Raw genomic sequence first — 144,179 nt, forward strand, 5'->3', positions numbered from 1 at the left:
GGCTTGAATTAGCATGTATCTTCCACATTCTAGGTAAGCTTTTAGCATGGACTTCATATAGTCTAGATAAGCTTTTAGCACATTTGTTTTGCATTTTCCCTGAATATTTAAAGATTATAGAGTTTGCATTGCTAAACTGTTTTTCCCAGGCTGGAGTTGTCATAGTTACTAAGGACAGGGCTACAGTTCTCACTGTCCCAAACTCACTGTTCAGAAAACATACAGCTCAGGTTATCTACGAAAACATGAACAGTCCCCCACCCATAGCCTACATCATCCTGACCCGTGTGGTGAGGGGGCCCATGCACAGTGCTGCCACACACAAGGAGTGCCATGCCACGCAGGGGAGCCCCTGTGTAGGGGTGTCCAACACGCCAGTAGTGCACCCTGCAAGGAGAGCTGCCCCGTGTGAAAAAAGCACAGCCCACCCAGGAGTGGTGCCGCACACACCGAGACGTGATGCAGCAAGATGACACAACAAATATAGACGCAGTTTCCTAGTGCTGCCTTATAATGTAAGCGGACGCAGGAAAACACAAAGCGAATGGACACAGAGAGCAGACAATGGGGGGGTGGGGGGAAAGGGAAGAGAAATAAAGAAAATAAATCTTAAAAAAAAAAAGAGAGAGAAAGAAAATACATTGTAAAGATGTTGTTATCAGTAAAGAAGAGTTTTGTCTTTATAACTGGTCAAAATAATTTTTAATATTATCAACAAAATGAAAGCACCAAATTAAAGATTTCTCTTCAAATTAGCAGACTCTAGAGAACATATCCAAGTTTATCTTAGTTATATATACTAGTGGGTGACTTGTCCCAGAAGACCTGTAATTACTAACTTCTTGTGCTCTCCTTTTTTCTTCACCATAGTCTGCCTGGTTATATTATGACATTATGGAAACTTAAAAACAATTTGGGGGAGCAGATGTGGCTGAAGCAGTGGGCCCCTGCCTACCACACGGGAGGTCCCAGGTTCCATTCCCAATGCTTCCTAAAAGAAGACGAGCAGACACAGAGAGAACACAACGAACAGAGAGCAGACAGCAAGTGCAAAACAACGAGGGGAGGAATAAAAAACATTAAAAAAAAATAACTTGGTACATACTAAACTTTGTACCAAAGTTTAGAGCTTGTGTTAATTTTACACAAGCTCTTAACCATTTTATATATGCTCTCAAGATGAATCTTCTAAACCTTACACTTAAGCTATCTCAGGCTATGTCCCCTTCTTCTGGTAATGTTGTATCACCCTCTAGCGGTATGTATGATACTTGCAGCCAACGTTGGTGTGCTAAGTTTTTCTGCTTTACTGAAGGAATGATTAATATCTTTGATAAGCACTTCTTCTGATGGACAGATTAAGTTCCCAAAGAATTTGTCAGCCCATTGGGCCAAAATGCATTATCTAAACCTTCAAAAATATCTAGAGGAACTAGTGGACATACCATGACGTCTTATGACGGCTGTTTTTCAAAGTCAGGACATAAAATGAATAGTAACTAAATGATATACACAGAACAATGATTCTGTTTCCCCCTTTTGACATTATTAGGGATGTATCAATGTTTAATGCCAACCCAGGAAACAAAATGGGACACAGATTTCAGTTACAAAGAATCACAGATGGAAAAATCAGCTTTAGGTTTGGCTTGAAAGGATAATTTTCTAAAAAACATAATCTATTACTGTTATCTCTTAAACTGCTGAAACATTTTTTGATATTTTAAATCTGCTTCATAGAGATAGCTACTATTTGGAAATTAAGTCATTCACATGTTTTCTATCTTATATGATGATTCCTGGCTCTTCTTGTTCATTGACGTTGACTGTGGATTTTATCGGTTCTTGCTTTTCCCTCAGTGTTTCTCTCAGTCTTCAGTTCATCTTTCAGTTTGTTCCTCAGGAACATTTCCCAGAGGAAAGCAGATTTGGCTCAATGGATACAGTGTCTACCTACCACATGGGAGGTCCAAGATTCAAACCCAGGGCCTCTTGACCTGTGTGGTGAGCTGGCCCATGCGCAGTGCTGATGTGCGCAAGGAGTGCAGTGCCACACAGGCGCATCCCCTGTGTAGGGGAGCCCCACGTGCAAGGAGTGTGCCCCGTAAGGAGAGCCGCCCAGTGCAAAAATAGTGCAGCATGCCCAGGAGTGGTGCCGCACACACAGAGAACTGACACAGCAAGATGACACAACAAAAAAGAGACAGATTCCTGGTGCTGCTGACAAGAATACAAAAGGACACAGAAGAACACACAGTGAATGGACACAGAGAGCAGACAACTGGGTCGGGGGGGGGGGGAGCTGGAGATAGGGAAGGGGGAGAAATAAAAAAAGAAGAACATTTCCAGAGCCATCACCACCATTTGTCTAGTGTTTCACACCTTTGTCAAGGGCCTAGAAATGCTGAAAACTCATTCATGTCTTTTTTTCTATTAAAATTAAAATTACTTTGTCAGCTATTAATATATATACAGCTTCCATTAAATTTCATAGATTAGTGTTTGCTTGTTACATCTTTTCCCTTCCTTTTACTCTCATCATTTGGTATCCTTTTTCTTTGGTGTGTATCCTTATTCTTTATTATTTATATTTGCCTTTCTTTAATTCTTATACATTGAGTATGTAAAGACAACACTCTTTATCTTTTAATGGAAGTATTTAGTCTATTTCATGAAATGTTATTACTGATGGATACATATACATATGTCTTTTTTTTTCAAAAGATTTATTTATTTATTTCTCTTCCCTTCCCCTCCCCACCCCAGTTGTCTGTTCTTTGTGTTTATTTGCTGCGTCTTCTTTGTCCTCTTCTGTTGTTGTCAGCGGCACGGGAATCTGTGTTACTTTTTGTGTCAGCTCTCTGTGTGTGCAGCGCCATTCCTGGGCAGACTGCACTTTCTTTTGCGCTGGGCGGCTCTCCTTATGGGGCACACTCCTTGCACGTGGGGCTCCCCTACGCAGGGGACACCCCTTGGTGGCACGGCACTCCTTGCATGCATCAGCACTGCACATGGGCCAGCTCCACAAAGGTCAAGGAGGCCCTGGGTTTGAACCACGGACCTCCCATGTGGTAAGCGGATGCTCTATCCGTTGAGCCAAGTCCGCTTCCCTATATATGTCTTATATGTATGTATATTTAATATGTTCAAGTCTATCTTACTATATGCTATTTGTCACATTGTTCTTTTTTTTTCCCAAAGATTTATTTTTACTCATTTCTCTCCCCTTTCCTCCCCTGCCATTGTCTGTTCTCTGTGTTCATTCGCTGTGTGTTCTTCTGTGTCCGCTTATATTCTTGTCAGCAGCACTGGGAACATGTGTCTCTTTTTTGTTGTGTCATCTTGCTGCATCAGTTCTCCGTGTGTGCGGCGCCACTTCTGGGTGGGCTGTACTTTTTTCGCATGGGGTGGCTCTGCTTGCAGGGCACACTCCTTGTATGTGGAGCACCTCTATATGGGGGTGCCCCTGCGTGGCACAGCACTCCTTGAGTGCGGTAGCATTGTGCATGTGCCAGCTCACCACATGGGTCAGGAGGTCCTGGGTCTTGAACCCTGGGCCCTCCCAATATGGTAGGTGGACACTTTACCAGTTGAATCACATCTGCTTCCCACATAGTTCTTTCTCTACCTCTTCTGATCAACAGCTTTATTATTGTATTTCCACTATATTAGTTTGTTAGTTACACATTTTCTTTTCTTTTAATGATTACCATTGTTTGCAATATCCATTTGATTTGTTTGACCTCTTCCTGAAAAATGCAAGAAACTTAGAATATTTTAACACTATTTGCCCTCTTCCTGACCTATAAGTTGCTGTTGTAATGTATTTTAATATTTTACCTTTAAAATTATTGTTGCTATCATTTGTGCAGTCTATATTCACTCATTTTCACTTACATGTTTCCCCTTTTTGTTGCTTTTTATTCCTCCCTGCACCTTCAACTCTCCCACCTGATGTGTGTGTCTGCTAATGATAATTCTCAGTATTTTGTTTATTTGACACTGTCTTTATTCCCCTTCATTTTTGAAGAATATCATAGCTGAGTATAGAATTTGAAGCACTTCGAAAGCATAAATGTATTATTTTCTAGCTTCTATTGTTGTTAGGAAGTCAGCTGTCTTACTGTAGATCATTTTTCATCCTCATACTAGCTGCTTTTAAGATCTTTCTTTTTTCTTTGACATTCAGTAATACTATGATATTATTAGGTGTCATTTTCTTTGTATTTATATTTGCCTAAGGTTTACAGGGATTCTTAAATATATGGCTTGATACTTTTCACTGGTTTTAGAATTTCTCAACCATGATTATCTCTCCTCTCTCCTCTGGAGACTTCAATTACAAATATATTAGAGCTCTTCACTATATCCTCTATGTCTCTCACATTTGTAATTTTCTATTGTTTTTCATGCTTCTTTCTGGCTATTTTCTTTTGTTCTATCTCTTATTAACTGATTTTCTCTTCAGCTACATCTAACCTGCTATTAAATCCATCAATGGAATTCTTAATTGCAGTTATTAAATTTCTTAGTACAAAAACAGTCATTTTTTACAATGAAATTCTCAATATTGTATTTTATTTTCTGGTCCTTATTAAGCAGTTATTTTAAAGTCAATGTCTGACAACTCCATTATTGGATAATTTGTGGGTCTTTCCGTTGTTTTTTCTTAATTGAATGTCTTGTCTCCTTGTATGCCTGATTATTTTTGCTTAGGTCCCTGACATCATATATAAAAAATTATAGAGGGAAGCAGATGTGGCTCAAGAAATTGGGCTCCCATTTGCCATATGGGGAGGTCCCAGGTTCAGTTCCTGGGGCCTCCTGGTGAAGGAAAAGCTGGCCTGTGCCACAGGGAACTGGCCTGCGCTGTGAACTGATGCAACAAGATGACACAACAAAAGAGAGACACAGAGGAAAGACAATGAGAGACAAAACAAACCAGGGAGCTTAAGTGGCTCAAACAATTGGGTGCCTCTTTCCCATGTCAGAGGTGCCAGGATCAGTTCCCAGTGCTTCCTAAAGAGAAGATGAGAAGAGAAGACAAGCAGACATTGAAGAACATGCATCAAATGGACATAGAAAGCAGACAGTGAGCACAGACGGCAGTGTGTGCGTGTGTGGAGGGGTAAATAAAAAAATCTAAAAAAAATTAGAGATAATTTAAAGCTTAGTGTTTTCATTTCCTTGCTGCTCAAGCAAATACCGTGCAATGGGTCAGCTTAACAATGGGAATTTAATAGCTCACAGTTTGGAGGTTAGGAGAAAGTCCAAATCAAGTCATCATCAAGCCTCTATTTCTCCGCAAAGGCTGTGGCATTCTTGGGAAGGCTGCTGGCAACCCTCGGCCCTGGGCTCCTCTGTCACATGGTAATGCACTTGGCAGCTTCTCCTGGCCTCTCCCTTTTCTTCCAGATTCTGTTATGTTCTGTTTCTGGCTGCTCCCTCTGTGGCTTTCTCTCCTTCTTTCTAAATTTCATTCTATGTACAAAGGACTCTGGTAATAAGATTAAGGCCTGTCCTGATTGGGTTAGGCCTTAACTGAAGTACCCTAATCTAAAGGTCCTACTTATAGTGGGTTCACACCCACAGGAATGTACAATATTAAATTTAAGAAACATGCTTTTTTGGGTATTTACAGCTCCAAATCATTAGGATAATTTTTTTCTGTTCCAGAGAGACTATTTACATTAGTTTCTTGCTAGAATACTCGTAGTTTCATACTAATTCAATTCAACCAGAGATAAAGATGATTTGGAGCTCTTCTTCAGTCCGTTTGAGGGTTAGTCTACTTCTTATTCACTCCTCCTCCTAGGATGTAGCCCTCTGAAGTCCTAACCCATACTGAGTACCTCACTGACTCAAAGAAACAGCTGATACCCAGGCAAGAGCCATAGCAACCACAGGGAATCTCAGAGGCAGGATAAATGGTCTATCTTGTTAGGGTACTTCCATTAAAGAATCAGTTCCAAGCAGCCACCTTCTATCTCTGTGTGTTTCTGCCCAGTTAAAAAATTCCCAAAGAAATAATTCATTTGATCAATTATACCAGCTTGTGTCATGTGACCATTGTTTTGTTGTCAGGAGAAAGAGTCTTCTTATTGGTAACCCCACATAACCAAATGAAATGGTTGCCCAAAAGACATTCCAGAAGACAAAAAACACTAAATGCTTATTAGAGAACATCAGGAAGAGGAAGGAATAAAAGGTGGCATAAAATGGGGAACAAGGGAAGCGGATTTGGCTTAATGGATAGAGCGTCTGTCTACCACATGGGAGGTCCAGGGTTTAAACCCAGGGCCTCCTGACCCATGTGGTAAAGCTGGCCCATGCACAGTGCTGATGCGCACAAGGAGTGCCATGCCACGCAGGGGTGTCCCCCGCGTAGGGGAGCCCCACACACAAGGAGTGCGCCCCATAAGGAGAGCTGCCCCATGCGAAAAAAGCACAGCCCATCCAGGAGTGGCACGGCACACACGGAGAGCTGACACAGCAAGATGACACAACAAAAAGAGACACAGATTGCTAGTGCCACTGACAAGAATATAAGCGGGCACAGAAGAACACACAGCAAATGGACACAGAGAGCAGACAACTGTGGGGGGGCAGGTGGGGAAGGAGAGAGAAATAAATAAAAATAAATCTTTAAAAATGGGGAACAAAGTAGGAGGGAATATGATGAATTTATCTATAGAGATGTCTAAAAGGTTACTGTGGGACATTTGATTTGGTCAGGGTCCTGGCAGGAAACAAATGAGACACTAAAATATGGGATAATTAGGGAAGTTTAATAAAGGGACTATGTTCAACAGTGAGGGCAGGGTTATGGTTAACCAACAACGGATGTAGTCCTTTAGGGATAGCAACAGTGGGGAGCCATTACCACTCTTAGGCCTAAAGGAGTAAGAGGAAAAAGCAGTGTCCTGCTATATATATATATATATATATATATATAGTGACACAGTGATTCAAATCAACTCAAGTGTAAGAAAGCAATATATATAGGGAACATGAAATAAGCAAAGGATTGTCGAATAAACAAGGGTCCAACTGTTATATCACAATCCTTCAAGATATGCATACATACAAATATAAGCTCACCAAATCAGAGGAGCCTCCGACATCTGGCCCACAAGACTAACAGCCAGCCAGAGTCCCAATAGTATGCAATATAAATACATATATGTATATCTAGTTAGTTTAACAAGTTTATACTGACAATTAGAGTGAGAAATAAGAGTGACATTACAAGTCAATAGATTAAATCAATATTGAAGAGAATCACAGAATGACAGAATAGAAAACTCTTATATACAAACTCACCAAACAAAATGTTCTGCCAAATAAAGGTTAACAATAATGGAAGCTTAATATCAAAAAAATTTTAAATGCAAAGGAGATGGAAAAAATTAATACATATTTAAGTCTAGATAGTACGTAGAAATCGCTGCTTATTAATAATTAATACGACATATGGCCTGTGAGCTACAAACAGGGATCCAACTGTTGTAGAAATTCACAAGTGTTTAAATAGTTATTAAGAAGTTAAGTAATGATAAATGTGTATACATACTCACCAAACCTGGGGACACACCAAAATCCGGCTCATGGCTGGGAAGTCCTCAGTCAGCAGCCGATCGATACTAGAGTCCCGATTAGAAAAACACTTGGGCAGAGCATCCCCTCCCAGGGTGAGACTTCATCTGGCTCTGATGCGACCCTTCCCTTTTATACTAACATTGAGTATTGCTTATCAGTCCAAATCCTGAGCCAAAGCACATTCCAGAGTCCATGCGTCAATTCCCAAGGAAGTGGTCAGTTTCTTTGAGAATGTTCACCGCCTCTTATCTAGGAGTTGCTTGCCCCAGAACAAAGAACTGTAAGTTCTTGCTTTAGCCCATAGGGTCACTGCCCTGTTTCTCTGCCTTTTATGTTGACTATATACTGATCAAGGAAATATTAGTTGCTGCCTGTCAAGAGTTTAAGGTTTGAACAATACTCACTAGTTTTTCCCAATACAAGCGGTCACTAAAACCTACAAAGGGTAACTATAGATATAGAAAAGGGCCATCTAACAGGAGCTGTAGCCTTCAATTGAACAGTTAACTTGCAGCAACCCAGCAAAGAGGAGCAAGAGAAATACATATCCTAACTCTACCTTCTTCCCATCTTCCATATCTTCTGCAGGTGCTTCCCATTTACTGAACCTAACCACAAGCCGAAGAGCAAAGAAGCCCATTGTTGCAGCACATTCATGGCCCGGGATTTGAACCGCAGACCTCCCATGTGGTAGACAGACGCCTTTACCACTGGGCCAAGTCCGCTTCCCTTGGTTCTGTTTTTACACTCCTTTTATTGTCTCATGCTGTTTTTGCCTGGAGGGCAAATTCTGGAAGGAGGGTCACCCGGAGGAAGGCTTTCCCAATTCAATCTTTCCCAGCCAAAACAGGGTCAGGGACCCACAATGGGTACACAGACTGGCTCCACATTGCCTTGGGGAGGGGTCAGGAGGGCACCAAAACCTTCTCTGATGGGTCCTGAAAGCTTAGCTCTCCTGGCCTTCCCAGCAAATAAAGCCCTTCAGGTAACTCCCCCTGCAGCCCTGAGGAGATCCTGTATCTTTAAATCTCCACTGCCTCTGGCCCTGTGTGGAGAGGGTTAAAACAATGGCTGTCCACCTTTGTTCAGGGTGGCTTGGAACAATATCTGCCTCCACAGCCAGGAGGCGGTGATTCAAATTTGCTAATCTAAAGCTGTGATCTGTGACCACCACGCACACCTCTGTTCTTGGGGAAGATGATTTTTATGTCCCTTTCTGTCACCAGACACTAGTCAGGGATTGGGCACTGTGGTGGCATATCATGAGAGTGAGGGATGAGCACCTGCAGTTACTGTGCAGAGATAAGAATTTACAGTTCTTTACCATAATTTATCTGCCTCTTCTTCCTGCTTTTCCCTGGATGCTGTACAGTGTTCTTCTGGGTTCTGGAGTTTCAAAATAGTTGTTTCTTACAGTTTCTGCCTGTTTAATCATTGTTTTGGTGGATGGACTGAGTCCTGGAGCTCCCTGCTCTGCCATCTTCCCTGGAAGTGTTGATACTACTCCCTTTTTTTTCAGAGATTTATTTATTTATTTATTATTTATTTCTCTCCCCTTCTTTCCCCACCCCCCACATTGTCTGCTGTGTCCATTCACTGTGTGTTCCTCTGTGTCTACTTGCATTCTTGTCAGCAGCTCTGGGTATCTATGTCTCTTTTGATTGCATCATCTTGCTGCATCAGCTCTCTGTGTGTGCGCAGCGCCATTCCTGGGCAGGCTGCACTTTCTTTCGCGCTGGGCGGCTCTCCTTATAGGGCGCACTCCTTGCACGTGAGGCTCCCCCTTGCATGGCACAGCACTCCTTGCACACAGTACTGCGCATGGGCCAGCTCACCACATGGGTCAGGAGGCCCTGGGTTTGAACCCTGGACCTCCCATATGGAGGGCTGAAACTCAAGAAAATCTCTGCCTTATAACCAGCTGCTTACAAAATGAGGAAATCTTGTAAAAAAAGACCAATCCTCTTCCCATTTCCTAATGTTGGACCCCAGCTGTTTGCTGTTCTGACTGGTTGCCTTACGACCCTCACCTGTTAGCTCTCAGGGGACCAATGAGGAGGTCTGTTTGGAGTTATTGGGGGCTTCCCCTTGACGCCAGAAAGAGTTCCAAATGGAACCTTGTTGCCATGGTCTCTGTCTTCACTTTTAATATTTCTTTTTTTTGGAGGTACCAGGGTTGAACCTGGGACCTTATACATGGGAAGCTGGAGCTCAACCCACTGAGCTATACCTGCTCCCCACTTTTTCATTTCTAAACCTCAGTGTGACTCGTTTCAAGTGTCTTGTCTTCAAGTTCACTGATTCTTTTTCTGCTAGCTCCAATGGAGACCCTCCTGGGCATTTTCATTTCAGTTATTGTGGCATTTGACTCCAGTGAGTTCTGTTTGGTTCCTTTGAAAAATTTCTCTTTACTTAGAGTCTCATTTTTCATTAATTGTTTTTCTGATATCCTATAGTTCTTTCTCTGTACTTTACTCCACCTCCTTAAGCATTTTTAAGATCATTCTTTAAAAGGCTTTGTTTGGTATGTCCACATTCTTGTCTTCTTCTTTGGTGTTTCCTGTATTTTTATCCTTTTCCTTTGATTAGACCATCATTGTCTCATACTCTTTTGTTACACACTACGCATTTAAAATTTTTAAAATTTTAACTCCAGGATTTACTCCCTAAAATATCTGTTTCCTCATTTTGTAAGCAGCTGGTGATAAAGCAGAGATTTTTATGAGTTTCAGCCCTCTTATCAGGAAGGTCTGCCCAAGGCAAATGCACTGTGCAGAGTTTTCCCTGTCCTGGTCTTTTGCTTGTTAATTGTTTCGAGTTCCCCTGCTTACAGGAGTTTGGTTGTCCCCTCTGCTACCCAGGGAACACACCTGCTTATCCCGGGTAACTGAAGCGAGCAGGCCTTTGTCCCAGACTGTCCACCTCTCTAGTTTTGTTTTATTTGGTTCTGTTTTTCCTTTTTTAAAGATTTATTTATTTAGCTCCCCTTTCCCCCTGCCCCGGTTGTCTGTTCTCTGTGTCTATTGGCTGTGTCTTCTTCTTTGTCTGCTTCTGTTGTTGTCAGCAGCCCGGGAATCTGTGTTTCTTTTTGTTGCATCGTCTTGTGTGTCAGCTCCCTGTGTGTGCAGCACCATTCCTGGGCAGGCTGCACTTTTCCATACTGGGCGGCTCTCCTTACAGGGTGCACTCCTTGCACGTGAGGCTCCCCTACACAGGGGACACCCCTGCATGGCAGGGCACTCCTTGCATGCATCAGCACTGCGCATGAGCCAGCTCCACACGGGTCAAGGAGGCCCGAGATTTGAACCGTGGACCTCCCATGTGGTAGACAGAAGCCCTAACCACTGGGCCAAGTCCACTGCCCTGCTTGTCTTTTCTTTAGGCAGCACTGGGAACTAGTTCTGGGACCTTCTAGAATGGGAAAGAGGTGCTCAATCTCTTGCACCACCTCAGTTCCCTGGTGTGCTGTGTCTCTTATTGTCTCTCCTTTGTGTCTTTTTTTTTTTTTAAGATTTATTTCTCTCCCCTCCCCCCCCGGTTGTCTGCTCTCTGTGTCCATTCACTGTGTATTCTTCTGTGTCCGCTTGAATTCTTGTCAGTAGAATCTGTGTCTCTTTTTGTTGCATCATCTTGCTGTGTCAGTTCTCCATGTATGTAGCGCCACTCCTGGGCAGGCTGGACTTCCTTTCATGTGGGGCAGCTCTTATATGGGGCACACTCCTTGCGCGTGGGGCTACCCTACCCTGGGGACATCCCTGCATGGCACAGCACTTCTTGCTCACATTAGCACTGTGTGTGGTCCAGCTCATCACGTGGGTCAGAAGGCCCTGGGTTTGAACCCTGGACCTCCCATGTGGTAGGAGGACACTCTATCCATTGAGCTAAGTCTGCTTCCCTCCTCTGTGTCTTTTTCTTGCCTCACTGCCATGCCAGCTCTCTGTGTGGCCAGTGCTCCTGCATGGGACAGCACTCTGCTTGGGCCAGCTCACTGTATGGGCCAGTTTGCCTTCACCAGGAGGCCCTGGGAATGAAACCCTGGACCTTCCATGTGGTAGACAGGAGCCCAATCGCTTGAGCTGCATCTGCTTCCCAGGAGGAAAAGTCTTAAAAGGCTTAATGTAGAGCCCCACGTGTACATCTCACCTCATAGCACAGCCTGAACCCATGCCTTGGGTGTGTACTTTTCTCTTTTCTCATTTCTTAGTAATAAACTCTTTATTCCTTTGTTTACCCTTAAAAAAAAAAGTGAAAATAGCCTAAGAAAACAATGGGACACCATCAAGGGCACCAATATACATGCTATGGAAGTCTCAGAAGGAGAAGAAAGAGAGAAAGGGGCAGAAGGAATAGTCAAAGAAATACTGACAGAGAACACCCCAAACTAAGCAAAAGATGTGAATATGCACATCTAAGAAGCTCAGAGAACATCAAAGAGGATAAACATGATAAACATGAAAAAATATACTCCATCATATATATTGATTGCCCTATCAAATGCAAGGGATAAGGGTAGTTGGTGCTGGGGTTTAAGATATATTTAGGGGATTTGAATCTCTGGACTGATAATATGACACCCAGGCCCAGAGCCTCAACAGACTTCAGCTCCTACACTTTGATTTATTGGACTTACCCCACTCAGCTAACATGGAGTTGAAGAAGGTCAACCACCACACCATGGAGCCTAGAGTGTCTACAACTGAAAGCAGGAAGAGTGCATCCAGTATCCATGTGGAATCTAAGCCCCCACTTGACATAGATGTGCAATGGACACAACCAATCCAATGTCCACAGAGAAAATGTGGAATGGGTGTGGGAAGGGTAGCCATGGTGGCTGCTGGGTTTGAGGAATGGGAGGAAGAGATGAGATGTGGAGGCGTTTTCGGGACGTAGAGTTGTCCTGGGTGGTGCTTCACGGACAATTACGGGACATTGTAGATCCCCCCAGGGCCCACTGGATGGAACGTGGGAGAGTGTGGGCTATGATGTGGACCATTGACTATGGGGTGCAGTGATGCTCAGAGATGTACTTACCAGGTGCAATGGATGTGTCACGATGATGGGAGAGAGTGTTGCTGTGGGGGGAGTGGGGGGTGGGGGCGGTGGGGTTGAATGGGACCTCATAGTTTTTGAATGTAATTTTAAAAAATAAAAAATAAAAAAAAAAAAGAATATCTGAAAAAAAAAGGAGAGAGTTCTGAAAGCTGCATGAAAAAAGCTATGTTTTATATATAGGGGAGTCCTAATAAGATTGAATGCCAATTTCTCATGAGCAAACATGAAGGCAAGAAGGTATTGGATTGAAATACTTAAAGTGCTGAAGGAAAACAACTGTCAGCCAGTAATTTTATACCAGATAAGATTCCCTTTCAAAAATGAGGGAGAAATTAAGACATTCCTGGATAAAAAATACAAAGAAAAAAAAAAGAAGAGGAGAGCTGATGTGGCTCAATTGTTTGAGTGCCTGCTTCCCAAATGGAGGTCCCTGGTTTCGTTCCTGGTACCTCCTAAGAACAAGAAACCAAAAACAACAAGCACACAAATGAAAAAATCCAGCTCAAGGGAGCTGACGTGGTTCAGTGGCTGAGCACTGGCTTCTGACATACAAAGTTCTGGGTTCAATCCCTGGTCCTTGTAACTCAAAAGAGAGAGAGAGAGAGAGAGAGAAGATACAAGTAACAAAAATCAGAAATGAAAAGGGGGACATTACTACCAATCAATGTCTGAAGGACTATAATAAGTGGATACTATGAGCTGTATGACAATAAATTAGATAACCCTAGATGAAACGGACAAATTCTTAGAAACAAACAAACTACCTACATTGACTCAAGAAGAAATAGAAGATTGCAACAAATAAATTACCAGTAAAGAAAGTGAATCAGTCATTAAAACCTCCCAATGAAGAAAAGCCCAGGACAAGATGGCTTCACAGGGGAATGCTACCAAATATTTCAAGAAAATTAACTCCATTTCCACACACTCTTCAAAAAAACTGAAGAGGAGGGAACACTCACTAACTACTCTTCAAGGTTAACATCACCCTCATACCAAAGCCAGATAAAGATACCATAAGAAAAGAAAATTACAGCTCAATATCTCTCATGAATTTAGATGCAAAAATCCTCACAAAAAACTAGGAATCAGAATACAACAGCATATTAAAAGAATTATACACCATTATCAAGTGGGATTTATCCTTGGTATACAAAGTTGGTTCAACATAAAATCAATTAACATATTACACTACATTAACAGAATGAAGGGGAAAAAGCATATGATCATCTCAGTTGACACAGAAAAGGCATGGCAAAATCCAGCACTCCTTCTTGATAAAACATTAGAAATAGAAGAAAACTTCCTCAACATAATAAAGGGCACATATGAAAAGCCCACAGCTAACATCCTGTTTAATGGTGAAAGACTGAAAGCTTTCCTTCTGTAATGATGTGAAGGCATATGGACCCCAGAAAATCGTTCTTAAAGCTAATCCAGGGAGGCAGATTTGGCCCAATGGATAGGGCATCCACCTACCACATGGGAGGTCCAAGGTTCAAACCCCGGGCCTCCTGACCCACGTGATGAGCTGGCCCACGCACAGTGCTGATGTGCGCAAGGAGTGCCGTGCCACACAGGGGTGTCCCCTGCATAGGGCAGCCCCACACGCAAGGAGTACACCCCATAAGGAGAGCCACCCAGCACGAAAAAAGAGCAACGTGCCCAGGAAAGGCACTGCACACACAGAGAGCTGATGCAGCTAGATGACGTAACAAAATGAGACACAGATTCTGGGTGCTGCTGACAGGAATACAAGTGGACACAGAAGAACACACAGTGAATGGACACAAAGAGCAGACAACTGGGGGGAGGGGTGGAGAAGGGGAGAGAAATAATAAATAAATCTTAAAAAAAAAAAAAAGCTAATCCATTCCTGTACATGTAAACCTATTTTATTTTTTCAAAAGATTTTTATTTTTTTATTTCTCCCCTCCCCCCTCCCAGTTTTCTGCTGTGTCTGCTTGCATTCTTGTCAGGTGGCACCAGGAATCCATGTCTCTTTTTTGTTGTCTCATCTTGCTGTGTCAGCTGTGTGTGTGTGCGGTGCCACTCCTAGGTAGGTTGTGCTTTTCGCTTGGGGCGGCTCTCCTTGTGGGGCACATTCCTTGTGTGTGGGGCTCCCCTACACGGGGGGCACCTCTGTGTGGCACAGCACTCCTTGCACATGGCAGCACTGTGCATGGGCCAGCTCACCACACAGGCCAGAAGGCCCTGGGTATCAAACCCTGGACCTCCTATATGGTAAGTGGACCCTCTATCAGTTGAGCCACATCCACTTCTCTAAACCTATTTTAAGTAGGGACTTTTGATTATGTTAACTCCAGTTAAGTGATTTTTTATTAGGTTACTTCAGTAAGGCATGGCCCAGGAAGTGCCTTAATCTTCTTACTGGAATCCTTGTTAAGGGAATGAAATTTAGGTGAGGAAAAAAGAGAAAAGTCACAGAAGCAAGAAGCTGAGAGAGAAAAAGCCACAGAAGCATGAAGCTGAAAGCAATAAAACCCGGAGAAGGGAGTGATCAGCAGCTGCTGCCATGTGCCTTTCCACGTGACAGAGGTGTCCAAGATCACCAGCAGCTGGTCTTCTGGGAGAAAACATTGCCTGATGATGCCTTGATTTGGACATTTTCATGGCCTTAGAATTTTAAGTTTGTAAACTAATAAATTCTCATTGTTAAAAGACAACCCATTTTAAGCTATCTGCATTTTGGCAGCCTAGCTGACTAAAACAAATTTTGGTACCAGGAAAGTGGGGTGCTGCTATCAAAAATACCAAAAATGTTAAAAAGGCTTTTTAATTGGATAATGAGTAAAGGTAGAAAGAATTGTGAAATGCTTGATAGAAAAGGTGTAGATTGCTTTGAAGACACTGTCGGTTGAAATATGGATGCTAGTTATTTCTGATGAAGACTTAGACAAAAATGATGAATGTGTCATTGTAAGTAGTGACCCTTGTTTTAAAGTGGCAGAGAACTTGACAAAATTGTGTTCTGATGTTGAGTAGAAGGCAGAATCTGAAAGTAAGGAGTTGAAATTTAGCTGAGATTTCCAAAATAAATGTGGGAAGTATGGCCTAGCGTCTCCTTGTAATTTACAGTAAAATGCAAGAGGAAAGGGATAAGCTGAGAAGTGAATTCCTGGACACAAAGAAAGCAGAAATTGATGGTTTGGAAATTTCTGAGCTTCCAGAAAGTGGGTCCCCAGAGAATAGTGCCCCATGTGAGGATATAACCCAGCATGGAACCAGTCAGCCATTTCAGGGCAAGTCAGGATTTGAAATGCAGCTATCAGAAAGGATTTGTGGAAAGTCCTATTGTCTGATGTTTGGGACTGCTGTGTGCTACATGCAAAATCGACAAGTGTTTTTGTGAGATCTGTATGAATGGAAGCACTGCCAGCCTGGACTAAAAGGAACAAAAAAGGGCCAGATTAAAGGAGAAATGACTTCAAAGACAGACCCTTGGAAGCGGAGATCAGGACTGAAGAAACGAGGGCCAAGAGAATGGACCCATCCATGCATATGGAAGGGGTGAGTATGCCTCAGAGTCTGGAGAGGGTCTTCCACCCCATTGTTTAGGAAAAGTGTTACCACCCCAGGTTTCTCAGATGCCTGGGGAATTATGGAGAGGCTGACTGACACCCTGATACTTAAAGAGGGTGGAGCCTAGAGTTCAGCTTGATCCTTGATGAGGGTGGAGCTGAGAGCATGGCTGTCACCCCAATGCTTGGAGATGTTAGAGCCCTCACCCCAGTGTTCAGGAAGAGCAGGGCTGCTGCACAAGACCTTGGAAAGGGTGGGGCTGCTGCTCCATCGAGCCTGGAGGACAAAGCATCATTCTACAGATAACTTTCAGACCTTGAAATCTAATGGAGTATGCCCTACAGGGTTTTAGAATTGTTTGGGACTCGGGACCCCCGTTTTCCTTCCAATTTCTCTCATAGAAATGGGAACATTTATCCTATGACTGTCCCTCCTTTGTATACTGAAAGCAGACAACTTGATTTCTAAGTTTTACAGGTTCACGGCTGAAAGGGAACTTTGCCCCATGTCTGGAGGACAGACCAAACCTATAACCAATTTATGCTGTTTTTGCTGTGTCCATTCACTGTGTGATCTTCTGTATCTATTTCTTTTTTCTTCTTCTTCTTCTCATCTTTCTCCTTTAGGATTCACCAGGATTCAATCCAGGAGACCTCTGATGTGAAGAGAGGTTCCCTGTCCATTGTGCCACCTCAGTTTCTGGTCTCTGCTGCGCTTCACCTTGACTCTCCTTTGTTGCCTCATCATTTTGCTGCGTGACTCACTCGCACGGGCACCGGCTCACCATGCAGGGACTCGGCTTGCTGCATGGGCACTCGGCTCACCACATGGGCAATGGCTCACTGTGCGGGCACTCACGTGGGCACTTGACTCACCATGTGGGCACTCGTGTGAGCACTCAGCTGAACACGCAAGCACTTGGCTTGCTGCATAGGAACTCGGCTCACAATGCGGCACTGGCTCACCACACAGGTACACTTCTCTTTTTTTCACTAGGAGGTCTCAGGGATCGAACCTGGGTCCTCCCATATGGTAGGCAGTATGGTATCACCTGAGCAACATCCATTTCCCTATAACGAATTTTGATGAAACTTTGTACTTAATATTGCTAATTAAATGATGTAAGACTTTTCTGGAATATTGTGATGGAATGAATGTATTTTTCATATGGAAAGTCTTTTTGGGATTCAGAGGGTGGAATGTGATAGTTTGAGGCTATATGACCCCCAGAAAATCATATTCTTAAAGCAAATCTATTCCTATGGGTATAAACCTATTGTAAGTAGAGTCTTTTGATAATGTTACTACAGTTAAGGGCCTTTTGATTAGGTTATTTCAGTAAAGCATGTTGGGTCTTAATTTTCATACTAGAATCCTTTATAAGAGAATGAAATTCACATGAGGAAAAGAGAAAAGTCATGGAAGAAAGAAACTTAGCAAGAGAAAGCCACAGAAGCAGGAAGCTGAAAGCAATGAAACCCAGAGAAGGGAGAGACCAGCAGCTGCTGCCATGTGCCTTGCCACGTGACAGAGTAGTCCAGGATTGCTGCCAGCTGGTCTTCAGGGAGAAAGTATTGCCTGATAATGTCTTAATTTGGACATTTTCACAGACTCATAACTATAAGCTTGTAAACTAATAACTCCCCATTGTTAAAAGCCAACCCATTTTATGGTATCTGCATTTCAGTAGCCCAGTTGACTAAAACACTAAGATCAAGAACAAGATGAGGATGCCTACTGTCACCACTGTTATTCCACACTGTATTGGAACTTCTTGCCAGAGCACTTAAGCAAGAAGAAGAAATAAAAGGCATCCAAGTTAGAAAGGAAGAAGTAAAACTTTCCCTATTTGCAGATGATATGATCCTATATTCAGAAAATCCTGAAAAATCCGCAACAAAGCTCCTAGAGCAGGAGTTCTTAACCAGGGGTCCATGGACCCCCAAGGGGTCTGTGGAAAGATTTCAGGGGGGCCCACGAGCTTGAACTGAAAAAAAAAAATCAACTTATTTACCTTTATTTACTCTAACCTCTAACTGAAATCTAGCATTTCCTTCACTTATTTATGCAATAAATTACAGCAGTATTCATTTCATATCACATTAACAGTTGTTGCATATCTTGAAAAATTGTTGACACTCACCTACACTTCAAAATTACAGTAGTTACTAGACCTGATACTAGTTGAGTGTCATAAAACTATCTCCTGCTACATTCTAAGAAGGCGTCTGTGGTTTTCTCTTGACTGGCAAAGGGGTCTGTGGAACAAAAATGGTTGAGAACTCCTGTCTTTGAGCTAATAAATGAGTTCAGCCAAGTGGCAAGGTACAAAACCAACACCCAAAAACTGTGTTTCTATGTACAAGCAATGAACAATCAGAAGAAGACATCAAGATTAAAAAAAAAGAAAAAAGAAAAAAGATTTTATTCACAATTGCAACTAAGAGAATCAAATATCTAGGAATAAAACGCCCTGCCACCATGGCTTCTCAGTCGCAGGGCATCCAGTAGCTCCTGCAGGCGGAGAAGCGCACTGCCGAGAAGGTGTCTGAGGCTCGCAAGGGAAAGAACCGGAGGCTGAAGCAGGCCAAAGAAGCAGCTCAGGCTGAGATTGAACAGTACCGCCTGCAGAGGGAGGAGTTCTAGGCCAAGGAAGCTGCGGCTCTGGGATCCCACAGCAGCTGTAGCACTGAAGTGGAGGAGAACCAGGAGAAGATGACCATCCTCCAGAACTTCTTCCAGCAGAACAGGGACGAAGTTCTGGATAACCTCTTGGCCTTTGTCTGTGACATCCGACCAGAAATCCATGAAAACTACCACATAAATGGATAGGGGAGAAGGAGTGCCTGTTCCATGGGTGGGCATTTTAGATGCCTTCACATGGAATGTGAAGCTTCAGCAAAGCTAGAGTTATATTCTTGGGGAAAGGCATTAACTTATTTCTGTATATTATGTAGTAGGTCCTTTCACTTTTTAGAGTAGCAAATCTAGGTTCTTTGTATAGACTTAGAGCTTATCCAAAGAATTTCATCTTTTTACCTCCTGTTTCTTATAAATTTAATGGGTATATGTTGTCTGATTTCCTTTGCCATTTAGCTCAGGCTACATATGTGGCAATATTGACTTTTTCTTTCTTAGATCTAGTACCAAAAAGCACATTTAAAGAAAGAAAGAGTTTAAATGTTTTATTTCCCTAAGGCTTTCTTAACAGTCAGGGGCTTTATCTATGAAAAAGTAGGAAACAGTCATTTGTAACGTGTGTGAAGCAACAGCCAACCTTAAAGTAGTCCTTTCTGGCTAAGTTTGAACAATGAATACTAGAATAACTCAGCTGCTTTTAGTTTCTTTTAATAAAAATTACTAGATAGAATTCAAAACTTATTATATGTTATTGCTTAATGTACTGTTAATCATTTAAAAGTAAAGATTCTTTGTCATGCAAAAAAAATACTAACCACAGAATTTGTATACAAAAAACTACAAAACATTGCTAAAAGAACTTAAAGACTTAAAGAAATGGAAGGATAGTCTGTGTTCATAGATTGGAAGACTAAATACCATTAAAATGTCAATACTATCCAAAGCAATCTATAGATTCAATGCAATTCCAATCAAAATTCCAACAACCATTTTTGCAGAAATAAAAAATCCCATCATCAAATTTATATGGAAGGGTAAGGGGCTCCCAATATCTAAAGCCATCTGGAAAAACAATAAAGTTGGAGGACTCACACTCCCCAATCTTAAAACTTATTACAAAGCCACAGTAATTAAAACAGTATGGTACCAGCAAAAGGACAGACATATAGACCAATGACATAGACTCAAGAACTCAGAAATCAATCCTCACAGTCACTGATTTTTGGCAAAGTGCCAAAGACCACTCAATTGGGAAAAGTCTTAACAATTGGTGCTAGAAAACTGAGTCTTTGTTTGCAAAAGAAGCCCCCTACGTCTTACCACATACAAAAAATAATCTCAAAGTGGATCAAAGACCTAAATATAAGAGCTAGAATTATCAAACTGCTGGAAGAAAACATAAGGGAGCATTTTCAGGATCTTGTGTTAGGAAATGGTTTTCCAGACTTTATACCCAAAGAACAAGCAACAAAAAAGAAATGGAACCTCATCAAAGTCAAAACCTTTTATTCCTCAAAGGGACTTTATCATAAAAGTAAAAAAGGCAACCTACATATGGAATTTTTTCCTTTTGGAGTAATGAAAATGATCTAAAACTGACTGAGGTGATGACAGTATAACTGTGATGAAATAGAGCCAGATATACACTGAATGGATTGTGCAATGCACGGGACTGTAGAATATAGGGAATTCAATGGTGGACGACGGACTATGGCTAACAGGACAAATACGAGAACATTTTCTCATAAACAATAACAAAATATATAATACTAATAAAGGATATTAATAATTGGGTGGATTGGGTGGAAAAACACCAAATGTAAGATATGGGCTATAGTTAGTAGTAATATTTTGTTTTGCTTTTTTTAAATTTTTTTATTGACTTTGTAATAATATTACATTAAAAATATATATGTGAGGTCCCATTCAACCCCACCCCCCCACCCCCCCTCTCCCCCCCCCAACAACACTCGTTCCCATCATCATGACACATCCATTGGATTTGGTAAGTACATCTTTGGGCACCTCTGCACCTCATAGACAATGGTTCACATCATGGCCCATACTCTCCTCCAGTCCATCCAGTGGGCCCTGTGAGGATTTACAATGTCCGGTGATTAGTAGTAGTATTTTGATGATGCTCTTTCATAGTTTATAACAAATGTTTCACAACGATGCAAGGTGGTGATGATATATATGGGAGCCTTGTACGATGAGATGCATGTTTATTTTGTAAATTCACACATTTTTAAAAATTTCTCTTCCCTTCCCCACAGCCCTCCCCCACCCAGTTGTCTGCTTCATGTGTCCATTTGCTGTGTGTTCTTCCGTGTCCACTTATATTCCTGTCAGCGGCACCCAGAATCTGTGTCTCATTTTGTTGCGTCATCTTGCTGCATCAGCTTTGTGTGTGTGCAGTGCCATTCCTGGGCAGGCTGCACTTTTTTCCTGCTAGGCGGCTCTCCTTATGGGGCGCACTCCTTGCGGGGCACACCCCTGCATGGTAGGGCACTCCTTGCACGCCATCAGCACTGTGCGTGGGCCAGCTCATCACATGGGTCAGGAGGCCCTGGGTTTGAACCTTGGTTGGACCCCCAATGTGGTAGGCAGACGCCATATCCATTTGACCAAATTTGCTTCCCTCACAAATTTTAATATTTGCTTCAATAAAATTTTATTTAAAAAAGATAACTTACACAATGGCAAAGAATATTTGGAAACCACATATCCAATAAAGGATTAATATCTATTATATATAAAGAAATCCTTCAATTTAATAACAAAAAAGACAAACCCAATTTAAAAATGGGCAAAACACTTGAACAGGTATCTCTACATACAGCACATACAAATGGTCAGAAAGCATACGAAAAGATGCTTAACATCATTAGCCATCAGGGAAATGCAAATTAAAACCACGAGATATCATTTCACATCCATTAGAATGGCTATTTTAAAAAAAGAAGTGTTGAGAGGATGTGGAGAAATAGGCATATTTATTCACGGCTGGTGGCAATGTACGATGGTGCAGCTACTGTGGAAGTTTGGCAGTTCCTCAAAAAACTAAATATAGAACTACCATGACTCAGCATTCACACTACTAGGTATTTACCCCAAAGAACTGAAAGCTGGGGCTTGAACAGATGTTTGCGCACCAATGTTCCCAGTGTCATTATTAACAATTGCCAAAAGATGGAAGAATCCCAAGTGTCCATCAACCGATGAATGGATTAGCAAAATGTAGTATATATACAAATGGAACATTATTCAGCCATAAAAAGGAATAAAGCAATGAAGTCCTGATACATGTGACATGGATGAACCTTGAAGACGTCATGTTGAATGAAATAAGCCAGACACAAAAGGACAAATATTGCATGATCTCATTGATTTGACAACTGGAATAAGCAAATTTTTAAATAAGAGTCAGAATCTAGAATATGGGTTACCAAGGGATGGAGTGGAGATAGGGAATAGTAAGTTAAGGGTTCCTATTTGGAATGATGGATATGTTTTGGTAATGGATGATGGTGATGGTAGCACAATATTGTGAATGCAATTAATGTCACTGAAATATCTATCTAAATATTATTAAAAGGGGAAATGTTAGATTGTATATAGGGCAACAGAGTAAAAAAGTTTTTTAAATCAATGAAACTACACTACACTAACAGTGAACCCTAGGTTAAACCATGAACTTTAATAGTACAGTTATAAAAAATGTACTATCATCAATTCTAACAAATGTTCCACACCAATGCAAGGTGTTGGTGTGGGGTGACATATGGGAATCCTTTATTTTATGTATGATTATTCTGTAATTGCACAATTTCTCTAATAAAGAAAAAATTTTTTAAAAAGTGGTAGGATCTTGAAAGTCCTTAGCTGGCCCCACCTCCACTGCCACCAGCTCAGAGCGGAGCTGGCCTAAACTCCCATTGTGCATCCCTGCTCTCAGTTCCGGAGGAAGCAGAGAACCCTTGTGCACATATTGGGAGCATGTATGTCTGGCCCAATCTGTTTGGTGGTAGCCTGAGGGACCTGCTGTCCCAGAATGCCCTGTATGTTGGAGTCATTTTATCCAGCTCTCCCACTGGGAGTCAAGTGGCTGCCTGCGGTAAGGGATGAGGCTGTAGAATATACAGTACAGTGCCTGGGAGCATGTGGAAACAATTTCCTAGGGAAGAAGGGATATTCATATCTGTGAAAATGGGGGAAATCCCAGGGCCACAAGTGGATCCCAAAACAAAAACATACTAGCAGAAAGGATCAGGGTGGCCTCTATACTTTGGCCTGGAGCTATTCTCTAAACTCACTGGATAAGCTCTGAAGGAGAGTACTCACACAGGTCTATCTGCAAAGACTGGGAAAAGTGTTTATTTTTGTTGTTCAGAAAGAAATTATGAAAAGGAACCTTAACAGAGCTGAAGACCATAGTAATAGAAATTTAAAACACCCTAGAGACTGAATCGTAGATTGGAGCTGGCAGAACAAAGAATCCAAGAATTTGAAGATAAACTAACTGAAATCATCAAGTCTGAGAAGGAGAATGAAGAATAGTGAACAGAGCCTGAGGAAACCATGGAACACAATCAAGTATACCTATATATATTGGGGGAATCTCAGGAGAAGAAAGGAGCAGGGAGAAGATTCAAAGAAATAATGGCGGAAAACTTCCCCAACTTAAGAAAAGACATGAATATGTATGTCCATGATGCTAAACAAACTCCAAAAATAAACCCACACTGCAATGTATTTTAACCAAACTGTTGAATCCAAGACGTAAAGCAAGAATTCTGAAAGCCACAAGAAGCAATGTGTCACATACAAGGGTGCCTCAGTAAGTTTAAATGTCAATTTCTCATTAGAAACCATGGAGGCAAGAAGACAGTAGGATAATAGTGCCTGAAAGCAAAAAAAATGGCTAACCAATAATTCTTTATCTGGCAAAAATGTCTTCAAAAATAAGATATTAAGACATGCCCAGATTTTTAATGAAGTTGAGTACACAGCAAAAACAGCAGGGTTGGAGGAAGGGAAGGAGGGAAAAATAAATAAATCTTTAAAAAAATAAAAACTCAAAGTTGAGCAAGTTTGTCACCACTAGACCAGTCCTAAAAAAGACGCTAAAGAGAGTTCTGTAGGTTGAAAGGACACACACTAGACAAATGATCAAAGCCATTTGAAGAAATAAGGATCTCTGGGAAAGGTAATAGTGTGTAAATATGAAAGCTAGTACTACCACATTTCTCGTTTGTAACTCCATTTTTTTACTTTCTACAGACTCTAAAAGGCATATATATATAAAATGTAATTAAGTCAGTAATTTTGGACTCAATGTACAAGAACTACAAAGCAATATACTAGAAATGGGTTGGCTTTCATAATGGGATTTGGTTAAAATCTTAGTTCTAAGGCCATGAAAGTGTCCAAATCAAGGCATCATGAGAAAAAACTTTCTCACCAAGCTGTGATGATCAGGCACATGGCTGCGTCCGCTAGTCTTCCCCTTTGCCTTATTGCTATCAGCTTCTGGCTAACGAGGATTCCTTGGCTCCTGGGGCCTCTCTTTTCTTTTTTATTCCTTCGTTTGTAAGGAGGGCAATTCTAGAGGTTTTCACTTGAGCTTTCCAGCTCTAACTGCCCTCTCTCCATGGACCAAGGGACATATGATGGGATTTTTCCAGTTTTAAAGTAAATCGAGTCCCCAATTATATATACGTTCTTAGAATGGAACAAAAACCACAGAACGGAGCCATTGTTCTACATTACCCACTGTAAAATGGATTCAATCCAAGAACCATTTATCATCTGATCTCCAAAAGCCACTATTCTATATGGCCTCAAGGTCCAATGGGGGAAAACTGCTCAACAATTTACAGTGCGTTCTTGCAGCCTTGTATTTTCAGGAGTTGCTATCTGTCAGGTGGTTTAAGTGACAAGATGCAAGGAGAGTTACTTTCAAATGAACTGGCTTGTAAAAATAGATTAAGTAAGAATACAATCAGAATAATTCAAGTTTGCTGTTAGGGACACTTGTTCTCCTAAAATTACAGCCAATCTCTGTGATTTCCTTCTCTATCACATGCAGTCTAGTCTGGATGAGAGTATTAACTAAAATGCCAAAGGAATGGAAATGAGACTCCAATTAAGAGTTGACTTTCCCCTTCACGTTTTTGATTCCTGTAGTGTCAAAGCAGTAAACACAGTTCTACTGCTCACTACTGGTGATTCCTTAAGGAGACTGTCTCTCAGCTTCTCCCACTGTTACCTGTGGAAATGCCCTGGTCCCTTATAAACCTGGCCCTTTAGTTCTTCAATCCTATGAGCAACTCTATTACCTCAGATAAATAATATCCTTTGTTTCGTCAGCTAGAGCTGAAGTCTAAGCTCTAGCTGAAACAAGAATTGAGGTAGCTCTTTGATTCTGGCAGCTGCTCATGGACGGACTTTTCCAGAACCCACCTCTACCATTAATGACTCAACTCCTGTGTCATAATTCAAATTCTCTAAAGAGAATCTGACTGGCTCCATTTACTCTATCGGTTGAGTATTTCTGGTCTGAACAAGTCAGCTAGTTGAGGAAGTTCAGTTATTAGAAATGAGAACAAAGCTATAGGTACAAGACAGTGTATCTCTTAGGCAAGAAGACTGATGGAAGTTCTAGGCCGCTCCATGTCATCCTTTCCTTACATGCAGTTCCATATATGTGACCTCTGCTAGGTACTGGAGATACCACAGTAAGCCACTCTCCAATGAGGGTAACAATAAAATAATCCCAATAAACACCCAAAAATATTTTAACCACAATCACAGGTTTAACGGGAGCTTGACCAAGAGAGCAGGAGAACTACCTGAGGCAGAGTTAGAGTTCAGGTGAAGAGAAGAGTCTGTGCATAGTACTAAAAGCCAGTAATGAGCAAAAGACAAAGTTAGAGAAGGTAAGGGCCAGCCTATGTAGAGTCATAGGCTTCCACTCTATTCTAAGGGGTAAAGAAAATCTGTATTTTTGCCATATTAGATTTGCATTTTAAGGATTATTCTGACTCCAGAATGGAGAAAAGATGAGACATAACAGTTAAGATCCTGAGGAGTCAATACCATGGGTGGAGCTATAATGTTAAGAGGTACACATGCAAAACTGGCAGATAGGCTGAAAAATGATGATTAAGGAAAGATCACTCATAATCATAACTAACTGTGACCCCTAAGTTTCCCCCAAGCTTAGTTTTCTCTTACTGTGACGTAGGAACCTATTACCCAAAGGCACTATCCATCAACTATATAAACTCCAATAATTAAGTCCTGTGAAACCTAGTGTCAAAATTGAAAACTAAAGACAGGTAGATACTTGCAACATTTTTTTCCGAAACTGTTTCATACTGTTTTCTGAAGATGCTGAGATAGTGTGTGGTCAAACAAAGCATCAAAAGTAAAGAGGCAGTATATACTACCCTACCTTCAGAAACAGTTAAAAAATATTAACTATGATTTAGAATCAATCAGAAGAATTAGGTTGACCAGTAGGTGAAACAAAGTTAACAGTCCTGACTTGCAAAAATGACCTCAATGTGGTTCCATCTATTGTTAGCAGGAAAACATTTAGATTTAAAAATGTTTGCCCAATTTATACCAAAATATCTCAAAGAAATCGAAATGGCAAGAACAATTTGTAAAAAGCTAAGACACAAACCTAACCTATGAGGCTTATTATATTCTTGTTAAGTCACATCATTTGACTGGATTTAGGATAATCATTTCAGTGTGTTTTTCCAATATAAACTAGAATAACATTCATTTCCAAGTCTCTTTTGAGAAAGCAAAATTAAGTCAATGGAAATCAAAATGTCAAATAAATACAATTAGCAAACCAAGGTGTTACATAAATTAACCCATTTATTACAGGCTAGAGATGGTCCAAATTGTGGTGCTCCTACTGGTCTTTCAATTCCTTCAGTCTCCTGATGGCAGACTTTACTGTGACTGCAGAGGTGGTGCTGAAAAGACAAACAATTTTGGTTTCCAATATAATTTAGCTATGTAAGCATAAAATGGCAAGTAAGTAGATTTGCATCATTTTTACATTACAATCCCAATATTAAGGTCTCTCTTTTTATTTCCCCAAATATGACTCAAAAACTACACTATTAAGCAGACTGCTCTAGCAAAACTTTGCTGCATTAATCCAGAAATCCAACCAACACTAGACTACTGCTCAAGATTAGTGGCTCCTAAACCACAAAACAGCATTCTTTTAAGAGAATGTCTTACTAGGTCTTGCAATAAAGAGTAAAATACATTTTAAAAAGATGTCTATTAATGTAGCTAAAAAAATTTTTTTAAAAAATCAAATGATTCAAGAACTGTACTTGAAAAACACTTCACCATCCCATAGTATAGGAATATGGATGCTAATTCATTTTACTATTAGAAGAAAACAGGACTCTCGCCCCCATTTTCCACCTTGCCCTCACAAAACACCCACAAGGTGTTTAAATAATTTACATTATCCAAATAATTTTTCAAAGCTATTGTCTCAAAAAAGGTGAAGGTCTAAACCAGTGGTATCCAACAGAAATATAAGGCAAATCACGTGTAATTTTAAATCTTCTAGTAGTTACATTTAAAAAAGAGGTGAAATCAATTTTCCTGCACATACCAAACATTATCATTTCAGTATTTTACACTGCTTCAGTTTTAAATTTAAATTAAAAAATTCAATCCCTCAATCACACCACTCACATTTTATGAGGCAATTGTTTTGGATAGCACAAGTCTATACAGTGGCTAGAGAAGAACACCTCAGACTTCAGAATCAGAGATGATTTCCAAGTGTGGCTTTAATTTCCAGAAATACATCAGCACAAGTCACTGTAAGCAACAACCAACAGAGAGGTTTGCCTCAGCAACATCACCTGGCCCTGTCAGGTTAAGAGCTGAATAAGTCAAAAAAACTACTGTTTAGAATGACAAAGACATGGTGGTCCTGATGGCCAAGTTTCCAAGTACAGTTATAAGCTGACAACAGCTTTTATTAAAACCTTGCAATTCAAGCCAACATTCAATCCCACACGATCATGCTGATAATGACCCCAGTAGCTCTATAAAATTCTAAAGTTATACGTGATTCAGACTTCTACTTTTAGTAGTTTTATGTTCTTAGGAAAACTGGTAATATTTCTAACTCTCAAGACAGCTGAAAAAGCATCATTTACTTTCCTAGGCTTGTCAAGCCTGAAACCAACAAATAAGACTTAAAGCCAGCCCATCCAGAGTCAAACCTGGGATTTGCCTCCTGTGGCCCCACAATTCCAAATTCCTAAAGGACTTACTTGTAGGTCCAGGCACCACCAGCTACTGTTTTCATGCAGGAACCACAATGCCATATCCCCACAGCTTTTCTCTTCATTTTGGTCTACAAAAATAATACATTTTCTCTATGAACAAAAAGTATTTTCTTTTTATGAGCATCCTGGAGCCTAAATTATACAAGAAAATGCTATTGTATTTTATAATATAATATATGTATCTAATCCCTTCAAGTCCACAAAATTTGCTTTCATCGTAGTGACACTGCCAGGTATGTTACAGAATCCCCTCACCAGCCCCCCCAAGAAAACAAAAGCAAAAAATTGTTTTTAATAAGAGTACTTCTGCATACAGTAAAAGTCCCAATATTTACTAATTAAAAATCTCTATAACAACAGAAGTAGTTGTTAAGATGTAACGGGTGTTTGATACACCGTGAGCAGACCAAACCAACAGACTTATTCTCCACAAAGGAGGTTTTGATTAGGTTGGGGCTCTTTGCCAAATTTTATCTTTCAGTTCCTAAATGGTTTTCTCTGAATGAAAAACGTTTCACGAAAATTTAAAATTATCAATACTCTGGCCACGAAACTGATAATGTATGTGCAATTTTAACTGCTGAATGACAAAGAATCAGCAAGCACACCGTTTATAAATTACCTTTAAACTGGACCTCCGTCGCCCTACCAGAGACCACCTTACCTTGCCACAGAAAGAGCAAGTGTACTTGGCGTGCTGGCTGATTTCAATTTTCTTCACCATTTTCCGAAGGGAGGCGCCATATCGGGTTCCGTATTTACCAACGATTCCAACCTTCTTGGTGCGTTTCGCCTGGTAGACGGGAGAAATTTTTAAAAGCCATTCAATATTTAGGGTTGGGACTAAAGAACGGAGACCCCACCCCAGGTACCGGCGCCTTCAAGCGCAACCCGCCCCCCGCCCGTGACCCAGCTCTCCCCAATTCAACCCGATTAAAACCAGCGACGGGTCAGGCCCCGCCGAGTCACCCCCGCCCCTCTGCCGCGGTCTGCGTCCCAGAGGGAAGTGGTGTCTCAGGCCGAGGCGAGGGCACGGAAACTGGAGAAGATACAAGCCAGGGCCTGCCAGCAGAGATGGGTTAGGGCGAAGAGAAGGGCAGATGTGTGCGGATAAAGTCTAGGCCGCCTCTGGAGCCCAACTCACCATGTCTCCGCGAACCAACTCCGAGCCGAGAGAGGAAGAAGCGTAGTACGCAGGCGCGATTTTAGCCTGACGAGCGGAAGTAGCGAGGGGGAGGCTCATCTAGGAACTAAGCTCTATGGTCTGGAGGTTTCCTCGGAAATCCCGCCAATGCGAGGCTTCCCGTCGGCCTGCTGGGGAATGTTTGGGGTGACTCGGGGGGCGGGGGTTGGGCACTGGGTGGGAGGAGGTGGAGAGTGGGGCGTGTCTCTCCAACAGGTTTACCCTGATTACAAACTATAGCAATAAGCAACTGTTAACAGACGCATCAAACCGCAGTATTATCTTACACATATTTCCCAATTCCTACAAAGCAAGTACGTTCTTTCCCCCATTTTAGAGAAAGGAAACAGACTCAAATTTTAAATGACTTGCTCATCGAGACTTGGCTTGGAGAAGTGCTTGAATCTTATGGTTGTGATTCCAACTTTCATACTGCTTTTCGCACTGTACTATACAGTCTGAAAGTGGCAGGTCCTGAGCCGGGTGCTGGCGATGGTGATAACGGCAAACCCAGGCTCCACCTCAGAACAAGTTTATAGCCCACCTAGTAGACAGTCAACTAGTCACTTTAATGAGTGGTAAAATTTCAAACGGATAAGCACCCTGAAAGAAAGGAAGATGGTTTTACTTGAGCCTGAAAAACAGAAAACCCTGGCTTTGCCTGGGGAATTGACCTTGAGATTTCAATGTAGTCACTTATAACCACTGACGTCTTCAGTTCTGATGAACTACCTACCTTCCGTGTAATTTCAGAACCCACTCCAATGACCTTGTCCTAGGCTGCCAGACAGGTTCCTGGTCCTTGCCTGGAGCTTTAGTCTCCCAACATCTTACTCTAACCCCATTCTATTCTTCCAGCTCTCTCAAGGCGGTCAAGGGAGGAGCCAGGTTTCCAGTTAAGGCCAGAAGGTGGAGAAAGTGTTCTGTGACTGGAGAAATGGTGGTAAATATCTTCATGAAGAATGTTAGAGGTTTCTCCCTTACAAGGTTTATAATGATTAACTGATCACAAGGTTTATAATGGTTAAAAAACAGTGACTTGCATTCCTGTGACATAGAACAGCCCCCTATCCAGAGCCCACATATTCAGATACAGTTAATTTCCTCACAAGAATAGACAAAGGAGCCACATGACAACACCAACCCCTTCTGCATCCCTAGAATTCACCCCCCTAGCCCACCACCCTCTAGCCATTCCTATTGGCTCTCAGATCTTACCCAACCCCAACCCACTCCCACTGACTAAGCATTTTCCTGCCTATAAATGTACTGTATAAATTCATGACCAGAGGCAGGCTGAAGTCTCTCTTCAGACCACCACCATGCTGCCGGGGGGAGGGCTGAATTCTAATCTTCAGACCCCCTTCATTGGGAGAGCTTCCCAATAAACTTCCTACCTGCAATCGCATCAGTCTCCATGTCCCAGTGAGTGCCATTTATTCTCTAACAGAACATACAGTAGAAAGTTTTGCACTTTGCTGAGAGATTGGTGAAGCAAGGGGAGAGAACTTCTAGAATTAACGAGTGGGAGAGGATCAGTGATTTAAGGACAATAACCACAAAAGATCCTGTGGGATGAAAAGCATTCTGGGGTTACTCAGACTTGCCTCAATCAAACTCTGGCAACAAATAGCTTCAGTTCACGAAGTTTAGTATTAACTGTCTCAAATAATGTTACTAAGCTTGTATATTTCTTCTATAATCTGAAAAATTACCCTTAAGGAAAACCTCTACAACCCTACTAGTAAGGAGCACACTTAGAATCCAGACCTTGATTCATAATACCTGTAGCATAATGAATTGAAAACTTTGGCTGGTCTTTGTCTCAAGTTTCTGGGGAGGTAACCTCTGGATCTCAGGATTGTCCAGTGATAAAAATGTCTTTTTAAAAAAAATTATGGTGGGCCCAGGATCCACCTGATATTTCGTATGCTAATGAGATGTCAGGGTGGGGTCAGTCATACCTGCAGACTTAGGATAGGGACTGATAACTCCAGAAAGACCCACCAGGTGATTAGGAGATTGGGGCTTTAAGATGATGTCCTATTACCTGAACTCCCCAGTCTTTTGGAAGGCACGGGGCTTGGGGATTGAGTTCAACCAAGTGGACATTGATTCTATTGGTAATGCATTATATAATGGAACCCCATATAAACTAGGGACACTTAAAGCCCAAGAGAGCTTCCACAATTGATAAGATACATCTCTGTGCTGGGTGAGTGAGGCATTCTGACTTCATGTGGAGAGGTCAGAACATGCATCCCCACGTTTGTAGTTATCAGAAGTATGGGTAGCCTGGGCTCCTGAGTTTGCAACTGGTACCCGAAGGACATTCTTGTAGAGCATTCACCTGTGGAGTCTGGCCTAACTGGATCATTAGTCAGAATTGAATTGCTTGAGTTACTGCAGTATTTGCAGTCAGTGTCAGAAGTTTTTGAAAGTTGGTAGAGGTTTTTGAAAATGTAAAAAATACCAGTCTCTAATAAAAGGAACCAAAGTTCTTTAGAGAAATGGCTGATTCCAGGAGTGCAGTAGGAAATATACAAGATGAGGAAGGAGACTGGAGCATGTGATATTGCCAGAAAGTAAGGAAGTAGTAAAAAATAAAAGAAAAAGAAAAAAGAAAAAAAGAAAGAAAGAAAAAGAGAAAAAAACACACAAAAAAATGATTTACAATTGAAATGGTATGTCAAATGGGCAAAGGAGCCAACTAAAAGAGCTCCCAATGGCCAAAACTGGAACAATTTGAGCAAGAAAATAAAGTGGTATTGAAATATAATACAGAGTATAAAATAAATACCCACGAGTCCATACTGATATAAACAAATGTTTGAATAAATAAATGGTGAAGATGAGACAAATCTCCCTTGCAAAATAATTCCAAATAATTTATGCAAAGACTGTACTCAAGGAAGTAGAGCGTAAATCCCCACTCTTAAAGTGTGGACTAGGCATAGTGACTTTCTTCCAAAGAGCACAATATGGAAAGAGATTAAAAAAAAAAAAAAGGTAGGGAAGAGGATGTAGCTTAATCAATTGGGTCCTGGCTACCATATGGGAGGTCCTGGGTTTGCATCCCAGGGCTTCCTTGTAAAGGCAAGCTGGCCCATGCCTGCGGAGAGCTGATGGCCTGTGCCCGTGGAGAGCTGGTGCAGCAAGATGACACAACAAAGGGAGACAAGCAGACACAGAAGAATGCTCAGTGAATGGACACAGAGAGCAGACAGCATTCAAGCAGTGGGGGGCGGGGTGGATAAACAAATAAATCTTTAAAAAAAAAAAGAGTAACTTTACGGAGAGGAAATCTGACAAAAACAACTTCAGCCTGGTGATCAAAGTCAATATTAACAGTCATAAATAGTGCTGATAGTATGCACCCTAGAGATGATGTGATGAAAATGGCATTTTACCTCTGTGGTCTTCCTCCCCCAAACCCATAACCCCAGTCAAAAATGAAGAAAACATCGTATTCCAGAAGAGGGATATCCTATAAAATACTCAACCAGTACTTCTCAAAACTGTCAAGGTCATCAAAAACAGGGAAGTCGGAGAAAGTGTCATATCCAATAGGACATGTAAATATAAAATTGTTCTGAAAGATAGATCTAGTGAAAACAAACAAACACAAAAAACAGAGTTTACCACAAGTTAATTCCACAAGGAATCAGGGCTCATGTTCACCTCACATCCTAGGACTCAGCTCAGAACCTGGCACACAGGTGGTAATAAATATTTGTCACATGGGGAAATATTGACCTTGAATGATATAATGGTGATGGGTTTCTAAAGGGTTTTATTTATTAATTTTTAAAAGATTTCTCTACCCCTCCTCCCCCACCCACCCATTGTCTGCTCTCTTGTGTCCATTCACTGTGTTTCTTCTGTGTCCGCTTTCATTCTCAGCAGCACTGAGAATCTGTGTCTCTTTTTTGTTGCATCATCTTGCTGCATCAGCTCTCCATATGTGTGGTGCTACTCCTGGGCAGGCTGCACTTTCTTTGCATGGGGTGGCTCTCCTTGAGGGGTGCACTTCTTGTGTATGGGGCTCCCCTATGCAGGGGACACCCCTGTGTGGCATGGTACTCTTTGCATGCGCAGCACTGCACATGGGCCAGCTCACTACACGGGTCAGGAGGCCCTGGGTTTGAACCTTGGACCTCCTATATGGTAGGCAGATGCTCTAAAAGCTGAGCCACATTTGCTTCCCTATAAAGTGTTTTAAATGTCTGGGTTTCTCTACAAGGTCAATCCGTACTTACGTCAGAACTGGAAACAGCTTTGGAGTTCATTTCATCCAAAATTAAACTGTGGATTCAAAGGTGAAATGACTTGTCTAAGGTCACAGAGACAGTGACTCTTCCTACTATCGCACAAGATTCATGTCTCTAAGTCTGCTTCTTGAGCTGCAAAATGAGTATACCACCCACCTTATAAGGTTATTGAGAGGATGAGGTAACTGTCATGCAATGCTTACTGAGCATCTCAAATGGTGGCTCTTTTTATTGTTAAGATAATGATGATGATACCTGATTTCAATGTTTCTTGATATAGTCTCAATCCTAATTCCTCTTCTGCCATACTTGAGGGACTACAGTAGATCTGTTTTCCACTTTTTCTTGAAAATCTGCCCATGTCTTTTCTTCCTAATTCCTTTAGCTTGAGTACAATGAGTCTATACTCCCATGGCTACCCCCACTTGACTGCCACCTGGGGCCAACAAAGGGAATATTCCATCACAGATTTCAAGTACCCTCTGCCCTTTTAGGGTAGAAGAATGGCAAAGGGCCATAGGGAAGAGGTTCCCTCTCCTTCAGAAAGGAAATGGACTGCATTTTGGGGATGATTTCTCCATCAAAACTATACCCTTACCCTGCTTACAGAAAACTATAAATTAAAATAAAGGCCTATCCTACTAGTGCAAACCAATGGAACTGGCGTAAGAGTGTTGAGGAATGAGTACTGGCAATGGTCTCCTGTTTCAATCTGGGCCTCTAGGCCAAGGAGGGATGCTATCTGTTGTCCTGGGGGGTGGGTAAGTACAGCCAGCCTCCCTCTGGATCTGTCCAGGCAGAACAGAGGGGGAGCCCTCCTGGGCTGGCACTGGAGTTTAATTCAGAACACATTTAGCAAATCTACCACCTCACCCCCAACCCAATCCCTGCACCCTTACCCCATACCCTGCATAGTCTCCTGTCTCTGACCTTTAGGAGGTCTGAGAGAGAGAGCAAGAGAAGAGAGATGCATGAGTAAGAATGCAATAGAGGGGCTGAAAATGAGGCAGTCCATAATAGGAGGAAATTGTTCATGTTCACTGCAATTTTGTCAATGCTGAACATGTCTCTTTAAACAGCAAACTTGAAGATGTACAAATAGTACGCTCATGAAATCAGCTCTAAGTGTCTTCAGAGAATTGGGCCTCTCATAAAGTCTCAGTTTGTCTCATCTATGGGTTGATGAATCTCCATTCCCATTAGAAGACCATTAGGTGTGGAGAACTTTAACTGCAAATGTGTCCCCATAAAAATCTTGGTAAAAATCTCTGCTGAGTCCCCCCAGCTCTTCAAGAGCACTCGAAATACGCATTAGCCTTTAGAAAAATAAATATGTTAAGTCACCTCCAGAGAGGAGTTCAGTCAGCTGCTGAGTCAAAGCAGTTCTCTCAGGGCATATGGAACATTTTACTATTGAAAGAAATCTGAGGTGCAAGCATCATCCCAGAGTCATCTCCTCTTGGAGACAGAAAGGGCAGAAAGGATTTATCTGGAAGTCTCCAGCTCCATGATGTTCCTTCACGTGGTGGGCTGGGCACGCCACAGCAAAGAAGGGACTCAGAGGAGGAGGGCGAGGAAAGACCAAAAGCCGAGATCTACAAAGAATCAGGATAGTCGGAAATGGATTCAGGCACACGTGCTCTTTCCTTCCTCACTTCTTTCAAATTTATTTTAAATTCATGCCCGTTATTTTTATTTTTCTAATGGACATTTCACAGAGCATTTAAACAGGCAATGCATCCATCAGGAAGGTAGAAGTTACTAAGCAACTTTTAAAGGGATAAAGTAGATAAATATGAAGCAATGGCCAAGAGTATTATGTGAAATAAGCCATCTTTGGCATGAAGAGTTTGATATAATTTTTGTAAAATCAAAATATATGTATATTTACATATATTTATATGCATAGGGAATAAATTACAAATGGCTGCATCACAGAATGCTGATAATATAAACTTTATATGGTATTAATGATTATCTCCAGGAAGTAGCACAAGGTAGGAGGGAGGAGAACATAGGACTTCCATTTATACACCTCTCTATTGGTTAAACTTTACATCAAATTTATAATATTGAGGTGAAATTGCTGAGAAATGGGGAAAGAGTCTTTTGAATAAATGGTACTGAGATAATGGCATATCCATATGGAAAAAATTAACCTCGACCCTACCTCACCCTGAGTATAAAAATAAACTCCAGATGGAGGGCAGGTATAAATATTAAAGGCGAAACAATAAATTTTCTAGAAGATATTCATAATGTTAGGGTCTCATGGTTACATGGGTGTTTATTTTACAGATTTTGTTAGGCTGTAAATTAGCTTTAGTAACTGTTTTTGCATAGTGTATTTCACCCCCAAAAAAGGGGTTAAAAAAAAACAAATGAGCAAATGTGCCTGGTACACAATAAAATCTCTTGGAGGAAAAAATTGGGCAGAAGGCGTTGCAAAGTCAAGTAATTGTTTGTTATCACAGTACCCAATCCTGTGACTCAGAAGCTTCTCCTTGCTTTCTGCTATGATTAGAAATCCATTTCCTCCACTGAGACCCCACAGGAAAACACACACTGAACCAAAACTCAGGTGTGAGAGCCTGCTCCAATTAACCCCCTTTAATCTTTTAAGTCCCTTTTTACTTTGGTAGTCCTGAACCTGTGAGGAATGAAAGGGTGCATGAAAAATATGGTTGGCCTTCTTTTTATCTTCTTTGCAGTTTAAATTTTATCTAAAAAGAGCTTCAGAAAGCATCAAGATCCATAGACAAGAAGAATGCAATGCAGACAAGGCAAAGACCAAGAGCCGGCAGTATGGGGACGGTGCTTCTTTTCTATTTCTCAACTCTAAAGGCCGATCTGAAGCCAAAAATGAAAAAGATGATTCTTTTTCAAGAATCAAGGACACATGGGTCAAGGCTAGCAGGATCCCTTGCTGCCACCTGAGAGAGGCTTCCTGACACCAAATCTAGAGGCAGATTTAACAAGGGTCACTCAGGGAGCAAAACCCCACTCGTGACCCTGGTAAGGGGAAGCAGAGAAGGAAACAATTGATGGCTGGGATGGAAATGGATGAGATGAGCCTGGGTTTTCTTCATTTAAAGCAACACTTTCAGAAAACACGATACAGGGAGCCTGGACTGAGGTGCAAAATAAAGGAAGGAAAGGAGTTAGTGTGAAAATCCTTCCTTACACCTAAAGGTATATTCCCTCTCTAAATAATACAAGCATCTTTACTGAATGGATGACTCAACAAATATTGGAGGTACATTTGGGATGACCTAACAGAAAATATAGAGGCTACACGGTATAAATAAAATTTGCTTTGGAGAAGCTCAGGGGTATATCTCAAAAGAGTTTTTTCCTCTGGAGCAGCCAAAATTGATGTTCAACTGGAGGCCTCGGCTGGAGGCTCAGCAGGCCCTATCTATAAAGACCACAGAGAAACCCCGGTTTCAAATGTGAGTGCCAAATTGCAAGAGCAAGCATGTTGGTAACTGAACTGTGTACCCCAGATGGACATGTTCTTGGTCTTGGTCTGCATTCTGGGGAGTGTGGCCCCATTGTAAATAGGATCTCTTCAAGATGTCACTTCAGTTAAGGCAACTGAACTGAATCAGTTGGGCTTTAATCCAGATTACTGGAGTCCTTTATAAGAAGAGTGAAAGTCAGATGGAGAGAGAAGCAGCCAGAAGCAGAAGTCAATGGAACCTGGAGGAGAAAGTAGAAGACATGATCACATGCATTGCCCTGTGTTGGAAAAGCCAAGGAACCTCAGATTGCTGGTCAGCCAGAAGATACTATTCCCGGGAAGAAGCAAGCCTTCTAGCTTCTGAAACCATGAACCAAAAAATTCCAGTTTATAAAACAACCCATTTCATAGTATTTGTTTAGCAGCCAGGAAACTAAAAGTCAAGCCCTCCCAATGGCAGGCACTGATCTGACATCTTGCTATAACCAAAGGGCTATTCTGAGTAGCAGGTCCCAGTGTGAATACAGCAGGGATTTATTAACATATTAATTTAACAATGGTCAGTGATTCTCCCAAGAAACATGGGATAGCCTGATATGTCTCTAAAATCACCTGCACTTGGATCTTGCACAGGTTGGGTCTCTGGAAAGAGTTTGGATGCAAGATGTTTGTTATGGCTCAACACTGTAAGAAGGGAGAGAGAGCGAGACTGGGCACAGGAAGGTGAATTGTGAAATAGGCCCAAGAGAGCCACAGACAACCCAGTAGGATACTCTAAGGAAAGTGCTGCCCATCAATGTCCTCCACCAGACCTTCACACCTCCTCTGTCACAGGACATGGCCTCAGACACCGCTTTCTACTAAATGAGCCCAACCTGGAGGTTGTAGCAGGTAGGGCCATTTGCTGACTGCCCTCCCTGCAGCTGGCCAGTCTATAACCAAACCCTCAGTCTTCCCCTACTTCCCAAACCTATTCTTCTGTCTTCCTTATCTCAGTAAATAGTGTCATCGTTTTATTCAGGTGAAAACCTAGGTGTTGACTCTTCTCTTCCTCAAATGCTTCACATTTAATCAGTGTGTATTCCTTAGTCAAAGGGGTGCTGCTGCAAAATACCAGAAATTGGTTGGTTTTTATTTTTATTATTTTAAAGATTTATTACTTTAAAATTTTATTTCTCTTCCTTTCCCACTCCCCCCTTCCCACCCCCGTTTTCTGCTCTGTCTACTCACTGGGTGTTCTTCTGTGTCCACTTGTATTCTTGTCAGTGGCACCTGGAATCTGTGTCTCTTTTTGTTGCGTCATCTTGCTGCATCAGCTCTCTGTGTGTGCGGCGCCACTCCTGGGCAGGCTGCACTTTTTTCAAGCTGGATGGCTCTCCTTATGGGGTGTACTCCTTGCACATGGGGCTACCCTACATGGGGGACACCCCTGTGTGGCACAGCACTCCTTGCACGCATTAGCACTGAATGTGGGCCAGCTCATCACATGGGTCAAGGAGGCCCTGGGTTTGAACCTTGGACCTCCCATGTGGTAGGTGGACACCCTATCCGCTGGGCCAAATCCGCTTCCCTGGTTGGTTTTTATAAAGGGTATTTATTTGGGATAGGACCTTACAGATACCAGGCCATAAAGCATATTTTACTTTCCTCACCAAAGTCTATTTTCATGTGTTAGAGCAAGATGGCTACTGACATCTGCGAGGGTTCAGGCCTCCTGGGTTCCTCCCGTCCAGGATCTTGCTTCTCTCTGGGTTCAAGGTTACTCTCTTCCTGGGGCTTGCTTCTCTTTCCTCTCTAGGCTTACTTTCTGGTGCTCTAGCTTAAGGCTTCAGCATCAAACTCTAACATCAAAACTCTAACATCAGAAATCCTCAACTCTGTCCTTGGCCATGCCTTTTATCTGTGAGTCCCCACGCACCAAGGGCTGGGGACTCAAAGCCCTAATGATGTGGCCCAATCAAAGCCCTAATCATAACTTAATCATGCCCAGGTACAGACCAAATTACAAACATAATCCAATATCTATTTTGGGAATTCATAACCATATCACACTGCTACAGGTTGCAAATTCTTTTAGCTCTCCCTTCAAGATATATCCAGAATCCAACCACTTCCCATGCCCTTCATCTGCTACTCACACTTAGGAACGCCCCCAGCATCTGCCCCACAGACTGCCCAATAGCTCAACAGCTTCCTGTCTCATTGTTCCCTCTGCCCATCCCTCCTGGTCTATTTTCTACACGAGAACTAGGGTGAGCCTTAAAAATGACAATCAGACCCTTGCTCAAAACCACTCAGTGGCTTCCATTCATATTCAACAGTAAATCCAGATGTTTACCATGACCTACAAACTCTACATCCTCTGGCCCCTGCCCACCTCTTCAGCATCATCACCACCACCACCTACTACTCTTCCCCACATGACACTCTATTGTCCTCAGTCACTCTCTAAACCTGTGCTCCCTACCACAGGAGCCACCAGCCACATGTGGCTACTGAACACTTGAAACATGTCTAACCTAAATTGAAATGCACTGTGTCCAATACACATTGGATTTCAAAGATATTATGAAAAAAAAAATGTAAAATTTCTTAATAGTTCTTTAATATTGATTATATAGAGAATTGTAAGACTTTGAATATATACTTTTTTTACCTTTTTCAATGTTCTATTAAAAAATTAAAAGTACACATGTGGCTTGCATAATTTTGCTATTGGTCAGTGCAGCTCTAAATGAGGGGCTGGCAAACTAGAGCATGTGTGCCAAATCTAGTCCACTGCTTATTTTTGTATGGCCTATGAACTAAGAATGATTCTTATTTTTAAATGCTTGAAACAAAAATCAAAAGAATAATAATTCATAGAATGTGAAAATTATATGAAATTCAAATTTCAGTGACCATAAAGTAAGTGCTTTTGGAAGACAGCCATGCTCATTTGTTTACATGTTTACATGTGGTTGTTTTCACACTACGCAGGCAGAGTTGAGGAGTTGTGATATTGACTGCTAGCCCTAAATCTGGCGATTTACTGAAAAAGTTTGTCAATCCCTGCTCTAAACACTTACCTTACTTAATTTTTCTCTGTAGGAGTTATAATGTCCGGCTCCCTTGTTCTATGAGAAGCTCTGCAAATGCATGCACTTTATTTTGTTCAGTGAGTTCTCTCCAGCATCTAGAACAATGCCTGGCACAAGGGTGATGCTCTATAAATATCTGTTGAATGAATACATTTTTAAAAGATCCAGTTTTGGGCGTTGTGTGGAAAACATTTCATTATTTAAAGAATCTGATTTACCACTAATACCACTCACTATCTCCATTTCTTAGCCAGAAAAGTGAAGGTTAATTAAGACCGTAGCAAGCCCATGATGCTGGAAATAAAATGCTGCGTCTTGCCCATTAACTTGCTGGCTTTAGAGAGAGAAAGGCACTGCAGCAGTGACAAAAGGAGCACACATTTGGAAAAAAAAGCCTTATTTTATTTTAATGAATTCCGTGATTTTTAAATGCTCTCCCACTCCTCCCTTATAAGGGAGAGGTAAAGCTGTCCCAGTTATCAAAAAATTCAAATCTCCTTTTCTTAGGTGGACTGGCTGTGAATGGACCCTCATCTAAGGTATCTCCCACATCTTGAGTACCACTTCCGGTTGTTCCTGAAGCACTTTCTGGGTCAAAGGACTCTGCTGCCTCCAGGAGCTCCTCATTGCTTCCATCTTCCTCAAAGGACTTCTGGAATAGGTCATAGATCTTCAGCTGCTTTGGGTCCTTTATCACAGAAAGAAAAGGAAAGATAAGTCAGAACCCAGGCTCCAATTTCTCCCTCCAACTTTCCTCTACTGTGGCTGGTGAGACAACACAATCACAAAGGCAAGGGACTGCCCATTTTCCACCATCAGGGTTCTACACGCTGGCGAGTGCACACCACAACTCAGCAGGGCATTTATTACTAAGGCAGCCTTATCGTTTTAGTGTCAGACATCTTATCTTTTCTGCTGCTCATTGCTTTAGGGAAAAAAAGAAATGGTTGGGAGAGCAACAAAGAACCTGTTGTCCCACTATATACTGGAAACGTTACCTCCCTTCTAACTTTCTAATCAATATTTCAATATTGAAATAGCTCCCAAGATCTTACTTCCTCCAATGCCTTTCTCTACAGAGAGGTTAGTTACACTGTAATTTGACTCAGCCTGTTTAGCCAAGGCTTATCCTTAATTTTCCGAGCCAAGTAGAAACCTGTATCTGTTTCTGATTACCTTAAAGTTACAAATGATCAGAATGCCCACAACTGCTTCTATGCAATGGAGCTGTATTAAAAGCATGCTCAGCTGTTACAACCACAATGCATGATGGGCTCACTATCACCACCTGACCTGCCTTAGGAGATCCTCTTAAATCTAAATCTAGATTCCCAGCCTTGACCATCTCTAATGCTGAGGTACGTTTTCAGTATCTCTCCTGACATCTTGGTTCCCTAAAACTAAACCTGTTCACAACCCAAACCATCTCTCATTGCATTCGGATATCCCCCAAACCAGCTCCTCTTCCTAATTACCTGTGTTTGACAGCATACCAACATTCCCAGTCTCTCCACTTGAAAGTATGAAAGGCACCCTGGCTCTTTATCTCAATATCAAACTGGCATCAAGTCAGCTTCCCATCAGTTCTCCCTTCACAGTCACCCTCTTTCCTCCACCCAATCCTTCACATCTGCATCACTTTGCAACAGCTCAGCTGGACTTCCTGCTTCAGGCCTCCACCCTGGCTAATCAGCGCCAGGTCTTTGCCAGATTAATCCCGCCCACCCCCACCCCCAGGCTGTTCTTGAACCTGATTTTCTTCATCCTGACTTTGGGCTCCCCTGTGTCTACCTCCTAAAGTCTCAAGTCACTGTCCTGGCTTTTCGTGTCCTTGATAACCAGGCCTCAGCCTAACTGGCCACTGTTTCCTCACTGCTTCACACTGGTGAAGTGACATCCCTTGAAAACGGATCATGGCAGCAAGTCACGTAAAGACTCCTGATTGCTCGGCTTGACCTGCACGCTGCACCCCCTTGCCTTTCCAGATCCCAGCCTTTCAGAGCTAGAAGTGATACTGAAGACCTTTGAGGTCAGCCCCTCCCTGTCCACACCTCCCCATTCACGGGCCCTCCTCTAGGGCAGCCCCATCGGGCTCTGAACATCGGCAATGCCAGGAAATGCTGCGCCTCATGCAGAAATAACTGTTAACATGCATTTGAGCATAACGATGGCAACACTCTAGGCTTACTCAGAGCAAGCATGATGAACTGAAAGCGAGTTCCAAGATCAGATGTATATGTCAATTCCCTTTTCCTATGAGACAAAAGCACCTTCCTTGTCAAGTACCTGGGCTAAGAAGAAAACAAGCCTTTGAAAGCTCTGGGCCTCTCGCTCTTCCCCATCACACTTGGTTGAAGTGGAGGAGGAAGAGGCGGAGGCAGCACCTGGGCGGGATGGAGTGCTGAGGTCAGAGCCAGCCTCTCCACAAGTCCACAAGCCTTCCTCTCGGCACCTTTGACCAGCCACACCCAGTCGTGGGAGGCTGTTCACCAGCCTCTGGCTCTCCTTCCTAAGAGGAGGACTGATGTCACAGAAAGAGGGCTGAGCAGCGTCAGGATGTCTTCCACCTTGGGTGGCTTCATGCGACCCGCGACTGAGGGCAAATCTTAATGCTCCGCCAGGTCTCAGTTTACCCCTTTATAAAATGGGTAAACAAGTGAAAATAAAATGCAGTGCTGAGGGAAAATACGTCAGACAAAAGCATTACGCTGTCCCAGCACACCCTATTCTGTCTGAAGGCAGCTCCTTGGTGTGATGTTACTAAGTACTCTTCTCAACAATATAGGGAATACAGGAAAATTCGCCACAGGGAATTTTCTGTAAGTTTCGAATAGTCCTTGGAAGAGGCAGCATCAGGAAGCCTGGACGTTATGAGAATCTATGAGGGACGGGTGGAAGCAGTGGGCCTTAATGCCTTCATTTCCACAGGAAGGGATCACACACAACTGAGCTGAGGATGCTTGCAGGCGCTTCCTTTTCTGCTCCTGGGCTGGGGAGGGCTGAGGAGTGATTCACTTCTTTCCATGCAGAACCCAAGGGCAAGGCCGACAGCCAGGTGCTGGAGTTACCTTGTAGAGGTAATCAGTGGCTTCTGTCACTTCTGAAAAATTGGTCTCAGAAAGCCCAGCTTCACCCAGAACTTTAATCTTCTCTTGAATCAGGGGCCTGTTGGGGAAAAATGAGCAGCAGTGAATACACCTGTACAGAACCATCTAACTGATTAAAACGAGGTCACCCTCCTCGTTCTTACGGGGCTGTGGCATGTTTACTGTTCTGTATTTTTGATCTCTCAAGGCAGAAATGGCCTTTCTGAATTATTTGTCCCCTCTCAATTGTAAGACACCCCCCAGTCTAGGGTGTCTAACATCATGAGGTTCAAAATTCTTTCAAATGGGAGATGGGTAGGAAATAAATGCTGCTTCATTACAAAAATATTTTTAACCAGGTGATGTTCTGAGCCATCCAGGGAACATATCCATGAAGCAAAGAGAGGGAAGTCCGGGTCACCCACAGACATCGCAAAGGTAAGATCCCTTAGTCTTAGCGCTGGGAACGGACCAGGAGGGGATACTAGTGAGACAATCAAAAGACTTAATATGAAAAAGGAGGAAAGAGGGTTGGGTTTCTACTTTTTAGCACTTTCCACTTAGTTAACCAACATAAAACACCAGGGCCCAACATTTGATCCCAGCTCATTATCTCTGCTAATGAAGCACTACATGGCCCAGGTGAGCAGTTTTCTGTGCTCTACCAATAGCATTGTAAGACGTGGCCAGTAATACTGACGCACCTAACGGTGGTTAAAGGAGGTCATCGCCCTCCTCAACAAGTGCCATGAGGGCTGGGAACAAGAGTGTCTTACCAACTGAATTCATCTACAGCTCATCACAATCAGTTCCTCAGTGGGAAAGGGGCCACATCCCCCCCTTTTTAAAAGTAATTAATTAATTTATTTCTCTCCCCTTCCCCACCCCCACCCTGGCTGTCTGTTCTCTGGGTCTATTTGCTGCATCTTCTTTGTCTGCTTCTGTTGTTGTCAGCAGCACGGGAATCTGTGTTTCTTTCTGTTGTGTCATCTTGTTATGTCAGTTCTCCGTGTGTGCGGCACCATTCCTGGGCAGGCTGCACTTTCTTTCGCGCTGGGCGGCTCTCCTTACGGGGCGCACTCCTTGCGTGTGGGGCTCCCCTACACAGCAGACACCCCTGCGTGGCACGGCACTCCTTGCGCGCATCAGCACTGTGCATGGGCCAGCTCCACACGGGTCAAGGAGGCCCGGGGTTTGAACCGCAGACCTTCCATGTGGTAGACGGACGCCCTAACCACTGGGCCAAGTTCGCTGCCCTGCATCCCCTTATTCCTACATGATTCCCTTATGCACCCTGCAGCCATCAGCAGTGGAAGTGGAGGGCCTACTAATGGGCCTCCATTAGGGATCCCTAGAGACTTTAGGAAAGCAGAAGCACCTGGGGAGCAAAGAAAAGGCCCATTCCCCTGACAACACTTGCTCAGCTCCAGTCCTCAGGACATACCAAAGGTAGTCGTCAGCTGTGCCTTTTGCCACGAGGTAGTGGATGCTCACGGAGCTCGTCTGTCCGATGCGGTGCACCCGGTCCTCAGCCTGGATCAGCACCTGTGCATCCAGAGATCAAGGGACATCAAGGTGAAGGCCTAATGCAGCTCCAGCCCCTGCAGCAAGGGGCCTCTTGCGCCCCAGGACCCTCCACATCCCTTGCTCCTCAGAGCATGTCACTGCCATACCAGGTGGCAGGTAGCCTGCAAGTCTTCACCTACAGATGACCTACCATTTTAACCAAGGGCCAAGCCAAACAAACCACTGGCCAGGCCATTAGAATCTGAAGCTGAGCATCTGTGGATGGCCTTTCAGAAATGTTGAGCTATGAGGAGGGACAAATAACAGGTAACCTCACACCCTTCCCTTTCATCTCTAGGTAAAACGAGAAGTGATGATCTTCTAAATAAAATACAGTCACACCCAAGGGAGATGCCATAAATAATTAGGGGTAGGATGGTTTCCTTATATGATGCTAAGTCCTGTAATGAATCACTAAAACCATGAACATTGTCTATCATAAAATGCCTCGGAAGCAGCTATGGCTCAAGCAATTGAGCTCCTGTTTATCATATGGCGACCCTGGTTGGATCCCCGGGATCTCCTGGTAAAAAAAATAAAAAAGCCATCCCAGACCTGCGCGGTGAGGCGCAAGCCCCCATGTGGTGAAGTGATACACCAAAAAGGTGATGATGCAACCAGAAAGGAAAAATAAAAATGCCTTCAGCCTCAAAGCTCAGCCATTATTAAGGCAGTCCCTGATATGTAAGCAGTGAAAGCCAAATGACGTCAGAGGACTGGAGGGAAATTAACGTTTCTGGTGCTTAGGAGAAAATTTCATGATCTCAAACAAATGTCTTCTATCTGCTGATGCATCCCTCAGAGGCTCAGATGAGGTCAATGGGCACGAGGACAGTGTTCGCCCACTGCTGTCCTGTCTGCAGCCCCGCTGGCTGAGGCGGCTCCCAGGGATTTTACTTAGAGGGGCAGAGGCTGGAGAGCCAGCGGCCTAGGCTGCAGCGCGCTTCTGCCTGCATTCCCCTGCGGTGGTAGCTGCATGGTCCTGCACTCACCACTTTGGCTCTCCAGAGCCCCAGTTTCTTCAAGTCTTCCCATTGAGTAAAAATGGCATCAACAATCCTACAACTTTGCAGGTTGGTTGTGGGGACCTAAAAACCAGCAAGTGCTTAAAAGAAGTGAAAACTGACAGCTAACAGAAACGGGAAGATGATGAAGCTGACAACAGGATAAGCCCACAGAAACCTCGTCGTGCCCGCTGTGAAGGAGTGTCCTTTTCCCCCCAGCCATGAGCTGGCCCAGGGTACTCGAGTCTTTACATCCCTTACCCCCGGGTTCCAAAACAGCTCAGCGAATACCACCAAGTCAGCCGAGGAGAAGGTGAGGCCCATGTTGGCCGCAGTGATGGACAGCACGGCCACGGCGTGCCCCTCGGACAGCTGGAACTTCTGGCACAGGTCCTCTCGCTCTGCCGAGGAGGTGGAGCCATCGATGCGGATGTGCCACACGTGCTGCAGGAATAAGGAGGACCGAGCTCGGGCTGAGCCACAGCCAGGCAGCTCACAGCCCCGCTCAAAGCACAGAACTGCACGGCTATGGGCTCAGGCCTGGCTCCCACCACGCTCAGAGTTTTCCTTTTCTTTCTTTCTTTTAATTGAAATTTCAGTAGATTCACAGGCAGTGGTAAGAAAGAACACAGGGAGATACCTTGTATACTTTGCCCAGTTTCTGCCAATGGTAACATCTTGCAAAACCACAGTACAATATCACAGCCAGGACGCTGCCTCTGATAGAATCCGCCCTCTTACTCAGGTTTCCCATTTTCCCTCTACTCCTGTTTGTGTGCATGTGTATAAACCTCCATACAATTTTACCACCCAGCAGGTTCGTGCATCCTCCTTCACAGTCAAGACACTGAATAGTTCCAAGGTCACAAGGATCTTTTTGCAGCCCTTCTATAACCACATCCACCTCCTTCCTGTTCCCTCATGTCTCCCTCTCCAGTTCCTAGCCCTTGGCAACTACTAAGCTGTCCTGTATTTCTAAAATTTTGTCATCTCAAGATTGTGACATAAATGGAATCCTACAGTATGTAACCTTCTGGATTGACTTTTTTTCACTCAGCATAATGCCCCTGAGGTCTATCCAAACTGGCCTGTAGCACTTGCTCATTCCTTTTCACTGCTGTATAGTATTCCATGGTCTGAAGGCACCAGAGTTTGACTGACTCTCATCTGCTGAAGAGCATCTGAGATGATTACAGCTTCTGAATATTTCCAATAAAGCTGTGATGAACATTTGTGTAGAGGTTTTTGTGTGGATGTAACTTTTCATTTCTCTAAGGTAAATGCCCAGGAGTCAAATGCTGGGGTGTATGATAGGAGCATTTTTAGTTTGCTTGTTTTCTTTTAAGTGGTACTTATTTATTTTTAATGATAAAGCTAAACATTATAAAGAAAATAAAATTATTAGCAATCTCAATCTATTTTCCCTGCTACTCTTTTCTTAATGTGCATGGTATCTCTTTTTAAGAAAAATTTCCCCAATAAACACTGTAAATACACTAAGTTATTTAAGTTTTTAAAACATGATTAATGGTTACTATTTCATTATGTACACTCCATAATTTAACCATATTTCTAATTCTGCACACTTAGGTGCTTTAAATTTTTACTAAAAAAGGACAGACTGACAAATATCCATTAACAGATGAATGGATAAACACATACTTGCAATGGGATACTACTTAGCACTAGAAAGGAATAAACTATTGAAATATACAAAAGGGATGAAGCTCAAAATAATGATGTTAGTGAAAGAAACCAGACCTCCCCCCAAAAAGAAAAAGAGTAGATACTATATGATTCCATCATATAAAACTCTTAAAAAAAGAAGATATTTAGTGACAGAAAGCTGACGGGTGGTTGCTTGGGGATGGGAGAGTAGGAAGGGGCAGGAGGATGGGATTACAAAGGGGTTGAAGGAAATTGGGGGAAGTTGAATATATTCATCTTGCTTGTGGACAGTTACCAAATTGTGCACTTTAAATTGATGGTTAATTGGCAATTATACTTCAATAAAACTATTAAAATGAAAAAAAAATTACAGGGTAAGTTGAAATATCCCTATTCGCGGTTCTTTGACCACATTTGACTGTTTCCTTACACTAGATGGCTAAAAAAGTACTATGGCAAAAGGGAGACATTTAATTTAAAGTTCTTAATAATATCACCAAATTGCTTTCCAAAAAAGGAATAGATGAGCATGTCCACCTCACAGCAGCTTTTTTAAAAACCTCTGCTGTTCAACAGGTTAAAAGAAAAGTATCTTGTTTTATTTTTCATTTGATTACTAGTGGATTTGAATCTTCTCATTTTTTTTTATTGGCTAGTTGTGTTATTTCTTTGATGAACTATCAATTCATAATATTTTGCCAAATTTTTCTACTGGGAGTTAGTGTTAACCTTTCTACAGAAAGGCTATTATTTTTATGTCATATAAGCTGCTAAAATTCTCCCAAATTTATTTCCTTTAATTCAGTTCTTCCCTAAATGTGCCTTTATTTTATTTTTGAACATATTTTTAATTTTTCTAGTTATAAAAATAGTACATATTCTTTGTAATATATAGAAAGGATAAACAAGACAGTGAAGGTGACATAGAGATAATGATCATTAATGTTTTGGTATGTATTACCCAGGCTTTTTCCTAGGCATCACAATTTTTAAAAATTATTATACATTTAGCTTTTAAACAACATATCACGGGCATCTTTCCACATCAATATACACCAAGGAGATACCAATAACTTCATTTTTAGTTTCCTCAGCTTCTTATAGAGGATCCAATAATCTCCAAAGAGTTAAGATCTTCCGATCTACACTAACATTTTTAATGGCAGAATGGACTATAGTTTTTTTTTAACATTAACCTACTAATGAACATTTAGGTTTCCATTATTCAATATTATAAATAACAACATGACTAATATGCTTATATATAAATCTTTCTTTCCTGGTCTGATTATGTCCTCAGGATATATTACTAGAAGATGAAGTTTGGAAAGCTGAGGGTACACATTAAGTTACTGCCAAATTGCCCTGCAACAATGTACCAAATGAACAAAATAATCATGACTTAACCATTGGGTTGTGTATGCCAGAATGGATCCATAATTTTAGATGATTTTAACAAACTTTTCCTTTGAAATTTATTTCACCATTTTTATGCACAGAAAGTCATTCCCCACCCAGCATTCAGCTATGTGTTCATCTATATATTTTTTCTAACATTTTATGGTTTAAGGGTTCATCTGGAATACCATAACTAGTAAGGCAAAGTTCCATTTAAGTTCCCTCCCCAACTACTTAGCCAATTATCCAGATTGTATTTACTGAATGAATTAAACCTTATTTGTGATGATCCCTTGGTCATATGTTTGTTTTTTATTTATACTAAAGCACCATCCATTCTGTTCTGTCCATCTGGCTGCCAGTTTTTGGACCAGCATGATTTTCAGTTATAATAGATTTCTATATCTGGAGGGACAAGTTCTCTGACATTACTTTTCTTTACAAAGTTGTCTTAATTTTTGAGATGGCCTTTTAAAGAAAAGTATAAAGTTCTCTTTAAAAATCCCATTGGAATTTTTTATTAAAATTGAATTAAGCCTACAAATTAATTTGGGAAGGACTGACATTGTTACACTACTTAGCTTTTTCAAAGAGCAGCATGGCACATGTCTCTCCAATTCTTCATTAGATTCTATGCTTTTCTTAGTGAGATCACTACTAGATACTTTGTATTTTTTGTTGCTATTGTGAATGTGATCTTTTCCCCATGACATTTACCAATCAGTTATAGCTGGCACATAAAAAAGCAATTTATTTTAGTATATTTATTTGGAACTCAGGTACCCTACTGAACTCTTCTGTATTCTGATAGCTTTTCAATTAATTGCCTTGAAACAGTGACAGCTCTGTTTTTTTCTTACTAGGTATTATAGCTTTTAATTCTGCATCACACTGTATACAAATATCAACACCAAGTGGACTGAGAGCAACTTCTAAAATTTTTAAACAAAAAATCCAGGAGAAAATCTTCATGTCAGCTAAGGAAAGATTTCTTAAATCAGTCATAAAAAGCATAAAACATAAAAGAAAAGGCTGATATGATTGAAATATATTATAATTAAACATTAAAACAGAAATTTTAAACTTTTGTACAACAGCTTAAGAAAAGTGAGAAGATAAAAATAGAATAGATAAATGATTAATATCAAGAATTTATAAATAATTTTCCAAATAAATAAAAGACAAACAATCCAACAGAAAAACAGGCAAAAGATAAGAAAAAGAATATTTACAAAAGAGTACCTGAAATGGCCTGTAAACATATGAAAGGACACACATCTCACTGATATCGGGGAAATACAAATTAAAAAAAGAATAAGACAAAACCTCATCACTGTATTGGCAAAAGAAAAAAGCATGACAGTACCAAGTGCTGCTGTGCACACAGAACAGCAAAAATTCTTATACACTGTTGGTAAGATTAGACATTTGAACAATCACCTCAGAGAGCAATTTGACAATATTTTGTGAAGTTAAAGAAGCCTATCCAAAGACAAAGCAAATCACTCCTGGAGATACCCATGCACACACACAAGGCATAGATGCATATGTATGTGCAAAAATATTCATATAATAGCAAAATACTGGAAACACATTGAATGCCTAACAGCAGGAGAATTGATAAACTGTGGTTTAGTCTTCCAATGAGGTATTATTCAGCAGTCACAGTGAATGAGCTTCATGAACAACACTGCATGGAAAAGTCTCAAAAGCAATGCTGAGCAAAAAAGTAAATTGCAGGATGCTTAACAGTATGCTATCATTTATGTAGAAATTTAAAAATTATACAAAGTGAGACTATATACTATTTAGGGATATCTACTTTTATACTCAAGTGTGATCATATGGAAGGGAAAGATAAACACTCACTTCAGGTTACAGTTCTCTCTGGGGAGAAAGGAAAGGGAATGGAAGTAGAGGACTATTGAGGGAGCTTGATGTTTTATTACTGAAAAAAAAAGTGAAATAAATATGGCAAAATAGTTATTAAATCTGGGCGGGGGGAGGAAATATATGAATGTTTGCTGTATCCTCATCTGTATCCTTCTCTGTGTTTGAAATATCATATAAATGCAAAAGATGAAAGACAAAAGATAATTTATAGTCCTAAATTTAACCAAAAATGAAAATGGAGGTGAAAACACGATGCACTTAATTTTCATGAACATCCTCTGGAAATCCTTCTTGATGTTTTTCATTCAGTTTAATGACAGCCATAAAGCTCTGTACTTTAGTTTACATGCGTCATGTGCAATTAACAAAGGTACTCTCAGTAATGAGGAGGAACAAAAGGAAGGAAAAGAGGACACACACAAATACTTGCCCCACATAAAGAGAACAATTTTTACTAATTCCTCTCATGTTAATTTTGTAATTATTTATGCAGAATGGAAGGTCCACTGGAGATGCTTCTAAAGCAAGATTAGTGGGATATTGGTTTACAGAGCATGGGAGAAGTTAAGGGACACTGCTGGGGAACTATGTGGACCCCACTGTGGTTCTATAAGCACGAACTCTTCCTCAGAGAGTCTTCAGCAATGCTCCTGTGAACTAGCATCTCACTTCTTTGCCCCAATTTGACCACAGCCTGCTCAGAACTACAGAGGGGTCCTGTGCTGAATTTCAAAGGGAGCTTACCTTTCTCTCAAGCTCTTGAGTAACTGCATCCAGAACCACCTTATGGTGTGCAAACACGAGAAACTTCTCTCTTCCACTTTCCAGTAGGTCCAGGATATATTCACTGTGGTTGACAATGACGACTCAAAATTTTCAACACATACTCATCCAGTTGAAGTTAATGACTGAAAAGTGACTATCTACCTCAGCAGTAGACATCTTGGGAGGGGAAAGGAAGGGGTGGATGCCTTCCCCAGCCCATTCATTCCCTTCTCTGGGAGCTGACTTACCCTTGACCTCACACCAGGTCACTTAAATAGAGGAAGTAAAATTAGGAGCTTCTGCCATGTACATAAAGAGGCAAAAGAGTTCCTTTATACCATTTAGTCATCTCACACACATAAATAAACAGAACTATCCTTCTGCTGTATATGTCTCTGGTATATTATTAAAACATTCTTATTGACTGGGATCATAGAAGATAATTAACAATTTTCACCATAGCTGTTACTATCAATATACTACATTTTCAGTACAAATTGAAGTATGTTCTGAAAACCCTTAGGCTGGGTGAAAGGATTCTTGGCAGCAGACAAATTTCTGGAAACTCAGTATTGGGACCTAAGTAGTAACAATGAAGGTCTAGACCTTCAGGGAACATCTGTCATTCAGGGAAATCTCTCTTCAGTGGTAATTGAATTCTTTTCTGAGGCAATGGAACAAGGAATGAACATCCTCTCTGTCTTATTCTCCTTTAACTTACTTCTCTCCTCCATCTACCATGTTTTTTCTTACCTTCCCACCCCTAAGCTTTACAGGAAGGCAGCTACCCCAGGGAACTGAAGGGTGGACAGTCACCCAGTCAGCAGACCCTCCCTGGCTTCCCTGGGAGACATCAAGTGCTTGCTCCAGCCTGTGGCCAGCCCGAGACGCCAATGTGTCTAGGCAGAGAAGAGACATTGCTTTTTTCTTAAAGAATGACAAATCTCAACCATTTCCTCTGTTACAGGTAGCTGGTGGAAAGGTAAGTAGCCTTTCCTCTAAAAATCTAAGAAATACTTTCAAGTAACACTATGGCTAATCAGGATACTAGTTTTCAGCTCAATTTGTAAACTGTTGGTAACAAGGATCTGCTTTAATTAGTATGGGAAACATAAAATTTGCCATGATATAAGCAAACAAGTTTATTGCTGCAGCATCAAAAAGTCACAAGGCCACAAAATCAGCTTGGTTGGCTCATAAAAGCCACAGGCCCCAATTTCCTAATGTCTCCCTCCCCGCTTCTTGGACACAGCTCTGTCCTTCTGCCCTTCCTTAGGTCCCTAAGCTATCAGGCTGGAAGTATTTGCCTACCACAATGACCTCGTCTTTTATAGCCAAATATCCCATTAAAATGAAAACAAGCAAAAAAGGAAGAAAAACAACCAGCAGAGGAAATGGAATTATAATCCAATTCCCACGTACGTCTCACTCACTTATGAGCAAAGTGACTCTGAGGCCCAGAGATCTAAGAGACCTATATGGGATTTCCTCAGCCTCCATCTTAAAAGACTCATTCTATCTATCTCACAAACATGCTATAAAGGTAAAACGAGTTGCCAGATGTAAAAATTGTTTGGAAACTATAAAGTACAACCCGATTTATTGTAGTACTTTGAAGAAGTTTGTGAAGGCTTATTTATGAGGTGGTAAAATGGTTAGATTTAAATTTCTGAGGGAAATAGGCCTGCGCCTAAAGCCTAAAGAGAGAGGTGTGAAGGGACCCTGCATTTGTAGGTCACAAGCTGAGGGAGCCAAGGAGAAAACACAGGCTTGCCATCTGCTCAAGCAGCACGTGAGGAACAGGCTGGTGGGGGCAATTCAGATTAGCTTCTCTGAGGTAAGTTTCCCCATCTGGAGTTCATTCATCTTGTAACAGTATCATAAAAGGAAAGGGCAGTGCCCAGAGGGTGAAGGAGAGCTGGCCAACAATCAGCAGTCTTTTTGTGAGGAATCTTAAGACTATAAAGCAGTGAGCTCATTCTCTTACCACATTTAAGGGTGTAGAGGGAGAGGTCAGTGGGCTGAGGAGATCCGGGGGCTGAGTGGAAAGGCTGGGACAGGCCTTGTGTTTCTCAATTTATCCAGATCTCAGTCTCCACAGCCAATCTGGCACCACTCAACCCACACTAAATTCATTTTCACTGCAAGTTAGTCACTTGGACCATTATCCTGCCAGCATCTCAAATGAATGTTAAACAATAAAAAATTAGGCAAAGTACATGTCAACTTAGATTGCCTCAAGTTCCTACCACACTAATTGAATATGAGTGGGTTTTTCTTTTAAGAAAGGTAGACAACTGAGATTTTTTAAGAGTCAACGAACAAATCCAAGAATAGAAACAATTACTTTTGCTTTAGTTTATAAGGCGGAAGAACACAAAGTGTGAAAATAGCCATTTGCTCCTATCTATTGTATAAACTTTGATAGTCATCATTTTACTCTGGTAACTAATGGCTGAAACCTCATGGCTTTGGAATGGACCAGAGTCTCCACATAAGGCAACTTTTCTCTTCCATGAAATCCCTAAAAGCAAGTGACCACAGTTCTCCTAGTAAGAGGAAATCTCTCCCTTTCAGTGTTTGGGTCAACCTCACCCTCCTTAGGGCAGCCCCCATGCAAAAGGGTTAAGGGACCCCCAGCACATACTAGGAGGGGCTGCAGTTACAGGGCTAATTCTGTCTTGTGGGTGATGGGGAAAAGGTGCCCTAATTTTACCTTTAAGATAGCTATAATCTAATCTCAAAGCACTGATCATTTCTATAGAACAGGAAAACCATTCTGGGAGACTAAGGAAATAGGTATTTGTTTTTAAAGAAGACTGATAGAGAAAGAAAGACAAGGGGGAGGGGGGGGACCCAGGAGGAGAACCACTTACATGACAGATGGGATTTTAGCTTCAGCTGTTCTGTTGAAGAAGAGAATGAGGGCTTCTTTCTGCTGCTGTTTCTGTTGAAAGGGAAATTGAGAGTTTAAAGCCCCCACTCAGAGCTCTGGGAGAAGCTGACTGAACTACTCCCACTGTAAGCTTTTTAAATCCTAACCACTCATCCCCAGAGTTGGGAGACCTTGGTGCTGACAATGACCTATCTGCTGGCTTTAGCCAAGTCACAGGGACTGCCTAGACTCTGGTTTTGTCCTTGGAAAGACAACATTATAGCTACTCTGTCCCTCTCTGGGAACCGAAGTAAGAAATGAGTGAGGCAAAGAATACAAAAGCTCTGGAAACACAATTCAGGTAGGGATTCACCTTAGACGCTAACCTCATGTTGGTCAGCTCAAATGCGGCTGTGGCAAACACACTATTTAATACATCCTTGGGACAACTTATACATGATATCCTCCATCTTGCTCTTCGCCTCCCCTTCTCTTCCGCCATGTTGTGTGCATACCTGCCTGACCATGCTCGCCTCTGTCCAAGACTTACTGAATCAATTCCAACGGACCCTAATAAGTCTCTTACTCTAGTGTAATCTCAAAAACCACTATTTACTTGATTTTGGCTTGTCTCCCACATAAAATAATTAACTTAGCAGGGAAACAAACCATGTTTTCAATATAGCTTGCAATAAACGAACCCTAATAAAGGATGCTAATATATGAGATGCTCAAAAAGTTTCATAATTATAGAAGAGCACATTTATTATTGCCCTAGACTCCCAGAGATGATATTCTTGCATCACAAGGCAGCTCTCGCCTTCCACTAGCAAACACGGATATCCAGATGCACCCACATTCTGATCCCTGTGAGAAGAGTGGCTGACACGACAACTTCCTCAAGGAACAAAGAAGTGACCCAACAGTCATAACATCTATGGCTCTGCAGTCATTACTCCTGGACACTCAAAAGCTCAGGAAAGCAGCCTCAGACAAATTACTGAGACCAGGCATGATGGAAAAAGCTTTCTGGTCAGAACTGCTTCCTGGCTTGGAACAGTCTTTCTCTAGGTTGTGACAGGAAAGGAGAAAGACACCAGGAAGCTCAGGAATTCACGGGGTAGCTGGGAGCAGTTCCTTTCATTTACTACATGTGTTATGCAGTGGGGCCTGCCACCCATCCCATTTTGTGGCAGTCATCCAATTTATCAACGCAAACTTCCTGGGAACTCATATTGAAGACGCCAATCCATGGCAGTGTCTTAACGTCCTTCTGGCTTATTGGCTCATTTTAGACTGATGAGACTCTGCGCGCACACACACACAACTTTTCACGTGGCCAGTGAGCTCATGGCTTCCTGAAGTCCATTCATGGGCCCCCTAAGCGTCCCCTGTAGCAGTTAGTCCTCCAGCTTAATGGGGTCCCCAGGAGGACGTGCTAAAGGGACAAAGCCAGGCAGGCCCACGTGATGTCCTTGTCCACAGCGTGTGCTCTTCCATCAGGCTGCACCGGAGGCCTCCTCACTCTACCAGCTTACTCAGGTGTCCTGCAGAGATTCTCATTACTCTCATCAGGTCTATCCCATCCCACTCACACTCGCTCACTCCCTCCTTTCTCATAAGAAAGGGAGAGGGTTAAATAAACAGATGGAGAAATAGTGAAAAGCACTTTCAGAAACGTGGCTTCAAGATTTAACACCTAGAGTTGACGAGGGTGTGAGGAAACAAACACCACCTTTATTACTGATTGTTGATGGGATGGTCTATCCGCCTCACCCTGCTGGGGTGATCTGGCAATATTTACCAGAAGTCTTTAAAATATGCCCTTGACCTGGGATCCAGTAACTTACTCCTTTAAATTTATCCTTTTGATATAAACAGAGGTACACAAATCTATAGTATATAGATATACTGCTTAAGCAATATATCTTTTTTTTTTAGGAGGTACTAGATATTGAACCTGGGACCTCATACATGGGAACTGGGCACTCAACCACTGAGCTACACACCTGTTCCTAGCAATATTCCTATTTTAAAAACAAAATATACATACATAAATATTATAGGAAAAAATCTAGATAATACACGTCAAAATTATGTACATGAAAGATGGGGGATTTTTTAATAGTGTAGTAATAAAAATAACAACACTACTTACCACATATTATGGGCCAGGTATGTTCTAAGAATTATATCTGCATTAACTCATGTAAATAACATCACTAAGAAGGAAGTCTGCTTATGACCCTCATTTTACAGATGAAGAAACTAAGGCAGAAAAGTCAAGTGATTTGTCAAGGTCACACAGCCACTCAAAGGCAGAATGACAATTTGTAGTGTTTAAAAGTGTAGGCTCTGGGAAATGAATGTGCTCAAGAAATTGGCCCCCGTCTACCATATAAGAGGTCCAGGGTTTGATGCCCAGGGCCTCCTGGTGAGGGCAAGCTGGTCCACATGGCAAACTGGCCCACATGGAGTGCCAGCCCATGCTGGAAAGCTGCCCCATGCAGGAGTGCCGGCCAATGTTGACAGCCAGCACAGCAAGATGATGCAACAAGAGACAGAGGAGAGAAAATAAGAAGACATAGCAGAACAGGGAATTGAGGTGGCACAAGAAAGTAATCTCCTCTCTCCCATTCCAGAAGGTCCCAGGATTGGTTCCCGGAGCCGCCTAATGAGAATACAAGCAGACGCAGAAGAACACACAGCAAATGGATACAGAGAGTAGACAATGGGGAGAATGGGGGCAGGGGAGAAAAAAAAAAGATTAAAAAAAAATGCATAGGCTCTGGACCAAAAATATCTGGGCTAGACACCTCTAATGGTGAGAATTAAATGGACTTAATGCACATAAAACTCAGTGGCTCGCACATAGCAACTGTTCAATAAGTACTAATTATTAGAGGTACTTTTTTCAGTTTTCAGATTTGGTACAATGGACACCTGCTACTCTCTTTTCTTCCTTTTTATTTTTTTTTAAGATTTCTTTTAAAACTTACTTTAGTTACTTTATTTATCCCCCTTTCCCCAGATGGTTCACTTGTCTATCTACTCATTGTTTGCTTGCCTTTTGCAGGAGGCACCAGAACTGAACCTGAGACCTCCAACATCAACATGAGAGACGAGTGCCCAGCAAACTGAGCCACATCTGCTCCCCTCTTTTTTTTCTTTTTGAGGTATCAGGGCCAGGGATTGAGCCCAAGACCTCGTATGTGGGAAGCTGGAGCTCAACCACTGAGCCATATCAGTGTCTCTGAGTTGATTTTTCATCTGTTTGCTTATTGTTTGTAGTTTTTAGGAGGCACTGGGAAACGGACTTGGCCCAGTGGATAGGGCATCCGTCTACCACATGGGAGGTCTGCAGTTCAAATCCTGGGCCTCCATGACCCGTGTGGAGCTGGCCCGTGCACAGTGCTGATGCACGCAAGGAGTACTGTGCCACGCAGGGGTGTCCCCTGCATAGGGGAGCCCCACGTGCAAGGAGTGCGCCCTGTAAGGAGAGTCGCCCAGCATGGAAGAAAGTGTAGCCTGCCCAAGAATGATGGTGCCACACACACAGAGAGCAAGATGACGCAACAAAAAGAAACACAGATTCCTGTGCTGCTGACAACAACAGACGCGGACAAAGAAGAATGCACAGCAAATGGACACAGAGAACAGACAACTGGGGTGGGGGGGGGAAGGGAGAGAAATAAATAAAATAAAATCTTTAAAAAATAATAATAATAAAAAATTAAAAAAAATTTTTTTTAAAAAGGGGGCACTGAGAACTGAACCTGGGACCTCCCGTGTGGGAAGCAGGCACTCAACTGCTTGAGCCACATCTGCTCCCTATCTGTTGCATTTTAAAAGAGGAAATTGATAGCTTTATCTTAAAAACAAAAACCAAAACCCAAAGCACTCCAAAAATAAGTCTCACTCAAAACTGGTCAGACACAGCTCCAGTCCATTAATGATCTCACTTCTTTTGCCAGTCATGGGCCAGGAAATTTTAAATAACTTGTATTCTTTGTTCCTGCTTCCTAGACTTTTATTAAGTAAGATGCACGAGATTTCAAATTTCTAGGCTGGAAATTTGAATGACTTGTCAAACAGCAGAAAGGTGAAGTGATATTGTCACTGGGAAGTCTTTATGGACTTGTTTCACTTTTCTGCTCCTGGCCCTGCTGATCAAATAATGACTTTAGACAAAATATGATTAGAGTCTGCTTTTCTCAGCCTGTGAAGAGATGCCTATTATTTCAGCTGAAAAATAAGAAAAAGCTTTCATTTTATATTATATTTTATAAATTGGCTGCTTCATCTTGGCTTCTGTGATTTAAAGCTTTTATAAAAAATGTCTTTCTCTGGAAGGAACAAAGAATCAGTTCTTGATAGGCCAGCTGTGCTGGGCGCTGTGCTGGGCTACAGCTACCATGAGATGCAAAATTATAGAGAAATTGGGGCTAAATGTAGCTATAAAAATGGGGAAATGGGAGTGGGGTGGAGGAGTTTCTATAGATTCAGAGGACTCCTTATTTAACTAAAACCACCATTCCCCATTTTAACTCTTTCAACTCAGGATCTTACGGGCGGTTGGGATTTGCAAGTTGTGTTAGTCAACATCCAGTCCAGCTCCAAGCTGATGCCCTTCATGAATTAAGGTAATGCTCCCAAACAAACCCATGCTTCAGAAACACACCAAATGGGTGGCTTTAGAAGTACAAAGGGCCCGATGGCTCTAAGTACAAGTAAACACTCATTTTCTACATCATTTTCTATCATAAAAATGAATTTACATTAAAGAATACAAAAGGCAATAATGTGCTCAAAGATTTATCTCATTATCTAAAAGAATTTAGTATCTTGCTTCAGTGCCACGCCAAAGGTAACTGACACCACCTCAATTTCTATGTTTCTGGGATAAACTCTTAATTTCCCTAAGACTCCAAGGAAGCAGATGGCAACTCTCAAACGCTGACCTGAGAAGAGCTCAGGACTCTTTCTCAGCTGGACTCTGGAGGAATTACACTGCAATTAAGGTCTAGGTTTCAAGATCTCCAAAACAGAGTTAAGACTCTGGAATATTTCTGAAGCAGAGATGACAATAACACAACAGGTAGTTGCATCAGAGCAACTGAGCACTGAGCACAATCCTTCTGACCTTTTTCAGCACCAAGCCTATGAGACTCCCTTTTTTAGACAAGAAAAGATGATAACATCCCAAAGAATTCAAGGGATTTGCATTCCTGAAGTTATACAATGCCCCATATTTCTGATTTCCAAGGCTCAGCCTGGTTAATTTTCTACCACCGCCTGTCAACTCAGAAATCAAACATTTAGGTTACATCTGAAATCATCTTTGGAAGATGTCACTCATCTAAGTTAAGGAACTATGTATGTTGGTAGGAAATGTTTTAAATGCCTTCAAACTTGGTTGCACTAAGTATGAAATTCCTGTTATTTCTATTTTTCGGTGGGGGCGGGCACGGACATATTGCACAATTCAGTTACCTCTTGGACAGTTAATCTTACTTTCTTTCACAATTCAAATGCTCACTGTCTGCTTTTTCAGTTGTTTACATTGGTTTCCTCAAACCTGTTCAGAGGGTGGATCACATATATCTGCAAATGTGCTTTCTGCAGAATCCCATGAAATACCAATAGACTTAATTCCATCACACATGTGCAGGAACAATTTTACCAGCAGGAAACATAGTGTTTTATTTATAAATATTTATATCTTTGCAATGAAGAATCTTGCATTATGAATTTTTTCAATTATTATTATATTTGCTATACTTGTTCATTTGGTTTTCTTATTTGGTAGACAAGAAAGTCACTAGTGGACAAGTATTATAGTTATAAGAGGTTTAAGAAAAAGTTATAAGAAAAAAAACTTAAAATTGAGAAATATTTTTTCATTGTGAATTATCTCTGGAAATCGGAAAAAGATCACCAAGATTGATTCGGCAACCAAACACTCTGGTTTCGCTTATGGTTCCACTAAAATATAATTTGAGAACCACTGGTCTGCACATCACATCAATGTTGTTAAATTTTGTTTGAGAACTCCACGGCAAAGAGATTATTGCCTGATCAGTACAAGAGCAATGTGTAGCAGTACAAGAGCAATTAACACAAGTATACATTGCCAATTAATGAGAGACTTGAAATAGCCTAGGCAGGCTGAGAAATAAAATGGGCACTCGCTGTGCTTGCCCAGAGGCTCTGGAAAGGCAAGCTCAGGGAACTGTGGGCAATTTCCAGGAGCCCCTCCCAGGAAGAAGCACCTGCAGACAGAACCACTCCCAAAGCCCCACCTCGGCCTGGACTCACTGTCTTATCCATGACCGTCATTCTCTTGGCCGCGGCATCCAGGGCAGCTCTGGCCCGGGCACTGATCCGTCCGGGGGCCACCACCACCATCTTGCGCTGTTTGGCAGGGAGCTGGGAGAGGACATCGGATTTGAGGCGTCGCAGCATGACCGCTTCTTCCAGCAGGAGCTTCAGCTCCCCGAGGTTGGAGGAGCCTGAGTAATCCCATCCCCAGGCTTGCTGCAGAGAACGGACACGGCCACACAGCCCCGTTAGAGTCCTCCAGGCCCGCTACACTGCGCGGGAGGCATCCACCACATAACCAGCCCAGGCTTTATTCCGAGAACCTCAAGGGGCTTCTCAATGATAAAGTCCCAAATGATACAAATGAGAAATAAGGAGAAAGAAAAAGGGCAAAAGGAAAGTCGGCAATGAGCTGGACAAAAAACACAGAACCTGGGGTTCTATTATCCGGCATTAACTTTCCTAGTAGCAAAGGCAAAAAAGGAAAACCTAATGAGGCAAGCAACTTGGTGTTTTATTAAAAAAAAAACAAAACCCAAGTTTGTCAGACTATTCCTGTGTATTAAATAGAGAAAGCAATCTTCCCTTGGGTTTATCCTAGAAAGGCCACTGCACAGCATAATAAATAATGTCAGCAGTAACACCTTCATTTGATGAGTTTTCCAGGGGTTTGAAACACTGGTGTTCCATGGGTTATAGTTAATAGTACAGTTACAAAAATGTTCTCCCATCACTTGTAACCTATATACCACACTAATGCTAGGTATTGATAATAGGGGGATTAGGGGATGCTGTATCGATGCATGATTTTTTCTGTAAACCTACAAATTCCCTAATGAAAAAAAAAGTAAACCAAACCAAACAAAAACAAAAAACCCCACAAAAACCTGGTGTTCCTCAGGAAGGGTTACACCAACACAACCAAGCACAATGTGGTAACAGCAACTGCCGTGCTGTTTTGGTGACAGCAGTTGTGGGTAGGAGCGGGGGCACCCAGGCACAAGACTTCTGTTAGCCTAGCTGCAACCAGGGGTAGTTTTTTAGTGTTTACACAGTCCTTTATAAACATGGTTCCCTCATTTATGAGTTAAGGGGGACAGTGAGCTCAAATCTCTACTCCTTGTCACACAGTTGGAAGATGTAACCAACTAAAATAAAAACCCCATCCTTCACAAACATCTTACTGGAAACAAAATTGATACTTTAAAGAAAAAAATAAAGCAGTTGTAAGTACCCAGTTCCCATATACCTCCCTCTCACACCCAGTTTTTCCTATTATTAGCATTTTGTATTAGTGTGGTATCTTTGTTACAACTGGTGAAAAAATATTATTATAATTATGCTGTTAAACTTTAGCCCACTTTACATTAGGGATCACACTTTGTGTTGAAAAGTCCTATGTTTTTGCTTTTTCCTTTTTGTGGCAACTTAAATACAACCTGAAATCTTCCTTTTTATCCCTATCCAAATATGCAATGCAGTGGTGTTAATTATATTCACAAAGTTGTGCCTTCATCACCATCATCAATTGCCAAAACTTTTCCATCACGCCAAACAGAAACTTCATACCAATTAAACATTAAGTCCTCATTCACAAAAAATAAAAAATAAATAAAATAAAAATTTTAAAAAGTCCTCATTCACTTCCCCACCCACCCCCCCTGGTAACCTGTCTTCTAGTTTCGAACTATAAAGAACTTGCATTTTTTGCTTATTTCATATAAATGAGACCACATAGTATTTGTCCTTCTGTGTTTGCCTTATTTCACTCAACATCACCTCTTCAAGGGTCCTCCATGTTATAGTAGGCATTGGAACTTCATTCCTTTTTATGTCAAATAACATTCCATTCTGTGTATATACCACATTGTGTTTGCCCATTCATCTGCTGATGGACACTTGGGTGGCTTCCACCTTTAGGCGATTGTCACTCTTCCTTATAGAAAATCAGGGAGCCACTGAGTCTGCTGCCTTGTATTTTCAGCCCCTTGAATCCCCTCTACCCTCCCCTGGATTGTGAGCTACCTGAGGCTAGGAGCTAAACTGGCTCATTTTAGAGGGTCTGAGGACCTAGCATAACTGTTGAGACATGGTAGGGATCTTTTTAAGAATGTGTTGAATTGAAACTGGAAAGAAGGTCAAGGGAGGAAAAATAAAGTGATCAAAAGCTCTTTCTTTCTTTCTTTCTTTTTAAAATATTTTTTTGTGCTTCTTTCTTTAAAAAGTACTCTGAAGGGAAGTGGATGTAGCACAAGTGATTGGGCTTCTGGCTACCACATGGGAGGTCCCGGTGCCTCCTGGAGAAGGCAAGCTGGTGCAGTGGGCAGGCGCAGCAAGCTGATGCAACAAGATGATGCAACAAAAGAGACACAACAAACCAGGGAGCTGAGGTGACTGAGCACCTCTCTTCCACATGGGAGGTCCCAGGTTTGGTTCCCGGTGCCTCCTAAAGAGAAGACAAGCAGACACAAAGAGCACACAGCAAATGGATACAGAGAACAGACAACGACCGCAAACAACGAGGGAGGAGGGAATAAATAAATAAAATAAATCTTTTTAAAGAGTACTCTGAAATCAACTGGAAGTTCTCAGCAAATGCCTGTAGAAAGCCAGGAAGTTGCAGACGAGCTCAGCATGGAAACTCTTGGCGCTTCTTGTAATGCATGAAACTACCTTTCCAAAAAAACCAGCTTTGGCCTAAGGATGACATTAAATAAAAATCTTGCTGGGAACACGTGGAAATCAAAATTAATTTGGCTATCAAGCTGAAGTTCTAATATTGTCAGCTCTTACTTCTGTAGGTCCAAACCCAACAATACAAAAGGGTTTAAACTGGACTTTGGAATAATCACAATCCAGCAAGCATTTACTGAGAATGTAACATGTACGAGGCACTGGGCCGAGTGGCAGGAAGGATGCAAAGATGGGAAAGCACTGTCCGGGTCCTTAGGGAACGTCAGTCCTAACTCTCTGCTCCACAGTGTAGGAACAGCACATGCTTGCCTTATGGGAATGGGAGGTGCAGGCAGGGAGAGGGAGGGAAAAGAAACTTCAAGGATGATACCTCAGTTTCTGCTATGAGCCTGGGGAGATGGTGACCTGAGACTGGGGTATGGGAAGGGACGGTTTGGGGAGGAATGGTAATGAATTCCACCTTCAGCCTCTTCTATCAGCTGCTCAACATGACCTCAGGGGTCAAGGGAAAGAGGAGCCTTTTCAAGAAAGTGGATCATCTGCAGAGAGGACAAAGGTCCAAATCATACATGAAGAACTTTGAGGGACCATGAAAACTATATGCAATCAATTGAATCAGACTGACCCACAAGGAAAGTGAATTATGGATTTTGTTAAAGAAGTGTGTGGCCTTCAAATACATTTAACAATTGAGAAAGTTCCTCCTTCAATAAGCAGCTAAAAATGGTTTGCCATTAACTTTGCAAAACACTACAATTTACATTATAAGTACTTCAAATATAAATAGATAGTTCTAAAGTACTTGATTTTTTTTCTTTTAAAAATGTATTAGAAAAAAATAAGGCAGACAACCTTACTAACATTATGAACTTGCAAAGCAAGTCTTTTTCCTCATAGATGGCACATGAGTGAGCTACAGTCATTTCTCCAATGTGCCAGTGTCTAGGGGCTCGGCACACTTGTGATTTGATCATGAAGCAGGACTCCCTGAGGTCTGAATTAATGAGGTTTAAGGAAGAGGAGGTTCGACTGCAATGGCACTTGCATTTACAGGGCTTCTCTGCTGGTTTTAGAGAACCAAGACTGCACAGACCGCAGCTCCTGAGGCCCCTGCTCCATGGGCACGAGAGTCAGAGAAATGACCAGGAGGTAAAGGCTTCTGGCCTCTGACCAGGCATGATTCAAAGGTGCACTGAGGGAAGCACATGTGGCTCAACGAATTGGGCTCCCATCTACCATATGGGAGGTCCAGGGTTCCTCCTGGTGAAGGCAAGCTGGCCCTTGCAGAGTGCTGCCCATGCAAGGAGTGCTGGCCCATGCAGGAGTGCTGGCCCATGCAGAGAGCTGATGCACAAGATGACACAATGAAAAGAGACACAGAGGAGAGATGATAAGCGATGCAGCAGACCAGGGAGCTGAGGTGGGGCAAGAGAATGACTGCCTCTCCCTCATTCCAGAAGGTCTCAGGATCAGTTAATGGAGCTGTCTAATGAGAATACAAGCAGATACAGAGGAACACACAGCGAATGGACACAGAGAACAGACAGTGGAGGGAGGGCGGAGAAATAAGTAAATCTTAAAAAAAAAAAAGGTGCACTGACTAGAGCCGCCCAGGGCAGCATGGGATCAAGCTTCCTCTATTTCCTGTTCCACAGTCCTCTGTGCCGAGTGACCCTCACCCACCTCATCCACTTTCTTCCTTCTGCCCTGAGCTTCAGCCTCACCTCTAGCTCACCTCAGCGCCCTTCTCTCAGGCAGCCCTGAAGGCTCTCAGATTCCACCTGCCTACGAATTGGCCACTGGTCCCTTCACTGGAAAACACTCAGCTGAACCACAACAAACCAGTTAAAACTAGAAGGTGCCATGCTCATCGGCCTGAGGAAACTCCCAGGTCAGGGGTGGGTGTGAAGCAGAGCTAACATCTCGGTCCAGCTCCCTGGCCAGTGCTCCGCCAATCATGTCTTGGCCAAGGAAAAGGAAGTGCCAAAACTGGGGTGAGGGATGGGTGGGCCACAGGAGGAAGAGAAAATAAATACCCGCTTGGCGTCACAGTAGCGAAGTCCAAAGGTGTGAAACCGAGGGAAGAAGGTTGGCTTGACCGCAATGATCTGGCTGTAGAGCTCCGCGGGCCGTGACATGGCTGGAGTGCCTGACAGTAAGATCACCCTCTTGGCAACCTAGAAAGCAAACAGTGAGGTGGTGAGAACACATAAGAGCACACAGGGGATACCCAGATGCTGCCAGGGATGAAAGCTGGGTGCCACCGGGAGTAGCTAAGCCCCCTCAAAGCTGGCACAAGCACCTGTCACTTCAAGGGCCCCCGGCAAGCTGGCAGTTCTCAAGCTGAAACATCTCAGGACTAAGGGTTGCTCTAGATCACAAAGACATTAGAACCTGGCCTCGCTGAAGCAGCCAGTGTGGCTCACAACCTGGAATCACTAAGTGAAGGTAGGCCAGAGAAGAAGGCCCTGCCTGGTCAGAGGACCCACTGGCATTGTCCACGTGGGCAGCTAGCTGTCATCTCCTCTTAAGTCCTTACTCGCGGCCTTCAGGGCACTCTGCCTATCTTCGTGTGAGTACAAAACACATTATGCTGAACTCTTTTTCTGTCTCCTTTACTAGACTGCAAGCTTCTTGAGATCAAGAAGCAGGCTCTGTTCTTTTCTTAAAATTTAATTTTTTCCCCTTATTCCAGTCCCCTACCTTCACCCCCCGGTTGCCTGCTCTCTCTGTCCATTCGCTGTGTGTTCTTCTGTGTCTGTTGTATTCTCATTAGGTGGCTCCAGGAACCCATCCTGAGATCTTCCAGAGTGGGAGAGAAGTGATCATTCTCTTGCTCCACCTCAGCTCCCTAGTTCACTGAGTCTCATATTCTCTTCTCTATGTTTCTTTTTTGTTGCGTCATCTTGCTGGGTCAGCGCTCCATGTGGGCAGCTCCACTCCTGGGCAGTCTGTCCTCCTGCGTGGGGTTGCACTCCTTGTGCAGGGGCCACTCCTTGTGCAGGGGACACCCCTGTGTGGGGCAACACTCCTTGCGCACTGCAGTACTCCACGTGGGCCAGCTCACCACATGGGCCAGGAAGCCCTGGGTATCGAACCCTGGACCTTCTATGTGGTAGGCAGAAGCTCTATCCGATAAGCCATATTCACTTCCCTAGGTTCTGTTCTTTATATTCTGTAACAGAATCTGTAACATATTCTGTTCTGTACATTCTGGGACAAGGTAAGCAATCAATAGATGTTTGCTATATGCTGAAAAAATCCAGAAGGAAGCTAATTAGTATCCTAGAGAACGTGGAGTGAACTCCGAGAATCCAGCAATGGGAAAGGCAGCGAGAGTGGGGTAGATAGCAAGAGGTCTGAACTGCCTCCAGAATGCATTTCTGACATCCAAGCTGATATCAGATAGTGACAGTCGCAACCAGTCGTCTCTCATCCCCAGGGGATGGTATCAGGACTGCCTATGTATGAGCTTCTAGTTTAATTTTCCTGACTCCAGCTCATTTGGCACTTAATAAGGACTTAGAAAGGCAGGGCCCAAGTCCATTTGCCCTAAACTCAGTCCGGATCTGCAGCAGCCTGCTCAGCAGCGCGCAGGATGGAGAGAAACGGAGAACTCTCGGCTCCTCAATACCCTGACAGCAAGCCGAATGAGGGCGACTGGACCCCAAATCCCAACTGTCTCTTATTCAGATGGGAAAGAAGATGGGATTAAAAATGGAGACAGGCCCCAGTGTATGGAAACACAGAACTGCCAGAAATTACTGAAGGTAAGATTAATTTCAGCTCTGGAAAGGGACCCTACCGTGGAGCTCAGTTGTCTAGAAACAGCTGATTAAGCATTGTAACCCTGAGTTAATGACAGCAGAATAAGGCAAACGCATGCAGTAAATCACCTCAGGGGGAAATTAGATTTTCAAATGGATGTGCTACCTCATAAAAATAAATAAATAAAGGTGCACCACCAGGAAGAAAAACATTCTTTATAAATATACAATATACACAATTGTCAAGATGCCCTCTGCCCTCTCAGCAACTGCCAATACCTAATTCCATTATGACAGGAGAGCTATGAATTTCTGCAGCTATAATTTTCCACAGTTCAATTACCCAGGCCTTCTAATTTCCTGCACGGTTTAATGCAGACTCATTAAAATAACAATGAGCTGCTTGAATGACGTCTATAGCACCGCTTGCCTTGGCTCAAGACCATTTCAATGAAACAGGAAAAATGAAAAGTCTTATCAATAAGGAAAAATCTGCCCATCATCCCAAACCTATTCCCCATGTGACCATGCTTGCCCAGGGACCGAGCCTGGGCAAAAATGGTTCATGGATCAAGTGATGGAAATTAACCCCAGGGTTCTCTGTCAGAAATTTATAGGAGGTGGTTAATACTCAGTCAGGTCTCCGTACATTTTCCAGACTAGAAAGATGGGATTGTTGCAAATGGAAATTTGTGGTTATTAAAAAGAAGAGGTAGCATTATGGAAAAAGAAGAAGGCCGTCTTTGAAAAGAAACCAGAACAGCATCTTATTATTACGGAATGATTTGGGCTGCTCCCTGCTCAGTCCCAATAGGTCTGAATTTGAATTGCTATCACTGTATATTAGTCAGCCAAAGGGATAGAAAATACCAGAAACTGGTTGGTTTTTATAAAGGGTATTTATTTGGGGTAGGAGTTTACAGATACCAGGCCACAAAACACAAGTTACTTCCCCCACCAAAGTCTATTTTCACATGTTGGAGCAAGATGGCTGCCAATGTCTGCTGGGGTTCAGGCTTCCTGGGTTCCTCTAAGCTCAGCGCCTCTGTTTTCTCCACAAGGTCAACTGTAGACTATCAGGCAAATGGCTCTGTCTCTCTCTCCCTGGGGCTCCAGTTTCAGCATCAAACTCCATCATTAAAAGCCCTCAACTCTGTGCTTTGCCATGTCTTTCATCTGTTAGTCCCTACCCACCAAGGGGTGGGGAATCAATGCCCTAATAATGTGGCCCAATCAAAGCCCTAATCATAACTTAGTCACACCCAGGTACAGACCAGATTACAAACATAATCGAATACCTATTTTTTGAATTCATAACCATAATAAACTGCTACACATTGCCATCTAATAAGCTTTTAATCCAGGTCCAGCTGCACAGGATTTATATGGTTCATATGCTGACCCTCGACCTCTCAGAATTTCCAACCCAGGAAAGCATCAATGGACCCAACAATGCAAATCAACAATTGAACACTTTACAGTTAATTCCCTTGGCTGAGGAAAGAAAGCAGCACATAAGAAATCCACAATGAGAGAAAGTAATAATAAAAAAAGTTCCTTGTTAGTGTTGGAAAGATAGATGTTTGACATGAGCAGACACTACTTCGGGGCAGACTACTTTCAAAGCCAGATTTCCTTTCCTCATGGGCCAGGGTGGGGAGGGCCCTACAAAAATAAAGCTGATAGTAGGACACACTGGTATGTATAATTTGACAAAGAAAATCCAATGCAATAATTCAAAGTAGATAGCTCACACAGAGATTTTCTAAAATGAGCCAAGAGAATGTTCTATTGGAAAGAAGAGAGCTAAGGTTTTAAGTTCATACAAGAAGCAGTCTGGGAACTCTTCATCATCTTCCATTGGTTTCTCTCTCTCTCTTTTTTTTCTCCAACCAAGCCAATAACTTGCTTTACTGAATTATTCTAATTGGCTCTAACATACCTCACCAAGACCCCAAACTAGAAAAAATCCATACTCCCTGTGGCAGTTTGATATTATTTATGAATTCCAAAAAGCGATACAGATTATAATTGTAAACTGGTCTGTTCCTCTGGGCATGATAACCCTTTGACTGTATTAGATTCAGCTGAGACATCTGATTAAATTATGTTAAGATTAGGGTTTTGATTCAACCACACCATTAGAGAGCAACTTAGCATTGAGTCCCAGTTCCCTTGGTAGGCTGATAAAACAGACTCTCACATGGAAGCAGATACACAAAGAAGCAGATACATGAGAAAAGAGAGAAGACATGGAAGGGGATCCTACGGCCCTGGGAAGAGAGTTGAGCCATTTGCCTGACAGCTTATAGCTGACCTTGTGAAGAAAACAGAGCAGCTGAACCTGGAAAGAAATGAGCCCTAGGAAGAGAGATGAGCCCTATGCTAGTCTACAGGTGAGATCAAAAGAAGCTGGGACCATGGAGCCTTAAGAGGGAAGAGGAAGGCTGAACCCCCGCAGATGTTGCCACATCTTGCATTAACACATGGCAACAGACTTTGGGTGAGAAAGTACCTCTTATGGTACCTTGAGTTGGACTCTTTAGGGCCTTGTATCTGTAAGTTTCTATCCCAAATTAATACCCTGTATAAAAGCCAACAGATTTCTGGTACTTTGCATCAGTACCATTTTTGGCTGACTAATACAACCCTCCAAAGCCCCTGTCCCATTCTTAAGTCCAGAGCTATTTTCTTTTTTTTTTTTTTAAGATTTATTTAATTTATTTATTTCTCCTGACCCCCTTGTGGCTTGAATTTGCTGTGTCTGTTTGTTGTGTGCTGGTCTTTTTAGGAGGTACTGGGAACCGAATCCGGGACCTCCCATGCAGGAGGGAGATGCCCAACCAATCACTTGCGCTACCTCCACTCCCGTTGTGTTTCCTCACTGTGTCTCTTGGTTGTGTCATCTTGTTGCATCAGCTTGCCATGCCAGCCCATTGTGTCAGCTTGCCTTCTCTGGGAGGCACTGGGAACTGAACCGGGACCTCCCATGTGGTAGGTGAGAGCCCAGTTACCTGAGCCATATCCTCTTCCCAGATCTATTCTAAGCAATGTTTCATTTACAAACAGGAAATGGAGAAGGCAGGTGACCTCAAGATAGGATCAAGTCCATACCATCCAAGTGACCCAGCACTCATTAACCATGATTTGGCAGGATTCCAAGGCCAGGTTTTAACTCATTCAGAAGTTATTACAGAGTCTTCAAAAACAAGGATAGTGGCAAATGTAGTTTGGGGACCAGTGATCATAAGTACAATGATCAAGAACAAATGCATGGTCACAGCCACTACCCAAGGAACAGTCTGAGCACAAGAGGAAAAATCCAAGATCCAAAAGAAATCCAGTAACCAGAGCCCGGAAAGAAGACTGAGGTTCTACTCTTCACTCTGCTCCTGATAAGAGCTTCCCATTACAAGCAAGACCACGCCAAGACTAAGAGCCTTTCTGAGTCTCTGGTTAGGCCAGCATACTTCATGTGAAATGGTTCCTTCCAGTTTCTAGCCTTTGCTCCAAAAAGAGACAAAGTTCCTGTCACAAAGTCTGAACAGTACTGCCCTTTCTAATCTGATACGATAATGCTTTCAGGCCAAGACAGCATCATTGTTCTGATATCAAAAAAATTCTGGTGCCTCATTTAAGACCATTCTTGGGTAAGGACTAAAGACTATGGCTACAGGTGCATTGGCTCAAAAATAGCAAAATGTTATAGTGAGGCTATATCAAATGTTACAATTGTAGCTGACTAAAGGAAGTTTTAACCTTTAAGGCATGAAAAGCTCTTGTGTATAGGTATTCATAATGCACACAGGATAAATTTAAATACTAAGGTAGATTTTTTTGCACTCTGGAAAAAAATCTATTTTACGTTAAATATTGGATGCCAATAATTTCCTTTTTAAGTTACCTGGGATATAAAGTGGGGAGTAGAATACCAGTCCCTCTGTGGCTTAAGAGATGGACCAGAGGGGACAGTGGCATCACCTGGGGGGGTTCCTGCAGCGTCATCATACTAGGGGAGAAGACAGAACTCTCCAGGTGATACCACTGTCTCCTCTGGTCCATCTCTTAAGCCACAGGGGAACTGGTTTTCTACTCCCCACTTTATATCCCAGCTGGTTGTTGTCATGTAATACTGGTTGTTCCTTGTAATACTGGTTATGAGGCGATCAAAAGGGAACAGGTGATACATATTATGATAGAATTAGACAAGAGAATACTCTGTGTCAGAATGAGGTAGAGTAATTTGGAATGACATGGAATGATTTCCAAGTTACAGTATTAAATGAAAAAAAAGCAGTGGTTTTAGAACAACCTGAGGAGGAAGAAAGGAAGCACATGCTTGTGTGCTTGTGTAGACCATTTTACAGAAGTAAACTGAAAATCTGGCAACAACAACAAAAAAATCTGGTAACTAGAAAAAAGAGAAAAAAAAATCTGGTAACTATGGTTGCCTATGGGGAGAGACACCCAGGAATGGGAGATCCAGAGGTGGGACAAAGACTGACTTTTTACCGTACATCCTTTGTACCATGTGAATTTATCATCTGTTCAAACTACTTTAATAAAAGAGGAAAATGAAAAAAGCCATCTATTTTAGAACAATAACCTGCCCGGTCAGTCAACAGGGATATGAAAAGTACTTTGCTCACAGAAGAAGAGAAACTTCTTAGGAATGGGTGGTGGGATTCTGGGGGTCTTTTAAAATTTTTTGTTCAATATGATAACAGTTTAACAATGAAAAGCAAAGGCAAACTAAAGGAACAAATAAAGAAACTAAACTAAAGAAACAAAAAACCCAGACACAAAACTCCCCGCTCAAGAGGAGTACAGGTGATGCTCAGGGTTGGAACCACGCGGGAACAAGACCCTCTGGGACAGGCGGAATCCGAGTGACGAGTGCCATGCCTGGCCAGGCTGACCTAAGAGGCTTTACAGCAAAATGTGAAATTAAAACTGAACCGGCAATTCCGATGGCAGGACTTTATTCCAATGGACAAGCACGTGAAATACATATGTGCAATGGTGGCACTTGTAGGGTTATTTATAAGAGCAGAAAGGGGAAACAAGTGAGTATTCGACAGTAGGGGTTATATTATGGGATGCTGGCATACAACAGAATAGCCATCAAAAGTGATGATTTAACTCTACAACAGCTAGGTTAGAAAAATAACCAAACCATTACTGTGGTTTTCTCTGTTGGAGGAATTACAGATGATTTTTCACTTTGTTTTTTATAGTTTTCTGTCTTGCCTACTTTCATTTATTTATGGATATAAATAGAACCACCTTCCTTAGTAGCCCAGACAAGTAAGTGTTGTGGGAGAAGAGAGATGTCACATTTCCCAGGGGACAATGACACCAGTTTCTTACAACCTAGACGTGTCCTCTGTATGTTGGCTGCTGTGCCCATTTACAAAGCTCCATTTTCTCCCCACAACCTGGCAGTGACATCACAGACTATACAATATAACCCAATTACCACCATCAAGTACTTTTGCTGAAAATATCTTGAGATACTAATCATCAGAATATAGGTCAAAGAGATGTAGAGATGTAAAAGTCAGAGGAACAATCAAGTGGCACTAAATTAGGCCCTTGTAAGGTTCTTCACAGACACACTTTGGTTTCTCCCAACTCTCTTCTTCTTCAAAAAATATTTAAATTTTAAATTTCCTTAAAGATCTAGCTGAGTGGTCCTCAACGGGAGATCTGCCTCCTAGAAGACACTCGGCGTGCCAGTTGCCACGACCTGGGAGGATGGCACTCCTGCCATCTGGCGGGTGGCCAGGGAGGCTGCTCAGAGCATCCTACGGGGCACAGATCAGCCCCCCACGACAAAGGTCTGCCCAGCCCCAAACATCACAGTGCTGAGGTTGAGAAACTCGGGTCTAGATGAAAACACAGCAAAGACAGATGACGGGTTCGGCTAACGGAACAACAGGCCCTCCACCCACCCCAACCACGATCCGGCAAACAGCCCAGCGTAAGCAAAGTCAACGTTACAGAAGAAACTGGCTTCTAGAGACCCTCATAAATATGGGCCACATTCACAGGCCCTATTTTTAAGTATTAATTCGTCATAAAGTTACGCAGCAAATGCAGAGTAGTATATTATATACTAATTAGCAGTAAAAAGATTTGTTTTCAGCATGGCACTCTGAAACATATCCAAGATATTAAAGATGAAAACAGTGCTTTAAGATGTCTGGCTCAGGAGCATATTTCAGAAACCATTACGTAGTTCGGCTTGCTTAACCAGACAATGACAACATTAACAAGGCGGTTGCTAAGATTTCCTATTAAAAATTTAATGATAAAATCTATCTATTATGCAATTTCTTTTGTCGAAACAATCAGGTACAGATTTGATTGTAGTTATGGCCACAATATTGGAACCATAGTGCCAAGGTCTATTAACATTTTTCTAAGGAAACATATTAATGCTTCCCCAAAGAAAGGTCACCACTCCAGGGAAAAATTTTCATTGAAACCTGTCTATGGACATATAAATATTTATATGCAATATGAACGGAAAATCAAGTTTTTTAAGTAAAGGATTTTTATTTTTAACCCTTGAAATAGGTATAATATTGCATGTAACCCTTAAAAAATAATGATTAAATAAAAGCTTAGAATGAATAAACATTTGCATGTTTGCGTGTGTTCTGGTGAGGAGAGGAAGACTTAAAAGTAAGCTAATTTTCAAATGCTAAGCTTAACCAACATTTAGCATATTTGTTTCCCCTAGTTCATGTTTGGTAAAATGTAAGGCTTTCTTGAAGAAGGAAAAATGGCACTTGTAAAATGCTGGTGCAACACAGAGGTAGCTTTAATAGAGAACAAGATGAATACATAGTTTTGTTTGCTCAGTCTACACAAACCAAAGTGGATTTCTCCAATGTCATCTGTGACAGATTTCTAACTTGTTAAGAGAGCAAAATCTACTTTTCTAGTTGTACTTATTTTTTCCATTTTAGGAAAAGCTTACCCCAGAAAGATGGAAGGAAATGTGGGGGCCTTCCCTCTGTCAAGGGTGAGGAGCCAGGGCCCAGAACGCAGCTATGGAGAAGGCTGCCAGGTAAAACACGGAGCCTGAGCCATACTGCATGCCAAAATACTTCCAAATTAGACTTACACCTACACTACTCTCCCTCCCCCTCCTGCCCCGGAGTCTCCTGACAGCCAAAGCACCTGGGCACAAGCTGCAGTGGCCACAAGAAGGAATGCAGATAGCTGACCATCCTGCTACCACCACCAGCCTAGGGGCCACAGAAAAGGGCATGTGCTTATTTGGCACGTCTCAGCTGTGTCAGCACTTCTTGCCGATACCAATCAGTGCTGGCCCGGTTCTAAGCTTGTACGAGTCTCTCCTTCCCCTTGGCTTCTGGCACAACAGCTCTGCCACTGCATGTGACTTAGAAGATGAGCAGCTTCTCTGCAGCTGTTTAGAGGATGAGCTGCCAGAGCTTCTCCCTTTTCTTTGTCCAGGTAGGAGGCCAGGGGAGGAGTTGGATTCCAGCTCTCCAGCCAGTGACCTTCATCAGTCACATAATTCTTCTGCTCCGGGGAACAGGGATGACAGCACTGAACCCTTAGCAGGATGTTTAGAAGAAAAACGAAGCTGGTACCAATGCTCTGAGTGGAGACGCCTTCAGTTGATGCTAAGTCATGCTCACGGCCCACCGCCCCTAACCAGCAGCCCTTGCTCTACTTGGACCCCTTGCCAGACCCTGCATAATACTGTGGCTGAGCAGGCTCAGGCCGAAGTGTGTTCCCAGCAGCACTCACCTTTAGGAGGGGCATAGCTGCTCGCGAGCGGGCAGTCTTAATGTTTTTGAGGAAGTGAGATTCATCCTGAAAAGAAAAAGGCACACAGGTGAGCAAGGCCAACTCCCATGTGCAGCGAGCTGCAGTTCCCCGTGACATGTGGTGCTGGCAGGGTGTTGATAGCACAGGTGCCTCCCTTAGCACTTTCTCATTTAAGAGAGCAAGCTGCAGGCCTAGGCAAGGGCCAGGGTTCTGGCAGCAGCTTTTCCACAAGATTCTGGGTAAGTGGCTTCACCCTGTGCAGGACAGTTTTCTACCTATAAAGTGGACCGAACAATCCTGGTCCTGCCTACCTTGAAAGCTGCGGTGAGGAACAAACCACAGAAAGGTGGTCTGCTGCTTTGTAGGACACCCCCCCAATCTGTAGGGCACTCAGGGGAAGCGTGCTGAAGATCCACTGTGCGCCCACACTGGTCCAAGCCTCAGGGTAGGGAGAAGGCTGCCCTCAGGCTCAGTTCACTGAGGACGTCAGACACTCTGAGTCCATATCAGACCACAGTACAGTGTTATCGCCGATGTGTGAACATGAACCATGCATGGTGGAAGTTCCGAGAAGGGAAGGAGGAGGTGTGACTCCTGCCCTCAAGTTTAGAACAAGCAGTTAAGAGCATGTGCAGCTTTGCATAATGTGCATCAGCAAAATAAAATCATCATATTTTCCAAAGCCACATGAATAACTAATGGGTTGCTAATGTTTGGGAGACTTTCTAGTTTGGCACATATTCAAATTAGTTGCTACATGACTTTGAGCATATACTTGACCTCTCTGAGGTGCCAGTTTCTCCACCTGTAAAATGGGTACAACAGTACCTAACGCATTGGGTAGTTCTAAGTCTTAAATGTGCTAACACCCATAAAAGCACCCCGAACAGTCCTGCCACTTAGCAGGCACTGAGTGGTACCAGCCACCCTGTCACTGAGCTACCTGGGGAGATCTGGCTCTGTCCCTGAAGGAGATCTGTAAGAAACCCTCTGTCCCATTTCAGCTACAATGAACCAAAATGGGCCTTTCAAAAGCACAATGGAAGGGATGAAACGAACCCCTAAATGCTGAGACAGCATCTATTCCCAGAAGCCAAGAGTGTAACAATGGCCTTTAGTACAGTCACCAAAAAAGGTGTTCAAGGAGAGAAGGAGAAAGGACAGAGGACATGAAAGGGACTGGACCCTTTCAACCAAGGGTAAAAACTAGCCACAAGGCATGGCTTTTCTCTAAAACCTTTTCTAAGAAGCTAAGTTTAGGGAAGCGGACTTGGCCCAATGGATAGGGCGTCCACCTACCACATGGGTAAGGAGTGTCCTGCCATGCAGGGGTGTCCCCCGTGTAGGGGAGCCCCACGCGCAAGAAGCGCGCCCTGTAAGGAGAGCCGCCCAGCGCAAAAGAAAGTGCAGCCTGCCCAGGAATGGCACCACACACACGGAAAGGTGATACAACAAGATGATGCAACAAAAAGAAACACAGATTCCCGGTGCCGCTGATAAGGATAGAAGCGGTCACAGAAGAACACGCAGCAAATGGACATAGAAAGCAGACAACTGGGGGGGAGGGGGGAAGGGAAGAGAAATAAAAAAAATAAATCTTTGAAAAAAAAAAGAGGCTAAGTGTATTCCTTTTTCTAATGCCTTAGGTGTCAGAAAAGGACAGGGCTCTCACTTAACTGAAAAACCAACCAACGCTGGTGGTAAGTGGCTTGCCTAAAATCACATGGCAAGTTCAGAGTTGTGCCAGAAACAGAAACACATGAATTCTGAAGCCAGCTTCAATCAGTGGCTCTCTAACTCTTAAGTTTCAGGCCACTAGGCCAATTCTTAATCTCATTCTCAGTTTCCTTAACTATGAAATGAGGAAAATACTTACTTAGTAGGACTATGGGGAAGATTAGCAAATTTATGTATGTATACACAGTACCTAATGCACGGCAGACCCTCAATGAATGAAGGCGCTGTTCTCTCCCCCCACCCCACCCCAGCCAGAACAACCTCCAACATACTGGGGTAATTCCTTTAAGGTTTTTCATTTCACATTTAGGCTTAAAACACTTTCAAAGCCACATATGAATTTGTAAAAGCCAAGCCAGAAACTGCTCCCTAAAATACTTGTTACTGACATACCTTTAAGATAATATAAAAATTTAATTTTGCTTATGCTAAGAGCATGATACACAGGTTTCAACTGGGTCCCTCCTCTCCTTCTCGAAGTTCCCACAGTATTTGGTTCACACCCCCATGAGAGCACTGAGAAGCTCCCTCAGCAAGTAGGCTGGTACCAGGACCACCTACTGCTCTCTTGTTGATTTGTGTGGCTGACAGGCTCTATTTTTCTGGGCCTCTTAGAACACACAAACTCTTTCCTTTCTCACCTTTTAGATAAGCCAGACAGTCCAAATTTGAGCATCAGGACTTGGGATGCCACTGTCAACAGTGAATTTTATTTTTAAGAGGATGAAAACTCCACTGGCTTTTAACACTCACTAGACTGAATAAAGAAGAGCAAGACCTTCCACAGCATCTGTTGGTATAGGGTCTCCCTGTTTTGCCAAGAGGTCAAAAAAGAGGGCAGACTCCCACTGGAAATCAGCACCTCTGTTTCACCACTGAGTGTTAGTGGCTAACGGGGGTAGGAATTGGGCAGATGGGGCAGGTGCGGGAGCCGCTGTCTACTTCTGACGTATCTTATTTGTGAGCCCTGTGGGTACATTCAGTCCTGACAGAGGTGGCTGAGCACAGGTCTCTCTAGACTCTCCTTATGAAGTAACCGAGGTGGTTAAAGGAAAGTCAGTGAAAGACATGCTGTTGGAACTGGGAGCACTGCAACAAGAAAAAAACAGTTCAAGTGAAAAATGCCTTTTTTGGGGGTGCCTTCATTTTGACTGGAAGAAAACTTGCTAACTGCTTGAGCTGTGTATGTGAGGCCTTCTGACAAGATGGCGCGCCATGAAGGAGCAGGCCCTTGCTGTGAAGGCTGTGGCTCTTTGAGCCCGTCTGGCTGGCCTCTACCCACGCCCTCATGCTGGAGAGGAGGTGGGTAGAACCCCCAGCACAGGCCTATTCAATCATGTTTCTTAAAAAAGCTCCCCAGGGAAACGGACTTTGGCCCAGTGGTTAGGGCGTCCGTCTACCATATGGGAGGTCCGCGGTTCAAACCCTGGGCCTCCTTGACCCGTGTGGAGCTGGCCATGCGCAGCGCTGATGCGCGCAAGGAGTGCCGTGCCACGCAAGGGTGTCCCCCGCGTGGGGGAGCCCCACGCGCAAGGAGTGCGCCTGTGAGGAGAGCCGCCCAGCGTGAAAAGAAAGAGCAGCCTGCCCAGGAATGGCGCCGCCCACACTTCCCGTGCCGCTGACGACAACAGAAGCGGATAAAGAAACAAGACGCAGCAAATAGACACCAAGAACAGACAACCAAGGGAGGGGGGGAAATAAAATAAATAAATAAATCTTTAAAAAAAAAAAAAAAAAAAAGCTCCCCAGGGGATTCCGCTTTGTAGCTAACCAAGGCTGAGAACCACTGCAGAGAGCAACGAAATGTCAGTTCCCCACAAAATCAAGACCATGGATTCTATTCTCCTGGACCTGAGTGAGGCTCGATGCAATTGTAGGTGCGAAAGTTCTATTCTAAGAAGAAAGTTTCCACAGAAATAAGGACTAAAAACTTTGCCAAGTCACTTACAATGATGATAACTTTAATAGGGGTTTTTAGCTGCTTTTCCAACTTGCTAAGAAGGTCAAAACTGACGATGTTGACCAAGCCAGCTGTCAGGCGGTCCTTGCCGGTCACCACGACGTTGATGTGCTCTGGGCTCAGAGACGGCAGCCACCGAAGGAAGGCCTGGGGACGGCAGGAGAGGACAAAACCAAAATGATGATCAGGCACAGCAGCCCATCGATAGCCCTCAGTATATGCACCGATTTTAATATTCCCTGAAAACAAACTCAGACTCGTTCCCTCCACGTCCTCCATGGTCCTCATCTGCTTTAACTCCAGTCATTTCCAGCTCCCTCTTACCCAGGCTTACCAGGCTTTAATTCCGCTAACAGGACCCTTCCTTCCTTCGTAAGCAAGTACTTGTCAGCAGTCACTTTGTAATGTCTACGGATTTCAATTCTGTGATCTAGAAATGAAGCTAAGCGACAAGTTTCTACAGGGAAAGAGTATGTCACTAAGGACCTAGCAGACCCTGACGTATTGAAGGCAAACCATAAATGTTTAGCGATGATAATTTAAATATTTATGTCGATATTTTCTGCAAAGCTGCCTGTTCTCTCCAGAAATCCTACTAATCTCCAGTCAAACCCAGCACCTGGGGCCAGTGGCAGGACACCCTCTGCTTTCCCAGGCTGACGCTATTCTGCTATCAGAAGTGCCGGTTCTTTCTTTTGTCTCAGTCTATCTGACCATCTGCCTCTTCCCTAGAATTTCTGGGAGTGCTCGGGGAATCTAACACCTGCTAAATAAATACGGTCAAATTATGCATTGTTAGAGGCATGGGCAGCATCCAGATTGACAAGGGCAGGAAGAGGATGAGGCCTGGTGTAGAGGCATCTTCTGAAGCTCTGCCTTCCTCCCCGGGAAGGGCACATCTGGGCAGGGGGATGGCTCGCAGCAGGCAGAGCTGGCACTTCCCACAAGCGGCTCATCGAGCCTCAGGAAGGATCCGAGCTGAGCTGCGGGGCAGCCGACACGATCAGCATAAAGCTAGATGAAAGCTGGGGATGAGGAGCCAGGCCTGCCCTCCTCACTGGCGTGATCACAGAACCACTCCCGCTCCTGGGCTTAGGGGAGAAAGCGCTTCATGCTGGTGACGACCCACCGCTCTGTCAGGTTCTTTATCGATCAAGTTCTCGGGGAGACCGTGCACCCCACCCACACCTCCAGAGCGGAAAACCTCGTGACTTCGAGCTCCGGCACCGCGTGCTCGTCAGTAGCAGGCGGCAGCGCAGCACTCAGCCTTTCTGCGATGCGGTTTTCTCATTTGTAGGTGGGGTTAATATCTCTTGTGTCTAATGGATGTGGCTATTATAGCATTAAGGAAGCTGAAGCTGAAAATACTCTTAAAATTACGTGTGGTAGAGATGAGAAGCGCTCTTAGCAGGGAACCAGGAGATTCTAAGGAAGTGTCTGCTGGCCAGCTGAGGGAGGCCACTGAGCTCGCTAACTCCTTGGATTGCTTCCTGAGAGCAATATCCTGATTCCAAGTCAGGAAACCACCCCCTCTGGCCCAGGAGGCCATCTCATCTCTCCTCCTGCCTTCGCCTTCGGCTGAGACAGGACCTTTAACGACTATTTTATGACCCTAACACAGAGGCAAACGTTCTTTATTAGAATCACAGCACAAAGAGAATTAACCTGCTCCCAGGTGAAGCGCACAGATGACGGGACCACCACCAGGAGCGGCCACTCCTTCCGGTAAAAGGCTGCTATGCAGATGGCTTGGATGGTCTTTCCCAGGCCCATGTCGTCGGCAAGTAGCAGGCGGCCTCTTTTTGCTATGGCAAAACTGAGAAAAGACAAGGTGAGGAGAGCGGCACAGTCCACATCCAGGTGTGCTCCCTCACCTGACGGCACATGAGGCGGATGAGCGGAGACGCGCTACTCGAAGCAGGCAAGGCTGCTGCCCGCATGGGCCCTGCCACAAGATATTTGGTCCCCTAAGAGGAAAGTTCAGGAGCCAAAAGGGGGCAGCACTAAAATTGAACAAACAAGCAAAAAAAAAAAACAGTCAAAATTGAGAAAAGTTGAATTGGTGGCCAAAAAGTTCTAAAGGACCTTGAAAGATCCAAAAAATAATCCGATCATGGCAGCCAAGGGAGGAAGTCTCCAATCGGGAGTCACCCTCACTCCAATGTGGCCAAGGCCAGGGAGCGGTGGATGGAGAGTGGGGTGCGGCTCTCAGGCAGGGGTGAAAAAGGAGCACACCCACTTACTGGAGAAGCCTGCCCAGGAAAGAAGGAAAGAAAAAGAGCTGTTGTCAGAAGAGATCGGGGCTTAGAATGAGACTTTCTAAAGATCAGAGACCACGATGTAGGCTCCCATAGTGCAAACCTGTCATTTTGCTCTCCTAAGAATCTCTGGAAAAGAGGACAGGTCAAGACAGGGGTTTATTTATTTATTCTGTTTTCCTTTCTGTGATAAGAGTACCCTGACTTTCTTTTGGAGAACCACTGTTTCCCCATCTTGGACTATCCACAACCTCCTCTTTCTTCTCCTTGACCTCCCATACTTCTACTAGAAGACAAGTACAAAACTGTCACTTTGCTTCTCCCAGGAAACTCTGATAAAAGGGTAGGTCAAGGCATTGTTTTAGTTTATTTTTCTTTCTCTGGTAAGAGCACCCTGACTTTCTTTTGGAGGACCACTACCTCCCTCACTCAGCCTCTGGCTCTAGGATGGGGCTATCAGCCCGTTTAACCACCAGACTGCCGAGCTTCCCAGGCCTCATGACTGGTCCTGGGGACGGTACCAGATCCCAGCTGCCTCCTTGTAGGCCTGATCAGGAAAGGGGTGCTTCACTGGGGGGCTAGACTGAAGGAACACAGCCAGACGCCACGGCAGCCGAGCTGCCACCCCTGAGGAGCGCCTGGCCGGGAGCAAAGTAAACCAAGAGGAAAGCAGAGCTGAGACAGACAGACAGGGAATCCTGAGGAGATCTTTTCAGACCCTGGGTTTTCTGTGACATGTGCTGATTAGTCTCTTTTTCCCATCTGGGTTGAGCTGGGTTTCTGTACCCCTGAAATCCCGAGTCCTGATTAACCCACGGGATTGAAATCAATGGTTCTGGGGACAGCACATCTGGCTATTTAACACCTGGCTGCTCCGAGACACCAGTGGAAGATGCGCGTTCATAAAAGAGGAAGCATCTGAAACGAGCCCATAGCGAGTGATGAAATTCCAGCAAGAGAGAGCGAGAGGAAGCTCGAGAACCCACTTGACTCCAGCTCTCTGAAAGGGCATCAGACTGGACACGAGCTTGGGGTCCACTGCAGAAAGGTCGGCCTCAGGGACGTCTGCCACCGGATGAAGGGACGTCCTCTCAAGTTGAGAAGCGAAAGCCTGGATGAGCGTCAGGGGCAGAGGATCCAGCTGAACTTGTGGGAGGCAGCGCACTCGCTCAACTAGAAAGAACACAGGGGTACAAGGTAGGGTGTGAGTGCCCAAAAGATTGGGGGTAGAGAGAAGGGGCTTTGCGATACAAAGTTCAGTAACTGGAATTCTGCCACATGTCACCTTCTCAAAAAAGCTAATAGAAGAGCAAAGCAGAGTCTGGAAGGTGTATCCCAGGCAAAGGACAATGAACCTAGATAACTAGTTTTCCCTCTCTGATCCTTACTTTCTGCAAATAGGAGGGCAATCAATAATGCAACATTGTTTTGCTACACCATGCAAACACTGGAAAGAACTGTGAAGTGTCCTTGTGACCAATTTATTTAAACAAAAGTAATTTTTAAAAAACTCATTAGTATTTCCATTCAAACACGTACCTATGTATATTCTAAAAAAAGCAGCCCAGAAAGACCTATAAAAGCCAACCTTAAATCAATGAATAGATTTTTTTTTTTTTCACATTCTCCTTCCTTTTCTTTAAACCATTTCCCCCCTCCCCTCCTCGAGATGGCTCCCTTGTCTGTTTTGCTCATTTTTGCTTGTTGTCTGCAGTCTGGTTTCTTTTTCTTTAGGAGGCACCGGGAACTGAATGTGGGCCCTCCCATGTGGGAGGTGGGCATTTAACTGCTTGAGTCACATGTGCTCCCTGCTTGTTTGTTTTTTGCTCATTGTCTGCTCGCCATTTTTGCTTGATGTCTCTTCATTGTTTGTTTGTCTTCTTTAGGAGGCACTAGGACCAAAGCCGGGACCTCCCGTGTGGGAGGCGGGTGGTCAACTGCTTGAGCCACATCTGCACCCTTTATGTTTTATTTTGATGGTTCTGATGTTTGCAAAGGCAGGAAACTCTATGTTACCTAGTGTAAATAGGAAAGGAAACATTGACAGAGGTTTTAGGAGTTTCTAAGAAAGATTAGGAGGATAGCAGCTATTAAAAAAAAAAGAAAACAAGATAGAGTACGTGGTCACAAACTGATAAAAAGACAAGTGGCCTTGCAAATGTTTGACTCTTTCCATAAGAGAATAAAATGTCTCACATTGAGAGGCATGGGCTTTACAGCTGAGACCCCTGTGGGGAAGCAGCCGGAACAGCGTTACTCTGCAGGTGCTCAGTCACTCCCCACCTGTTCTCTAAAGGAGGGTGGCAAACTAGCTACTGGGGGCCCAATCCAGCCGCTGCCTGCCTTGATAAAGAGTTTTACTGGAGCGCAGTCAGGCCAATACATTTTCCTGTCTATGGTGCTGGCATACCACCACAGCAGAGTTAAAGAGCTGTGACAGAGACGACATGGCCCGCCAAGCCTAAAATACTTACTATCAGGTCCTTTACAAAAAAAAAAAGAAGCGTGTCAATCCCTGATAAGCTTAAAGTCTAAATTACTACTGAGAGCCACCCTAGTGCTGACTTTTCAATTAAAGCTTGTATTTGGGGCCTTTACTTTCCTTCCAAGTGAGCTGATTCTAGACTCCTATATAATAAATGGGGAAACCTCTTCTTCTAGTCAAGGCTACGGACCCGACATACAAAAATAAATTATTTAGGATCTACAAGGAAATTGAAGCAAATTTCATTAATTTTGCTTTTTCAAGGAATTTAGCTTCACCTGATTTGACCCCCCAAAAAATGTTCTTTCTCTTTGACATGTTTTTCTTACTGACTAGTCTCCATGTGCCAGCACTCCTCTACCTCTAACTCTAAACCAGTGTTTCTCAACCACAACCATGTTTATTCCAGGCCCTCTAGGATAGCCCAGTATTCATTTGGTTTTCAGTACTACCCATCAACCAAACTTATTTCACTGAGCTAGACTTTCTAGAGTTTGCATTATGACATCAATAGCTTCTTACATGTACTTTTTTCAAACCACATGAATATCCCCCTTTGTTATCTTCACCCCACCTTATCCCATATGAGAATCACTGCCCTGAGCCAGTGTTCTCCACCTTGACAACCTAAGAGTTCTCATGGGAAATGTCCAACAATTCCATGAAACACCTGAGCACCCAAACTGAAATGCAACATTTCAGAAATTATCATAGAAATCTTGCAGTTCCTTCACCCAAGGATATGTCTGTGGAAGGAGCTAAATTTGAGAAACACTGTCCCAAATGATTCCCTATTTTTTTCTTCTTTTTCTACTCTTTGAAAATTTAAGAATCCCCTACCATGAAGTTTAATTTTGTGTTCTAGAATTGCAAGATTATGTTCGTTTACTTTTGAGGTCTCTACTGTGAATAGTAATTTCTTTTCTAATAAAGAAGAACCCATAGATGACAGGGGAAAAATTAGGTAAGGCCGATGGCTTTAATATAAAAAAAGACTGCCCATCTTGATGCAGAAATACATCTTACACCTCCAATTCAATTTGAGTTGCTAATTTCTCCACCCTTCAGGAGACTGAGCACTTCACGTGCTTTCAGAAACAATTTTCATTTTAATCCCAGTGATCTTCAGAACTAAAATACCGGATGAAAGCTAAGGAAGGGCTGGTGATCCAGCTGGCGTGAGATGTGGTGTTCTGTAAGCATTATATTCTTCCAGGCATTCAAGAGGGAAGGAAACCCTAGCCTACGCTCTGCTGCCTACCACGACTCTCTCCAAAATTCTAGGCTGCAGGTTCAGTCCCTGGGGAAAGCTCCATTGCCTAGGATTGCCTGGATCTACTGTAATTCCCTGGAGCTGGGGAGAAGACAACAACGTGCTGTCTGGCTTCGTGAGTCATCTAGAAGTAATTTCTGTAACACTGCTCTTTGGCAGAACACTACTGAACCACACAGCAGAGAGATGCTAGTGTTTTCAAATAGCAGCTGACAAGATGAGATTGTTGAGGGGGATGCAGAACCCTTCTGGACTGTGACAGCTGGGGGAAAACAAAAGGCCTTATGCCAATTTCATTATGGGCAAAAGGCCTCAAGTCACTTAGAGAAGAGAGGGAGGAAAGCTCTTAGAGTCCCTTTATCTAGAGAAGATAATTTCCACCACATCATCAGTGAGCATTCGTGTACTCAAAAGGTCTTACTGTCATTTCTTAATTTGTTTCATATACACATGTTCACTAGCTCAGGGTCCATAATCTAATTTCACATGTGAGGGACCAAGGGGTGAGAAGAGAGGTGCAAATTCTCCAGGTTTACGAGGTGTTACTGGTGGAAGCAGAACAAACTTGGAACTGTTGCTGTATTCTGCGGTACCTTCTCTCCTCGGCTTCATAGTTTACAGATTGGGCTTCAAAATTTCCTAACGGGGCAATTTACAAACTCAGATGGCTATTTTAATCTTATCTCTGTCACTGAACTTGACTGTGACCATACAACATTCCCAATAAGGAAAGTAACTGCTTCCTTTCTCTGGGCCCAAGCTTTTCCCAATCTATGAAACAGGAAGAATCAGTCTTATTTTCTACCAGATATAGCAATGACGAGATAACATGTAAAAAGGCAACTGGAATTCTAGACGTAGAATTCTTTTTTTTTTTCCTAAGGACATATGGGGAATTGAACCCAGGACCTTGAACAGGGGAAGCAGGCACTAAACCACTGAGCTACATCTGCTCACCAAGGAGAGTTTGTTTTTTCGTTTGTTTTTAGGAGGTCCGGGGATCAAACCCAGGACCTTGTACATAGGAAGGAGGTGCTCAACTACTTGAGCTACATCTGCTCCCCTAGACCTAGAATTCTTAACTCAAGATTGATTAAACTATTAAAAGCAAAAGCAAAATTTTATGTGTGGTCAAAATGTACATTTTTCTGGGTTAAAAATCTATTGTTTTCATCAGATTTTTCGAGGAGGCTACAGCCCAAAAAAGAATAGGAATTCTACAAACACTCTAAGAGTCACAAGTCTTTGATTTTTCCAATCAATTGCTGTATGAGGCTATTTGTTGTTCCATAAAGGTCAAAGCCTTTATAGCTAACATTTTTGGCTTTCTGTGACTGAAAGACAAAGAGGTGAGAGGAAAGCACTAACTCCTACGTCCTATCAAAAAGTCAGCTTTGACTCTCTTTTGGCCATCTTTCTGTGCAGACACAGAGGTGTGCATGAACGTCCTGGCTGATGCTCTCACGAGCATCAACAATGCGAGAAGAGAGGCAAACACCAGGTTCTTATCAGGCCATGCTCCAAAGTCATCATCAGGTTTCTGTGATGATGAAGTGCGGTTGGACCGGCGAATTTGAAATCACTGATGATCACAGAGCTGGGAAAATTGTTGTGACCCTCACAAGAAGGTTAAACAAGTGTGGTGTGATTAGTTCCAGATCTGATGTGCAACTCAAAGATCTAGAAAAATGGCAGTTTGGTTTCATTGTATTGATGACCTCAGCTGGCATCGTGGACCACGAGGAAGCAAGGTGAAAACACACAGGAGGAAACATCCTGGGACTATTTTTTTAGGGATGTAAAACATACATCCTTTTCCGCCATCCTGGAGCCTGTGGAGGCCTGCTGGGAACAGGACTTCTAAAATGGCAAATATGTCTGAAAGGCTGTGGTCCAAAGCCACTTTTGCTGGCTATAAGCAGGGGATCCAAAACCAGAGGGAGCACACAGCCCTTCTTAAAATTGAAGGCATTTATGCCCGAGATGAAACTGAATTCTATTTGGACAAGAGATGTGCTTATGTATACAAAGTGAAAAATAACACAATGACTCCTGGGAGCAAACCTAACAAAATCAGAGTATTCTGGGGAAAGGTAACTCATGCCCATGGAAATAGTGGCATGGTTCATGCTAACTTCCAAAGCAACCTTCCAGCTAAGGTCATTGGACACCAAATCTGTGTGATGCTGTACCCCTCAAGGATTTAAGCTTATTGAAAAGTAAATAAATAAGATTGTGAGTTTTTCTCTTGTAAAAACAAAGAACAAAAAACAAAGAACAAAAACATACATGTAAATAAAATGCATCCATGGGGGGAAAAAAAAGTCAGCTTTGGCCAAATAGCTTCCTCCAAATCACAAATTCCAAATAGCACCAGCCAGAGTTTCAGATTGACAAAGGCCATCCTTTCTCCTTCAGCTGGCATTTACTAAGATAAGTATAGCATCATATCCAAACTTGACCTTGTGGTTAACCTTTGCAGCCAGTCTTTCTTCAAGGAATCAAAAGTTCTCCTCTTATCTTTTATTACTATGTCAGTAGGGCAAACGGGAGCTGAGGACCCCTTTTTTTATTGAGGTAAGAAAAGAGACCCAGAATGTTGAATTTTCTACCCCACATCACACAGTAAGTCACATGAGGGGAAGACAAAGGAAAGCATGCCAGCTTTGTCCTTTTCTGTAAAGCTCCAGCCAGTAGGCAAGATCACCAATGCCCACCACTGGCTCCTAGGGCTGGAGCACATCTCTCCTGACTTGACTGGTCCAAAAACCAGGCTGGGAGGCCCAACAAGCCCTCCAGGGTCAAGTGGGAGGAACGTAAGTGGCGCCGACTGCATACTCACTGCAGAATCATTACAGCTTGGAAGATGGAGAAGAGACGGGCCTTCCAGGAAAGGCTGAGAGGTGACCATGTTCCCCTTTCTCAGGCATATTAGAATTTACTGCCCCATCCAAGCAGGGCACACAGTAGAAAAATGATAAGCCAGACTTGCTTCTCCTTCTTGCAGTTATGTCATCTGTATACTTATCCCTCTCCATGGTCAGTCTCTTAAGCATTATTGAAATGCTTAAGCCCCCTGGCCTTGACTTCTGCATCTGGCAGAACTCAGCCTTTTTGAAGCTCTGTAACCACTGGGCCTCTCCGGCCCTAGTTTTAGAGGTAATCTGAGAGCATGTGCTTAGAGATAGGCTAAGGTAGTTACAAACTACGCTAGAAATCCCAGCTCACCTCTGATTTACGAAGTCCATGTACCCTCACTCCTAATACTCCTACCACTGGCAGGAAGGGGCCCGAGGTCTCCGATCTTTTACGAGTACTGCCTCAGCCCCAGGAGAGAAAAGGCCCTGCAAACGCTTCAGCCGAAACCGCTATCTCAGCAAAAGTGGGTGGAGCTGCCTGAGAACATCTTCAGCTTTACCTGCCCCGTACACAGAACCTGAAGTTCCAATAGCAGAGGGAGGAGGAATTTCTTTGAACATATGTTAAATTTAACGCAGACTGTCAAAGTGCAACAAAAGCACAATATGAAATAAGCTAAGTGGGCATCTTACTTAGTTTATTGTGCTCTTCTAAGAGAAAGTTCCACTTTCTGGTCTTGAAATCTGTAATGAGAAAGGAAAAAAAAATCAAAAAACATGACAACACTGGACCCTCCTTCTATGTCATCACATTTATTCATTTAGCCCCTAGTTTAATAAACCTCAGTTAAGCTCACATGGCATTGCTGGTCCTGTGTTTGGCTCTGGGAATATGGAAATACTCGCCCTTCAGGCTTTCACAATATACAGCAAAGAAAGATAAGCAGAGACCATGACAATTCGGGGCTGTGAGGCTGTGATAAACGGTGTTATGGGGATATGTGACTGGAGACAGCCCAGCAGGTCAGAAATACCCTATGTTTGTAAGATAGGACAACAATCACTTATTCAGTGCCTATTTTTAGCCAGCCACTATGCCAAGAGATTTATATACATCATCTCCTCTGCTCCTCATAACTCTGTATGATGGACACTGCTATTAGCTCCATTTTACACATGGGAGACAAGCTGCATGTGGCCAGTGGGGCCACACTGCCAGGGTTCAAATCCCAGCTCTGACGTTTATTAGCTGTGTGACCTTAGACAAGTTATGTATCTTGGTTTCCATGTGTGAGAAATGAGGATACTGTGGCCCTTATACCTCACAGGGTTATTGTGAGGATTTTATGAAATTTAGATGTAAAATGCTTATGAAAGAACACCCAACAAACAACCAGCACTCCAAAAAGTTAGTTATTGTGAATTACTATTACTATTATTATGACACCATCTACTGATTAGCATAGTGTAACAATACTAAATAGGAAGGCATCTTACTACCCAAAAACAGCAAATTATATAAATAGAGGGAGGGGTTTCTCTACCAATCTACCTTCTGAGAAAAATCAACAAAGTCTAGCTTCAGTAAATGTTATCTGACCGGCATAAGCTAATTCTTTACTTTCTAGGTACTGCGAAAGCAAAGTGGTCAGGAAAAAGGCATCATGGACATGGTGAGTCAGATGCAAGATGAAAGCGAAGCAGCACAGGTGTAACCTGACAGAAAGACCAACAGCACAAAGACTGGACGGGAAGACTCCTGACAACAGCCTGAGGCTGTCGGCAGTCTATGACAAACAGCTGTGGCAAAAAAAAAAAAAAGAAAAAAAAATCCAATAATGATGTTTGGATGCCTGGGCATGGGCAGGACTGGGCGAAAGTATTTCAGCTGCACCCACTCCCCAAACAACAATGTCAAAAGCATGATTTCAGAGGCTGATGACAGATGCAGGTCATCCCATTCGCCTTTCCAGAGCCACCCCAGCTAACGCTGAACTTCTGGGAGGGCCGGGGAGGCCCCAAATCCTAGCCCCATGTGAGAGCTCATCCTATAACTCGGCCGCACAGGCCCAGCATCGCACACTAAATGCTGCTTATCCGCCTGCTCGAATTAGTTACAATGCTATCCATTTAGGAATAGCCAAAGAAAAGAAATAAAAAATAAATAAGTCAAGACAAAAACAAAAAGCAAAAACAAAACAAAACATAATAGCCAGCACCTCCTGAAGGAGCCCCAAATCCTGACAAAAGCTATTTATTGAGCAAGTTGACCCTATGTAGGCTTTTTCCATGATGTTCCCCGAATGCAATGTCTTGAAGGTATAAGGCTTTAAAGGCTTGCTTTCTACTGGGCTAAGGAAAAGACTAAAGTCATTTCAAGAAAGGGAAAACATTGATCCATAAAAGCCACGTAGTATTTTAAAACAACACAGCTGAAGCCAAGAATGAAGCCTGGAAATCCAGAATTCTGAAGCTGGTTTCTGCCTCCTCTCCCAATGGGGCAGCTTTTAATAATGTCACACACACACACACACACACACACAAAACCAAAAAAATAAAGAATGCTGCCTTGCTCAGATAAGTGGTTTTTAATCCTGGCCGATTATTAGGCCCACCTGAAGATTTTATTTATTTATTTTTAGTTTAACAATTCACTTTTCTCCCATTTTATTAGAAAAGTTGTATGTTTACGGAACAGCCATGCCTAAAATACAGGATTCCCATATCCCACCCTATTATTAACACCTTACAATTGGTGTGGAACATTTGCTACAACTGATAAAGGCACGTTTTTATAATTGTAGCATTAACCATAGTTCATGGTTTAACTTAAGATTCAATGTTTGTGCAGTGTAGTTTCACCCGAAGATTTAAAAAAATATCATTGTTCAGGCCCTATCTCTGACCAATTAGATCAAGTTCTCTGGGGAGGGACTAAGGTAAGAGGGTTTTTTGAATTGGAATTAAGAACTACTGACTTCATATAACTGGTGGCCCAAACAGTAGCAGCTTCCGGAACTTGCTAGAAATGCAAATTACTGGGCCCCTCCCCAGAACTACTGAAATAGAACTACTGGGGCCCAGCAAATATTACCTCCAGCTGCAGGTGGTCCTGATGCACCTCAAGTTAGAAAACCACCATCTTACTCTACTGAAAGGAATTTATTTCTATGGTAACTACCTGTTTCTCTACGTACAATTCCCGCCCCCCCGCCCCCAACACACACATTCTTCCCCTGCTAAGGACAAAATAAAAACAAATGGGTTTAAGTGACTGAAGCAAGAAATTAGGAGATTCTGACAAGACACAAACAAGACAAATGGGGAAAATTGTGGAGTCTTGTCTTTGGGAGACCATTAAGGACAAAACTGTGCCCACTCTGTGTTCTCTATCTGGAACAACTAAGGTGTCACCTTTCTAGAATAAGAGGAACAGACCAAGAAAGTCATCTTTAGAATACTGAAAGACGGAAAAATACTGTACGCTGAGACGAGAGACAACTATGCATCCTGGGAATCGACAGAGGACAATTACTTGCCGAATTTTCTGGACTCCATCTGTTTAAATAGTTCAATCAGGTTTTCCGAATAGCTGACGTCTGCCTCAAAGCGAGCCCGGGAAATGAGCACACATCGCCCTTTGACAAAGGCAAGAGATGGAGCTGGAGGAAGGCCGGGCTGTGCGGCACTGCTGGTGGAGGGCAACTCCCTGCTGCCATCCGCACCTTCCAAGGGCTGCAGGGTGACGCTGGAGAGGCACTGGGCTGCATTCACTGCAGAAGAAGAAAATGACAGAAGTGACCCTGGGATGATCAGGCAGGCAAGGGAGGAAGTGGGGAGAGGCAGGTTGGAGGAAGAAAGTAGGGCGGGAACAGAGACCAGTGGAATTATGCTTGACAGGTAGGCGAGAAAAGGGGTTGTTGGACTGGAAGGTTTGCAAGTATCCTTTAATCCGGGCTTTGGGAACTTCGGTATTTATTGAACCCAGACTCCACTGCACCTGAAGGTTCCCAATTAAAAAAACAAAGAATTCAGAAATTAACGGAAGGACGAAGACTCTCACAAGGAGGAAGAAACTTATTAGATAATTCCTGTTGCTGTGTTGCAGAAACCTAGTCATAGCACTAATCACCCCCCTAACTCTGGTCTCAGGTCACTACTCTGCATACTGCTTGGAGAAGGGAAAGAAAAACAGCACTGCCAGGCCACAAACACGGGTTAGAACATTACTTTAGCAATTACTGGTGCATTTAATGTATTAATAGATTTGAGTATACAAAACTAAACTATCAACACAAACTGAATTGAAAGCAAAGGTACTGAATGAAGATAAAATGCACAAGAAGTATAACAGAGTTAATATTAAAAAAGGAGTCCACAAAATACAAGAGGATAGAGACGTAACCAATTCAAAAGAGGAGGGAAATGAGTAATAAGCATGTGTAGAAATGTACAACCTTCCAAATAATCAGAGGGAAAAAAAGCCATTTTTCACTTATCAAATCTGCAGGCTAAAAAACAATTAGATGTCCACATAGCTGGTTGGGAATAAGCGCTTCTGGAAAGCAATTTGGCAATATATACCAAGAGCCCTAAAAAATGACCAAAATGATTCAACTTCTGGGAATCTACCCCAACTAACAATTGGAAATGCAGACAAAAACATATATAAGGGTGTTCCTGGTGGCTTTAAAACTGGAAAATCTGAGATGCAATGGATGTGTCATGATGATGGGGGAGAGTGTTACTGTGGGGGGGAGTGGTGGGGTGGGGGCGGTGGGGGTGAATGGGGACCTCATATTTTTTGAATGTAATATTTTTTAAAAAATGAATAAATAAAATGAAATTTTAAAAAAACTGGAAAATCTGGAAGCAAATTAAAATTATACAGAAAATGATTTAAGCAATTTATAGCATAGCTGTATAATGGGAAGGTTATGTAACCATTCATTTTCTCAACTAAGAAATTTTAGAAAAGATAAAAGTACAATAAACAATATTAGAAACTACCGTTTTTCTGGAGGTTAAAAAAGGTCCAGTATTTCATCACCTAGAATTGTTAACATTTACCATTAAAATAGAAATGCTTGTGCTGGAATACTGAGAAAGGCAAGATAAAAATTACACACATATGTAAAATTTGAAATATTTTAATGCATAGGAAAAAAAGACTGAAGAACGAAATAAAAATGCTAATGGGGGAGATTATGGGAAATATTTTTTATCCTTTACATGTTGCTATATTTTCCATATGTTCTACAGTGAGTATGTGGTAGGGTTACACAACAAAATCCAGAGATATGCCTAAAGCAAATGACTGAACGACTGACAGAGCCAGTCTTTATTATGTTATATTGATGAAAAGTATAACCTTTAGGAGATACAATAATCATAAACCTATCTGAAACTGTTAGAAACATAAGGATAAAATTCACAAAATCCACAAACATTGCAAGAGGTTTTAAGGTACATTTCCGTAGGTAACAGATCAAACACTGTTAAGCGTGTGGGAGAGCTGAACAATTAGCAATCAGTAAAATGTATCTAAAAGCTGTACAGAGAATTTTGTGCTCAATAAACATGATTTTCACCATTACGAAAAGCGACCACACCATAAAGGAAACCTAAATGAATTTGCAAAGCCAGAAATTAATCAAGTCACCATGCTTTGTGGTCAAAGAACAGGAGTAAGAAGATTAAACAAACAAAGAAAACCGCAACTATGGGCATCACAACTGGAACTGTAAACTCGTTTAAAATTAGCAACAAGGAGAACACCTAGTGTGAAATCCTGCTAACCCACAGCACTGGCTCTCCTCCTTCCAGCAACCAACCAACAGATAAAACTTAGTAAAAATGAGCCCTTCCCCAAAGTCACCAGCAGCTACCTGCCCAAGAAAGGGACACACCTAATGCCACAGGAGAGAAACAGGGCATTCTGCAGGCACTGTCCCACCAGCCCCCAGAACTGTACTGGTGACTCCCCTAAGTCCAGAGAATTCTAAGTCAGGTCCCCAATTCTGCTGAGAAGTTAGGGAGCTGAGGTGACACAAGAGAATGATCGCCTCTCTCCCACTCTGGAAGGTCTCTGGATCCGTTCCTCGAGCTGCCTAATGAGAATACAAGCAGACACAGAAGAGCACACAGCGAATAGACACAGAGGGCAGAAAACGGAGGGGCGGGGGGCGGGGGAATAAATAAATAAATCTTTAAAAGAAAATCTGAGAAGTGACAAGAGCAGGCATTTATCTTTTCTCTATTTGGAATGGGTGGGGGAAGGGGCATAGAAATGGCTGCTGGGAGTGATGAGTAAGATGGGAGACGAGAACACCCAGGGCTGACTCCGAAAGGCCACCTTGGTACATGACAGATGGCAGAGGGGTGCGTTCAGGTCGCCTGACAACCATCAGACATGGCAACACAGTCTGCCTTGGCCACACACTTCCACTCTCCACTCCTCCGGCACTTGAGTTAAAGAAAAATGGATAGAAAGCGACTCATCCAGCCCTCAAACTGCAGAAGGGGAAATAAAGAGGTCTCAGACACCACCTGAGGAAACTGGGGCGAGTGACCCTCATTCAAACAGCACAGAGCAAGCGGTCAGGATCTGTTCCATTTGCTGAAAGAGTTATCTTCCTGGTGGCAGGAGCTGGCACCGCGGCCAGGCTGTGTGCTCTAAATTCAGATTACCTGAGTTTGAATCCCAGTTGCACACCTGATTGGCTATGTAACCTTTTTTGTTATTCATTCTCTCTAGGCCTCAGTTTCCCCATCTGTAAAGTGACTGTTTTAAAGAAGGGGCTAAGAACAGCCTGGTACATACCAGGCACCATGAGGTGTGAATTCTCCTTGATATTCCTAATGACCTCCAATGAGAAGGAAGATGAGCATGGGGTGATGCCCTGAAAGCTTTCACCAAAAAAGCCATCCTCACGACTAGCTAGACCACATCTGCTACTCTAGAGAAATTCTTCAAAACCAGTGGCTCCCTCCCCCGGGGGCAACGGTGTGCCTACTTACTCAGGGCCCCATAGTCAGTCATGCTGAAGTCCCACGTCTTGGTGTCAGGATCTGAAATAAGAGAGAAGGACTTAGTCTGCCCACGATGCAGTGGGGACTGTTATCATGTTTACATGGGCACTCAACAAAAGCTTGTTTCCTGAACGAATGAAGGAAGGAATGCTAAGTACAAAAGAGTTGGCCAACAAGCGCCCAGTGATTTACAAAATCCCTGCAGAGAATACATAGAAATACAGGCAAGGATAAATCTTTTTCCATTTTGCAGAATTCAACACAGGCCCTCATCTAAAGGGTTGAGTGGCTTGGGCAGAGTAAGGACTAGAATCCAAGCTCTCCAAATCCCAGTATAGTCAGGTAGAATAGGGGGAGAAGGGGCATGAGCGCCGAGATGGTCTGTATAGCTGCAGAGCTAGCTATATCTAGACCAATCAACCTGAGTGTGTAACTTCATCTAGCTGAGACAATTCCACCACTTTTAAAATGGAGGTAACATCTAAAAACATTGTTAAGCTTAAGCGATACAAAGCATATAAAGCACCTGGCTGAGGAAGTGGCTTCTCAGTAAATAATTCATTCCTTTTCCATATGGCCATGTGGCAGGCCCCAAGTTTGGCAGCTGTTTGAGAGAATGTCTATTATAAAGGCAAACACATGCTAAAATAGAAACTCTTTAAACAACTGGATGGACAGAATGTACCGAAGCACCCTCTTAATATTTATGAGAAACTGTTAGATTAATAAAGACTCTAGAAATAGGAAAACCATCTGAAGAACAAGACAAAAAGCTCATTACCGTAATTTCTGCTGGGCAGCCTCTTAAACACAGCAATGAGCTCTGCATTGTATCCGATCTTCACCTGGAATCGGTCTCCATTCCTTACACACATTCCCTTCTGGGCGTTTACTGATTTATGGAATGAGGCTCCCACATTCTGTTGGGTTTTTCCTTTTGTTCTGGGCATGGTACCTGAGCCATACTGGACACTGGAAATGGTCCGCCCCGAGGTAGAGGGTCTCACTGTCTGGGCCTGTAATCCAGAATCCCTGGGGGGCTGTCCAGGGAGAAAGGCTGGCGTCTCCTGGGAACTCTCTGTCCTAGCCCTAGGCTCATGACCGGTACTAGCCAAGGCCACCAATTTGTTCTCCTGTGCTGCCTGCAGATAACCTTGCGCTAACTCAGAGCCCAAGTGCTGCTGGCTGGGGACCTCGGGAGGACTTTGTGCCAGGGGAGGGGAGACCCCAGGAAGAGTCATTTGTCTTGGTGAGCTGGCGCCGGTGCAGGCTGTGGGCATCTCTTCCTGTCTCTTCCATAGCCCCTTTGCCTGCTCTGGTGCACTGAGATGAAAACTGTGGGAATTATGAGGTCTTTGGTTACCATTAGATGAATTACTTGGATTCTGTTGCTTGAAAATGACACCATGGCTCACTGGCGTAGACGGATGCCTTGGGTGATTTTGGGAAGGGCCCTGCTTGGACAGGGAAGGGTTGGTTGCGACGGAGGAGCCCAGGCCTTTGTTCTGATGCTGTTCTGTTAATAATTTCACAGCTCTACGGGCCAGAGCCTTTTGTCGATTCTCTTCAATCTTTTTCCTCTGCTCCTCAGTAAGGGGCAAGGACATTTTAAGCTGGAAGTGCAATATTTAATCGGAAACTTAGGAAAAGCTGTAGAAGGAAAAAAAAGATTCCAACAGACATAAAGTTCATTTATCTGCCATGTTGTTACCTTGATGTTAACACGCTTTTATACCAGAAAATGCATAAGGAACACAACCAAAGGCTATATCAAAATTTCTTTTATAATTTTTTTTCCAAGAAAGCACACGCACAGGGATAGTAGCTATTATTACACGTAAGCTAAGAAAATGATTCTGAAGAAAAGGCAAAAAGATCAGATCAGATTCAAAGCTAAATAGGTACTTCAACTGCAATGTGTTTCTCCCTCCCAGCCTCCAATCAACACGAGTTATCATCAAACCCCAATAGAGTTATGCAGTGCAACCCGAATCCAACAGATAATGAGAAAGGCAACTTTCTAAACTAGAAATAATGCATTAGACTGAAATAGAACAAAACAACTACATACCATGGTGGGACACTTCCTAAAATAGCTTGTTTCCAACCTGGAAGAAGGAGAAAAGCATTAGTCTCACACAGACTGGGCACCAAGTTCAGGCCTCAGCATTCAAGCCTACCATTCCTGGTAAATATGCATCCAAAAGGTGGAAGCCATGGGGCTGTCAGTCTCAGTGCCTCTTTCCAAAACACACTACCATGGAGCAACCAAATGACTCCTTTGGAAAAATAAAAATGTCCAAGTAACACATGCTCACTGTACAAAATTCAGAAGCGAAAGTTGTAAAGAGTAAAATTAATCTGTAAACTCATTACCCAGCAATGACCACTGTTAATGGTTGAGAGTATAATTGTTTTTTCTATTCATATTGCACCACGTATTTGCAATATATATGTATTACAACATAGGATCATTCTGTATATTGTTTTGCACTTTTGATTTTTTTCAACTAATTTACTCTGATACTTTCCGTGAGTTAAGCCACGTGTACAATATTCTAGATTCAAACAGCTGCACACTAATTTTCCTGGCTTGTTTGAGACTAAATACCCTCCACCCAATGTAATGCCATGTAAGGATGACGGATGATCCAAGAGCACAGTTTAGGTCACTGGGAGAGCCAGGCAAGCTTCAAAAGGTTTCATTTCTCTTCTTTGGCCAGAAAGCCCCAAGCATCATCCGTCCCCTCCTCCTCCAAGCCCAGCAGCTAGGTAGGGATTAGGAAAAGCCTCCAGTCTTCTTGATAATATACTTCTGCCTAACTTTCCAACTAGGGCTCTCTTGACCGCCCCGCCCCCCCCAATACTCTCCAGGTTCAAGGCCTGGTGAGTTACCTGCTTCCATTAACCAAGGGAGGGGAGAACATAAGGTGGGGCAATTTCACTAATTAGTCCCAAACCGTAAAGCCATTCCAGGACATGGACGCTCCTCTTCCTCTTTGCTGGGACCTCGGTTCCACCCCCTTTCCGTGGCGCGTGTCAACCGGCTCGGGCGGTTAAGGGGGCGCCACGCCCCACTTCCTCTCCCATTTTGTCCACTTGGATGCACCCGTCCTCTGGCCCACTCCCTCCTCCGGGCTGGCATATGGGCTCGACCGCCTCCTCCACTATCCTCCTGAACACCTTCTCACCGGACGAGGCCTAGATCACGAGCCGCATTCGTAGCCGAACCCAGACACGACTCCAGAGCCCTTTCCAACTAGTTTATTCTTCCGGCAGGGCGGTTTAGGGAGGTTTATCCAGCGCCAGCAATTTGCCCGCCTTATTGCAAGGCCCAGGCCTGGGCGGGGGAGGGGGCATCGCGCCGAACTACACTTCCCAGGAGGCAACACGACCGCAACTGCGCTTCAAATAAGTGGTTGGTGATGAGCCCGGGAAACAGGGGTGCCGCAATGTCTTTTGGGCTTTGTAGTTTCGGTCCTGTTCCTGGCGGGAACTAGGGGCGCCGTTACGTCATGGCGGGAGGGAGTGGTGTACTGTGGGAGTTGTAGTTCTCTACCCTCCCACCCAACGATTTAGCCAAGCGCCTGATGACGGAAGTCAGGGTCATTGAGGGTCCCCAAACTGGAGGCTTGCTGTCAGAGCTCTTTCCAGAGGGCATACTAGACGGCAGGAATGATTTTGTAGCTCTTTTTAAAAAGTATCCCAAGTAGTATCTTACAATTCCTGGGAACATCCATGCCTGGTGTTCCTATCCTTGCGTTTAAACTTCTAAACCACCCCCTCCCCAGATCAAAGAAGATTCGAGAGCATCATTATCATTGTGATCATCAGTCATTGTGCTAAGCATTTAATGTAAATTATCTCATTTATTCCTCACTACAACCATATGACACCTATGACTCTTACCCCTATTTTATAGATGGGTGAACTGAGACTTAGAGCCATTTGGTAATAACGTTCTCAAGTCCTTATTAGGCTAAATGGTAATTCTGATTCAAAGTCCTTCATCTTGAGAGAAAACTAGTAAACTGACAATAGCAGACTGAGTACCAGTGCCTATTCAGCTCCACAGTCAACTCTCCTAATTACATTTTTGAAAAGTAATTTGATTAAAATATAGTTACAAACCATACAAACCATCTACAGTGTACATTCAGTGGCTTTTGGTGCAATCACAGAGTTGTGCCTTCATCTCCTAATTACATTTTAATGATAAATATAAATTCTACAGTATGAACACTGATGTTCCTATTCTGTTACTCTGGTTTCTAATATCTTTTGTTTCAAAACAAACAGGTGGAATTTCCTGACCCACCCCATGAAGATGGAGTGTGATGCTTCAGGGCTCCATCCCCCACAGAAGCTTAAAGAAACTAGCAAGAACTAGAAGAAACATCATTCTCAAAACTTCAGAAACTAGTTAAAGAACTGCAGTATCAGGGCTAGTGCTAAATCAAAAGAAAGGCAACTTAAAAGTGGTAGGGTTGGGAAGCGGATTTGGCTCAACTGATAGAGAGTCCGTCTACAATATGGGAGGTCCAGGGTTCAAACCCAGGGCCTCCTGGCCTGTGTGGTGAGCTGGCCCATGCACAGTGCTGATGTGTGCAAGGAGTGCTGTGCCACACAGAGGTGACTCCATATAGGGGAGCCCCATGGGCAAGGAGGACTCCCCTCAAGGAGAGCCACCCTGCCCAAAAAAAATGCAGCCTGCCCAGGAGTGGAGCTGCACACGCAGAGAGCTTACACAACAAGATGATGCAACAAACAAAGAGACACAGATTCCCGGTGCCGCTGACAAGAATGCAAGCCAACAAAGAAGAACACACACAGCAAAGGGACACAGAGAGCAGACATTGGGGGGGTGGGGGAGTGGTAGGGTCTTGTGGCACCCTGGCTATCCCCTCCCCCATCCTCTCATTGACTTGGCATGGAGCCGGCCCACTCTCAGTGCAGATCTCTGGTCCTGGTTCAGGAGGAAGCAAAGTAACCCTCCTGTACATACTGAGAGCATCTAATTCTGGCCCAATCTGTCTGGTGGTGGCCTGAGGACCTGAACCAGGACACTCGTCACAGACTCACAGTCCCAGGACATGCCCTGCATGTAGAGGTAGCTGACAGATCTCACCTATAGATTGCTGTGGGAGAGCAGTCAAGTCGTGGCTGCCTAGGGCAAGGGATTGCCAGCTGCAGGATATAGAACGCAGTACCCAGCACCATAAGGAAACTCTTTCCTAGGGAAGAGAGGACGTTCATATCTATATAAATGGGAGAATTCTTAAGGCCACACAAACATGCCCAAGCACAGAAAGGTTCAAGGAGTCTCCTACACTTTGACCTCAAACTATTCTCCAAACTCATTGTATGGATAGGCTCTGAAGAAGCATGAACAGGCCAATATCAGCAAAAAGTAAGAAAGGCATTTTCTTTTGTTCCTGCTGCTGCTGCTGCTTATTTATTTTATTTTTTAAATTATTTTTTAAAAATTTACTCCCCCCCACCCATTGTCTGCTCTCTCTGTCCATTTACTGAGTGTTCTTCTGTGTCCACTTGCAATCTTGTCAGCGGCACTGGGAATCTGTGTCACTTTTGTTGCGTCATCTTGCTGCGTCAGCTCTCTGTGTGTGTGGCGCCACTTTTGGGAAGACTGCGCTTTTTCACTCAGGGTGGCTCTCCTTGCAGGGTGCACTTCTTGCACATGGGACTCCCCTACGTGGGGGACACCCCTGCGTGGCACAGCACTCCTTGTGTGCATCAGCACTGTGTGTGGGCCAGCTCACCACATAGGTCAGGAGGCCCCGGGTTTGAACCTTGGACCTCCCATATGGTAGGCCGATGCTCTATCAGTTGAACCAAATCTGCTTTTTTCTTCTTCTTCTCCTTCTCCTCCTTCTCCTTCTTCTTCTTCTCCTCTCCTTCTTCTTCTTCTTTTCTTAGCTTGTGGTATTCAAAGAAAGCTCTATCATCACACCTCAGAGTCTAAATTCCAATGAAAACACATTAAAATATCAAAACATCCTGGTTTCAACAAAGATAACAAAGTAGGCAGACAAACAGGAAGTGATGGCCCAGGCCAAGGAGAAGATTCAAGCATTAGAAACCATCAATGAAGAAGATTGGGTTTGGGAGATACGAGACAAAGACGTTTAAAAAATGGTCATTAATATACTCAAAGAAGGGGGATATATGAGAACCTCATATTTTTTAATGTAACATTTTTTGTGATCTATGTATCTTTAAAAAAAAAGACAATTAAAAATAATTTTTTAAAAAGATTGCAAAGGGAGAGTTGAAAGGGCAAGATTGAAGGCAGTGGTTAGAAAAAATAAAATCATTTCATGGTCATGTGCCCATTGGGAAAAAAAATATATGCTCAAAGAGCTCTAGAAAAATATGGACAAAGAACTAAAGGAAATTAGGAAAACTAAAGATGAACTCAGAATATCAATAAACAGATGAAAATCATGAAAAGGAGCAAAAGAGAAAAAGTGGATTTAAAGTTCACAACAAATGAAATTAAAACTTTCTTAGAGGGGCTCAACAGCAGATTGGAGCTAGCAGAGGAAAGAATCTGTGAACTTGAAGATGAGACTATTGAACTCATTCAGTTTGAGGAGCAGAGAGATTGAAGAAGGGACAACAAAACCTTAAACAATCTGTCAAATGCCAAAGATAGAATTCTGAAAGCTGTAAGAGAGAAGCAATGTGTCATATACAAGACAGCTGCAATAAAATTAAGTGCTGATTTCTCATCAGAAACCACGGAGGCATGAAAGCAGTGGGCTAACATATTTAAAGAGTTTAAAGCAAAAAACTGCCAACCAATGTGGGCAGCTATTTTGAGTTAGCAACCCAAGAGGACCAGACGGGCTTCCACGGCTCGGCGGTGAGCCCCTAGGCCAACGCGTAGGCCTAGGTTCTCCAGGTGTGGGGGACGCGCGGTAAAAACCACGGAGACAGCCTGTGAGAGTGAGCTAGTCTACTTTATTGCGGAAATACACTCGATTATATAGGGTCGGGTTAAGGGAGGGGTAGGAGCTGGGGCGGGTTAACTACGGGGCGGTAGTGGATAGGCGGAGCCGTGCAGGCAGCTATGAGGTAAGCGGTGACTAAGGAAGGGGGCAGATTATGAGTTGGCTAAGTGGGTGGGACTGGCGGGAAGGATAGCAACGGCTGGAAAAGGGAGATCACAGGGGCTAGGAGGAGGGGTGAAGGAAGGCAGTAACAATTGCTCCTTTTGTTTTATAAAAAAAAAAGGGGGCGTGAGAGAGTAGAGGGATGGGCTGTGGAGGGTGAGAGAAAAAGGGGTAGAATTGACTGGCGATGGGCAAATGACATATCATTTGGCCAGAATGTATGCATAGCCCTTAGGGTCGGTGCGTGCCAGTGCTAGACGAAATATCTAACATGATGTTGCGCACGCTTTTTTGGGGTGGATAGCGCTGTGGCTGGTTTAACCGTGAAAGATTCTCCGACGTATAGCAATAAAGGGGGGCGGAGGGTGCACCCAAGCCCTTTACGCCGAGGGAAACAAACCCGTGCCGGCGGCTAAGGTCAGGGAGTTTCACAGCAAGCAGCTTCACAGGCGGGAAGTACGGTGGGAAAGGGGGCGAGGACAAGGGCGGGATTGAGGAGCGAGATCAGAGATAGCAAGACGGTGGTAATGGATTTGAACAAACGAGGAAAATACACTGTCAGCGTGATCCTTGGCAAGACGGATGATTCGTCGAATGGCCCAAGGACCAACGGTGAGACCTAGGATGATGAGCAGAACTGGGGTTAGTAACGGGAGGAGATAAGGGAGGAGGGGCTGCAGGAAGCCCCAGGAACCAGCACTTTGGGCTCGTTCAAGTCGGCGTTGGTTGAGACCTTTTTCAAGTTCTTTTAAGCTGGAGTCTACTAAACCGGTATAATTGGCATAGATGCAGCATTCTTCTCCCAGAGTTGCACATAGGCCACCTTCTTTGAGGAGGAGGAGGTCAAGGCCTCGGCGGTTTTGCAGGACAACTTCTGAAAGGGAATTGAGGGAGTCTCTAAGATACTTGACTGCATCTCGGAGGTAGATGATATCAGAGTCTACTGCTTGTCTAAGGTTTTGGAGGGCGGAGGCTTGTGTGGCTAGGGCTGCAACACCAGTGGCGGCTCCAGCTGTAGCTAGGAGGGAAGTGACAGTGAGTACAGCAGTAATAGGTTCGCGTTTGTGGAGGTAAATAGCTTCTTGAGTGTGATCAAAGGCTTCAAAGAAATGTAGAGGAGTGTGATAGATGACTCGGGGCGTGAGGAGGATGAGAACACACGTTTCTTTGGTCTTGTTAAGTGTGGCAACAGATAAGCATGGGGTAAGTCCGGTGGAAGAGCAGAGCCATTGGGTGGTGTTTAGGGGAACTAAGTATTTGGCAGAGACGTCTGGGGAGGTATAGTTGGTACAGACAGTAAGGCTAGGAGTGTGGGAAGAACGGGGGTGAATGCATAAACCTTTGGAAGAGATGTGCGTAAAAGTGAGTGGGACATGAGTAGACTGATTCCAATTGCAGGAAGAGGGGGAATCGTCGGTGGAGGAAGTAAAGAGTGGTGAAGGGATAGCAAGTGGATCATAGAGGGGGAGGCTGGGGGAAAGACATAACCAGCAAGAGCGAGTGAGGTTGGGGTGGGAGGCATTGAGAGAGGAATAGGAGGCGTTTAGGAGTTTGAAGTAGGGACTAGAGGGGATGAGAGGATGTGGTTGAATACCTGGAGCGGGGGGGGGGGGGGGGGGGAAGTGGGGCTTGTAGAAGGGACGACGGCGGCCAAGGTGGAAGAAATTTTGAGGGGGGTAGATGAGGACAGAAGAAGGTGAACAGTGGGTGAGGGAGGAGGGTTAAGGAGGTGATTGGGACCAATAGCAGAGGGTGGGGCAGAGACAACACGCTTTTGGATTTCAAACAAGGCACCACGATCATAGTTGCTCATATACAACCGGAGTCCATGGGGGCGAGCGGCCAGCCATGTATCGTCGTTTGGGTTTTTTACTGTCAGCCAAATAAAGTCCCAACGGGAATTGTTGGCTACTTGGAGAGAGAGATACGGGTCTCTGTTGGGGGCGCCGGACCATCCATGGGCCATGGTCACACATCCCCAAGAGGGGCAGTAGAAGTGTGATGGGTCATGACAACCTCGAGCACTAGCAGGACAGATGTAAAAACCAGACACAGGGTTGAATTGAGGGCCAAGGAGATGGTTGTTTCGAGAAAGCAGGCATGCTGTATCCCCGCCTCGACAGGATGAGGAGGAGTGGTGGCCTACCTTCGCTTTTCTGATGTTGCTTACTTGGCATTCGGGACGGAAGGAAATTCCAGCAAGAGGGCAGACGTGCGTGAGAAAGGAGGGAGCGACACTAGTAACATTATAAGCGAGAATGTGCTTTTCCAGGAATGTCTGTAAGGTCCAGTTGAATGGCTGATGGGATGAGGAGCTTTGGGCAGAGGAGGCTAGAGACAACATGAGAATGAGGAGATGGATGAGGTAGGGAAGGGTAGGGGAACAGGAGGCGGGGGTGTGAACAGAGCGGGCTTGTCGGAGGAGCTGGAGAACTTGGCGCTCGATGGGGTCATCATCTTCCAGGGAAAGACGGCTTAGGCGGCGGGCAAGGAAGCGTTGTCGACGTCGTTCGCGGCGAGAAGGAGCTGGTGTGGTTCTCACGGACGGTGGTGTTGGAGAGGTAGGCTCGAGTGAATTTGCTTGGGGGCGCATGGTGGTCATGGGAGGAGGGCGACGAGGGAGGTGAAAACGCCAATTAGAAGTAGAAAGGCGACAGCAAGGAGAAAACCTTGGCGGAGGTTCCAATCTGCTGGGGCTATAGCTGCGAGACAGACAGCTGAAAAGATTGTTTAAAAAATGAAGACTATAAAAAAGAAGTATAAAAGTGGGTGAGGGTGCGAGGGGAGTGGGAAGAGCATCTGCACTGAGAGTTCTTCTCTGATAAGTTGTAAGGCACGTTTCGGTGGAGGTCAGGCACTTGTCAGCAGCAGGTTGTAGAGGCGGCAATAAGGCTCTTCTTGTAAATTGTGCAGAGTCGAGTCTTTTGGGGAATCTGTAAAGACAAAGAAGGGAGAAGAGAGCCCTCATAGGGGAGGGACAATCAGCGGAAAGAAACTCGGAGAGAGTACTTATTTAAATATAAACATTTCAGGGAGGGGCTGGTTGGTGTTGAATTTGAGCGAATGGGGCGACATCTGGGCCTCCGCAGTCAATGTTGTCTCTAACGGAGGGCGCAGTGTACTCGTCATTCAGTGGAACTTTGGGGTCGGTGGCAGGCCTGATGTAGCGTCCAGGAACCCAGAGCGGTTGTGGCTCGGAGTCTGGGAAGACACAAGCAAAGCCTCTCCCCTGTGCTAGCAAGGGGGCTGGGTCTTGCCAAAGGTTTGTGGCGGGGCCTTTCCAATGAACAAGAGGAACTTGTGAAGGTTGCCACATGGGTCCCCAATGTTTGTGAGTTGGGGAGAGTCCTTTGTTATTGAAGGTCAGGAGATTATGATGGATAAGGCAAGCAGTAATGACGTCGGCAGGGGCTTTATGGGGAGAGGAAGTTTTTTCTTTTTGAATGAGTAGCTTGAGCTGTTGGTGAGTGCGCTCAACAATTCCTTGCCCCTGCGGGTTGTAGGGGATGCCGAAATGGTGTGTGATGTGGTACATCTGCACAAAGCTGGCAAAGGTGGCACTGCGGTAGGCTGGTCCATTGTCGGTTTTTAGATCCCAGGGAATTCCCATGAATAAAATGGCTTGCCGAAGTGCTTTGATGCAATGTTTGGCACTCTCTCCTGTGAGGGGCACAGCATAGCATAGGTGCGAGAAGGTATCAACTGCAACATGAAGATATTTAAGGCGCCCAAAAGCACTAACATGGGTGACGTCTAGTTGCCAGCGGGAGTTAGGCCGCAGGCCGCGGGGATTAGCTCCGCGGGGCTGCAAGGGTCCAAGGGGTAGCAAAGGTGCGCATGTTCGACAGGAACGCACAAGATGTTTGCATGTTTTGATGGGAAGGTCTGGAAAGAGCTTCTGGATAGATCGCGCAGAGAAGTGGAATTGAGAGTGTAAAAGTTTGGCTTGGTTGACGAAGTCCCCTAGTCTTGTTTTGTCAATGGAATCTTCTCGAATGGCAGCTGGGTATGCATGGCGGCCGGATGCTAAGGCGTCAGCAAGAGCATTTCCTTGAGTCAGTGGTCCTGGCAGGCCAGAGTGACTTCTGATATGAGCGATGAACCAGGGTTGTTGCCTTTCTTCAAGCAGTCGCTGTACAAAGGCGAGTGCTTGATCTATAGATGAGTCGCTGGGTAGAAAGGTAGCAAGTGGGAGGCTGCGACATACCAGTAAGGTGTATAAGCTGTCTGTAAAGATGTTGAGAGGCTGGTCTGGGTAAAGATTGAGGACTGCAGCGACAGCTAAAAGTTCACCCACTTGAACAGAAAGGTGATTGGCAAACATTACCTGTCGTGGCTCAAGCCTTCCTGGCGCATATATGACAGCAGCGAAGGCCCTTTTTGAGGCATCAGTGAAAGCAGTGATGGCGAAGGGAATTGGCTTTCTTGCGGGCAGCGGACGGAACGGGTTGAAAAATGCTAATTGAGATACACCTTGCAACAGTGGATGATGAGGATAGTGGTTGTCGAAGGAGCCACGAAAGAACTCTATCAGGCTCTGCATTTGAGCATTATTCATGATAAGGGAAGTAACTTCTTTTGCTTCAAAGGGCCAAACAATGGTGTGTGGCGGGACGCCGTACGTTTGTATGGAGAGAAGTACTAAGTCAGTGGCTAATGTGATCCAAGCCCTTGTAAATGGGCAGATTTTTGGGAGTTTACTTTTTGACGTGTGTAGAAAAAGAAGAGGACCATCTTGCCATAGGAGACCCGTCGGGGTGACTGGTGTTGGCAAAACTAAGGCAAGGATTGGGAGATCGGGAGAGAATCGCTCTAGGCGGCATTGCTGGAGTGCAGCATTTACTTGTTGGATGGCTTCTTTGGCAGCTGGGGTGATGGTGATGGGGCGAACGACTGCAGCGGATGGACTGCATTTAGTCTGCAGGAGCTCGAAAAGGGGTTGCATTTGCGCCGTTGTGATGGGGAGTGCTGATCGAAGCCAATTGATCTGTCCGCAAAGCCGTTGGAGCTCAGTCAGCGTCATTTGATCAGAAACATGGATTTGCGGGCTGGTGGGCCGAATATATTGATGAAAATGAAAGCCTAAGAACTGGAAAGGTGGCTGGGGGTTAACTTTGTCAGGTTGCACTGTTAATCCAAGACTTGAGAGGTTCGTCATAACTGCAGAGAGTAGATCATTGAGAAGTGTGTTAGAACTTGCTGCTAAAAGAAGGTCATCCATATAGTGGATGATGTATGTGTGCTCTGGATGGAACTTAGAGCATAGCGGCTCAGTGGCATGATTGACATAGAGCTGACATATAGTTGGACTGTTCCGCATGCCTTGTGGTAGTACTCGCCATTGGAATCGGAGTGCTGCTCCTTGATTGTTGGTACGCGGGACTGCAAATCGTGGACAATCTCGCGGGTGAAGGGGAATGGAGAAAAAGCAATCTTTGATGTCAATAGTGGCAGCATAAAAATGCTGGGGGACTGCGGTGGGATGCGGGCAACCAGGCTGGGGTGACCCCATTGGCTTAATATGCTTGTTAATTTCTCGAAGGTCGTGGAGGAGGCGAAACTTGCTTGTGTTCTTTTTGTTGATGACAAAAACTGGCAAGTTATAGGGACTGGTAGACGGCTCAATGTGCCCTGCCTGTAGTTGCTCTTCAACGAGGGCAGAGAGAGCTTGTAGTTTGTGAGTTGGCAAGGGCCACTGCTCGGCCCAGATGGGCTCCTCTGTGTCCCATTCCAGAGGGATAGGGTCAGGTCTTGAAATGGGAGCAGTGGCCCCTATAAGGGGGGGGGGGCGGCGCAGCTAAGAAGGCTTCTGTAGTGATTCAAGCTTTTAGCTGGCTGAGTACATCTCTTCCCCACAGGATGGTTTGGACTGAAGAGAGGACGAGTGGACGAATTTGGCCTTCGTGACCCTCTCGGTCGCTCCAATGCAGAGGCTGAGATGTTTTCCAAGAGGTAGCAGCTCCCATGGCGCCGATGACTTGAGGGCCAGTTTCGAGGGGCCAGTGATTAAAAGCGGCAATTTCGAAGGGAATACAAGAGATTTCAGCACCCGAGTCCAAGAGTCCGTCAAGCCATTGTCCCTCTATTTTAAGTTCTAGTGAAGGTCTTTGGTGACGTTTGATAGGCATGGTCCACATTAGGGTTTTGGAGCTTTGTGAAGGGCCTCTTGGGGGAGGGGCTGAGGCCTGCCCCGCTGGAAGTTTAAAGGCTGAGAAAAACGTTGCGCTGAGCGGCAGTCGCGGGCCCAGTGATACCCTTTGCCACAGCGCGGGCATGGCGTGGGGGGACCTCTTGGTCTGTGCAGTGCTACGGCAGGGCGGGGAGCTGCCGGTTGAGGGCACTCGCGAACAAAATGACCGGGCTGACCGCATCGAAAACAGGCAGAATTGGAGGCAGATGAGACAGCCATGGCGGAAGCGAAGGCAGCAGTAAGTGCTTTAGTCTGTGGGTCAATATCTCGACAAGCTAGGACCCATTCGTGCATCAGCTTATCACGGATAGGAAGGATGACAGCTCGGAAGGGTGTGAAGCACCCATCAAGAATAAGTTCTTTTGCTAACGCAAACTGAGCGTCTTCGTTAGTAATTTTACGTTGGCATGCTTCGATAACGCGGGCAACAAATGCCGGAAAGGTTTCTTGCGAGTCCTGAAGCATTTGTGTGAACTTGGTGGATTGTTTGGTGGAAATCAAAGAAAATGACCGCTGAACGAGAACTTTCACTCGGTGCCAAAACCCTGGGTCTATGTCTACATAGGAACGAGGGTCAGCATAGTTGTTAACCCCTGTGTAGGCATCAGCTGGATCTTGGACACCCGCTCGAACATTTTCCACTACTTGTTGATCAACAGCCACTTGATAGTGAGCGTGCCATTCAAGGAACTGGCCTGGCTGAAGGATGGAACGAGCTAGAGAAATCCAATCATAAGGAAGAACAAGCTGAACCCCTAACTCTTCTATTAGTTGTTGAGCATATGGGCTATCAATGCCATCTTCTTTAACGGCTTTGCGAAGAGTTTTAACTTCTTCTGCTGTGAAGGGAAGCCAAGTCTGAGGGCGTTGCTGCGTGGGCAGCGGGTTGAGCGGGTATAGCTGGGGGGCAGGAGAATGCACTTCGCTAGAAGCAGGTGGGGGGCTGCTGCCATACGGTGGTGGCGAGGGATGAACAGCAGCGGGGAACAGATGAGAGAATGATGGCTTAGCAGCGTCAAGGCGGCAACAAGCTGGTGGCGGGATATTTTTGGGCGCTTGACAAGATGGCGGAGCGGCTACATCACTTCTGGGCGTCCGCCAAGATGGCGGTGTATTGACGTCGTTTCCGGGCGCCGGCCAAGATGGCGGTGAAGTCGCGTCATTTCTGGGCGCCGGCCAAGATGGCGGCGAAGTCACGTCATTTCCGGGCGCCGGCCAAGATGGTGGCGAAGTCACGTCATTTCCGGGCGCCGGCCAAGATGGCGGCGAAGTCACATCCGGCGAGGGACAAAATGGCGCAGGAGGCTTTTCCGGTTTAACGGAAGATGGTGTCTGCATCATTTCCGGGGCAGGGCCGGAAGATGACGGGACAGGGAGGGGCGGGTAAAGGCGAGAGGAAGCGCCTTTGTTCCCGCCGGCGGGCTCGGATATAAGTGAAGAAGAAGCCGGAAGTGCGCCATTTTGGGCAGAGGTGGAAGAAGAAGGAGAAAGTCCGCCATTTTGAGGAGCTGCTGAAGCGGCTTCTGCGGGCCGTGGGGAGCGCGGGCGGGGAGGTTCGTGCTCGAGAGCGGCGGCGAGCTGGTCAGACAGAGAATTTGTGTCGCCAGGATCGTCGGGCTCATAGTCATTGGGTTGCTTAACTGATTTGTCTCGGATGGCTTCTGACGGCGCACCAAGGAGACAGGCGCGTATGGCTACTAGAGCAGGCAGCAGGCCGGGCGGAAAAGACCGCTTCTCATACTCTATGGCAGAGGTGACTCGATCTATGAGTCGAGAGTATGTGTCCGGGCTCCAGAGCTGGCAGGTGGCAAGCCACGGATTAAAAGGGAGTAGCAGGTCCCAGTATTTTTGGAGCTGTTTCAGGGAAACGCGGACTCCATTGGTATCAAGCAAGGCGGCTAAAAGCCGAACCTGAGGGGTATGGTGTGAGGAGAGAGAGGCGCCCATAGTGGGAGAAGAAAAGACGGTGATGGGGTCCCTACCTGGAGAGCTGAAATGGTCGCCTGTAGACAGCAGCAGCAGCAGCAAAGAGGGGCCGGAGGGCGGTGGAAGGAAAGGATCCCGGACGAGCCCCCAACTGTGGGCAGCTATTTTGAGTTAGCAACCCAAGAGGACCGGACGGGCTTCCACGGCTCGGCGGTGAGCCCCTAGGCCAACGCGTAGGCCTAGGTTCTCCAGGTGTGGGGGACGCGCGGTAAAAACCACAGAGACAGCCTGTGAGAGTGAGCTAGTCTACTTTATTGCGGAAATACACTCGATTATATAGGGTCGGGTTAAGGGAGGGGTAGGAGCTGGGGCGGGTTAACTACGGGGTGGTAGTGGATAGGCGGAGCCGTGCAGGCAGCTATGAGGTAAGCGGTGACTAAGGAAGGGGGCAGATTATGAGTTGGCTAAATGGGTGGGACTGGCGGGAAGGATAGCAACGGCTGGAAAAGGGAGATCACAGGGGCTAGGAGGAGGGGTGAAGGAAGGCAGTAACAAACCAAGAAAACTAAATGTGGCAAAACTTATTTCATAAATAAAGGAGAGAGAGGGGGCAAGATGGTGGCAGAGGAAGGAGCTGTCAGAGTCAGCTCATCCTACAGTACAGTTATTTACCTGCAGAGCTATCTAAATCACCTATTTGGGGGGGCCCAGGAGAACAGAAGAACACGCTATAACATTCTTGGAAGACCAGAAAGGAGGAGACTGGAGTGGGTGTAGCTCAGTGGTTGAGTGCCTGCTTTGCATGTGCAAGGTCATGGATTCAATCCCTGGTACCTCCTTAAAAAAAAAAATTACAGAAGGAGGAGACTGCCCATCTGCAGTGAAGATTCATGAGTAGAGCAGTCCACACTGTGGAGGCCAGTGCCCATCCCCTGGTTATGGTGCAAGCCATCTCAGGTGCTATTCCTTGACTGGAGTTGGCAGCTCCATTTCCCAAAAATGGGGGAGGAAAATATGGACAGGCACTAACTTCAGCTACTGATTAGTAAATTCAGCTGATTAAACTTCACACCTATGAGCAGCTAAAGTTTGGGCTCTGTCCAAGTCAGAAAGAGGCCAGTAGCCTCCATTTTAACTCCACCCCTGGCAAAAGGGGAAGTGGGGCTGATAGAAAATCATGGTGAAGCTAGAGACTGGCTTCTTTCCACCCAGGTCAGGTTACAGCCCTAACATAGGTTCCAGCCCCACCTCTGGCAGGGAGGAAGCTGGGGAGACCTGCACCAGCCTCTCCGGGCAACTACAGGCACTTTTGACCCACACAGACTAGATTGGTGAGGAAACCTACAGACACATCTCTGCCCCCAATAGGATAGAAGGGGGCCTGTGTTTCCTCAACCTCTCCAGGCAACTGCAGATAATTTCAGCCCACATGAACTAGATTATTGGACACATCTGTGGCTCCATCCCCACCTCTGACAGAGCAGGAAGAGAGACCGTGCTCCCTCACCCTCTCTGGGCAACTGCAATCACTTCAGTCTTCAAGGACTAGATTGCTGGGCACACAGGAGGCTCCATTCCCACCCCTGGTTATGGAGAGGGGGACTGGTGCTCCATCAGTCTATCTGGGCAACTGCAGTCAATTTTGACTTGCATAGTTAGTGTGTTACCTACACCTGTGGTCTTCACCCCATGCAGAGAAGGAAGGAGTGTGGAGCTTCACTAGTTACTCTGGGCAACTACAGACAGGCTTGGTCTGCATTGCTCGGATTACTTCACATGGCTGTGGCTCCATCTCTACCCCTGGCATGGGGGAAAGTTGGGAGAAGCTTCATTGGTTCCCAGGGCACCGCAGATAGGTCAGCCTCCACAGCTTACAGTACCATCCTCAGTTCCTATTCCACAACCAGCAATGGAGAAAGGGCAAGAATTTTCAGGTGGGCTAGACATGAGCTCCTATCAATTTCCAAATTATGTTGAGCCAAGCATCCAAGAGACTGTAGCACAAACCAATCAAATAGAAAGCCCTAGACTAAAGAGAGGAAAGGGGCCAATAATAAATACATCTAGTAAATTAGTGCCAAGACACCAACAAAAAATTACAATCCCTACCAAAAAACAGGAAGATATGGCTCAATCAAAGGAACAAACTAAGCCCCCAGATGACATAAAGGAGTTGAGACAACTAATAATAGATTTTCAAACAAATCTCCTTAATAAATTCAATGAGATGCTAAAGAGATTAAGGACATCAGGAAGACACTGGAGTGAGCACAAAGAAGAACTTGAAGGCATACATAGAAAAATAGCAGATATTATGGGAATGAGAGGCACAATAAATGAAATTTAAAATACACTGGAAGTATATAACAGCAGATTTGAAGAGGCAGGAGAAAGGATCACTGAGCTTGAAGATAGGGTCTCTGAATATGAACATACAATGAAAAGCTAATTAAAGAATGGAAAAAAATTAACAGGGTCTCAGAACTAAATGATGGCAAGAGACATGCAAACATTTATGCCATGGGTGTCCCAGAAGAAGAAGAGAAGGGAAAGGGGTCAAAAGCAATATTTGAGAAAATAATGGTAGAAAATTTCCCAACCCTATTGAAGGACATAGATATCTGTGTCCAAGAAGCACAACACACTGCCATCCAAATAACACATACTAATCAGAATGTTAAATGCCAAAGATAAAGAGAGAATCTTGAGAGCAGCAAGAGAAAAGAGATTCTTCACATGCAAAGGGTGCCCAATAGTATTAAATGCTGATTTCTCATCAGAAACCATGGAGGCAAGAAGGCAGTGGTAATATATAAGATACTGAATGAGAAAAACTGCCAGCCAAGAATCTTATGTCCTGCGAGATTGTATTTAAAAAAATGAGGGTTAGTTTAGAATATTCACAGATAAACAGAAACTGAGAGAGATTGTAACAAAGGGACTGGCTTTGCAGGAAGTACTAAAGGGAGTGCTATAGACTGAAAAGAAAAGAGAGTGTAATCTAAAACTTAAAAAAAAAAAAGTCAGGAGAGAGAGCCTTGGAAGGGAGTCTAGAAATGAAGATTATATCAATAAAAGTAACAAAGTGTACAAAGAGTGATGAAAACAAGATATAACAGATAAACCCCAAAGATCAAAATGGGTGAAGTAAGACCTGCCTATACAGTAATAACTTTGAATGTTAATGTATTAAATTCCCTAAACAAAAGACACAGACTGGTGGAATGGATAAGAAAATATACGTTATCTATATGCTGTCAATAAGAGAGTCATCTTAAACCCAAGGATAAAAATAAGATTGAAAGTAAAAGGCTGGAAAAAGATATGCCATGCATGCAGTAAACTAAAAAATAGCTGGAGTAGGTATACTTACATTGGATGAAATAGACTTCAAAAGAAAAGCTGTATTAGAGACAAGGAAGGGCATTGTATATTAATAAAAGGGACAATTTATCAGGAAGAATTAATAATCATAAATGTATATGCACCTAACCAGATGTCCAAAGTTACCTGAGGCAAACAGTGGCAAAACTCAAGGGAGAAATAGATGTCACTACAATAATAGTTGGAGACTTCAGTACGCCAATCTCATCTTGGATAGGTTATCTGGGCAGAGGATCAATAAAGAAACAGCTTGAATAATATGATAAATGACCTAAACTTAAGAGACGTATACAGAACATCACAGCCCCAAACATCAGGATATACATTCTTCTCAGTTGCTCATAGATCTTTCTTCAGGATAGACCATATGTTGGGTCACAAAGCAGATCTTAATAAATTTTAAAAGTTTGAAATTATACAAAGCATTTTCTCAGATCATATGGAATAAAGCTGGAAAAAGGGAAAAATCACAACACACTACTTAATATCCAGTGGGCTAAAGAAGAAATTTCAAAGAAAAATCAATAAATATCTCAAGATGAATGAAAATGAGAATGCAACTTATCAGAACTTATAGGATGCTGTGAAAGCATTGCTGAGTGGGAATTTTATAGCCCTCAATGCTTACATTAAGAGAAGAAAGAACTAAAATTAATGTCCTAACTACACATCTGGAGGAACTAGAAAAAGAATAGCAAACTATGCCCAAAGCAAGTAGAAGGAATGAAACAACAAAAAAGACCAGAGCAGAAATAAGTGAAATTGGAAACAAAAAGCAATAGAGAGAATTAACAAAACCAAAAGGTGGTTCTTCAAGAAGATCAACGAATTTGACAAACCCTTAGAATGACAAAGAAAAAAAGAATATGCAAATAAATAAAGTCAGAAATGAAAATGCGAATATTACTCCTGCCACCACAGAAATAAAAAGATGATACAATGAACAACAGTGCACCAACTAGACTATGCAGATGAAATGGAAAAATTCCTAGGAGCATAAGAACAATCTACACCAACCCTAGAAGAAATAGAAGACTTCAACAAGCTAATCCCCACAAAGAGATTGAAACAGCCATCAAGCAACTCCCCCAAGCAAAAAGCCCAGGACCACATGACTTCAAGGTGAATTCTATCAAGCATTCAAAGAATATTTAGTAGCAATCTTACTCAAACCCATTCCAAAAAAAATGAGCAAGAAGGAATGCTACCAAGCTCATTCTGTGAAGCCACTATCACCCTAATACCAAAGCCAGGTAATGATATTATGAAAAAGGAAAATTACAGGCTGATTTACTTAATGAATATAGATACAAAAGTCCTCAACAAAATACTCACTAATCAAATTCAGCAACACATTAAAAGAATTATTCATCATGATCAACTGACTTTTATCCCAGGTATGCAAGGGTGGTTCAACACAAGAAAATCAGTGTAATACACTACATTAGTAAACCAAAGAAGAAAAATCACATGATCATCTCGATCGATGCAGAAAAGGCATTTGACAAAAGCCAACATCCTTTCTTTATAAAAATACTCCAAAAGATAGGAATTGAAGGAAACTTTCTCAACATGATAAAGAGTATATATGAAAAATCCACAGCTAACATTGTACTCAGTGGTGAAGGACTGAAAGATTTCCCCTTGAGATCAGGAACAAGACAAGGATGCCCACTGTCACCGCTGTTGTTCAATATACTGCCAGAAGTTCTAGTTAGAGCAAATGGGCAAGAAAAAGAACTAAAAGTCATCCAAATTGGAAAGGACAAAGTAAAACTTTTGCTATTTGCAGATGATATGATCCTAAACTTATAAAATCCTGAAATATCTGCAACAAAGCTACTAGAGCTAATAAATGAATTCAGCAGATTGGCAGGATACAAGATTAATACACAGAAATCAGGGGTGTTTTTATACACTAGTAACGAGCAATCAGAGGAGGAAGACAGGAAAAACATTCCACTTACAATAGTGACTGAAAGAATCAAATATTTAGGAATAAGCATAAACAAGGATATAAAGTACTTGTATTCAGAAAACTACAATATATTGTTAAAAGAAATCAAAGAAGATCTAAATAAATGGAGGAACATTCTGTGTTCATGGAGGGGAAGACTAAATATCGTTAAGACGTCAATTCTACCCAAATTCACATACAGATTCAAAGCAATCCCAATAAAAATTCCAACAGCCTTTTTTAAATAAATGGAAATTCCAATTATCAAATTTATTTGGAAGGGTAAGGCGCCCTGAATAGCTAGAACCATCTTAAAAAGGAAGCATGAAGTTGGAGGATTCTCACTTTCAGACTTTAAATCATATTATCTAGCTACAGTGGTAAAAAAGCATGGTACTGGCATAAAGATAAACATATAGATCAACGAAACCGAACTGATGTTTCAGAAACAGACTCTCGCATCTATAGTCAAGTGATTTTATAAAAGCTATGAATAGAACCATAAAACTCCTAGAAGAAAATGTAGGGAAACATCTTCAAGACCTGGTGGTAGGTAGTGGTTTCTTAACCCTTACACTGAAAGCATGAGCAACAAAAAAAGAAAGGATAAATGGGGCCTCCTCAAACTTAAATACTTTTGTGCTTCAAAGGACTTTGTCAAGAAGGTGAAAAGGCAGTCTACTCAATGGGAGAAAATATTTGGAAATCACATGTCCGATAAGGGTTTGAATTCCATGATATATAATGAGATCATAAACTCAACAAAAGAGCATGCAATCTGATTTAAAAATGGATGCAGGACTTAAATTAGACATTTCTCCCAAGAGGAAATATAAATGGTAAAACACATGAAAAAGTGTCCACTTTCATTAGCTATTAGATATATGCAAATCAAAACTACAATGAGATATCATCTCACACCCCGTATAATGGCCATAATAAAAAACAAACAGACAAAGAGAAAACAAGTGCTGGAGTGTATGTGGAGAAGTAGGAAAACTCCTTCACTGGGTGGGAATATAGAATGGTGCAGCTTTTGTGGAAGACAGTTTGGCAGTTCCTCAGGAAGCTAAATATAGAATTGCTTTATGATCTGGCAGTCTATCTACCAGGAATATATCCAGAAGAACTGAAAACAGTCATGCGAACGGACATTTGCACTCTGGTATTTGTAGCGGTATCATTCACAACTGCCAAAAAATGGAAACAACACAAATGCTCATCAACTGATGACTGGGTAAACAAAATGTGGTATATACATATGATGGAATACAATGCTTCTGTAAGAAAAAATGAAATTGGGATACATATGCTAACATAGATGAACCTTGAATGAAATAAGCCAGACACAAAAGGAAAATATTGTATGGTCTTATTAATATGAATTAAATACGAAGAATAAATACATAGAGTTAAAACCTAAACTATAGGTTACTAGGAGAGAGGATAAGGACTGAGAAGGGAGTACTGATACTTAATGTATGTAGAATTTGCAATTAGCTTGACTGTAAAAGTGTGGAAATGGATAAAGTTGATGGTAACACAGTATAGTGAGTATAACTAACATGGTTGTTTTTTAAATGGGATTGTGGCTGAAATGGGTAGTATAGGGATGTAAATGTCAATTGACAGAAAGGGAATAATCTAGGGATTGAGTAACAGTGAACTTGGAGGTGGGTGAGGATTATGGCTAATAATACAAATACAAAATGTTCTGTGAACTAAGAACAAATGTACATTACCATTACAAGGTGGTAAGCATATAGTGATGTATGGGGAAAATATAATTAATGTAACATAGATCATAATTAACAGCAATATTATAGTATTCTTGCATCAATGTCAAAGAAGGTACTATACCAATGCTAAGTGTCAATAATAATAGGGGATTATGGGATCTTTTTCTTTTGGATTAAGGAAAATGTTCAAAAGTTTACTGGGGTGATGACTGCACAACTCTGTCATAAAATTGAGACCACTGAATATACATTTTGGATAGAATTTACAAGGCATGGGACTGTATAACAGAGTGAGCCATGTGGTGGAAGATGGACAGTGGTTAACAGTGGAAATATGAGAGTGTTCTCTCATGAGCAATAACAAATGTACAATACGAATACATAGTGTTGATAATAGGGGGTTTATGGAAAAAATACACCTAGTGTACACAGTGAACCATAGTTAGTGGTAATAGTCTGATCGTGTTCTTTCATAATCTGTAACAAATATTCCATAACAGTGTAAGGTGTTGGTGGAGCAGTTATGTATGGGAATTCTGCACATTGTGCATGATTGTTTTGTAAGCTCATAACTTCTCTAATTGAAAGAAAAGGGGGAAAATTGGGGAGAATTAAGACATTCCCAGATAAACAAAAGCTGAAGGAGTTCATCACCACATGACTGGCCCTAAAGAGATGCTAAAGAGAGTTCAGTAGGTCGAAAGGAAAGGGCAATAGATTGAAGCCATATGAAGAAATAAAAGCATGGTATAAGAATATATCTCAATAAAACTACTTAAAAAAAAAAGAATGAAAATCTCTGGTAAAGGAAATGACCTAGGTAAATATAAATGCCAGGACTATTGTATTTTTGGTTTATAACTCCACTTTTTACTTTCTGTGGAATCCAAAAGGCAAATACATAAAATAAAATAATAAATCAGTGATTTTCAGACTCATAATGTATATAAACATGTATTTTGTGATAAGAACTACATAAAGGTGAGGGGACAGAGTGGTTTAGGAACATAGCTTGTATTACAATTGAAGTTAAGTTGGTATCAAAGCAAAAGAGGTTGTTATAGATTTAGGATGTTAAATTTAAGCACCATAGTAACTGCAAAGAAAGTATCAGAGAATATGAAAGTTCATAGAGACAGAAATTAGATTACAGATTACCAGGGGCAGAGGGCAGGGGTAATGGGGCATTAACACATAATGGGTGTAGGGAAAGTTTTAGTAATGGAAGGTGGTGAGGGTACCACAACATTGTGAATGTGATCAGTCCCACTGAATGGTACGCTTGGGAATGATTGAGATGGGAAAGTTTTTATTGCATGTATTGCCCACAATTGGAAGGAAAGAAGCAAGGGAGGGAGGAAGGAAGGAAGGAGAACAACAACTACAGAGACAATTACAACTGTGGCAGTTTGAAATTATTTTTTGAATCCCAAAAAGAAAAATATTTATGTTCTAAACTAATCTGTTCCTGTGGGTGTGAGACCCATTTGACTGGACTATGTCAGTGAGTCATGATTCATGCTGTGTCTCCGCCCTCTTGCTGGGTCTGATATAAAGGGAGAGACAGACTCACATGGACAGACAGGGAAAAAGGGAATCCACCTTGTTTGATCCTGCCGTGTAAGAGAGAGGATGGCTTAAGCATGAAGCCCCAAGAGGCTGGCCAATGGAGCAACTCCACAGGAGACCATGGGCCCAGAGGGTAAGGCTTTTACCTCAGCAGAGATGGGTGGCCATCTTGCTTCACCATGTGGCAACATGCCAGGATCAACAGCAGCTGATGTTGGTGAGAAAGCATCCCTGCTGGTGCCTCAATTTGGACATTTTATGGCCTTGGAACTGTAAGAGTCTACCCCAAATGAGTCCCCATTATAAAAGCCAACAGATTTCGGGTACTTTGCATTGGCACCCCTTTGGCAAACTAAAACAATTCAATGCAGTACTTGATCCTGGATGGGATCTAATAAGGAAGGATAAAAGGTCCCAAAGGACCTTACTGGGACATAATGAAAAATTGGAATATTGTCTATAAGCTTTATATCTTTAACTTGATAACTGCACTTAAGGTGGTTACATAAATGAATATCCTTGTTCTTAGGAAATGTACATGACTGTATAAAGTGTTCAGGGAGCATGATGTATACAACCCACACTCAAGTGCTCAGGAAATGGACCAATAAATGGATTAACACATGGGTAGGTAGATGGATAAAATGGAATGATATGGCAAATGTGATAAATTGTTAATATTGGTGGATCTGGGTATCCGGGGAGATAGTGGTATGCTGGAGTTCTCTGTAAAGGATTTGTACTATTTTTGTAACTGTCCTGTAAGTTTGAAAGTATATAAAAAAAAAAGTTAAAAAACGAACAAACAAAACCCCAAAGATGTGGAGCTCTTCTTAAAGACTTGGGAACATGGCCAAGATATATAGTTTAAGAAAAACAAATCACAGCAAGATGTATCATTTGATCCATTTAGGGTTTTTAAAAAAATTTTTTTTAAACTTACCTCTAAATGCATATACACTCAGAACAAAGCCTGTGAAGGAAACTCAGAAACTCCCAAACTGCTCAGAAGTAAGTTGTGTTGGATGGGATACACCTATCAGGCAGCACCAGGAAACTGCATCTCTTTTTGGTGCATCATCTTGCTGTGTCAGCTCTCCGTGTGTGCGGTGTCACTCCTGGGTGGGCTGTGCTTTTTTCACGTGGGGCAGCTCTCCTTGCGGGGCACACTCCTTGCACGTGGGGCACCCCTATGCAGGGGGCACCCCTGTGTGGCACAGCACTCCTTGTGCGCGGCAGCACTGTGTGTGGAACAGCTTACCATACGGGTCAGGAGGCCCTGGGTTTGAACCCTGGACTCTCCATATTGTAGGCGGACACTATTAGTTGAGCCATGTCCACTTCCCTTATTTGAAATTTCTTATAATCATCATATGGAACTTGTGTGACTTTTTAACATAATAAATGTGGTTTTTTTTAATATGACAAAGACCTTGGCCTTTCTTACTGACTGAAGTGAAGTTTAGTAGTATCAAGGGCTCACATCTCCGCTCAGCCCATTTTATTGGCCATGTAATACAGTGACTGCTTCTCCATGTTCTCAGGTGTAAAATAATACAGGAAATAATACCACCTTGTTAAATCTCCCCATTGTCATGAGGGTCAGAGCGAGATATTAATAATATGGTAGTGCTTGGTGAAGTGAATTGAGATCCCAGGACGAATGGGAGAGAACTGAATAGCAGTTCTATTCAAATAATAGCAACTGTTGCTATTATTTGAGGTAAATCTTAGGTCTTTACTTCCTTACACCAAGCGCCTATTTCTTACTATATATGGGAAGAGAAACTAATCAACAAACTCCTGCTCCTGCCCCTTCTGTCCCCTAACAGTCAGCTAACTTGCTGAGAGTCTAAGTCCTGTGCACTTGACCTAGGTATGCCACCAATTCACGTGGCAGGGACATCCGTCTTCTGTGCCTCAGCTGTTTCACCGGTATCGTGGTATCATGCCCTTTAATCCTTGCTAAGGGGACAAGTGGACCAGTGGATCCCAACCTTGGATCCTAGAATTCCTATCAATTCATGGATCTTACTGCCAGACATCTGGATTCTGGTAGGTCTGGAATTAGTCTTGAAAATGTGATTACCCTTCTAAAAGGCTAAGAATAGGAAATTTTTAAAAAAATTTCAGTAGAAAGACCATCTTTAATAAGCAAATTTAATTAGACACCACTCAACAGTCACACTTTCTGCTTTGTGTCAACAGCACATGTATTGAGGTCTGCCTGGGTACAAGGGTTGTTTTTGCTTTTTTGTTTGTTTGTTTTAATTTCAATGCCTCAGAAGTTCTAGAGTCAATATAGTAAAAATGCATCCATTAAAAAGTTTTAAAAACCTGGAGAAAAGAACAAGAGCCAATGAATGGAGAGGAGAGGATATTTGTAGCAGGAGTATAGTTCTTTTCTGCTATTAAGCCCAGTTTAACTCTGAGCTTTCTGGCAGCCAAAGGAGAAAAAAATTTGAAATTAAAAAGTCATGTAAGGTCCTCAACTAAATGGGCCCAGACATAGCTCACAAATACCACTTAGCTTTACCTGATTGCCTTAGGAACAAAGAAACAAAAGGACAGTACGATGAGAATTTCATAAAGCTAAATTTTATACAATTAAATATCCAATTCTGAGATTTAGTCCTTCAAAAGGATTTAGTTCTTCATAAAGGATTTAGTCCTTTAGTCCATCATATTTTTTAATGTTTAAATGGCTTTCTTTCATAACATGATCACAGTAATAAATATCTTCTTTTGACAAAATAAAAAGTTGTTTTTCCCTTAAAAAATCCAATAATGTCTGTCTGTAAAATCCAAAATATCTGGCAGATACCACTTTAAGGGAATCCAGAAACAAGTAAGACACAGTTCCTGTCTCCAAAAAAGGTTATGGTATTTGGCGAATAGAAGACAAACAGCTAGAAATGCCAGATTTAGCAAATGTCCCAAATATTTGTCCCACATATTGCATAGGACATACTTACACTAAAAAAGTATTTGTTGTTTATCTGAAAATCAGATTTAACTGACATGCTGTATTTTATCTGGCAACCCTATAAACAACCCCATCCTATTTTTTAGCGGCTCAGGACTTAGCTGAGCAGTGAATGAATATGCATCAATCGATAGAGGATTCACAGATGTATTGGTACATTGCATTTTAAAGCTGGAATGAACTTCAGAGACCGTTTTGTTTCATAGGTGAGAAAGTAGTAGCAGATAGCTGCTCGCCCATATGGCACCTCGGTGTGTTGTAAAAAGGCACCTCTTCCTTTGGAGGAAGCAGCTTGTTCCAGGGCTCACAGTGAGCAGAGCAAGGGTAGTTTTTTAGCCTCTACTTGCCCTACCCCAGCCTGGTGCTCTTTTGGAGGGTACAACTGGTCAACTATAAATGGCAGACCTGATGGCAGCCCAGGGAGAGGGTGAACTGGCCAAAGCTAGTTCCTTAGGTGGAAGGACATCAGTCTTTTACCCTTCTTCGGCGTAACATTCATCTCCCCGTAACATTCATCTCCGCGTTTAACGCAGTTGAGAAGGAGTATTAACTCAGTGCCAAGGGGACAGTGGTGCACGGCGCAAGTGGAGACAGACTCCCTCCAGCTGGGAATTGAATCTTGGGGGCTGTGATACAAGAAAAGGAAAACACCTGAACAGATCCAGCTCAGTGGTGGCTTTCAATGAAGACTGCCCCTTCATTCCTGACGCAGCTTCCCGGAGTTGCCTTGACCCTATTACTTCTGATTCTTTTATTCTATGAGCTGCCCCACCCATCACCTTCCAGTGAATTTTTTTTTTTTTTTTGGGGGGGAGCATAATTTAATTTAAAGTCAGTCTCTGTTCTTACCCCGAAATAACCCTGACTCCTAACCCTGGGGAATTCCTCCTTCCCTCCCTTCCTTCATTTTAGCTGAGAGTTTACTGTAAAATTCAGGTACAAAAGAACACTGTTTATAACAGGATCCAAACTGAATTTTTCTTCTCTGTTTCAACCCAGGTCCCTTAGGATTCCCCAGCATTATCTCCTGGTTGTCCTGGGCTCTGGGTCCCTCAAGGACAAGGGCTCTAGCAGGTATTCTTTCCATTCTGTAACTTCATTCTCCGCCATGTACACTCTGGGATCCCCAAGGGTAAGGACAGTGTTAATTCATTTCCAGGCAATCTTTCTCATTTTCTTTTCTTAACCCATATGGTGAAATTTAGGAAGGGTCTTACAAAGCATTAATCGCCTCCCTAATTTAGAGATAAGGAAACCAAAGCCCAGAGAGGCTAGCTGTGCCTGATAGGACAGATCCAGGCGGAGGCCAGGCTGGAATGTGGAGCCTGTCGGTCTAGGGCTCTTCCTAGATTTTATCCTCACGGCTTGCTTGCCCTGGCCTGACAGCACCTCGAGCAGGGGTGAGTCCCCGCTCTCTGAATGCCAGTGACGTGGGTGCTGGGCTCCCCTCTTCTTTTCTGCTTCCCTCGAGAGGGCCTGGCAGCCCTTCGGGAGGGTTTTTTTTTGCAGCCACCTCAAGGGCACGCCTCGCGCAGGCTAATTACCCCTGGATGCTGCGATCAGTGCCGGCACAGACGCCGAGCGCTGGGGGAGGAGGAGGCCGCTTCCTCTTCCGCGCTGCCTGGCGGCAAAGGCATTTGCATATCCGCAGCCCAGAGGAGCCGTGTGACGGTTTATAAACCAAGACATTCACCTTCCTCAGCGGTTGTTCCGTTCTGATGGACTTAATTGCTTTGATTCTGACAGTTCTGTTTCTCTCCTCTGCCTCTCCCGGCACCCAGTCCCCTCTCCCCCAAATGTAACGCCAAAGACAGACCGCCCCTGTAATAATTTCTACAACATCTCTACAAGCAGGCATTCCACGGTCGGTGTGAGGATTCTCTCAGCAACTGAGTTTCTCTGATTGTTTGGTCTCAGTGGCTGTGATTACTGCACAAGCTTCTGAAACGTGGCACATTTTCTGCTGGGACAAGTATCGTACATCCTTTGCCAAAAACATTCCCCTCAACACCCTGATCCCATTTTCTTAGACCTGTAAACTTTCTCTTCCTCCACTGTCACAAATTCCACTTTTTTTCATCCATTCATTCAATTTCATTTAACAAAACTCGAAGGACTTAGTAGATGCTACCCGTGGTGCAAAGGCACTGGGGCCGCAAGAGGGGACGAGAACTCAAAGGTATCCCCTTCTTCATAAAGCTTCGTCAACTCCAGGCAGGGAGAGACACCACAGGAACAGACGAACCAACAGATGGTAAGTGGTGTGAGGGTGTGAGGCACCGGAGCAGAGGATGCTGGCAGAAAATAAAGGGGGTGCTATTTCAGAGCCAGTGTCAGGAAAGTCCACGGGGGTGGGGGGCATTGAGCTGAGACCTGAAGGAGAAGAGGCAGCCATGCATATGTCAGAGGGAAGAGGCCCGGTTCGGAGCTGAAAGAAAGCCTGTGGCGAGCAGAGGGCACAAGACCAGGTAGAGAGGGAAGTAGGGCAGATCGTTTTGGGGTCTCACAGGCCAGGGAATGAGGTTTGGGTTTTGTTCTGAGAGCAGTGGGAAGCCCCTGAAAGGATTAAAACGGGAATGGTGGGCTCCTGTGTGTGTCTGGAGTTACTCGTTTTTTAAATTCCACTCACAGTAACAAAGCGAAGCACAAATTGTCTTTGCTTTTTTGTTTGCCATTGTTTTGAAAATGGAGATAGTGCTTCACTGTGCTTTACAAATGTCAGGATGTATTTTTAGTGATCCCTTAAGACACTTCCCCCAGGTAAGAGAAATAATGCAGTATTTGACATGAACAACTGAAGAGATTAATAATTTCAGAGATGTGTAGTTAGGATCATTGGAGTCATCATGGGTGAGAGTCTGAGAATTATTTTCTATAACAATAAATGAGTGCAATTTAATGCAAAACACGCAATAGTTTCATTAAAATAGAATGAAGAAACATGCAGTAAAATACATCTTAATTTAATCCTACTATTATATAAATATGTCAATTGCTTCTAGTCTTTCACTAGTCAAAGATCTTTTAGCATCATTGTGACACAAATCCCAATCAATCGTATATCTTTCCCACCTTAAAATTCTACAAAGCCCTATTTTTTTCTTCCCTCCCCTTCTCCCACCCTGCTGTTTTTGCTGTCTGTTTCCATTCCCAGATCCCTACAGATAGATCTTCTGTATCTATTTATCTTTTGTCTTCTGTCTTTCTCCTCTAGGATTCCTGAGATTTGATCCTGGGGACCTCTGATATGGAAAGAGGTTCCCTGTCAATTGCGCCACCTCAGTTCCTGGTCTCTGCTGTGCTTTACCTTGACTCTCCCCTTAGTCTTTCTTTTGTTGTGTCATCCTCTTGCTGCATGACTCACTTGCGTAGGCACTGGCTCACCACGTGGGCGCTTGGCTTGCCACGTGGACACTGGCTCACTGTGCAGGCACTGGCTCACCACGTGGGTGCTCACGCAGGCACTTGGCTTGCCACATGGGCACTCGTGTGGGAAATTGGCTCACCACGTGGGTACCTTGCTCACCACAAGGGCATGCAGCTCGTCACACAGGAACTCGCATGGGCACTCGGCTCACCGTGTGGGCACTTGACTCTCCACGTGGGCACTGGCTCACCACACAGGCAGGCTTTCTCTTCTTTTTTCACCAGGAGGCCCCAGGGATTGAACCCAGGTCCTCCCATATGGTAGGCGGAGGCCCTATCACTTGAGCCACATTGGCTTCCCTGAAGCTCTATTTTAATGACATTTTAAAAATCTGTAAAAGTTTAATTGACTTAATTAGGCCATTATTTTTAAATAAAATAAGCAGCCCAATTCTACAGTGTTTAATAGAAAGAATACAGTTGTGTGTGGAGGTCTGAACTTATTAGAACATCATTTCTCTGCACTTGAGCCATTTCCTTTGTTCCTTGTCTGTCAAAATGATCTTGAACTCTAAATATGTTAGGATCTTTTAAAGGGCCTTGCTCATATTATTAGTGCATATTGTGCTTAAACTACTATTGGCTATCTATTTTAAAACATTTCTAAAAAGCTTTCATTTTAACAAATAAACAATTCAGTTCAACAAACATCTTTTCACCTATTTTATTCAGAGATATTGTGATAGCTTTCTCATGTGATAAAATAGTCACTTGAGTTATTTCCTTTCATTTTCCTCATTTACAATCATGTCACATTGAAAGAACTTCTAAATAAATGGGATAGACTATTCTAATAACCTGTGAAACTTTTTTCCTACTAAATAAAGATATTCTACCTTTTCCTTACCTAACACAAAGTCTCTACTTTGGAGACTCCACACAGGGAAAAATTAATTTCTATGTCTTTTAGTTACAGGGCAGAGAGAGAGAACAGCCAGACTGAGAAGTATCTGGATTCCCCGCTAGCCCTCAAGTGTTTCTTCTCTGTTTGTTTTTCTTAATTGAATCTAGGAATGAAGCTAAACAAAATAGCATTTCAAGTTCCTAGGAAGACCAAAACCGCCTTCCTCTGGGTATTACTGCAGTTGTAGAAGATGGAAAATGAGGAAAGAGTTGACCCCTATGTATTCACTAATCAAAAATGAAGTCATTGGGAAGTGAATTTGGCTCAACAGATAGATCATCTGCTTACCACATGTGAGGTCCAGGGTTCAAACCCAGGGCCTCCTGACCCATGTGGTGAGCTGGCCCATGGGCAGTGCTGATGCGTGCAAGGAGTGCTGTGCCACACAGGGGTGTCCCCCATAGAGGGGAGCACCATGTGCAAGGAGTGCGCCCCCTAAGGAGAATCACCCAGCGTGAAAAAAGCGCAGCCTGCCCAGGAGTGGCACTGCACACACCGAGAGCTGACACAGCAGCAAGATGACACAACAAAAAAGAGATACAGATTCTGGGTGCCGCTGATGAGAATACAAGTGGACACAGAAGAACACACAGTGAATGGACACAGAAAGCAGAAAACCGGGGGTGGGGAAATAAAAAAATAAATAAATCTAAATAAATAAATAAAAGAAATGAAGTCATTAATTCTGATGATATTGACAGAGGTATTAAAAGGAAACTAAGATAAAAAACAGTAATTTATATAAAATATTTGGTAAAATTATTTAGTAACAATACTGTTTGGGGAGTGGAAGAAGTGAGAGAATTGAAAGAGTGAGTCAATGATATATTCTATCTGGATTATTTTATAGATTATTTGAAGCATCTGTTTCAGTTATCTATTGTGGATAAAGAAAACATTCCAAAACTTATTGGCTTAAAGCATCTCATTATCTCTCATGGTTTTCTGGGTTGATCGAGCAGTTCTTTGTAGTTCTTGTTTGGAGTTTCTTTTTTTTTTTTAAAGATTTATTTATTTATTTAATTCCCCCTCTTCCCCCGGTTGTCTGTTCTCTGTCTATTTGCTGCGTCTTGTTTCTTTGTCCGCTTCTGTTGTCGTCAGCAGCACGGGAAGTGCGGGCGGCGCCATTCCTGGGCAGGCTGCACTTTCTTTCCCGCTGGGCGGCTCTCCTTACAGGATGCACTCCTTGCACGTGGGGCTCCCTATGCGGGGACACCCCTGTGTGGCAGGGCACTCCTTGTGCGCATCAGCACTGCGCGTGGGCCAGCTTCACACGGGTCGAGGAGGCCCGGGGTTTGAACTGCGGACCTTGGAGTTTCTTATGTGAGTGTGGCCAGATGTTGGCTGGGGCTCTGGTTACCTAGAGGCTTGACTAGCTGTATGACCTTGATGGCTCACCCACATCATCTCAGAGCTCAGCTGGGACTGTTGGCCAAAGCACCTACACATGTTCTCTCCATTGGCTTGAGCATCTCACAGTATGGAGACTGGTTCCCAAAGGAAGTTTCCCAAGAGGGAACACTGTAAGAGCCAGAGTGAAGATACAAGGATTTGGCTTCTTATACCTATCATCAGAAATCATGCAACAAACACCACATTTGCTTCACTCTCTTGGTCATGCAGTCCAGGCCCTAAACAGATTCAAGGAAGTTAAGCAATAGACTTCGTCTCTTGATGGGGTAGTGACAAGGTCAGATTGCGAAAGAGTGTTGGAAGGAAGATATAGTTGTAGCTGTCTTTAGAAAATATGACCTGGTACAGAATTTTAAAATTATGCATCCTGTTATTAACTACATTTCAGTTGCAATATATTGAGAAAGGCCAAAAGACTATAAAGACAATTTAAGTAAGAAATTGTAGGTTGGTAAAATAAGAGCACTTGTTTGAAGGGGGCAAAACACACACACTCTACTATCCAGTAATGACAGTTTTTGGTGAAGCATTCATGTGGTGGATATTGCCGTGTGCATTACCTATTGGTGGCTATGACACTCTGGCAATACTGAACATCAAAGCTCTCTAGAACTCCATTCATGGTGATGCTGTTCGCTACCATAACATGCCAATAGTTCTCTTCCTAATTCTGTTAAGAAAACTCTACTTCTTTCTTTTAAGTTATAACTTCCCTTCAAGGAACACTCAGTTTTTTTTAAGATTTATTTTTTCAATTGATTCCCCCCACATTGTTTGTGCTCACTGTCAGCTTATCTTCTTTTTAGGGGGCACTGGGAACTGAACCTGGGATCTCCCATGTGAGAAGGAGGCACCTAATAGCTGGAGCCACCTCTGCTCCTTGACTGCTGCATTCCTCGTTGCGTCTCCGTTGCGTCATCTCATTGCATCTCATTGTGCAAGCCCTTCACTGTCTTGCTCTTCTTTTTAGGGGACACCAGGAACTGAACCCGGGACCTCCCATGTGGTAGGAGGGTGGCCAACTGCTTGAGCCACATCCACCGCCCAAACAGCACTCTTTTTACCTCCTTCAAAAGCTCACCTTTTCCTGCCTTGGCCTCACTGCTCTCTAACATTGTTAAAGTTGGTAGCTTAGCCTGTAGTGCTGACAAATCCAAATATAAACTTCCTTCTGTACCTTTGGTGAAAGTGGGTAGAGGCAGTAGATGCATCCATAAAGAGGGCTTCAGCTCCTCACTTAAGTTTATCTGCCCTGAACTACCACCAGCTCTCAGGATACGTTTTTTAGAAGATTTTATTTATTTATTTATTTATTTATTTATTTATTTATTTATTTATTTATCTCCCCTCCTCCCCGCCCCCAGTTGTCTGCTCTCTGTGTCCATTCTCTGTGTGTTCTTCTGTGACCGCTTCTATCCTTATTAGCGGTACCGGGAATCTGTATTTCTTTTCGTTGCGTCATCTTGTTGTGTCCTCTCTCCGTGTGGGCGGCACCATTCCTGGGCAGGCTGCACTTTCTTTCGCGCTGGGCAGCTCTGCTTACGGGGCCCACTCCTTGTGCGTGGGGCTCCCCTACGCGGGGGACACCCCTGCATGGCAGGGCACTCCTTGAGCACATCAGCACTGCGCGAACCTCCCATGTGGTAGGCGGACGCCCTATCCATTGAGCCAAGTCCACTTCCCTCAGGATACTTTGATGCCCATGATGAATTTATTGATATTTTTTTAAATAGTAGTGTCCACCTAGGGCAGAAGGGCCTCAATAAGAAGGTTAAGGCCGTACTGAAGTACAGTCGTGATGGAAAGTGATGCTTCTTTACTTGAGACGTGCATATCATCCTGTCCTATTTTGAGGTGAGGAGAACCAACGTATCCAAAAGTTCACTGTTATATTAAAGACTCAGCTATCTCTTGTGCTCTGTGATTCTGGATTTGAGACTGGCCATGTTGTGCTTAATTAAAATCCAAACCTATAAGCAGAATTAGTTTTATGCCAAAGAGATAGTCAGGTAATTGTTTATATAGCAGTAGGGATTTACAGCTCGTGTGAATAATGAGCCAGGTCAATATGAATTGATAGGACCAAGACATGTGTTCTCTTATCTTGAATGTATTTTACTATATTTGCTCCATTATCAAGACTCATTAGAATACACAGAAAGTGGAGAAAGAAAATTAATACTGACAAATTTAGAGTTGCCTGATAAAATATAGAATACTCAGTTAAATATAAATTTCTATTCAACAACCAATAATTGTAGTATAAGTATGTCCCAAATATGGTATGGGTGATATTTCCTAAGATGAAAATACTTATTTTTATATGAATTTAAAATTTAATGAGGTCCCCTGTATTTTCACTTAATAAATCTGGGAATCCTAGTCAAGGTAGCTATTTCAAATCAGTAAGTTATTTTTGAAACGGTGCTCAAAATCAATAAACTGTACAGGAAAAAGTGTAAACATTCATCTTACATCATATAACAACAAAATAAATTCCATATGAAATGTAAGTAATGACCAAATGAAATGTAAGTAATAAAACCGTAGTTAGAAGCAAGTATATGGGCAAATATATCTGATCTTATGACAGGGAAGAGCTTTATAGGAATGAATCCAAAAGAAATAAAAGACATTATTTTCTTTTTCTGGCTGTGAAAACAAATACCATGCAGTGGGTTGGCTTAAACAACAACAATTTCTTGGCTCATGGTTTTGAGTCTAGGAGAAGTCCAAAATCGAGGAGTCAGCTAGGCGATACTTTCTTCCAGAACACTGTGGCATTCTGGGGCTGGCTGCCCGCTCTCCTTGGTCCTTGGCTTTTCTGCCACATGCAGTGCACATGGAGGCCACCCCTGGCTTCTCTCTCTTCTGAGTATCTTATTCAAGGATATAGATAAAGGAGCCTGTGAAGACTTCAGGCATCCTAGTTCCTGCTTCTCATCCAATATGCTGCTAGATGGAGCCCCCAGCCTTTGCTCAATATTCTACTTTTTTTTTTTTTAACGTTTATTTATTTATTTCCCCCCACCCTTTGTCGTTTTTGCTTTTGCTATGTCTGTTTGTTGTTGCTCCTCTTCTCTTTTTAGGAGGCACCAGAATGGAACCTGGGACCTCCCATGTGGGAGGGAGGTGACTAATTGCCTGAGCCACCTCCACTGCCTGCTTTGTTATGTCTCTCACTGTGTTTCCTCGCTGTATCTCTTGGTTGCATCATCTCAGTGCGCCATCTTGTTGCAGCAGCTCGCCCCTTCTGCCAGTCAAGCCCGCTCTCTGTCTTCTTTAGGAGACACCAGCAGCTGAACCTGGACCTCTCATGTTGTAGGTGGGAGCTCAGTCGCCTGAGCCACATCTGCTTCCCAATATTCTACTCTCGATGTAATTTTATTCATCCTGTATGAAATCGTCACTGGGGTGATAGCCCATTTGTGTCCACAGTTGTGAAAATTTAACATTAGATTATAAACCATGGCTGCAATATCCCTAGCGGCCACAGGGAGGCGCATAATATTCCCTGACAGCCTGCCATGTCCCTGTCTGCCCAGTTCCTCAGTCTGGCCCACTTACTACTTTGTTGTTCTCTGTTTACGTTTTTGTCCCTTCTTATGTGTTTCTTTTCCGTGTGTGTGTGTTTGCATTATTTATGACTAGAGGTTTACAGAAAAATCATGCAGAAAATACAGAGTACCCATATATTCCCCCATACACAATTTTCCCTACTACTAACACTTTGCATTAGAGCAGTACCTTTGTTACAACTGATGAAACAATATTATTTTAATTATACTATTAACTATAGTCTATAGTTTATGTTAGGGTTCACTGTGTTGTACAGTCCTACGATTTTTTAAAAAATATTTTATTCTAGTAACATATATAACCTAAATTTCCCCTTTTAACCACATCCAAATGTATAATTTACTGCTGTTAATTACATTCACAATGTTGTGCTACCATCAGCACCATCCATTACCAAACGTTTTCCATCACTTCAAAGAGAAAGTATGTGCCAATTCAACATTAACTCCCCATTCCCGATCCTCACCCCGGCCCCTGGTAACCTGGTATTCTGTTTCTGACTCTATGAATTTGTTTATTCTAATTATGTCTTATCAGTGATATCACAATTTGCATCACATTTTTTTTTTTTCTCGTTCTCTTTTTCTGTTTCCCTAACCCAATATCCAGCCTGCTCATAGCATGGAACTAAAGGTAATTTTTAGTTGTTTGTTTTAAGTTTTGGATTGTTCTCGGTTTTTATACCCTTTTACTTAACACTTTATATTTCGTTCTCCCAGCATTTCCTTATCCTAATTTATTTGCCTTTTACTTATGTGGCCATCAATTGCCTTTCCCCCTCAAAGCTGAAACAGAAAAAGGAAAGGGGACTCACCTTTAATCAAAATAAAACAACACCCAAGCAAAAGGCCATCCAATTGTTAAGGAATGTCCAAAGTGGGGCCTTGAGCCTGCGTGCTGGCTCCTCTACAGGCACCTAAATTTCTGCCTGGTGGAGGAGATTTGCACCCATCTGCGGAAGAGGCAACTCCTTTCTTCTCTCACTCCAGTATTTCATATTTCTAACTGTCAGAAGATTCTTCTTGGTGTCCAATCCAAATTCTCTGTAAGAGTTTAGATTGGTTCTGCCCATAGGAGAAAGATATGTGGAGGGAGCTGCTGGCTATTTTATCTTCCTGTTGCCCTGAGGGGCTGCCAATCCATCCCTGGGGCCAGCTACCCGCCTGCAGGCTCAAGCTCTAGGGTGAAGAGGATTCAAAGTTGGCTGTCATCTGGAAGGGGAACTATTCACATGGGCATTAGGTGGCAGCCGGGTCAGACTAAATCCATGGGAGGAACAGTCCCATTCATCAAGAGGGTAAATTATCCTAATTGAGCAGAGACCAAATGCTTTCTAGGTAGGTTACCGTAAGGGACCTCCTAATCCTGGATGCAATAATAGAAAACCACGGGCCATCAGATCCATTTGCTAAAGAGCATTAGCATCCATTTTGCTCGCTATTTGTTTCCAGGAAATCAGCTCTCTGTTAGCCATCAATTCAGCATTATTTGAGTTTTTTAATTTTTTAATTTTTCTCTTACAAGCTTTGAAAGAGCAGGGATCCCTTTTCTTAACCCTCTCTGTAAAGTAAGTGGTATGTGGTCCGGTAAGCATTACCTTTTAGACCTCCAGCACAAGTATCAACTTCTAAATGACAGAAGCAGCTCCCACCTCCTCCCCCTGTTTCCAATGAACAGACAACTCCAGAGTTCCTTGTTAGCCACCCCCTCCACACTCCAGCTTGCTATAGGCACATCCCCTCTGCTTGTAAACAAATGAAAACGTGTCGTTACTTGCCTTTTGAAATTTTTTAAGGCCTGTTTCATGCTACCAGTTGGAGCAATGGCATTTATAAATACTAATTTTAAAACAACTACTTGTTTTTTAAAAATAGTTATTCCCCCCACATAGTTCAAACTCCACAGGCATACAAAAGCATGTACAAGGAAGGGTCTCCTTCCCGCAGGAGGCAGATTTGACGTGAAGCTCTGTAAGTGGCAGCTTCACAGCCTTCGGGTGCAGGGGCCTCTTCTAAGGCCCTGTGCCTAATTTTGTACTCATAATTTTGTGTTACTTTTTTCTCAAAAAGTACCCCCCAATTGTCTGAGCTCCAGGCTCTCCAAAACTTGAGTTTACCACCTCTGTCTCCCAGTTACCCCACTCCTCTCTAAGCAGCAACAAATATTAGTTTCTTGTCTCTTTTTCCAGAAATACTTTATGCAAAGTTAATCAAAAACATGTATTTATCTCCCCTTCCTGTTTATAGATGGTAGATTTACAAAGTTCTGCTCTTTGGTTTTTGCATTTGTCTAAAGGTAAATTTATCTCTTCGTATCTTAAGTTCCTCATCTGTACTACAGAAACTATTGTACCTATCCCATAGGCTTCCTGGGAGAACTCAATGAGAAAATGTAAAGTGCTTACTTAGCCCATTGCCTGGCACATAGTAAGTGATCACAAAGTTTAAGTTACTCTTCTGCTGTTACTGTTAACGTTTAAAATATGCTACAAAGCTACAATAATCAAAACAACAATAATCAAAACAACGTGTACTGGTGACATAGAGCAGATAGAGGGAACAAATTAAGAAGTTTCTGTAACTCAGACTTTATTTTTATGTGCAAAATGCTGTGGCCATGGGTGGAATACAAACACTAAAAAGAACACTCGTTTCAAGGAACTTAAAGGGAGACACCTGTGTCAAGAATGTAATACAGACAGAAGTGCGGACAAAATGCTGTGGGGACTTGGTGGGGACTCATTGTTGGCTGGAGTGATGGTGGGGCCAGAGGGAGTAGAGGTCAAGGAAAGCTAAGTGGATGAAGGTTCTCTGAACTGGGCTTTGAGGGATAAGTGGGAATTCGACATACAGAGATGGTAAGGAAGACGGTGGCTGCAAGCATGCGCCAATCGGACGCAAGTCGCAAATGCCGAGGAAATTTTTAGTTTAAATAAAACAATGCTTAGAAGAATGCTTAGAGTTTCAGATGGGCAGGATGTTTACCGGTGTTACATGATCTCTAGAGCCCTTTCGGCCAGTCTGAATGAGTAAGTGACGGCCAGCAGCCCCGTGGTGGGGGGAGGGGGGTCATATGAGTTTTGATTGAATTTGGTATTTTAATTTAATGCTCACCTGCAATTAAAGGGGGAAAAAACCCAGAGTGTCAATACTAATAAAACCTATCCCTCATGAACAAACTCAAAGTCTAAATCTTTAGCTAACACATTATCAATAATATGTTCTAATTACATTGGAAACTTCAAAAATAGGCTTCTGTCTGATCATTTCTGTAAAGCAGATTTTAGTCACAGAGATTTATAAGTTGCAATTGTTCAGGAGAAATTGAGGACATATTACATAGTGTTATTTGATTGCAACTGCAGATATTGAGAGTGGGATGCTGGGAACAGTCAGCGGGCAAGTAACATTACATATGCAAGATGGTCCAACCACTCCCCAAGGCCAGAAGGGGAGACTGACTGCAGAGTCCCATGCTACCTAAAATGAAGTTTCTCTCTCTCCCCCAGAGATTGACAAGCCCTCTGGCTAAGTCAGCTTTCAGACAAGTTCAGGCCCCAGAGCTCATGGGAATGAGGCTGGCTTCAGACCCGAAGGGTGAGGGAGCCCCTGAGCTGGGCCCCCTGGGGCATGGGGAGGGTGGGCTTCTTCTGGACATCTATCACCTCTTTTTTTAAATTTATTTATTTTTACGAATTACATTCAAAAAATACGAGGTCCCAATCAACCCCACCGCCCCCACCCCCCACTCCCCCCACAGCAACACTCTCTCCCATCATCGTGAGACATCCATTGCACCCAGTAAGTACATCTCTGAACATCACTGCACCCCGTAGTCAATGGTCCACATCATAGCCCACACTCTCCCCCGTTCCATCCAGTGGGCCCTGGGGGGGTCTACAATGTCCTGTAATTGTCCGTGAAGCACCACCCAGGACAACTCCACGTCCCGAAAATGCCTCCACATCTCATCTCTTCCTCCCATTCCCCAAACCCAGCAGCCACCATGGCTACCCTTCCCACACCCATTCCACATTTTCTCTGTGGACATTGGATTGGTTGTGTCCATTGCACATCTATGTCAAGTGGGGGCTTAGATTCCACATGGATACTGGATGCACTCCTCCCGCTTCCAGTTGTAGACACTCTAGGCTCCACGGTGTGGTGGTTGACCTTCTTCAACTCCATGTTAGCTGAGTGGGGTCAGTCCAATAAATCAAAGTGTAGGAGCTGAAGTCTGTTGAGGCTCTGGGCCTGGGTGTCTTATTATCAGTCCAGAGATTCAAATCCCCTAAATATATCTTAAACCCCAGCACCAACTACAATTCCAATAAAGTAGCATGCAAGTCTTGTGGGAAGAGATCCCCTCCGAGTTCAATTCCATCATGTAGAAACACCAGCTCCAAAGAAGGGCCATCTGCCATGGCAGTGAACCCCATCCGCCATGACCATAGAACCCATGGGTCTCTTTATCCCTCAGAAGAACCAATACCTGGGGTTGTATCTACTTTATCTGTCTCTTAGATTCTGCTCAGTTGTGCATAAGGGCATTCCTTCTGACAACCTCCAGACTCTTTTTTAGAGACTCATAGCTTTATAATCTCATTTCTCCTTTCCATTTCCCCCTTATATTAGGTCAAACAGCATTTTGAAGTCATGTTATTATATGTAGACAGGGATATTCTGCTGATCCGTGTTGAACCTTTAATTCAAGGTCATTTTCTAGTTGCATCTTCAGCTGGTATGTGGTAGTGATCCCTCGGTGCCAGGGAGGCTCATCCCCGGGTGTCATGTCCCACGTTGGGGGGAATGCACTGCATCTACATGCTGAGTTTGGCTGTGAGAGTGGCCACATTTGAGTAACATGAAGGGTGTCAGGAGGAAACATCTATCACCTCTTTATCCAACTCCTTCTGGATTTCCCTCGGCTCCCAGCCCTCACGCAGCCAGGGGGTGCTGCTTTTGTGATAAGCAAGTCATTTGGAGAAAAGCCTTTTAATTAAGAGGACAGCAACATGTTATTAAACCGGTGTCATTTATTACCCTGCCATCTGTCCAGAACCCCCCTGGCTCCACTTCTCCAAGGGCGGAAAAAGCGCTGGAGCAAATGGAAAGAGAGGAGACCCATTTCTTCTTGGACTTGCAAATTTGCATCCAGCCCCGCCTGGAAGCAGGTGAGGGCTCTAAGAGGATTTCTCAGGGCCCTTTCCATACTGTAGAAACAGTGTCTGGGTTTTCTCGCCTGTCAGATGGGGACCTTCACACCTGCCTCAAAGCTTTGAGATGGCTGGCACAGGGAGGTGCTCAGGAAGCCTGCATTTGGAGAGATCTGTGATGGAGCTGGGTGGTGACAATGGTGGTGGCAGTGGTGGTGGCAGTGGTGGCGGCAGTGGTGGCAGGGCTGAGGGCATCTAAATGCTTCCTCCCTGTCAGTCCCAGCTGGCTATCTCTGTTGCACCCCACAGAAGCATGCCCCCTCCACCACCACCCCTAAATGGCAAGGGAGCTCAGGAAAGCACATGCACCTCTTGCCCCCACCTCCCCCAAGCCTGGAAGCCAGGACCTTACGCGAGGAAAATGCAGCTGGAGAACACAGCATCTATTCTGGGCATGACAGGAAGAAGAGCTGAGAAAAACAGAATTGGAAGGGGCTGGGAAAGTGAACTTAGGAGTGTATTTTAATAGGCAACAGCTCCGCAAGGAGTAGACTGGAAGACATGATAAAATAGTCAGACATTAGTTCCTAAAAGGAAAATCACCACAGATGTGACAGCTATGGATGAAAATTAATACAGGTAAACTGGAGACTCAGTGACCACAAGCAGCGTTGCTGTCAGTGATGTGATTTTTCAAAAGGTGAACAAGCCCTGGCAAATACCTGAACAGAACAGAGTATAATTTTCCCTTAATTTACACAGTAGTTTCATTCTTGGAAATTTTAGTGTATATTAAAATCATGAAAAAAATTACCCATGTTTACATATAAAAGGAAATTACATTCTAAGGCTCAGATGAGTATAAATAATTTTTTTTTTACCTCTAAATATGTAATGGGGCATTTGAAAGTTGTGTGGGGCATGGGGTAAGTGATGTGCTGGACCGTTTCACAGAGGGCAAAAGAGCACATTGCCTGGAGTCCCAACGTCACTTGCTAGGAGTGAGTCCCCTGCCATCATTGGGACCACCAGAAACACTCCACACCAGAAACACTGCCAAAATGTACCATGCTCATGCAAAGTGTTAATAATGGGGGAGGGGGAAATATGGGAACTCTGTATTTTCTGCAAACCTACAACTTCCCTAATTAACAAAAATAAACACACACAAAAACCACCCCACACCTTCTCAAAATATCCCTTAGTGGGTAATCCTGAACCAGGCTAAAAATTAAAATGTGACTCAAACTCGTTAAATGTAAGAACACCTTAAGCCGATCAGGAAATTTTGAATATGAACTGGGTATTAGATGATAAGAAAGAATTATTGTTAATTTTGTCAGGTATGATAAGGGCATGGTTTTATGTAACAAAACATGTAAACACACATATAATAGTACAATGAAAGGAAAGAAATCTCAGAATAAAACCTCAATAGTGGCCGTCGCACTACAATATGTTTATGTGCTTTATAGAAACTACCTCTTGGGGGAGGGGGGTGGCTCAGCCCACAACGGCTCCCTCTGCTCTCACTTCCTCAAGGTGAACCCTCAGCGGAGTCTGTGTTCCAGCTCCCTCTCCCCCACCTTGGCTGATCGTTCTACACGTGACCCAGTTTGAGCTCATTAGATCCTCTTTCGTGGGAATTTGGCAATTTGAAGTGAGAAGTGAGCCAAGGTGCGGTGTGGTAGCTGAGTCACGTTGACAGCGACTCCAAGAGAAGAGCCATCCACTGCAGGTGCTGAGGGCCCTTGTGCCACCCTGTTTCCTGCCGTTCTTAAGGCTTAATAATTCAGTCCTTCGTGGTTTCTATGAGATACCACAGAATCCTTCCCAAAAGTTCCACTGTGCTCAAGCCAGCTAAGGTTAGTGTCTGTTATTTACAACTGAAGGATCTTAGTAACAATCATTCTGGAGGCAAATATACCAGGAGAAGATTTACAGACTCCAGATCAGCTGCCATAGATTAGTTCCCTTGGAGAAGTTGGAGAACGATCAGGCTCCTCAGTTTGGTTATAATTAGATAAATGCCGTTGAACTTGATGAATTTTTTCTCTTTGCATGTTTTGGAAATTAGCATTTAGGTAGACAAAAATAACCAAGGTAGCCAGCCTCCAAAAGGGCTCCCGAGGATGCTTGCCTCTTGGTCATGTCCTTGCTCAGGTCTCTCGCACCGTGAATAGGACTGACTTGAGCAACCAATAGAATACTGTGGAAATGAGGCTTGTGGCTCCAGGCCAGGCTGGTCATAACAGGCAGTGAGGCTTCTACCTGGTTCTCTCCTGGATCGCTCACTTGGGAAGGAAACTAGTGCCACGTAAGGAGGACACTCAAGCTGCTTCACAGAGAACCTTCTGCCGGCAGCCAGCGCCACCTGCCAGCCATGTGAACGAGCCTTCTTAGAAGTGGAGTCTCCAGCTCCAGCCAAGTCTTCTTATGACTGCAGCCTCCACCAATACCTCGATTGTGTGAGCAACCTGAGCCTGAACCACCCAAACTGGGGGATAATAAATGTTCATTGTTGTTCTGAGACTCTGTGTTTTGATACAGTTTGCAAAACCCTGATAGATAAGTAATACCTCAGAGAAACTAGACAGTCTGCCTCATGTTCCTCTCCAGTTAAATCTCTGACTTCATCTACTAGCATCCTTCCTCTCCTTCATTTTGCTTCAGATACACTAACTGCTCAGCTTTCCCTGGAATGTGCCAGGCACACCCCATCCTTGGACACATCACATTTGTGGGTCACTCTGCCTGGACCATTCTTCCCCCAGAGACTCAAAGGATTTTCTCCCTCGCCTCCTTCAAGACTTTGCTCCAGGGAAGCGGACTTGGCCCAGTGGTTAGGGTATCCATCTACCACATGGGAGGTCCGTGGTTCAAACCCTGGGCCTCCTTGACCCGTGTGGAGCTGGCCCAAGCGCAGTGCTGATGCGCACAAGGAGTGCTGTGCCACACAGGGGTATCCCCCGCGTAGGGGAGCCCCAAGCGCAAGGAGTGCGCCCTGTAAGGAGAGCCACCCAGCGTGAAAGAAAGTGAGCCTGCCCAGGAATGGTGCCGCACACACGGAGAGCTGACATGACAAGATGACGCAACAAAAGAAACACAGATTCCTGTGCCACTGACAACAACAGAAGCGGACAAAGAACACGCAGCAAATAGACAGAGAACAGACAACGGGTCGGGGGGGCAGGGGAGAGAAATAAATAAATAAATAAATAAATCTATGGAAAAAAAAAAGACTTCGCTCCAATCTCACCCACTTGGTGAAGCCTTCCCTGGTCATTCCATTTCAAATTAAAACCCTTCCCCACACCCAGCCTGCTCTGCTTTATTTTCTCCATAACCTTCACCACCATTTAACACACTACACATTTTATTTATCCATCTTTGTTGTTAGCTCCATGAGGATAAGAATTTTTGTTCATTGTATCATTAGGGTCCAGAACAGTGCCTAGTGTACAGAAAGTTCTTAATACTTATTTGTTAACTGTATGAACAAATGAATTAATCCAGCTAGCTCTAAAAATTAAGTCCATTATATGGGTTCCTTGTAGAAAAATCAGAAACTATGACAAGCCTTAGGAATGAATAAGAACCACCATCTGGAGAGATCCAGTACTAACATTTTGGTATATATCCTTTTGGTCTATTCCCATCAGTGCCCTTTAGGTTGAAATGAATGGAAATGCATTCTGGCTGACTCTAACTAAGGAGTATTTTTCAAAGGATGAAGTAAACTACAGGGAAACCCAGAGGGCACAAAGTACCTCTGAATCTCAAGGAAACCACATTCCAATAGACACTGCAGCAGCTTTCTTGGGCTCCGTGGGACCTTATAACCTTCCTCCCACCCATCTTTGCTGCCTCTCTTTCCCTGCTCTAATCTTCTCTGTGCAAACCACTTTCCTTTGCTCATCATTGGTTCACACATGGTCCTCATGTCTGTCCTGGAACCTCTAGGATTTTTCAATCCAGCTGGTTCATTCTTTCATTGTCCCAATTCCAAGTTTGAAGCAGAAAATTCTGTCTGATGGTGCCAGCTTGGACCAGGCATCCTCATGTGTTGGATAGGGTCATATTGGAGTAGTCAGTAGATTTGCCTCTTCAATTGACTATGAGTAAAGGAAGCAATGACATTTGTCTGATGCCAAAGTTATTTTCTACGTAAATACACTCTTTTCTTGCAAAAATAGAATCATACTGCATCGTTTATCTTCTAATGCTAAATTAAGAAAATTTTCTCATGTCAAGAAACATATTTTATATTGTTATTAATGACTGCATAACATCACACTATGTGATTATATCATCCTTTAAGCCGTCCTTCAATGTTAGATTATTTTATCTTTTTTTTCTATTTGGTACAATACTTCAGTGAATATCTTTATACTAAAATCTTTGTGCACAGTGATAATTATTTTCTTAGGATAAATTCCTGGAAGTAGAATTAATGGTTCAAAGAACATGACATTTTAAAAACTTTTAATGTATAACATCAGGCTGTTTTCCAGAAAATGTGTTGAGAATGACTGTCTCCCAACATCTTTGCCAATATCCAGTGTAGTATTTTTGGTCAGCCAGAATTGAAATGATTAAGAAATGTCTTCTAGTGGCTTTTATTTCTTTTTGTGGAATGAGGTTGAATTTATTCCATGTATTTGTTAGTTATATGGATTTCTTATTTTGGGAATTGTCTATTCATTTACTATCCCTAATTTTCAGCTGATCTCATTTTTTCTTACTGATTTGTATTAATGCTCCACCTTAAGGGTATTAGCCTCTCATATGCTATAGCTATTTTTTATGGTTAAGTTATATATTTAATTTTGTTTACAATGTTTTTTGAAATACAGACATTTGAACTCTATCAAAATTTGCCTTTCTGGTTTCTTTCAATTCTTTTATATTTATGGTGTTTCCCCATTCATTGAGGGGATAAACCATTATGTCTAAATCCTTTTATTTTATTTTTCTAATGGCTTGTATTTTTATATTAAAAATGTTCATCTGTGTGCCTTCATTTACTTTGGTATGTTAAAATGGCTGCAACTTCTTTGCAACTCTTACCCTTGAGAAGTGGAGTCTAATTCACCTTCCCTGGCATCTGGGCGGAACTTAGTCACTTGATTGACCAATAGAAGGTGGTAGAACTGATGTTCTGGGAATTCTGATCCTCAATCAAGACCTTGTTGCACAGGCTCTTAGAATCCTGAGTTTCTATAAAAGAAGTTGGACCACCTAAGGCCACCATACTAGAGAGTTCATGTGTCAGCACTTGACCAGTCCAGCTGGCTATTCAGAATTTAGGCCATTTCCACCAAGGCCCCAGACTTGTGAGTGAAGCCACCTTGAACTTGACATCCCAGCTTCTCTGCCAACCAAGTGGCATCAGGAAGCCACTGAAAACACCAAGTAGAGCAGAAGAATCATTTAGCCAAGACCGGCCCAAATCCTTGACCCCTTAAACTCATGAGATATCATATTTACAGTTATTTTAAGCCACTAAATTTTAGGATAGTTTATTACACAACAGTAGTAACATTACCTCTTGCCCAGAGTGTTGTAATAGAAGTTGTGAGCTATGGGAAAAGTACTAAAGTTGGAGGGAAGTGGGAGAGTCAAGAGCTTCAACAAGAATATTTTCATCAATTGGTAATACCTAATGATATTAAAACTAGCATATTTTCCCCATTTTTGCATTAGTGGGCTACCTTAGTTATAACTGATGAAACAATATAATTACATGCTATTAATTGTAGTCCATACTTCACATTAGGGTCACCATAGCCACATTTTATAGATGAGGAAATGAAGGCCTCAAGAGGTTCAATACATGCCCATTTGTCCAGGATCACCAAACTAGTTTGTGGGAGAACTGGGGTTTGAATCCTTGCTGTCTGAGCCTGCTCCCTTGTCCTTGGGACTTGAGTCCTTTCCCCTGCCTTTGAGTGATGGCAATGCTCTGAGATCAGCTTACAGAAAGTGTCCCTTGCCCAAGGGACACCTCTGGACAGTCTCTTCCCCATCAGGTCCCTACCATTTTAAATGTCGCTAGTCATACAGTCGGACCTCTTCAAGCTCTCTTCCAGATCTTACAAGTCTATGTTTCCTAAAACTGAGCCTGGCAACATGGACAATGCCAAGGAAAATGAATGGCTCCTTGGAGCCCAAGGATTCAGAATGCCTTTTCCCATGTGTGGTGTGTGTTCCAGGCACCTGGAGGTAAAGCCACTTAGGCAGGAAGGTCCCAGAAGGGAAGGGCCATGTCTAATTCCTCCCTGTGTCCCTAGAGCCCAAGCCCTCAGGGCATGTTTGATGTATAAGAGAAAGCTCCTCCAATCACAGTGGCAAGAGCTGAGAACCTCCAGCCCTCAGAGACTCCCAGCCATCTCTGAGAGCTTCCCACAATGCTACCTACACATGTCCAGGAACAAGTCACTCTGCCTTATCCATTGACCTCCAGGGTATTTCTACTGGGTACAGCTACCCTGCTGCGACACCTACAGACACTCCTCTGATTTCAGGACAGGGGACACTGACCTCTGCTCTGCTGCTTCAGGCCCCTCCCACACCCACTACACCACCACTGAGTTCAGGCTGTAAATCTTACAGACACTTTCTCTAAGTCTGGGATTAATGGAAGGAAATTAAGAAAACTGAGAATTGCCAAAGACTCTTGCCCATTACGAGGCTCATCTTTAGAATGTTTATTTTTATTTATTTTTTAAGGAGGTACTGGGGATTGATCCCAGGACCTCATAAATGAGAAGCAGGCGCACAAACACTTGAGCTGCATCTGCTCCCCTAGGGCACGTTTCTTTGCTTGCCTCTTGGTCTGCCTCCATTGACAAAGGACAGCCCCCCCCCCACATATACTCACATCCGGAATATTCCAGACTCACTAGGTCTTAAGGTGCCAGGTGAAGAGCTACCTTACCCTGGGGAGAAAGATCAATTTTTTTTCTCCTTAATGCAAGTCCCTCTTCCTTATATCCTTCTAGGCAGAATCACAAATTCTTACCAGGATGTTTGACAATGGGAGTGTCCATTTGCCTCAAGAACAATGCCCCCCTCTCCCCGTCTAAGGTGTACCTGGTCCAAATAAGACAATCCCAGAATGATCTGGCATTAACCCGTTCCTTCAGTTGGGTTTTCCTGTCTGATCCATTTGTGCCTTGTTAATGAATGAATGAATTTTCAACCACCCTGATTCCAACTAATGAGTCATCATCAAACATCTTAAGGATTCTGAAAGCTTCCCCTTCACACAAAGCTTATGAATTCTAAACACAACTCCCGACTCCATCAACACCATCCTCCCCTCCGCTGGCCACTGTCTGTTCCTCAAGCCCAAGATCATTAATCACTCTGCCGCCTGCCAGCCCTTTCTGTCAGCGACTGCTCCCCTCTGACCCTCCTGTCAGTCTCTCTCCCTCAACCCAGACCCTACAGGGCAAGCCGAGGCGCTCACCTGTTGGAATGGGATAAAACCAAAAAAGCAGCAGAATCGTGGATCTCCTCTGCTGCCCAGCCTGGCTCCCCGCCCGTTCATCCCTCTACTTCTCAATAACCATGCCAGGACTTAGCACATCTGGATTTTGAATTCCCTTCTGGGATCGGTCAAGGGGAAGGAATGGTGAAAGGAAATGGGAATGAACTTAGGGGAAAACAACAGCTACAGCAATTGCAGAGCCCTGCAGAGCTCGAAACACTCTGATGCCCGGTGGCAGCAAGTCCCCTGAAAAGTTCTCCAACTTAGACTCAGCTTCTCATTGGGAAGAGAAAAAGGCAAACCTAAATGGAAATGCAAAGGAGAGGCAAAACGTGATGCTTTTCTTATAGGTCCTTTGCCTCAATTTCTTTAAAGCCTGCTGCCAGATTTCTTCAAGGCCCTGGTCATATTGGCATGAATGAATTTGGGTGACTAGTGTCTCAGTAGGAGGCAAAATTGTAAAGTAGACCACACTTGTCTCTTCTGAGCTGGCAGCATTAGTTCTTTGTGCTAAAATGGGCAAGGGCCTCCCTTCCACTCTCAGGAAATCTGCTTTAATAGTGACCTGCTGGAAAATATGCCCCATCCTTTGTCATCAAAAACTTAGTGACTCTAATGGTAGAAATTGCAGGTCTGATAAGAAGGGAGGGTGTTCTCTGCAGGTGGGTAGAGGAGATATTTTTAGGCAGGCAG

The 144,179-nt window shown here is 43.4% G+C and overlaps 1 protein-coding gene, 1 non-coding gene and 1 pseudogene across 8 annotated transcripts; 1 reads left to right on the top strand and 2 right to left on the bottom strand.

Moving 5' to 3' along the window:
- The first annotated feature begins 18,675 nt into the window (after nucleotides 1-18,675).
- Nucleotides 18,676-19,284, top strand: LOC131279286 (V-type proton ATPase subunit G 1 pseudogene; annotated as a pseudogene).
- A 7,428-nt stretch (nucleotides 19,285-26,712) lies between these two features.
- Nucleotides 26,713-28,902, bottom strand: LOC101445259 (uncharacterized). Its single transcript, XR_009186476.2, has 4 exons — nucleotides 28,846-28,902; nucleotides 28,167-28,249; nucleotides 27,577-27,705; nucleotides 26,713-26,831 (listed from the first exon to the last, which is right to left on the bottom strand). It is a non-coding gene; the product is annotated as an uncharacterized protein (transcript).
- An 11,656-nt stretch (nucleotides 28,903-40,558) lies between these two features.
- On the bottom strand, nucleotides 40,559-98,036 carry SMARCAL1 (SNF2 related chromatin remodeling annealing helicase 1). 7 transcript variants are annotated; one of them, XM_004469602.5, is made up of 18 exons: nucleotides 97,819-98,036; nucleotides 96,699-96,735; nucleotides 95,409-96,277; nucleotides 94,616-94,666; nucleotides 91,135-91,368; nucleotides 88,289-88,339; nucleotides 81,966-82,152; nucleotides 80,387-80,537; nucleotides 78,710-78,868; nucleotides 75,004-75,069; nucleotides 65,485-65,625; nucleotides 60,752-60,970; nucleotides 54,435-54,505; nucleotides 51,538-51,640; nucleotides 46,096-46,278; nucleotides 44,709-44,809; nucleotides 43,247-43,343; nucleotides 40,559-40,866 (listed from the first exon to the last, which is right to left on the bottom strand). In XM_004469602.5, exons 3-18 carry the CDS (start codon nucleotides 96,232-96,234, stop codon nucleotides 40,627-40,629), a joined length of 2,880 nt encoding a protein of 959 aa, XP_004469659.2. In that variant the 5' UTR covers nucleotides 96,235-96,277; nucleotides 96,699-96,735; nucleotides 97,819-98,036; the 3' UTR covers nucleotides 40,559-40,626. The 7 variants fall into 7 exon arrangements, with proteins under 7 accessions (XP_004469659.2, XP_004469656.2, XP_004469660.2 ...); XM_004469599.4 differs by having other exon boundaries at nucleotides 95,409-96,240; nucleotides 97,588-98,011; XM_004469603.5 differs by having other exon boundaries at nucleotides 97,588-97,993.
- Nucleotides 98,037-144,179: the final 46,143 nt, after the last annotated feature.

The sequence above is a fragment of the Dasypus novemcinctus genome, chromosome 7, assembly GCF_030445035.2.
Source record: "Dasypus novemcinctus isolate mDasNov1 chromosome 7, mDasNov1.1.hap2, whole genome shotgun sequence".
Classification (NCBI taxonomy): Eukaryota; Metazoa; Chordata; class Mammalia; order Cingulata; family Dasypodidae; genus Dasypus; species Dasypus novemcinctus.

Coding starts and splice junctions, on each gene's coding strand:
- SMARCAL1 (XM_004469599.4), bottom strand. CDS start 97,772: ATGCCAGCCCGGAGGAGGGAGTGGGCCAGAGGACGGGTGCATCCAAGT. Junction 60,971..65,484: donor GCTACTGTGACGCCAAGCGG/GTATTTATTTTC, acceptor CGTTCTCTGCAG/CAAGCCTGGGGATGGGATTA. Junction 54,506..60,751: donor TGACGGTCATGGATAAGACA/GTGAGTCCAGGC, acceptor CCCTTTCAACAG/AAACAGCAGCAGAAAGAAGC.